This window comes from Labeo rohita, chromosome 24, assembly GCF_022985175.1.
Source record: "Labeo rohita strain BAU-BD-2019 chromosome 24, IGBB_LRoh.1.0, whole genome shotgun sequence".
NCBI lineage: Eukaryota > Metazoa > Chordata > Actinopteri > Cypriniformes > Cyprinidae > Labeo > Labeo rohita.
The window spans coordinates 29,561,987-29,690,771 of NC_066892.1; the positions used below are offsets into that span (position 1 = coordinate 29,561,987).

A 128,785-nucleotide genomic window follows, 5' to 3' on the forward strand; every position below is an offset into this window, starting at 1 on the left:
TGTACCATGATGGCAGTCTGTTTATTTTTGTGCTGTTGTAGCCTGGTTTGTGAAGCAGAATATGTCCTTTCAGATATGAGTGCATGAGGGATGAGAGATGTTCCCTAAAAAGAGCATGTAAAGTGAGGTGAGATGCATGTAAAAAATCATTCATTACACGCCCCCCGTGCTCCTTACTGTTGTCTTTTCTGAGGTCAATCACATTACATGACTATTCACAAGCTGTTTTATTGATGCTTATGTATGAAAAACTCCCGTTAAACCACAACAAATTCCTTGTATTTGCACACACTTGGCGAATAAAGCTCATTCTGATTCTAATATAACTAGCACACGTTTCACTTTTTGTGAGAAGAAAGGACCCCTACAAAAGCTTCTGCAAGTGAATGGTAGTGCTTTTACTCTAGCATTACATAAAAATGTCGTTTTAACATTAGTGTAATCATTTTAACAGCAGTTTAGGAACTGAAAAATAAAAAAGGACAAAAAAAACTGCTTACTCTTCACTCTATGAATTTAATATGCACTGATTCTTATTTAAGCTACAGAAGTTATTTAGGCAAGAGCAGTGAGTGATTTGCTCTTTGTCTTTTGTTCATGGCCCCAAATATTGCAAGCTGTAGCAATGTGCATATTGCAGTATGTACATTTGTGATATTTCAATAATTTCAATATATTGCACAGCCCTAGTCATAACAGTCGTAACATAAGTTTGGGATTAGTAAGACTTGTAATGTTTTTTTTAAAGAAGTCTCTTAGTTAATTTTTATTTGATCAAAATTCTTGTGATGTGCAGCTGAATTTTCAGCATCATTACTCCAGTCCTAAGTGTCACATGATCCTTCAGAAATCAGTCTAATATGCTGATTCATTATCAATATTGAAAACAGCGCTGCTTAATATTTATTTATTTATTTATTTATTTATTTTGGAACCTGTGATACTTTTCTTTAGGATTCTTTGATCAATAAAAGATTCAGAAGAACAGCATTTATTTAAAATAGAAAGGTTTTCTAACAATATACACTACTGTTTAAAAGTTTGGGGTCGGTAAATTTTTATTCTTTCTTTTTTTGCAAGATATTAATACTTTTATTCACCAAGGATGTGTTAAATTAATAAAAAGTGATAGCATAGATTTACATTGTTAGAAAAGATTTATATTTTGAATAAATGCTATTATTTTTAACTTGTTATTCATCAAAGAATCCTGAAAAAAAAAAAAAAAAAAAAAAAAAAAAGAATCACAGGTTCCAAAAAAATATTTGGCAGTTTCCAACTCCAAGACTGGAGTAACAGCTGATGAAAATTCAGCTTTGCATCACAGGAATAAATTAATTTGTAAAGTATATAAAGAATAAAACCCATAATTTTATATTGTAATAACATTTTGCAATATTACTGTTTTATTCTGTATTTTTGATCAAATAAATGCAGCCTTGATAAACATAAGAGGCTTCTTTAAAAAAAAAAAAAAAAAAAAAAAAAAAAAAAAAAACATTACTGGTCTTACTGATCCCAAACTTTTGAGTGGTAGTGTATATAATAAAAATATTTTACAAGGAAATATAAGCTAAAACAAACCAAAATTAAATAACTGTGGTTGCAAATTTAGGTTAAATTAGCATGTCATATTTTATTTTAGTTTAGTTTAGTTTAGGGCAGCAGTAGCTCTAGTAGCAAATCCACCATCCACATCATTAGCTGCAGGTTACCCCAAAATTCAGCAAAGACCTTGAGAAACAAGTTAAAGAAAAAAGAAAAAAATCCCAAAAATTCAAATTTTCCAATTACACAGATGTTTAAAAATTACACATTTTAGTCATAACTGCAATGCTGTGATATTGTGCTATTTTTTGCTGAAGGTTATCAGACTGTCAAAATCTCATCCCAGGCGATAGATAGATAGATAGATAAATAGATAGATAGATAGACAGATAGATAGATAGATAGATAGATAGATAGATAGATAGATAAATAGATAGATAGATAGACAGATAGATAGATAGATAGATAGATAGATAGATAGATAGATAGATAGATGCACTGTACTGCAGTTCTTGTTGTAAATCAGCAGGTGGCGTCAGTGCACTTCAGTTTGTAAATCACTGCTGGTTGATGTGCTGTGAATTTTTCCATACAGTAACAATTAATTCACATGTCAGTTCTGTGCTTGGATCATCATTGAAAGTATCTGACATGCATTTGAAATGAGAATATTTATTTTTTCTTTGTTTTATATTGTTCTCTGAGTTTGATTAATATGTTATACATCAATCTAAAACAAAACACAGTGTTAATTATGTAAAAACAACAGCACACTGCTGGTACGGCGTAATCACACCAGTGCTGAACTCTCAAATTATGACTAACTTAAAATGAGATTTTCTTGCCTGAATTACGTTTTGTTCATGCATCATCATTGAATGGGGAAAAGAAATCATAAGAGTAAAAGATGATGAGTGTATATGTTAAGATTTTAATGGAGTGTTTTTGACGGGTTGAGTGAGTTATGAGTCAGTGGGCACAGACTAATGCTTTACCGCATGATCAGTAGTATTTGCATAAGAACAGCGCCGTCTGAGAGCATGAGAATATCCTTAGCATATAAAGCAGGTGAAAGCAAGCAGGATTTCTGAGCTCCAGTCTCAGGCTTTTGTTCCATATCCTCTGAAATTTCACCCTGCGTTAGATCTCCATTATGTTTTGACTTTGACAATACTGAATTCATCTAATCCTAATTAGGGTTTAACAAGAAAATCTTATTCTGGAATGCATCCTTCATCGCCATGACAACGGCTATATCAGCAATGACGGCTTGATGTTTCTGCTCTGGACTCACGGACGGACTGCACGTGCATTATGTAGATGCTTTATGGAACTATTTATATGCTTGACACGTAAGATGCTTCTTCACGTGTTCAGTCTAACAGTCAGTGGTGATTAAATCAAAGCTTCTGTCATTGGGAAAGACCCAGAGTGACATCCAGATGATATTCCCTCATGCACAGCATCATCCAGCCTTCACTTGTGTTTTTGTAGTAAGGAGTTTGTTCAGCACTCAACTGATTCAGCATCAGTGCAGCAGAAACTCATTTACTGTACAGCACAGGCTACAGCATCATTGATTTTCAACTTTCATTAAGCTTTCGGTCATCTTTTCTGCATGGAAGTGTTTTATTATGCTACCTGCATGTATGTGCAGTAAAATGTTGTTAGGAAATGGCACAGTTTGTCCTTACAACTGAATGCTGATATAGGCTCTTTAAGGGGATGCAAAACATCCATCAGGTCTTTTGATAGATCTGACTCTGTTTAGTGTGTTATGTTATTTTACAAGTTTTTTTTTTTTTTTTTTTTTTTTTTTTTTTTATAAAATTGTATTTTAGTTTTAGTTATTTTTAGCTTGATTTTTATCAAGTTAAACATAATACAAATGAGAAATATTGTATTAGCAACTAGCTTAAAATATATTTTATGAATTAAATTATTTTTATTATTATTAAATAAAACATTAATACATTTTTTTATCTTTATTCTTCATCTGACTATTGAAAGACGCATTTTTAAGAAGGCACGTTACATTAAAAATGAAAGTTTTTTTTTAAAAAATGTGTCACGTGACCTGATTTCTGTTGCATTCAGTGGCCCATTTAATACACTGAGAAAAATTTGGTGTATAAACAATTTTCACTGAGAAATTCACTCGGTAAACATCACAAATAGTATACTTTAATTAACTGTGAAACACTGAAATAGTATTTTGTTGTTAAATGTACACCAATAATCATTTTTTTATAGTCCATGTACTTGTGTGTGTGCAATAGCCACTGCATAAGGTCCACAAGACAATAGGCTGTGTCTGGATTGTCATTTCAGGTTTTGTCAGAGAGATTTGCAGAGCCTGTACTGATGGAGACCTGATGAGCGGCTCCTGCTGCTCAATCGAGACACGGACGGATGAACATCAGGTCAGTTATGAGATGTGATCCGCACAGATGGTCAGAGCTGTTTCACTGTAAGACAGAAATCACACACACAATACAGACCACACATGTATATACAGTGCTGGGGAAAGTTACTTTTAAAAGTAATGCATTACAATATTGTGTTACTCACTAAAAAAGTAACTAATTACGTTACTTAGTTACTTTTTATGGAAAGTAATGCGTTATGCTACTTTTGCGTTATTTTCATGTTAGTTTTTAAATCTTAAAATCTTAAAATTCTATTTTTAGCAAATGTTAAAGCCCTTACACACCAAAAAGTGAAATGAATCAGCCTCAGGCTGAAGGAAAAGTAAATTCACATTTGTTCAGAACACAGGAGAAGAAAGTTCAACACTCTTCAGCAATAAAAAAAAAATGAAGCACAAATGTTAGTTCATCCAAAGTAATTTTTGCTTATTAGTATGGTTGAACTGGATCATTGAAGGTCAGCAGCAAAGACACTGGTTAATAAAATTGGAATAAATATATAAAGGATATTTGTTATTTAACATTTAATTATTGCAGGTCATATTCTGAGTTTCTCTGTTTTTATTCATTTTGAGGAATACTGAATGTGAGAAGTGAGATGAATTAATGCATGTTCACATTTAGTCTAGAATACAGTAGCACCATGTTTACAGCACACACTGCACAACATGAGGACGGGAGACTGTCAGTCAATAAATAGGAAAACAAAGTAACTGACGTTGCTTATTTGAAAAAGTAAAGGAAAAAGATGTGTTACTTTACTAGTTACTTGGAAAAAAGTCATCTGATTACATAATTTGCCTTACTTGTAATGGGTTACCCCACCACCATATATACATGCATATATAAACACACACATTATTTATGTATTTATTTATTCATTCTGTATAATCAGTGACAGGTATGTTCAGATGAATAAAACTTTGACGCACTTCAGCTACAAATGCAGTAGAAACCAGATTTGGGTGGATAAAACAGCAGCGATTAAACTCTACAAAAACATAGTTATACATAACAATAATTAAAAAAATGATTTTACTTACTTTCTACGATTTTTTTGACATATTCCTAATTAGAAAGAATGAACGACTCTAGGTCGACTCTAGGCACCTGATTAACATGTATTATGATTACAGATGCAGCAGAGTAAAAAAGAGATGAAGAAACGGAGCACAACTCATAAACTAAGATGCAATTTGCTTCGTTCCACACCTATATGCGCTCTTCTGTGCACCAAAGCTGCATTTATTCAATCAAAAATATAAGGATTTATAATTTCAAATATCTATTTTCTATGTGAATATCTGTTAAAATGTAATTGATTTCTGTGATGTGCAGCTGAATTTTCAGCATCATTACTCCAGTCTTCAGTGTCACATGATCCTTCAGAAATCATTCTAATATGCTGATTTGCTGCTCAACAAACATTTATGATTATTAGCAATGTTGAAAACAGTTATGCTGCACACACTGTAAAAAATGATGGTAAAAGACTAAAAATGCTACAGTAAAAAACTATTAAATGGTTTATGGTAATTTCCCTACTATATACAGTGAAAAAACGTATTGGACATTGCATGTCATTCTATGGTAGTATACCGTTTTGGGAAGTGAAAAAGAATGTATAATTTACGTTCTTTTTAACTCTAATAAATTAATGAAATTATGTTATTTTAAATGTAAAATCTAAATTAAAACTGTAAAACCAAAAACATTTGCTACCGTATTTTTTACAGTACAATTCTGCCAATCACAGCTGCCGTTTTTTGTTTTTTTTACCATAAAATTTACAGAATGTTTTTTTTTTTTTTTTTTACAGTGCATCTAAAGTAATGTTTTTGTTATTTTTGAACAATTTAATGCAGCTACGATGATTGATAGTAATGACTATAGTATACCATATAATAGTATACGCCACTTTTGCCTTTGATTTTATTATCATTTTTCTGTGAGTAGTAAAGAATCTGCCTTTAAATTCTCACCTGTTTGTGTATCTTGATGGGCAGAAAGCGAAAGGAGGATTTCCAGGTGGATCTCCAGCGTGCAGACTGATGATGTGGTTCCTCTTTGACCCCAATCACTTATTTCATGGTGAGCACAATCATCTAATGGGATGTTAATGAGGTTACTGTATTAAATGTGACACACACAAGGCTGCCAGTTCCGTTCATGAGACAGGAAAGTGATTTATATATCGAAGGACCCCCACTAATATACACTCTACATGTTCATTAGGACTCGCTGTGAAGCATTTAATGAATTAATAGTTGGCTGTAAATAAAGTGCTTTCATAATGTGGTGTTTTGTTGTTGAAAATAAAGTACTGAAGAATTCCTTGTATCTTTTGACAAAGAATATGTTGCCTATATTCAAAGCTTTAAGACTTAATGGTGTTGTCATTGTCAAATGCCTGACTCAGTCGAACGATTCTAACTTTCTGCATGCCGGGATAGAGGATATATATATATTTCGGTTTCACTGCTTTTGACTAGAATGAAAACATCATTACTATCATCGCAGGACATGAATCATCACAGCTGCTGTATAGCGACTGCTGCTCACAGTGCTGGAAATGAAAGAAAATGATAGATTGCTTACAGTGGAAGCAGGGCAAATGCTTTTAAATGGAGATTTAGAGTCATCTCAAAATGCTTTTGCTTCAGAGTGTTTGCGTCAGCCGTTTCTGTACGTAAGGAAATAGGCCTCTACATTCTGTATGACACGTCATATTCCTAAGCTGTCAGGTTTATACACAAATGATTGCTGGATGCTAGTGCAGTTGTTGTGTAAGCCACTAAAACAGCCTGTTAGATTCAGGAATCTGAAATCCTGCATCGGCAGCGTTAAACTCTGAACGGGTGGTACGTGCACATCTGAGCTCTTCATTTCACTGCTGCTCAATATAATTGCTCAGGGATTTTACTTTGACTAACGCTCAAAAAAGCACATGGAAAAAATAAAGTGAATACCATAATACAAAAAGTATTATGATATTCACTTTAGTTTAGTTTAATTTAGTTTTTCATTAAAACAGTTTGAGATAATTAAGAAAAGACAAAGCCTAGTTGTTCCTGGTTTATTTTATTTTATTTATTTTTTTTTTCCCACTAATAAACTATGGGATAATTAAATTAAAAAGCCACAGCTACTTGTTCCTGACTATTAATACACCATGGGATAGTTCAATTGAAGAGCCAAAGCTACTTTTTTCTGACTATTTTATTTTATTTTATTTCTTTATTTTTATTTCTTTATTTAAAGCTTATTTGTTCCTGACATTTATATTCTGTTGTTTTATTTTATTTTATTTTTCCATTAATACACTATGGGATAATTTAAATTAAAGATCCAAAGCCTATTTGTTACTTATTTAATTTAATTTAATTTAATTTAATTTAATTTAATTTAATTTAATTTAATTTAATTAATTTTTTATTTGATTTGATTTGATTTACAGACCGCAAGTGTTTAAGTGCATATGATCTGTGAACATATACTGCCAGTAATATAAAATATCATAAAAAAAAAAAGATATATTTCCATTACTATTAAAAGAAAATCTTCAAACTTATTACAAATGCAAATGTAAGAATGGGGGTATTGTAGTGACATGGAACTGAACATTATTATATTCATAATCATATATGCGTGTAGTTTATGTACAAAACTAATTTCAAGCATTTAGATCAATTTTAAGAAGCAAATGTCTAAACTTTTGAGTGATGTTTATTGAAAAATTATCGGTGCGTGTTTATTATACTTTCATTACTGAATGAGTCATTTGATTTATGAACATATTAGGATTTCTTTCAGTATGTTGAATACCTTCCACCTACAGTATTGGAGAAAAATTAGCAGCCACAGGTTGTGGGACAGGTTGTTTCTTTCCCTGAGGTGGTGGATTGGAAATAGATTTCTGTTTCCACTAATGGCTTTTTAGTTGTAACTTGCGGCAGCGGTGCGCTGCGTCAGCTTCTCTGCATGCCATCGCAGTATTCGTCTCCCTGAGGCGCCTGAGTCAGCTTTCTACAGTGTCCGCCACATTCCCTTAAGACAACAGATGCATGTGTTCAGTTATATTGGCAGGCCATCTGAACACGATATGTTGCGTCGTTTGTTTAGTGCCCTAATGGAAAAATAGTATTAGATATTTCACTAAAGAATGATACTAGTTCACGTGGGTGGTATTAGTACTATAGGTTCATTGTATTGTATGTGCTCATTATCATTTATTAGCATAAAGCAGCAGTAATGAGGTTGTCCTGACCATTATCTGTATTCCCAGACCTCTCTATTGTTCTGTAATGTGTTTCCTCTCATAAGGCATGTCCTGGTCAATAACCGGTTTGTTAATGGACTGAAACATGTTCAAACATTCATGAAAACACTGGTGTTCATTAGTTTAGGCTTCTTTTAGTGCTGATTTCCCCCCATTATACGTCTGTGCTTTTGTGCTAATTTCATTCAAATGAGATTACAGAACAGTCTATCAAGCAGATGTTTATTTTCTGCACATTTAGAAAACGCCAGTTCTGTTTTTGTACCATATGGCATCAATTTGTACTAGAATGCAGGGATGCAGAAATATCCTTTCCAATCCAGAACAGAATATTCCTATTTAGCCACAGCAGAGCAACAGATAATTTATTTACAAGTTTATAACATTACTAATTTGGCAAACGTTAATTTGTTTGTCTTTACAGCCACTGAAGTTGAGACTGTACTGTTATTCCTTATGAGATTTCCAGTGAATATGTTCCTGTCCTGTCTCTTGGTAGCTGTTTTGTGAAGTGAACAATGAGTGACTTTACCAAGTCACAGTTTTTCAAAAATGATTACAAATGAGTAATACAAACTATAAACTGATTCGTCCTAAGGAGGCAGAAATAAGAGAAGTGCTACAATAAACTGATTTTAAATTGCTCAGGAAAGTTAATACTAGAACACAGATGAGCAACAAGAGTATTTAAAGATTTTTATTTGTGAAATAGTTAGGATTGAGTCCATTTAAAAGGACTGAGTGCTCACAGACAACATGGGTCCGTGCATTTTTGCATATACCAAGAAGAAGAGGGGGCCCAGTACCGAGCCCTGTGGTACCCCATGACTATTCAAGTGAATAAGATACAGTTACTCTCCTCTGAAGGATCGACCTGTCATGTAGGACTCAAACCTTGTGATGCCCAGTGTGCAGCGGTTTAATCTAGGGGTTAACTATATGGAAGGGTGAAGACTGATCTAAAAGAATTAGGTGACACTTCTCACAATATGCTGGTCTTCAGTCACATTTTGTAAGATGGTTGAGTGACAGCTTTTGAACAGAATCTCAACTTCAGAATAGAATATTCCTAGTTTAGCCACAGCAGAGCAACAGCTAAATTTACTCCCAAGTTTATAACACTGCTAGTTTGGTAAAACGCTAATCAGTTTGTCTTTACCACCATTGAAGTTGAGGCTGTACCGTAACCAGATTTCTTGTGAGATTCCCAATGAATACGTTCCTTTCCTGTTTCTTGGTTGTTGTTGTTTTGGGTGACTTTTACTTAGATTTACAATTTACCAAAAGTGATTAACGAATCAGAGAAAAACAGCATAACTGATTCATCCCGTAAATTATTTCAAATTGTTCAGGAAAGTAAATACTAAAACACAGATGGGGAACAGTGAGATAGAAAAAAGAATATTGAAGATGTTTATTTGTGAAAGAGTTAGGATTGAGTCCATTAACAGGACTGAGTGCTCACAGACAACATGGGTCCCAGCATTTTTGCAAAAAGCAAGAAGAAGGGGCCCAGTACTGAACCCTGTGGTACCCCATGACTGTGACTAAGTGAATTAAATACAGTTATCCTCCCCTGAAGGATCTACCTGTGATATAGGACTCAAACCTTGTGATGCCCAGTGTGCAGCGGTTTAATCTAGGGGTTAACTATATGGAAGGGTAAAAGACTGATCTAAAAGAATTAGGTGACACTTCTCACAATATGCTGGGCTTCAGACACATTTTGTAAGCTTTTGAACAGAATCACCACTTCAGAACAGAATATTCCTAATTTAGCCACAGCAGAACAACAGCTAATTTATTTACACATTTAAAGCACTATTTTAAAATACTTCATTGTTTGTCTTTACAACCACTGAAGTTGAGGCTGTACTATTACCAGATTCCTTATGAGATTTCCAATGAATATGTTCTTGTCCTGTCTCTTGGTTGTTGTTTTGGGTGACTTTGAATAAGATTGACCATTTATCAAAAGTGAATAACGAATGAGTAATAGAACATAACTGATTCAACCTATAAGTGCTACAACACACTGATTTCAAATTGCTCAGGAAAGTAAATATTAGAACACAAATGGGCAACAATGAGATAATAGAGAAATAATAGAGTATTTTAAGATTTTTATTTGTGAAAGAGTTGGGATTGAGTCCATTAATACGACTGAATGCTCACAGACAACACTGGTCCCAGCATTTTTTCATATGTCAAGAAGAAGAGGGGGCTCAGCACCGAACCCTGTGGTACCCCAGTAATGTTCATGTGTGTTAGATACAATTCCCCTCCACTGAAGGATCTACCTTTGATATAGGACTCAAAACTTGTGATGCCCAGTGTGGAGAAGCTTATTAGGAGGATCTAGGGGTTAATATGTGGAAGGATTCGGACTGATCTAGAAGAATTAGGAGATGCCTCTCACAACATGCTGGGCTTCAGTCACATTTTGCAAGACGGCCGACTGACCGCTTTTGAAATCTGACTGACCGTTGTCTTGCTGTGAGAGGAATGCAAAGTTCTGGCTGCAGATAACTCACTGAAGTGTTGACGCTATAAAAAAGAGGAAGCATTGATCTGTAATAATATATGGTTTAGCGCAGGTTATTTTTACCCAAGCCTGCTTGACTGTGGTGGTGAAAGTGCTTGTGAGGAGTGATGTGATTATGATGTTACGGTAGGAGTCTAGAAGAAATGGCTTGAAATGAATAGGGTCAAAGGGGCAGGTGATAGCATGGCTGGACAAAAGACATTTAGAGAGACCTCATCCTCAGGGAGTGAAAGGTTTCATGTGGGTGGTCAGTGTTTGTGAGTCTGTGGTGCTGAGAAATGACTGTTGTTGGTGAAAAAGTGGCGAAGTCATTAGCCATTATAGAGAGGGTGGAGGACAGGGATGCATGCCTTCTACAGTTTTTTAAGTGTCTGAAATGCTGTTGCTCTTGTGATAGTTGATGCTTTTGCAGTGGGGAAGTTGGCAGAAAAAGAAGAGAGCCGTGAAACTTGCTCAGTATAGCAGGATCTTTTAACAAGCAGTGTCTTTTTCGTTTGGTTCAGTTTCAGGGGTTAGAGGATGACCTGAATGAGAGGACAGATGTTGTCTAGACAGTATGTTAAAGTGGAGCATAGTGTCTGTAGCTTTACTTGCATCAGGAAAGGAGAAGTAAGAGAGGGAAGAGTGACTGAGAAATAGTGCTGACTTGATGTTTAAGAAAATGTCAAGCCTTAGTTTATCTTTTTTAGTAACGTCGTTTTGTGACATTTTGTGGTTTTATTTTAACTTCTCATGCTGTACATGTTTTTGCATTGGCAGTGTGGAGTAACACTGTGCTCTGACTGGAGAGAAGGTTTTTAGGAAATCAGTGGGACAGATGAAAGGACAAAGACCTGAGGCCAGTTGCATAAACTTAGCCTCGATGTTAAGATGGTGTCTGACCATCTAGCAGTTAGCCAAAGGGTATGGTCTTATTTTTTGGATTCAACTTAGACTAATTTACATTTTTCTGTAACTGAATTTTAAAAAATGATGACCAGCCTTAAAGAAAAATTAGCTGATTATCTTTTTAAGAATAGTCTAAACCTTTTATGCAACCGGCCCCTGGTTGCACTCAATTGATGACACATGGAAACTGGGCCTTCTGCCTAAAGTGCCAATGCAAGTATAGACTCCACATGTTTGATGTTTACTTTAATTCTTGGGTCCAATTTTGACAAGAAATTATGGGCAGAGAAACATCACCTAAACATTCCCACATGCACATGAAAGCATGTCAGAGCACATACACTAAAAGTTCAGCCAAAATTCTGTGCAAGTGTTGTTATTATCATCTAAAACTTTTAAAGAGCATCAATTTTGCTTTTTTTGTTTAGTGTGTAAAACAGCTGATTGTGCATGCAAGCGATCTGTAAATTTACAGTGCACCAAGTTCAAGTCAAAAGGAGTTCTTCTCTTAGTTAGTGTCAAGGAGATGCTGTTTTTCAAGGGAAAAACATTGAAAATTCTTCCAGTAGCCACGTCATAGTTCCTACAGATATAATAATGCAGAATTTCTGCTTTTTTGTGAGCTTTCCTTTTATGCCTCATTTCTCACCACTGCAATTTCATTTTCTATGATCAGTGTTGGGTTGCCAGTCTTTGCTTGTCTGTCTGGATTTGTAAATCCCACAGGCTGTTAGCTGTGTCCTGTCACGCTGTGCTTGTTCTTGTGCTGCTGTGATTAGAGCCGCCGTCCTGCTGTCTCCAGCTGCTAGAGTTTCCCAATGTCAAGCACCTCTGTTTTAGGCAATCCTACTGGGTAATTGTAAAGACTTTGTGAGAAATTTCCTTCCAGCTTGATATGGTGACTGAATATTTAATAATAAATCTTTATCACATGAGCAAAAAATTCTGTTGTATTGAATATCCTAAAAATGCTGTATGTGAGTTAGTATTTTCGGTCTATAAATGACTCCGTACAGCCATTGCAGAAATAAAAGTATGCACAAATGAAGCAACTTTTTTTAATAGCATTTATTAACATTTCAAGGCTCTCACTGAGTCATTGTCAAACCCATCCATCATATTACATCATCCGTTGTTCAGAGAACCAGAGCAGGCGATGTGAGATTGAGTTTCATGGACAGACTATGACAGACAGTGAGGACATTCAGCTTGAGTCACGGCCCACAGAACTAATTGGATTCCCCCAGTTTCTCTTCACAAACTCATGGCAACATAACAAGACAGTAGAGGTGGACTTCAATTCATCATGGCAAATTATCTCAACTCATTATAGCCTTAGTCATTAGTGAAGCTGCCCAATTAAGTGAAAGAACAGCACCATGAACACTATCTCTCTCTTTCTCTCTCTCTGTCCTTTTCTTTGTTTTGATAAAAACTGCTGCCATGGTAACAGATGTTGGTAAATGCACAGGGGAAGGCAAGAAAACCTCAGACAGACGCTGATTTCATTCAAGATCACTTACACACTTGATGCAGATAATAGCGTGAATACTAGTAAAGGGTTCAACTGTTCTTAAGAAAAGTTGCAAAAGTAACTATAAGACTATATATGGGTGCAAAAATGATATATTATATATTATAAATATGCATACGCAAAAGTAACTATGAGACTATATATGGGTGCAAAAATTATAAATATTAATGTAAGACCTTTTATATGCATACAATATAAAATATTCCAAGAAAGTAAGAGCTGATAGTATTTCAGTTGTGCTGTGCCCTTAGCAAAATTTACCTGACTTTTTACTTTTTGCACTGAATTGGAGGAGTAAGTCAGTTCCCCTCAAGTTCATCCATATGTCATTTATCAATAATGTAATTTAACTTCTACAACTTTTTTTAATCCAATAAGCTTTATTTAATACCACCTTTAGGTGATGTCGTAATTATCATATATACACGTTTCTTAGTCAGTAAATGGACATTAACGGCCTCTCTCAAGTCATATTTAAAACCTGGAAACTCAGTTTACTTTGATAGCTGAGTTGGGTGGACCTTTAAACATGGCAGAGGAGAGAAACTTAGCTGAAGTGCTGATAAGTTTTTTTTGTTTTTTTTTCTAACAACACAACTGCATTGCTTTCTCTTGTCATTGAAGTCATGTAATATACGTATATAAATAACCATTTAATGCCTATTTTATGTATTGAGCACAGTGAAAATAGTATTTATTTGATCAAAATTGCAGCATTGTCAACATGCTGAACATATAAAAAACAAAGGTTCTTTATTGGTATCAGTGGTTCTATAAAGATCCTTGTTGAACATCCATGGAACCTTTCACATGCAGAAAAGGTTCTGTACAGTCGAAAAAAGTTCTTTATATTTTTCAAATGTTTCTCAAAATGGAACTGTTCAACTGAAAGGTTCTTTGAGGAACCAAAAATGATTCCTCTGGAACCTTTAATTTTAAGAGTGTAGATGCGGTCAATGTTTATGGTTACCAATGCAATGGTGTTGCTTGAGTTGGGAGAGATAAAGGGCTTGTAACTGTCACTGATAACCTGTGGCTTGCAGTCGATTCTGGCTTGTACTCGATTTAATTAATCTCAGTCTTTGACACAGTGGACCATAACATCTTAATCAACCATCTGAAGACTTGTGTTGGTATCAGTGATGTGGCTCTGGACTGGTTTTCTTTATTTTTTTGTTTTTTTTAACAGGTCCTTTTCTGTAGTGCTTGGAGATGCCTCCTCCTCTCATGAGTCCCTCAAGCATCTATTTTGGGTCCCCTTTTGTTTACTACTTGCATGTTACCCCTGCGTCAAATTATGTATAGTCATGACACTGACTTTCACTGCTGTGCAGATTATAGGTAATTGTATGTCCCCATCGGAGGTTGCGCTAGACTTTAACATTGTTCGTCATTTTGACACACAGGGTCGTAAAAATTCTGCCATAATCTATTATTACCCGTAATTTTAAATTTTAATATTTTAATTACACATTTAAGTGTGTACACTTAACTACACATTTGATTGCTTTTATTTTTGTTTACATTTTCATTTTTAATCATGAACCTACAGGACGACAGCGCAGTGTTTAAAAACAACAAAATATGCTAAGGCTGGGTAAACAACAACAAAAATTGATTTCTCGATTTTAATAGATTCTCACTTTAATAAACCAATGTGGATTCTTAAATAACATTCTGTCTTTTGGTCTATGCTGTTTTCAGTTGATGAATGAACAGTACATAGTGTGTCTTCCTTCCAATAAATAGCAATAATAGGCTAGGTTGTGTGTTACTTCTGATATGAAACATAGTCTCAGATTTCAAATTCTGTCCATTTCCTTAGGAAATTCAAGCAATAAATACCGTTTCGGCACTCTTTAATGTGGCGTGATAGATCGTTGTAGCTTCTGCGCGTAATCACATGCATTAGGAAAACATTTGTGACAGTTTCGTTTTTGTTCTGGATCCCCTGCTCTGTCTGCTGCCAGACTGGAGCGCACTCGCCACCAACTGGACAGAGGTGGGATTGCAGCTACAATTTACAATTTCCTCAGTGTAATCTGTCAAAATGACAGATGGCCTTCAGATTCTTCCGTCACTGATACAAAAATTCCATCAATAACAATTTTCGGTTAACGCAACCTCTGGTCCCCATAAATCCCGGTATCATGGATATATCCTGTATCATGTCTGCTTCACCCAGATTAAAAATTGGATGTTGAAAATTTTTCAGCAATTGAATGCTTGTAATTACCCATGAGACCCCAGTACTAATATTGTCTCCTCTGGTTTGGGTGCTTTATCTAATAATTTTTGATTCTGGACTGTCCTTCGATACTCAGGTGACTAAAGTGATCTTGTTTTGCACAACTGAGGCAGCTAATGAAGATTAAATTATTCCGTTCATTTGCAGATATAGAAAAGGTCATTATTGATTTTATCTCCCCCAGACTTGGCTAATGCACTTTATTCTGGTATCAGCAGGTGAAACATCTAAAGACTGCATTTGATTCCAAACACTGCTGCCAGGCTTTAAACACGTACTAAGAGAAGTGACCACATTACACTGATCCTTGCTGCTCTTTACTGGTTACCTGTGAGTTTCAGAATTGATTTTAAGACTTTACTGCTCGTTTTTAAAGCCTTGTAGAGTCAGGCTTCTGCCTATATTTGTGATTTAACTCCCTATGAGCCTGATCCCATCTTGAGATCCTCTGGTAGGGCCCAACTAATGGTTCCAAAATGTTGACCTGTCACTAAAGGTGACGGCCTTTTTGCTGCCCGTGCACAGAGCTGTGGAAATTCCCACCTGGGGATCTGATCTCAGCAAGCCAAGCAGTATTTGATGGACGTGTACTATGTGTCAGGAGCATTCACTCAGTATCATTATCTCATTTTTGACTGAGATGGCTTTTAGCTGGTTTTGCATCTAAACTCTTCATACATAATTATTATTTTTCTTTCTCATCTAAGTTTTGTATTTTTAGTTGTTCTGTATATCTTTGTAACTTTTTGAAAGGTGTTATATAATAACAAATACAATGTGTGCCCCCTGTGTCAGTGGCAGCGCAAATGCAGATTTTAATGTTACAGTGCGATCGTACTTGTTAAAGTTTTAATAGACAGCTGAATTGTTGTCATTTAGGAATAAGATTGTGTGGCTACTTAAATATCTAAAACATAAGATGAGGACCTCAAAGCTGCATTTACTGGAATGAACACATAATCTACCACAGCCAGCAGCGCAGACTGCTTTTATCACAGACAGATGGATTTCTAGTACTTGGAGAACAAATTAAAATTCATAAAACATACTTTATTGAAGTGAACGCATGGTTCACCTTCAAAAAGATCAGGGGCTTTTGGCAAAACATTAGTGGCTTAAACCCACAAAGCTATTTTATTCAAAACCTGCTAGATATTGACTAAATATCTTCTGCCTTTAATAAGATTTCCACAAGAAACGGGCAAGAATGAACTCATGAATGAGCTGTCCTTCAGGATTCCTGTTCTTTCTGACAACGAAGCACTTGAACGTGACGACCTTGTAACAACTTAAAAAATAGGAATGTGAAGGCGGCATTAATAATGAGCTGCTGCTTGCATATTTAAACACAGGTAGAATTAGGGGGAGGGGCGTTCTCATTCCAGAGCATTTAATTGGACGAAAATCTGTGTAGTGCAAGATGAGTCATTGATATTTTGGTAAACTTTCCCAGATGATAAAGAATGCAAATGCATATAAATGCTGTAAGTGAATTTCATCAGTATTTAAAAGCAAACTAGTATATATGCTAGCGTAGAATTAAAATGGTGAAAAGAGAAAACTTTATTTTATATTGTTTTATTATCGTAAACAAACTTATATTGCTTCAGATAAGATTCTACTAGGATATATTTAAAATAAAACCATTTGTTGCGATGCAGTGACATTAAAACGCTTCAGTTCACATTGTATGTTTTTTAACCAGGTAACATTAGTTTGTAAATCAATGCATGCTTTTTTTTTAAAGCACGCGCTGAGTAACTGTAATAAGCGCTGGGTTGTTCCAGTGCAGCCCTAATTTTGTACTGGGGAGGATGAGACAGAAGCCTTGGGCTGTTTGTGCGCGCTAATATCGCGTGCTGTTTTTTCACCAGTGGAAATCAGTCGCATTGTTGCGAGAGCGCGGATCGAGCTGAGATGCAGGCGGCCGTTCTCTCCTCACCGACACGCACACCGAGCCTTCAGCGTGCTCGTGTTTCTGCCGTGAACATTCACGCTTTAATGCTATGAAACCTCCGTCCTGACAGCATTTGTTCAGTCTGTGCCTCGGTGCCGAAATGCAGGAGCGAATGAAGCGCCATGGAGCGGCGGTGCTGCTGACGCTGTGCGCGGTCCTCGAGGTGAGTCCGTCCGCTGTCACACAGCACAGCAGACGCCTTTCTCATTCACTTCGCATCGGACTGGAAAGATGAACTGCATTGTTTCGTTCAGAGCCAGGTTTATGCTGTAGCGTTTATGAAGAGCCGCATACAGTGTTCTATATACATATGTAATGTAGCGCTAGTTGAGCCTTTGTCTCTGTCCGCTCCTCCTACAATAAAACACACGGGAGAAATACTGTAAATATCATTGTGTCTCAGTTCAGAGTCAAAGCAGAGGTGTGCATGAGTCTATAGATTACCTGCGTTGTGTTTAGAACTGTTTTTGGCGTTGTTTTATTCTTAGCTGATGAAATCAGACGTGTTTTAAGTCTATTTAGATGTGTATGATGATTATAGGTGTGTTTGCATCATATGAATTGTCACTGTTAGATTATCACAGGCCTTTTAAGCAGTTTGCATGTTCATGAAAATCTCTTTAAGCAAGTTATGGTTGGCTGAATGTAAAACTATGTCTGGTATTTATTTATTTATTTATTTTATGTTTTTGTGCTTCTGAGAGTTCAGGTGTTTAAAAAAAAATCCAGTTAAAAATGACCAAAATGTTTTTGTGCATATATGAATTCCTGCTGAAATGCATATTTTTCATGTTATTTATTTATTTTACGGTATAAAACAAGATTTTAAACGGTCTGGTTTTGATTTTACTACCATACTGATTTGATCCTATTTGGTCTGTTTATTTATTTGTTTGTTTGTGTATGTATGTATGTTCACTCAGCTGGTTTGCTGTGATCTGATTTAATGTATGTCTCTCTGTTAGGTGTTTTGCTATGGGTTGGCTGTTTCATTTCCAAATAACTTCCCGACCTTTGATATGTACAGCATTTACATTTCAAAGCATTTGCGAGGCATCAAGCCTCATCAGACTTCTATACTGTACAGCAGATATTGCGTCTGCAGCTACAGTAATGCTATTTCGCCTCATCACTGCCATCATTACACAGGCCTGTCAGAGAAGAGAGAGATACTTTGTCATAAGTACTTAGACGCAGATAAATCAATACGTCGGCTTATTCTCTCATAAATTGTAGCGTAACTTCAATTAAATCCAGACAGGTGGTGTTGATCATAAACTCAGATTCTCGCAGACATTCATGCATGTTGTTTGTCAGTGTAATGATGTGCTCGTTAGAGCATGGGCCGCTGTTACTGGAGTCAATGACTATGGAAGGACTCATTCAGAGAGTTATGACACATATCTTCCCGCCTGAAGCACCTGCATGTTTTATGGCTCATATCCACTTGTGCCACAGATGTATTGTCCAGAAGGCATTTTGAGTAGTGCTTTGAACTTATTTGTTGTTGTTTTACAGTCCTATAACAGCAAATAAGCAATATGACTGGCTTGTTTTCAAACCAGCCTGAAGATTTTGTAAAAGAGAAACTTAGTTGTGACAAAAAATTTGGAAACTTGCTTGCAGTTATCCGGGTATGTAGGGTCAAACAGTGATCTATGAACAGTGAATGTGATTAGTTTAAATGAAATGTTTGGAAGTTGACATGTCCTGTGATGTGATGTGCATCTACAACTATTATAAATATAAATTATATAAATATTAAGTATATTTATTAGTGTGTGTGTGTGTATATATATATATATACAGTAGTCAACATTTGAAGTGGATCAAAAAAGTTCATCAAAATTCTCCTAAGAAAAGAATGGGTATTGTTTTTGGTTTTAGGACAACTTTGATGAAAGGTTTTGATCCACTTCAAATGTTGACTACTGTATATATATATATATATACCAGAATTGTTTCTGTTAGTTATTATTTTATAATTGTTTTGTTGTTGTTGTTGTTGTTGTTTTAGCTTTTTAAAATTGTATTTATTTTTACCTTTGTTTGAGGGTATACATTTGTAGTTTTTAGAATTCAATTGTCACACCATAGGACCAAAGTGTATAAATTATGATTAAAATCTAAGTGACAAGTTACAGGACCTGAGATATGCATTATATATATATATATAATATTATATATATAAATGGTAGCTGTGGTTGCCAGAGCTTCACTGTAAGAATAAAAATGTTGCAACATTTAATTATTTTTAGATTAAAATTAAAGTACTAAATGTTTCATTAGCTGAAATAATACTGAAATACTAAATTCTGAAACTTGGAATTTGGAAACTTGCTAGTTAGTTTAAATGAAATGTTTGGGAAATTGACATATCCTTTGATGTGATATACTGCATCTAAAACTATTATAAATATAAATTATATAAATATTAAATATTTTTATTAATAAATTATTATATACTGTATAGCCATTATACCAGCATTAGTTATTATTTATTTATTATTTATTTTTTAGCTTTGTTAAAGTTTATTTATTTATTTTTATTTTATTTATTGATTTTTGAGGGTATACATTTGTAATTTTTAAAATTCATTTGTCACATCATAGGACCAAAGTGTATAAATAATGATTAAAAGCTAGGTGACAAGTTACAGGACCTGAGATATGCATAAAAAACAGTAAAAATGGTAGCTGTGGTTGCCAAAGCTTCACTGTAAGACTAAAAATGTAGCAACATTTAAAATGTCATAGATTAACATTATGTATGTATGTGAAAATAAATTAATTTTTATGTCAGCTGTCACACAGGGAATTCTAGGAACGTCAAAAACTATCAATTTAACAGTATTTTACTGTAAAATTACATGAAATATCCGGTCATATCTATTATGCATCTATAATCTATATCTATTTAATATATCTATAAATATTATTACTCAAAACATTTTTACAGTCTTTTACGATTAAAATCAATTTTACAGTTGAAAACGGCAGCTGTGGTTGCCATAATTTTACCAAAAACAATACAGTAGCAACATTTTAGGTTTTACGGTTTTAACTTAAATTTGCATTAAAATACTGTAATTTTATTAACTGATATAGTGTTAATATACCAACCTATTGAAGTACTACAATCCTTTTTGTACTTTATACACTGATAATCACCAAAAGCAGGTGGTGATGAGAAAATCACATGATGAACCAAAGCCCATAACAAGCAGCTTTTAAATATGAATATATATAGAAGGTGCACAGTGTCATTCACACAAACACTAAACACCGTCATGGTAACACACATCAAACTGAAATTATGCAGTAAACATTCCTTTAACAACATCAGATGTAACATACAACTCTAATGTACACAACTGATAAGAAAAAACTAAGAAGAAACCGTTATTTCAACAACAACAAAAAAAACAAAACATCAAATTTGAATGATTATTCACTGTAAATTATACGTTCTTCTCAAAAATGGTATACTGCCGTAAAATTGTATGTAATATCCAGTTTTTCACATATAGTAGGGGATGTTACTGTTAACCTTTTAACAGGTTTTACTGTAGCATTTTTTACCATTGAATTCATGGTCATTTTTTTTATAGTGTCCAAATATATCTAAATTTAAACTTAAATGATGTTGATGACAAATCAAATCAAATCAAATCACCTTTATTTATATACCACCTTTAACGATACAGAATTGTGACAAGGCGGCTGTACAGTATTAAATAGGAAATAATACATCAACAATGCAAAGGGCAACAGTAAACACTCAATTTTCAGGTAAAGGTAGTTAATCAAATACAACGAAAGCATCTACTACATCTGTATAATTAAATGTTCCTTTATGCACATATGAACTATCTAATGATTAGCGTTGTCTTGTGTTGTAATCAGTGTGCGGGTTCCGCTCATATCCAGCTTGCTGCTGTGGTTTGGCTCTGTTGAGGAACGCTTTACTTGCATCGATTCCCGTCAGCGCGTTCAGTGACATTGAGCAAAGGCATTTGCTGCAGAAGTTGACAGAAAGCAGCAGCGAGTTTGATCGGGCGTTGTGCGTGACTTGTAGCATTGATGCGGGGATTTGCTCACTTGGTCCTGAGGATCTATATTCATCAGACACAAAGGTTTTAGCCTAATGCCCCGGTTAATGCTCAGTTAACACCGGCTCTTTCTCTCTTACTGAACTGCAGCCAAAGTTAAACGCAGGCTCATGTTGAAGGACTAAAGTGTGGAGTGGGCGGTGAACGGTGTTTGCGTTCGGACTGACGTGTGCGGTGGTGGAGGAGCCGCTGGCCAGAATAAAGCAGCTCTGCTGGGACTCGTTTTGACTCCCGATTCGTAAACAACCATTAACCTGCAATCAGAAGAGGGCCTGCTGAAAGGAGCTGTTTGCTTACGTCTGTAATTTCAGGAGGGCTTTTTGTGTAAGCAATGACGATATTGAAGGATGATCTGGAGTAAAAGCATAAACAGCTTCTTAAAAAGCAGTGCAATTTATAGTTTGTTTGACAGTTCTTTGTTTTGTTTTGTTTTGCATCAGCTGTCTGTGCTTCATCTGATCTAGTGTGTAAACTCAGCATTGTTTCTAGGTGGACGTTCAGTCCAAGGTATGAAATGATCTGGTTTAAAACACATGTGCTTCTTAGAAATGTCATCTTTGTATTCATATAGATTTTTTTTTTAAAGTTGAGAAAAGAATCAGATTTACAATGCTTGGCAATACAGAAAAATCCACACTATTTGGCAACCCTTCATATCATTCTTTTAAAAAATAAATAAACAATAATAGTACAATAAGGGGGAAATGCAGAAAAAATCTAAATGGGATGATCTAATTATTTAATTTTTTAAATTTAATTTAATTTAATTTTTATTTTATTTTATTTTTTGATGAAAACCATGTATAATTGAATCTAATTTAATTGTATCTCTCAGATTGAATGGCACCAGTTAAAAAAAAAAAAAAGTTAAACCAAAAAACTTGAAAAGGTTAAATGTAAGGAGTCTTAAAATGCTATTTTATTTACATTTAAAATACATGTGATTATTTTCAAGAATGTTTACATATATTTGCCAGGGTAACCAGTTTTTTATACAATTATGATTAATTCATAAATAGCCTTATGGTTTTGGAATAATGACCACACAAACCGTGCCTTATCATAAATATGCCAAATTATCTGATATCTTATTAAACACGTGACTTTGTTGGTTGTCCAACATGAGTTTAATTTGGCATTTTACCAAGTTTATCTTTTATTTATGTACACATACATGCATGTATACTTTTAACTTTATCCGCATGCATGTAAATAATGTGAAGCAGTATAGCCAATCTCAGCTGCTTCATTGTTTATATTGGTGCAAAATGTAACTATTATTACTGTTAACTCTTATCTGATAAATGCAACTATAAGCATGAAGATTAACATCATGATTTTCTGTGAAGCTGCTTTAAAACAGTGTGTTGTACAAATAGGACAGTTACATCATTTTCTACATTATCTTTTTTCACTTTAACCTCCATTATTTGAGAGAATGGACAGAGATGTAGGAATTTAAAACATGATTTAAACATATTCAAGTCATTGAATGGTCATTCATTTTGACTGAACTGTAGAATTAGTATATGGGACAAACAGTTCCGTCACTAAAGCCAGCAGTCAGCGGGAAGTTTGGCAGACTGAGCGTTTCTCTGTGCAATATGCATCCGTCTGTCCGTGAGCCGACTATGGGCCGTCCGTGGGCGAAGCGTCTGAGAGGATGTTGTCACAGACACAAAGTCCTTGTTCTGTGAGGAGTTTCCAGCCTCCACATTAACTGGAACCATTTCCAATTTATGTTTTAATACAGCGGAGAGGATTCAGGACGTTATTGTTGAGGAGGAGACGGATTAGTATTGAGACGCAACCGAAACGCCCCGTCTCCTAAACCAGTGAACTCCCACAGGACATTCATCCCTGTTGGCCTCTCTTATGAAACTGTTGTTCTTTGGCCAAGAGCAATTAGAGCATTTGCAATTCCTGGCCTGTATTGCGTGTTTATTCCAGTCCGGATCTGTGTGTTGAATGAGAAGGCTGGCGTTCGTCCCTCTGCTGGTACTGACATTGTTTCTCTAAACAAAACACTCGACTCAAGCCCTGAACGCTCCACAAACAGCGGACTGAGAAAATGATTCTGCTTTTTCCCTCTAGATTTCCCCTGTGAGAAGAGCTTGAGATTTGATAGGATTTAGCCTTAAAGCGAGTATCATTATGCGGCCACTCCTGGAAGTAAGCTGTGCAATCTTAGTCATGGCTTGCTGACATCCTAGATTGTGACCTTTCGGATCTCGAACAGAAATTCGTGCTAATTATGGACTGTTGAGATTGGCTTTATTTTTATTTTTTATATGCGTAGTGGAATAACATTTGGCGTTTAGTACAGAGTGACCGTGGCTTTATTTTTATCCCAGAGAGAATCAGGCTTTTGTCCTCTGCCCCTTGTTTCTGACGTACATATTAATATATGATCTGCTCAGCAGTGCTGGAGAGAAACTGAATGTAGCAACACTTTCGATTATTGAACAATATTCACTACTAACTAGTTGCTTAACAGCATGCGAGTTACTGGCATATTGGCTGTTTATTAGTATTTATAAAGCACACTGATGCTTTATTCTGCTTGACCTTATTTTAGATCAGTCACCCCTACTAGTACCTACTTGCTATCAATGAGTTTATTGCGGGAGAAGGCATAGTTAGTTAATAGTTAATATGTTCCTTATACTAAAGTGGTACCCGTTTTTCTGTAGCATTACAGTATGTCATATGCTTTTAAATGCTGTAGATTTGTTTTCTTTTTTCGTAAAATTTATTTATTTATTGCCTATAACAGTTTTAAAATTCTGTGGTATTTCCAGCTTTTCCACAATTTCCTGATATTACAGCAAAAAAAAAAGAAAAAAAACTAATAATAACAATGATTGAATTTAATTTAATTGTATTTTTAAGATGTCCTGATAGTATTATATGAATCAAAAAGGCTGATTAAGTGTACTTAATAAGCACTTTCACGACTTTCTTTTTAAAACGCATGTAAGCATACTTTTATAAAAATGCATTTTGTAATATTAAAAAATAATATTACAATTAATATTATTACAATTAAAAGATTCAACCCTGTTATTAAATGTTTAACTTTAAAGTAACATTTTAATTTAGTTTAATTTAATTTGTTTTAATAATATTTTGTGATGCTTAGAAACTGTTTGATGAGTTGAATAACATACTAAAGTTATGCGCTTATAATTTTATGTGCAGTGTGTTCATTGATATTCAATTTAAAGTTAGTGTTTATACTATTTAATAGAAATGTGCATATCATTCTAATATGATGATTTATTATCAGTGTTGTGTGCTGCTTATTCTTGTTCTATTTTTTGGAACCTGTGATATTTATTTATTTTGTTTAGGATTCTTTGATCAATAAAAGGTTAAAAAGAACAGCATTTATTTAAAATGGAAAGGTTTTCTAACAATATACACTACTGTTCAAAAGTTTGTGGCAGGTACATGTTTATTGTTTCTTTTTTTTTTTTTTGAAAGAAATGAATACTTAACCCAGGATGTGTTAAATTAATAAAAAGTCATAGCGTAAATTTACATAGTTATTTATGTATAGTGCATAGTGTATGCACACACACAAAGATATTATAAAAAGATATTAAGTCCCTCTTAAGTAGGTGAAAAGCACACTAAATCTCAGCTTATTACATTTAATGTATATTTAAAGTATAATGCATTTACATTTAATTACAATAACCATGCAATAAAGTGTCCAAACATTTCAAAAACAAAAGAAGTACACTTACTTTTAAAAAAGAGCATTTACAGGAATAATATACTTCAATAAAATATACTTAAGTGTCCTAAGCAGTGCACTTCTTTTTCACAAGAGGTGCGGTGGCACCTATTGTATCCGTTGGCGTTATTATTATTCCGCTGCTTCTTCTTCTTCTTCTTCTTCCTCTTCCGACGCAAGTCTATGGCAGCCCATAGAACCGCTTGCGGGAAAGTTGTATAATTTTGCACACTGATAGAGGACAGTCCCAACATTAACCATAGCAAGTTTGGAGTCTCTAACTCAAACTCTCTAGCGCCACCACTTGTCCAAACTTTCAAAAGATTTATGCTAATAACGTTTGAACCGTAAGGCACACAACAAAAATTCTTTTTTCCTCTGATTCCTTGGCTTATGCCGAGTCGAATGGACACCAAAATTCAAAAATCGTAAGGTTTAGTTTTTCGCTATTCTCAATTGTTCGTAAAACCTACTTTTTCGAACTCGTCCTAGGCCGTTGCACCGATTGTCACAAATTGATCCAGATCATCTTCAGACCATGCTGGCAAAAAGTTATGGAATTCAAGTCGATTCGTCCAGCCGTTCACGAATAACACGCGAAAGAATTCTACGAAAAGCTAGCAAAAATCAATGTGAGGCTATATCTCCGTAACAGTTTGGCATATTGACACCAAACTTGGTGTGTGTTATAACAAGCATGACCTGAGCCTACCTGCAGTGTTTCGGTGCAGTGCCCCCTAGTGGTCAGGAGATACGAAAAATGGCTATTTTTCTTTATAACGTCTGAATGATTTGTCCAAAAATCACAAAACTGGTCTCTTTAGATTCGGTGTGTCATACCGAGTCGAACCATATCCAATTTTCCCATGTCAGCCATTTTGGGTGTCGGCCATTTTAAATTTAGATTTAAAATGCTGTATCTTGAGAACGGATTAGCGTATCGTTTCGACATTAATTACAAAAATGTTCGGCACCATGCCCTGAATGTACATAAAAATTTTGGGGCCAGCGCCACCTTGTGGTCAAAAGTTATAAGGAAATTTAGAAAAATGCTAATAACTTATGTGAAAAATGGTTAATTGTAATGAAAGTGATCTCAAAATATTCCTTGGGTCAGGCCGAGAACATTGATACCAATTATGCCAAAATTGGCCTAACTTCCTGTTCGACATTTTGATTAATGTAGAAAACCTACTTTTTCGAACTCCTCCTAGACCGTTAGTCGGATTTTCACCAAATTTGACTCGGATCATCTTCAGACCATGCTGACAAAAAGTTATGGATTTCGTGTCGATATTTGAAACCGTTTTCATTTAACGCATCAACGAATTTGCTGGAAAGATGCCAAAGCGTACCTGAAGCTGTATCTCTGCAAAGCTTTGAGATATTTGCACCAAATTTTGTATGTGGCATTATCACCTCACAGTGATTACATCACATTAATTTGGTAACAGCGCCACCTATTGGTCAGGAGTAATAAACCATTCATTAGCTATGAATGATAAAAAGGACAAAAATGCTAATAACTGTAGATAGCATTAGCCTATTGTAATGAGATTAGTCTCAAAATATTCCTTGGGTCATGCTGACAACATAGATACCAATTATGACACAGTTGGTCAATCTTCATGTCCGCCATTTTGGTTTATGTTGAAAACCTACTTTTTCGAACTAGTCCTAGACCGTTCGTCCGATTTTCACCAAAATCGAGTCAGATCATCTTCAGACTGTGCTGACAAAAAGTTATGGATTTCATGTTGATAGATGAAACCGTTTTCGTACAGCGCCTCTACAAATTTTAGGCTTGATGCCAAAATGACTCTGAGGTTTTATCTCTGCAAAGTTTTGACATAAAGACACCAAACTTTGTGTGTGCCTTTGTCACCTCACACTAAACACACCACATAGATTTGATAACAGCGCCACCTGTTGGTCAAACGTAATAAGCCATTAAATCATATCAGTAGGTGTTCTACATCATTTTTCTGTAATTTTGACTAAAATCATTTTAACATTGCTTCCCTTTACTTATTGTTGCAGTTGATCTGCTGTTCCTGACATCCTTAGCTCCTCATTTTCCCCTTTGAGTGCTTGGCCCCGTAATTGCTGCTTGCAGCTATATTTAGGGGCCAAGCACCAGAGGTGCGGTGGCACCTATTGTATCCGTTGGCGTTATTATTATTACTCTTCCTTCTTCTTCTTCTTCTTCTTCTTCTTCTTCTTCTTCTTCCTCTTCCGCCGCAAGTCTATGGCAGCCCATAGAACCGCTTGCGGGAAAGTTGTATAATTTTGCACACTGATAGAGGACAGTCCCAACATTAACCATAGCAAGTTTGGAGTCTCTAACTCAAACTCTCTAGCGCCACCACTTGTCCAAACTTTCAAAAGATTTATGCTAATAACGTTTGAACCGTAAGGCACACAACAAAAATTCTTTTTTCCTCTGATTCCTTGGCTTATGCCGAGTCGAATGGACACCAAAATTCAAAAATCGTAAGGTTTAGTTTTTTCGCTATTCTCAATTGTTTGTAAAACCTACTTTTTCGAACTCGTCCTAGGCCGTTGCACCGATTGTCACAAAAATTGATCCAGATCATCTTCAGACCACGCTGGCAAAAAGTTATGGAATTCAATTCGTCCAGCCGTTCACGAATAACCTTGAAAGGTCGAAAAAGTCAAAAATCAATTGAGGCTATACCCATTATTGACACCAAACTTGGTGTGTGTTATAACAAACATTCCTGCCTACCTGCCATTTTGAGTTAAGGAGATACAAAACCTATTTTTTTTATAACTCCTGAATGATTTGTCCAAAAATCACAAAACTGGTCTCTTTAGATTCGGTGTGTCATACCGAGTCGAACCATATCCAATTTTCCCATGTCAGCCATTTTGGGTGTCGGCCATTTTGAATTTAGCTTTAAAATGCTGTATCTTGAGAACCGATTAGCGTATCGTTTCGACATTAATTACAAAAATGTTCGGCACCATGCCCTGAATGTACATAAAAATTTTGGGGCCAGCGCCACCTTGTGGTCAAAAGTTATAACGAAATTTCAAAAATGCTAATAACTTTTGTGTACATTAGCCTATTGAAATGAAACTGATTTTGATAGATTCCTTCGGTCATGCTGAGAACACCGATACCAATTTTGCCAATTTTGGCTGAACTTCCTGTCCGCCATTTTGATTCATGTTGAAAACCTACTTTTTCGAACTCCTCCTAGACCGTTAGTCCAATTTTCACCAAATTTGACTCAGATCATCTTCAGACCATGCTGACAAAAAGTTATGGATTTTGTGTCGATACACGAAACCGTTTTCGTTTAGCGCATCAACGAATTTACTGGAAAGATGCCAAATTGCATCCGAGTCTGTATCTCTGCAAAGCTTTGACATATTGACACCAAATTTTATATGTGCTATTGTCACCACACTCTGACCAAGCCACATCAATTTGGTAACAGTGCCACCTATGGGTCAGAAGTAATACGCCATTCACTAAACATTAATAATGAAATTTACAAAAATGCTAATAACTTCTGTTTACATTAGCCCATTGGAATGAAACTGATGCCAATAGATTCCTTGGGTCAAGTCGAGAACATTGATACCCATTATACCGAAATTGGCCAAACTTCCTGTCCGCCATTTTGATTAATGTACAAAACCTACTTTTTCGAACTCCTCCCAGACTGTTAGTCCGATCTTCACCAAATTTGACTCAGATCATCTTCAGACTATGCTGGCAAAAAGTTATGAATTTCGTGTCGATATACGAAACCGTTTTCGTTAAGCGCATCAACAAATTTGCTGGAAAGATGCCAAACTACACCTGAGACTGTATCTCTGCAAAGCTTTGACATATTGACACCAAATTTTATATGTGCCATTGGAACATCAGACTGACCACGCCACATCAATTTGGTAACAGTGCCACCTATTGGTCAGAAGTAATACACCATTCATTAAACATTAATAATGAAATTTGCAAAAATGCTAATAAGTTCTGACTGCATTAGCCTATTGTAATAAAACTGATGTCAAAATATTCCTTGGGTCAAGCCGACAACATGCATACCAAATATACCACACTTTGCTGAACTTTCTTTTCCGCCATTTTGATTAATGTACAAACCCTACTTTTTTGAACTCCTTTTAGACCGCTTGTCCAATTTTCACTAAATTTGGCTCAAATCATCTTCAGAAGGTGCTGACTCGAAGTTATGGATTTTGTGTTGATAGACAAAACCGTTTTCGTACAGTGTCACTACACATTTGAGGCATGATGTCAAAATGACTGTAAGGCTGTATCTCCGGAAATATTTGACATAATGAAACCAATCTTTGTGTGTGTCATTGTCATCTCACACAGAACACATCGCATCAATTTGAAAACAGCACCACCTATTGGTCAAAAGTGATAAGCCGTTAAATTATATTATTATTGCTTGTATTTATGATTTTTCAGCCATTTCAACTGATATCATCCTAAAATGGCTTTAATTACTCATTGTTGAAGTTGGTCTGTTGCTCCTTGCCGTGCTCAGCTCCTCATTCTGCCTCTGTTGTGCTTGGCCCCGCAATTGCTGCTTGCAGCTATATTTTATTATTATGTTTGGTTAAATGTGTCTCTTTGAGTTTAATGTTCTTTCCGAACACTGCTGCACATGTAGTATTTGTTTGAGATGATCATGAGTGAGTTTGCGTGTGTGTGTAATCTACCTGTTCATCATCTGTATCAGAATCCAGAGTTGTATTTGGTGAGGTGTTTAAGTGAGCATTTTATGCATTATTTTCGGAATGTATTTTTATTGCATATGCAACATTTTGTGCACACGCGTCTCTCCGTACGTACAGTAAGTTGCCGCACAGCACTTATGAAAGCTATGGGCTGACTCGCGAGGTAAATTGGCCGTCTGTGACCTTTCTCTTGCTGTCAGGTCTCTCTCATTTCTCCCTGTGCCAAACGCAGTGATGGGGGAGATGTTTGCTTTCTGAATAATTCCACCCACACGCATTCGAGCCGTTCCTCTGATTGTTCTCTTTTGTCTGCCCTGAATCCCACTCTGCCTTCATTCACCCAGGCAAAAACACGACTGTGAAACGTAATATCACAGATCTCCAGTCTCATGTACAGTAGTCAGACTTTTAACTGTACTTGACTTTGCCGTTTCAGATCTGCTCACTGATACACAATCTTAAAAATAAAGGTGCTTCACGATGACTTAGAAGAACCTTTTAGTCTAAATGGTTCCATAAAGAACCTTTAACATCTGAAGAACCTTTCTGTCTCTCAAAAGGTTCTTTGTGGCAAATCTATGGCATCGCTTGAAGAACCGTTCGAAGCACCTTTATTTTTAAGAGTGCAGGAGGAGAAATCAAGCAGCTTGTACAGTAGATCACATCAGCGCTGAGCTAATATCATCAGCAGACTGCTTAGCAGGACAGAAACGCTCACTACTCCAGTATTTATTTAGTCCAGCGCAGCGATGGCAGGGTTTCAGCACTCGCTCAATCACTCATGTCTCTTTTTTTTTTGTCTTTGTTATGCTCCTGCCACACGTAACCTCTTCTCAGAAGTACATGAATATTGATTTTAGTTTAGTGTGGAGCAGTTGTCATTAATTTAGCTCTTTCTGAACACCAGAGGGTAGAGCGTAGACCTTCAGATCATTGCGTTGGGGGTTGAGACCGTCCCAAGGCGTCAAATTTAGTCAGACATGTAAGCGGCACGGTTTGGTTGTCTAATGCATATTCATCACAAACCGGAATTGCTTGGCAAACACTCAGATCAGCACTGTAAACAGTCTGTCAACTTTGACTCTGCTGCTGTTCACAGTGTTAGTCACTACATGAGTAATGCGAAACTACTATCGCTGCCATGGAAAATTGCCTCGTTTCGTTTTCTTGTGGATACAAAATAGACCTGAAACTTTTCTTATTTATTTATGTCGCTGCTCTTTCTGGATGTTTTCATCATTAAATGTTTGATTTTGCAAATATTTTTTCTGAAGAAAGGTACACATAGTGTTGAAAGCCAAAAAGATTAAGTGTCATGGATGAATGTTTACTGAGTAATCCACTATTTTGTAGAGGGAGGTCAAAATGGCAACTTTCACCTTAGATTGAGAATCAAGTTACAGGGGGCTGGAAATGACTTCAGAAAGATGGCAGCAGCATCATCTTATTTTTACGCAGAGATTGTTAGTTCTGTTAGTAAAATCTGTTGACATTAGCAGTCTTTGTTGCATTATGTGCCAATGGTGACCATTCAAAAATGGGGAAACAGCACTTTTCAAGTTTTTCTCTAAAGTTTGCATGCCTGTAACTCAAGAAGTGTTAAAGATATCTTGACGTCTTTTTAGACATTGGGTCTTAACAAACTTTCCTTTTGCCATTTTTATTTTTAATGCCCTGTGAGATTCCGTTCCAGAGATATTGAAATATCAATATGGCTCTAGGAGTAAATCATTAAAATGTACGCTTTTTCAGTGGTCAAAAACCAAATGTGGTTCAGTTAAAAAAAAAAAAAAAAAAAAAAAAAAGATACCTCTTTTCTTTTAAAGAGGAATGTCTGAAGAACAAATAATCTTGAAACTAGAGATGTATCTGTCTTTCTGTCAAGACAACTGCATTGAACACACCTGTCTGAGTGCCATAAATGTTCTTTTTCCAAGGTTTGCGTGCCTATAACTCAAGAAGTAATAAAGATATTGCAATATGATTTTAGATTCTAGCTGTTAATAAACTTTTCTTTTGGAATCTTAATTTTCACAGCCTTACATCATTCAGTCTCTGAGATATGGGGATCTCAATGAGATCCAGATTGTTGAATGTTACGCATTTTCAGTGGTCGAAAACCGAATGTTGGTTGCTTTGTATGCAGCTGATGCTTGTTTTATTTAAAGAACAATGTCTGAAGAAGAAATAATTCTGAAATTAGAGTTGTATCTTGTAACATCTCTCACACTTAATTTACATTCCCCATTTTTGAGTGGTCACCACTGGCACATAATGCAACAAAGATTGATAAAGTCATCAGATTTTACTAATAGGGCTACTAATCTCTGTGTGAAAATAACATTACCATCTTTCTGAAGTCATTTTTACCCCTCTGTAACTTGAGACTGAAATTCAGGTGAAAATTGCCATTTTGACCCCCCTCTACAAAATAGTGGATTACTCAGTAAATATTAATCCATGACATTTAATATTTTGGCTTTCATCACTATACATGTCTATCTTTCCTCAGAGAAAATATTAGCACAATCAGAAATTTGAGCTGGGGAAGTTTTTTGAAATTTGGTTGATTTGACACGGAATGACCCTGCTGTCGTTGCTCTGACTGGATGTTGAGAGAATCTCCAGCAGACATACATTGTTTTAATGGTGTGGCTGAAGTCTGAATGCCTCTGTCTGTGGTGAAGATGCCCTGATGGTAGCATTTGACAGTGGCTGAGCTGTATTGATTATTGAACTGTCAGGCTGTGCTCTGGTCTGTCAAAATGGATGAATGAGTCCAGTGTAATGGGATACGGGAGTCTGCTGTTCATGAGCGACTCTTCACCCACTCACTTTGATGAAACTCCATCTAAAGCCCTGAGCTTTCAGCAAGTGATGCCAAACAAACAGGAGCTAAACGGAGCTGCACCTCAGAGATTCACAGAGACAGCAGTCTGCTAATTATGATAATACACAATAAATAATGTTGAAAAAGCTTTAATGTTTATAACCTCTTTTAACCTCTTTTTGTGTCTTTTATATTGCAGTGAAATCAACCATTTTTAGGATTACACAGTGTAGCACTGCACTTTAAATAAATTTTTTTTTACATTATTTACATTGCACATACATTATATTCATGCAGTCATGGGTTTCCATCCAAAGTTGCGAATTTACTTTGTGCACAAAATTGGAATATTGCTTAAAACTTGTGCGAATAAGCACTGTTTCCATCCAACAAATCAAAGAGAACAAAATCATCACTTCCTGATAAACTGGCACTAAATATCACTAAGAAAAGTAGGAGAAGCCACTAAATATAATAATTTTCACATATATTAAATTACTTGTGATTCTGAGAGAGGTGGATGCCAGCTGTTTGGGAACGCAGTCTTGTAAGACAGTTCTGGGAGGCAATTATACAGAAATACTTTGATGGCAGACTTTGCTCAGGCATTTCAGAATGACCATAACAACATGCTGTGCAATGAGATCATTCTGCTAGTTAGTCAAGTTATCCCGTCCCATAACGCAGTCACATGATTTTTTTGGTGCGTGTGGAGGAATTAATTCGCAAAATGCATTTCCATTTCCCATTATTCGCATTAACCCTTTGTCGCACAATTCAAAAACCACCTCAATTGAGCATAAAAACGTTTTTCAAATTAAGGGATTTTTTTTTCTAATTTTGGTGTTTCCATCACTTGTTTATGATGCAATACTTCAAAATGTGCATAAAAACAGAGAGATGGAAACATAGCTGGTATGACCGCTGCTTGATTGTGGAGAAGTCAGTTTGTGTTTGGTTGTTTGGATGTTGCTGTATGGTTACTGAAGCGTTTGTGGTTGCCAAAAGTGCCCAACATTATAAAATGCATACAATTCCTCATGTTTCCCAAAGGTTTCATCATCAAGTTTTTTGGAGTCCTCAGTGCCTCTTTTACATATTCTTTGCAAAATGTCTACCAAGTCTCAACTGAGTCAACATACAACAAAGTGATGGAAAAAGTGGAATATTCTACAACGATACAAATACTGTGGATGGCACTCATTTTTTTTCTTTGTATTTCTTAATGTTCCAAAAAATCTATATTAAATGGTAGCTGAATTGCTCTGTATCTAGAAAAGAAATCTCATGATATGTCCTCAAACTGTAATGGCTGTTAGGACATGAGCGAGCGATCGACTCTTGAGCTTGTTTATCTGCGGTTTGTTTTGTTTGTGCTGTTTGTGAAGAGCTGCTGCCCTCTTGAATCCATGACCTCATAAGCCAGAGGAACTTCTTTTAGTTCTTCCTGAGAGCTCAGATGACATTAGCGCACAGATTTATAGTGCACAGCCTGTGCTTTGTCTGTCTTAATGTTATTGTCTTATTTGAATAATTGCAGACACCACCTGGTTTGATATTTTGTATCTAATACAATGACATTGAGACGTTTTTAAGTGTGATTTTAGTGTTCAGAAGAGCCACTTCAACTCAGGATGCAAAAAATATGTATATGTAGTTGATTTACCCTGGATGTGGAAAATTTTATTAAAATAATAATCTTTTTAAAAATAATTTTTTGTAACATGTATCCTATTTCTGAATTTAATTTTCCATTAAATGTGTTCTCTTTTTGCAGTGCATAGAAGCAAAGAAGTACTGCTGGTATTTTGAAGGAGGATATCCCATCTATTTCATGTAAGTACAGTCACGTTTCTCAGACACTGTTCAAAACAGTGCTTTGTGTGTCTTGTTTTATTAGGTCTAACATTCACTCAGCACAATCAGCATGCGTTAACTCTCGGATGTCATTACGTGTTTGATGTGCTGTTGTGATTAGCCTCACTTGCTTGACTCAAGGCAATCTGACATTAAATCTCAAATCTGCCATTAGCTCGGTTCATTAACACTGCGTGTGCTTATGGTTGAAAAGGTAACAAGTAGGTATTGTAACTGTAAGGTACATTAAAGATTTAAGTACCCTAAAGTCTTTCTGTGCCAGTGTTTGTACAGCGGTTTGAAGTTGCAGTATGTAATGTTGACAGCATGGTGTTGAAATGGGTGCTGCTGTCCAGGTTTAAAATATTGGATGAGCACAATCAACAATGGCAGCAAGCCTCCCACTGTAAGTTGATTAGCTGTACGTAAGCTGTAAGTTGATTTATCTGCTTGTTCATATGCCAGGGCTTTTTCAGTTGGGTAGAATATGCAATCTCTGATCCAGTTTGTTTGCTGGGTTCCACCAGCTGGCAACCCGGGTTGTTGAAATGATATTGTGTAAATTGGCAGTAGGTGGAGTCACAAAGTCTGAAACAAAAACAGTCATTCTGACACGGTAGAATAACTGTCTGTAGTGTTTTTTGTTTGTCGGTTTGGTTATTTTTGTATGTGAATTTAGCAAAGTTCCTAAATATCTGCACACATATTTTTCATGCATTAGTAGTCAAAATAAATTATTTCTATTTTTCATGTATATTTTATTTATTTTCTGTATTTGTTTGCTGTATATATACCTGTCAAAATACCTATGTGCCTGCTGCTCTCCAAAATGTTATCTTATTTTATACTATTGTTGTTTATGTACTATTATATTGTCTTTTTTTCTTTTTTGTTTAGTTTTTTTTTTTTTGTAATTTTAGTACTTTACTACTTTGTCATTGTAATACTTTATTTAATTTCACTCAGATGCAAGAGCAACATTTTAAGTTTTTCGTCTGATGTTTAGATTTTTTCAGTTTTTCAACTACTAAGTTTAGTTTGAGTTACCAGTAACAGCAGTGTTTTGAACAGACTCACAGATAGATGATAGCGTCTCTGACAGTCGCGTTCAGATCTTCACATGCACTGACACACGCTCAAGGCTGCCGGAGGTGAGTTAAATGAAACGGTGTTTCCATCTGAGTGACCTCGTCACAGCAGCGCTTTGAAAAGACACTCTTAGGCTATTTTTATCTTTCTACACAAACCACAAAAAACAAGAAAAATGTCAGGTGATTTCTGATGAGAACAGATGGTTATATCTGCTTCGTTTACCCAAAAATATAAACTGTTTCTATTTAGCCAGAATACAAAATCAAAATGCCCACCAATGAAAGCTGCAGAGAGTGAAATTCTATAATTTATCTCCGATACCAGTAACTGATCATTTTGTATACAGAGAAAATATTCTATAATTTACGGTGTGGTGAAGCCTCACTACTGTTCATATTTCAGCTGAATTGAGGAGGCAAAATATGGACCAGATTCCAGTCAGAGAATCGAGAGATAGAGGAAGGATTCTTCAAACGGATGCATTTATTGAATGATTTATTGTAGAGCTACGAAACGATTAATCAATTCAAAATAATGGTTGGGTGTGTTATGTATATTTATTATGTGTATATATACACACACATATGTATATATTTAAAAAATATATATGTATTATATGTATATATGTATTATGTATTTTAAAAAATATATAAAAATATATTTAAAAAAATATGTATATATGTAAAATATATGTGTTTGCACAGTGTGTAAACACTTGTACAGTATATAATTTATATTTCTATATAAATATAAATATTTTACATATAAATCTAACATTTTTTTCTTAATATATACATGTATGTGTGTGTATTTATAATAAATACACACAGTACACACACATAGTATGTAAACAAACGTTTATGTTGAATCAGTTAATTGCGACTAATCATTTTGCAGCTCTAATTTGTTTATAAGAATCTGTGATCTACAGAAGGTAAAATAAAGAGAAATTACAAATAATATTGATTTAATGTGTAGAGTACAACAGGGCTTAAGCCCTTTTTATTTTCCTCTAATCCACGTGATAGCATTAAAAACTCAGTAACTGAAGAACTAAAACTTTCAATGACAGAAGTATGGTATTTGTGGTAAAATGCACCCCATTTTGGGGTTCAAGGCACAATAATTGAGCTGGTTGACTTTTAAAGCTGCTTTAAGCTGTTTTTAAGCTTTTTAAAATGTTATGCAAAATGTGTTTCTTTTTTTTTCATTTGTAAGATTGGGTATTGTTCAAATAAATTAATAAAACAAATAATACTAATAATTATTAATTAAATGAATTATAACAAATGTAATCATTTTCACAAATTCCTAAAAAATTATTTGAATGGATTTAGAGCACTTGTTTTGTGTTCTTTTTAAAGCTCAAAGGCTTCAGTTCCATTTATTGTACTTGCATGTAAAAGAGCAGCTATAAGAAAGTCATATGGGTTTGGAACAATGACAGAATGATGGTAAATGTGTGATTTTTGAGGAGCTGTCACTTTAAAAGCTCTGGGCTGATGTTGCTTCCCATTGGGAGTCCGAGTTCGTCGGCAGGCCTCCAATTATAATGCTGCATGTTTCTTTCTGTTCGTAAGAAGTCGAAGGATTTGCGCCAGACTGAACATCCTGTTGGCCTTCTTTTATCTCTGAATGTGTCCTGCTGTAATACCTGCAGTAGTGTTCATTTGAGGACGTGATTGCATGCCTTTGCATTGTGCGGTGAAGATAAAGCAGGAGTTGGGCGAAGTGGGAAATGCTGGAGCAGTGATGGAATCCGTGTGAGATAGCAGACCCATCACACAACCTAAGCCAAGACCCTGACACACAGAAATTGGGCCTGAATTTTGAAATTTTCGCCTCTGGTTCTTCTGCACTGGAAGCTCGTTTTCTATTGAATGGTTGACACCTTTGAATGAACACAGAGGTAAAACTGCATCTTGAGGTTTCTCTCTCTGACCCTTGTCAGAGCTCAGATTATTGTGTTGTGTATGAACTCAGATTAAAGAAAATAGTTCAACCAGAAATTAAAATGTGCTGTTAATTTACTCACCCTCAGGCCATCTAAAATGTAGGTGACTTTTTCTTCACAGTAAAGAATATTTTTAGCTGAAACTGTGAGCCTTAGTGATTCCTAAAATGCAAGTCAATGTCTACCGGCCCTTTAACAGGATAAAAAAAAAAAACATATCAGGGAACATTATATTAATCCCTGTGGCTCCTGATGATATATTGAGGTCTTATGAAGCTAAACAATCAGCCTGTGCAAGAAACTTTATTTACAACATTATTACCAGAGACTTTTTACAGAGACTTTTTTATTTGCTCCGTTTCATTTTGTGAAACCTTACTATGTATATGGAATAACCGTTTTTTAAAAGCAATAAGCCCCGTGAAGCCGTGGGTTATAGTGAATTTATAACAGCTAAGGGGGGTTTTAAGCCCCGGTTAGACTACATAATTTTTTGGTCGGTTATAACAGTCACTATGTCAGATTATGCAATTATGACTCGTGTCGTGAACAAGAAACATGTCAGACTGCACGATGCTACCTGACCATTCATTGCATGCCGTCAGTAACAACGTGTATGCTGTCGTCGATACAGCAGGACTAGACAGACTGTGCTATGAGCGTAAACAAACAATAGCTAGCTAACACCATGTTTTGCCCTGTCTTGTAACCAGAAAAGCCCAAAAAAGAAAGAAAACTAGGGATGTGACCGGTTAATCGGCGTGTGACAACACCAGTAATACCGGTATCACCGAGGGAGGGGTCGGGGGTGGTATGTTGAGTATTCCCTCTTTTCCACCCTTTTCTGCGCTTGTAAATAGCTTGTAAACGCCTGTGCAAATTTTACTTTCACTTTCGAATTAGCGTCAATTCAGCGTCAATTGAATGGACAACAACAAAACTGTAAGACAAACTCACTTATACTAAACATAGAATGATTCATTTTTAGCAAAACAAATAAAAAACATCATGGTATAGGCCTAATGTAAAATTGTAAAAATTTCACAAGGTTTAATCATTAAAAAAACAAAAAAAAAAACAAACTAAAAACCAGCAAACACAGTGGAACCAAATTAATAAGAAACAAACGGTCTTCCAGTGAGCTTCCAAAATCACCTTTTAGATAAACGGCAACAGTCAACAGGCCTTCCAAAATCCAAAATATTTTTATTTCATTTCAAAACTAAATCTTTTGCCAACTTCTTGACTGTCAAAGAGAACTGAGGAAACAGTTTATTTATGTTTTTTTTTAGTATTTAACATTTTTTTTTCATTCTGTTGTAGTAGTCCCTCATCATAAATGCAGAGTATTGTTGCTGTAGCTTCACGACCATTTCCTCCATTGTAAATGTACCACTGTCTCTCTTTCGTTTCGGCTCGTTTGAAAGCACGTACGAAGGCGTTTCTGTGCTGCTATGTCACAGATGTGACGGAACTTGTCGTGTACGACGGGAAAAAAAATGAAACAAGCTAGTCTTTCTGTGTTGACGTCATGAAGCATCACAGACATGTCGTGCACTATGACACACTACATGAGATGAAACGATCAAATCTTGCATCCCGGTGCCCATTGTCGAATCCCCACAAAACTGGGCTAAAATCGTGTAGTCTGACCGGGGCTTTAACAGCGCCCCTTAAAATGTTCTAAATTCACTGTAAATCACGGCTTCTTTGGGCATATTGCTTCATTATAAAATGGATAGTTCTAGCCCTTGATTCTGATTGGTTGAGCCGTATTCTAAGCTGTTGTAAATTACAAACATACACCTTTGTTTACGTTTGTGTGTTGCTCTGCAACAACTGTGTTGCAACCACAACCGTTTCTGAGGAACTACATTGTTTGGTAGAAGAATAATGTTTTTATTAATACGATTATTCTTTATTTGCTCTGTTTTATTTTGTGAAACCTTACTATAAAATGGAATAAACATTTTATAGAAGCATGTGAAGTCATGGTTTACTTGTTTTACTATGGTTAAAGTCATAGCTGTTATAAATTCACTGTAAACCATGTCTTCTTGGGGCTTGTTGCTTTATTTTTCATTTTTGTTGAGCAGCATGAATGTTGTGCTGAATGTTTTCTTTTGTCTTCCATTACTGAAAACATAATACTTTGTTTTTATGGGATTTTACTTTCTATCCACAGTTGAAAGTAAGTCAGTTGGCTAATACTGGCACATTTACAGAAATCTTAATAATCCCTTGATTAAGTTGCTTTCTAAAGTAAATTATGGACGTTCTCCTTAAGTCTATTAAACTTCAAAGTACTTCTTTCTTTGCGGCAGTGATGTTTTTAAGGCAGTGGATTTATTTCCTCCCAAACTGTAAATGTTTACAGGCTAATCGTGGCGAGAGGACTGTGGTGTTTGTGATGATTCAGCTTTCTGTCACTGTCTCCACCCCTCCTGAAAGATTAAACGCTTGCAGCAACCCTTCTCTGATCTGCTACGGCTCCGTTCGAGCGTCCGCAGGCTTGCTGTGAGCATCCCGGCACAAATCACTGTCATATATGAGCCGCTCTTCACATTAGAGAGTAATGTAGCTGTATTTATCAGCACATTGAGGGTGTCTTTTCATAGAATTAACTCAGAGCTCATAATGCTGTTTCTTGTATTTTATATTTCGTGCAGCCTGTTTCAGTTGCTGTTGTGTGGTCTGTCATCTTTTATTTATCACATGGCTTATTTGGTGCATGTCACTTTTTAAATATAGATCATAAGTTTTCTTTGAACGGCTGTAAATATTGATACAACCTTCTTTTATAATTTATAAAGACTTTCAGTGTGCCTAGACACGGTCTTGCATGTCACATAGACAATCTTATCAACATGGAAGTGATATATTCCACATATTTAGACTTGCTGTTGATGATATTAAATTGGGGAATGCACTAAACTGATTACTTAGTAATTCAGCACAAAATCCAGCATCTTATTCACTAACTGCAATACAGTTTAATAATGTGTTAAATGTTGTCAAATATTATCGTGTATTATTGAATCGTAACAGATGTGTTGTTTGCATAGTCCAGACAAACACTCTCTCTGCCCTTCACTGGACTCGTCCACCTCGACCGCTCTTAAAGGAGAAGTCCACTTCGAGAACAACAATTCACAAATAATTTACTCACCCCACTGTCATCCAAGATGTTCATGTCTTTCTGTCTGCAGTCAAAAAGAAATTATTTTTTTTGAGGAAAACATTTCAGGATTTTTCTCCATATAATGGACTGATATGGTGCCCCGATTTGAACTTCCAAAATGTAGTTTAAATGCAGCTTCAAAGGCTCTAAACGATCCCAGCCGAGGAAGAAGGGTGATGGGTCGTTCATTTTGAACGAATCTTTAATGTGACTCAAGAAGAACAAGTCGTCTCGGGTTAGTGATTCGTTCAGTCGTGCATGCGCAACATCCTATTAGGTTCTGTACTGGAATTAGTTCACCTGTTTTTTGAGTTGTTCGTTCATCTTATTGGGCTGTCACATGATGAACGAACGACTCAAACCTGAAAACTTGTCAGATAAGAGGTGAGGTGAGCTAATCATAGACTAAAGACCCAGGTAAACAATGAATGAATCTTTTCTGTTTCTTATAGCATTACAGTTTTGTCTTGTTTGTAGTGTGATCAACGTTTGTGTAAGCAGTAGATGTGTTAGGGAAGTAACACAGAACAGTTTAATTATATTTTGCTAAAATGAACGAAATGACTCCAAAAGAGATTTCTTCATTTTGCTGAATGAGACTCAAAGGTCCGAGTCGGTAAAATGATCCGAACTTCCCATCACTACTACGAATCACGTCTAAGTTCATCGTCTGTGTACTCCGGCTCAAAAAGGTAGAGTATGTTGAAAAACTCCATGTTGTTTTCTCCTACAACTTCAGAATCGTCCGACATCGTTGTAGCTTTTTGTTTGTAAACAGCGTTTGACTTACTTGTACTTTCTTAGTTTTTGCGTGTTTGCTTTGTAAACACTGGGTCTGTAGTTCAGCGTGACCTTTCGACCTGATTCAGTAGTACGTGAACGCGCATCCCAGAGCCTGTGCTACACCAGCTTTTGTGCTTAAAAAGTATACACATTTTTATTTTCCGAAAAAAATGACGATCGTTTCGCTAGGTAAGACCCTTCTTCCTTGGCTGAGATCGTTTAGAGCCTTTGAAGCTGCATTTAAACTACATTTTGGAAGGTCAAAATCGGAGGCACAGTTGAAGTCAATTATATGGAGAAAAATGCTGAAATGTTTTCCTCAAAAACCATAATTTCTTTATGACTGAAGACAGAAAGTCATGAACATCTTGGATGACAAGGGGGTGAGTACATTATTTGTGAATTGTTGTTCTGGAAGTGGACTTCTCCTTTAACAATTGAAGCAGAATGTCGTCCTTGAGGCTCAGCTCAGCTCATCCGCTGGATCAGTTATGTGAAGCTGAAGAATGGGACATGGGTCCATTGACTAGTTCTCTACATGAGCTGTTTGACTGTCAGCTCTCCACTGCTCTGCACTATCAAAACTTGACTTGAGCTTGAGTTAGTAAAGCACCTCATGAACGGTCTTTCTGGGAATAAAAGGGATAAAATCTAAAGCTGCCGCAATCAGGTCGAGGTCATTGAGTTTGTTCATAAACGGACTATTAGGTTGTTCTGCCAAACAAGAACAGGCTGTGCTGGAGGAGTTTAGAGCAGACTGTTCTCTGTGTGATTTGATACAGGATGGACTGTGTGTTTTCAGTATTGACAGTCAGAGTGTTTGCTGTTGTGAGCTGAAGAAGTGACATCATTATTATTAATATTGTATATTGTATATTATTTCTACTAATTTCTAAAGCACTGTGACTTTTGTTAGAGTTTCTTACACCTCACTGAGCGAAGTCTTGCTGTAAATATCAGGAGCTCAATGCGGACGGTTCTGCTCGTTAAATCAAAGGCCAGTGACTTTTAATGTGTGCTGGTAATTAGGACCTTTAATTACAGATGTTCTGTTGAAAGGTCATCATCAATGGCTAATTATCTGCTTCAGCATCCATTGTGGCAGTAGTGTTTACCCAGCATGCCGATGGGTCGCAGGAATAGGATTTTATGTTACAGTGTGGCAAACAAGATAAAACATTGTCTGACTGTGTTTAAGCCTGATGAATAAACAGGTCAGATGAGCACAAGCATTATTCATTATTTTTGATCTGATTGAACTTTAGGATTTGAAGTATAAGTTTTGTAAACACACTTTGGGTGATATAAAATGTAATTTTGTATTAACTTTTTTTTTAATGATAACTGTTTTTCTTATTTTATTTAAGTTTTGAAGGGAAAGTTCAACCAAAATTGAACGTTAGTAAGAACATTCTGTTGAAGTTTATATTTTGAAGAGCATTCATGAATTTTTAAAGTGCAATTCAAGTGAAGGGAGCTGAAAATGGGAGCTCCAGAACAACAATGAAGCACCAAGATGCATTATAATAGGTTTTTAAGAGGGGTCAAAAAATAAAAAATAAAAATCAATAAATAAACTTAAGGTGCTTTTCACTGAAAATCTTTCTTAAAGGAGAAGTCCACTTCCATAACAACAATTTACAGATAATGTAGTCACCCCCTTGTGATCCAAGATGTTCATGTCTTTCTTTCTTCAGTCGTAAAGAAATTGTGGTTTTTGAGGAAAACATTTCAGGATTTTTCTTCATATGATGGACTTCGAACTTCCAAAATGTAGTTTAAATGCAGCTTCAAAGGCTCTAAACGATCCCAGCCGAGGAAGAAGGGTCTCATCTAGCGAAACGATCGGCCGTTTTGTTCGGAAAATTTTTTTTGTATACTTTTAAGCACAAAAGCTTGTGTAGCTCAGGCTCTGAGATGCGCGTTCACGGCACTACATACTATTGAATCACGTCGAAAGGTCACGCTGAACTACAGACCCAGTGTTTACAAAGCGAACGCGCAAAGACTAAGAAAGTGCAAGTAAGTGCAAAAAGGTACGATGTCCTCCTCTCAAGTTGTAGGAGAGAATAAGATGGAGTTTTTCACCATACTCAGTACACAGACGATGAACTTACATGTGATTCGTAGTAGTGATGAATCGGACCTTTGAGTCTCATTCAGCAAAATGAACAAATCTCTTTTCAAGTCGTTTCATTCATTTTAGCAAAATATAATTAAAATGTTCCGTGTTACTTCCCTAACACATCTACTGCTTACACAAACATTGATCACACTACAAACAAGACAAAACTATAACGCTATAAGAAACAGAGAAGATTCATTCATTGTTTATCTGGGTCTTTAGTCTATGATTAGCTCACCTCACCTCTTATCTGACAAGTTTTCGGGTTTGAGTCGTTCATTCATCATGTGACAGTCCAATAAGAAAAAAAAACCCTGAAGACTCGAAACAGAATCACTCCCCGAGATGACTCATTTTTCCCAAGTCACATTAAAGATTCGTTCAAAACAAAAGAATCGTTCAAAAAAGACCCATCACTAATTCGTAGCATCGTGAACACGCATCCCAGAGCCTGTGCTACACAAGCTTTTGTGCATAAAAAGTATACAAATTTTTATTTTTCTAAAAAATGACAGATCATTTCGCTAGATAAGACCCTTCTTCCTCAGCTGGGATCGTTTAGAGCCTTTGAAGCTGCATTTAAACTACACTTTGGAAGTTCACAATCGGGGCACCAATGAAGTCCATTATATGGAGAAAAATCCTGAAATGTTTTCTTCGAAAAACATAATTTCTTTATGACTAAAGACAGAAAGACATGAACATCTCGGATGACAAGGGGGTGAGTACATTATCTGTAAATTGTTGTTCTGGTACTGTTGTTCTCCTTTAACAGTCATTTTGTGAAATTTGCACTTTTTGCATTGTGTCCTATGTTGTGAAGTGTATTTTCTAAACTGTTGTGTGTCTCCATTTGGATGAATGTGTTTTTAACATCCTAATCAAAGCAATTCAAACACCATCCATCAACATTACAGTTGAAGCACTGAAGCGTAAAGAGAAACATATTGACCTGTCATTGCATCAACTTTCCAGCTCCGCTGGAGGCAGAAGAACTGAATCAAATCACAGGAAAGCTTTTGTGCTCAATACAGTACAGATCAGCCAGCTAGAGGAAAGAGGGTTTTTATTCTTTACATCAAACACTGAACTCGGTTCACAAGTAGAATTGTGAATTGTGTGATCATTACATGATCTGTTTGAAATAATAAAGAAATAATAAATAATACAGGGTTCACACAGGTCCTTGAAATCCTTGAAAGTTTTGAATCTGAAAAAAAAAAATTCAAGGCCTTGGAAAGTTTTTGAAAATAAACATGCATAGATACAGGTCCTTGAAAGTGTTTTAATTTATTTTGTGCAAAAAGTTTTCTGGAAAAAATTCCATATTTTTCCCTCCGGTCCGCTAATGTGTTATTTCACCAACACTTCATGGCCTATGCATACTAGCTCGCTTGATTTACGCATTTACGCATTACATCAGCTTAACGTTACATGAGCCTAAACCCTTTTCAGTTAAATCCATGCAAAAGTTAATATCAGATAATTTTAGAACACACTATAGGATATACCAAATATTGTTCAGTTTTATGCAAAAGAGAAATACGACAAATACAATATCAGACCTCTGTCATATGTGACCCTGGACAAAACCAGTCATAAGGGTCCATTTTTTTGAACTGAGATTTATATCATGCATCCGAAAGTTGAATAATAATACGCTTTCCATTGATGTATGATTTATTAGGAAAGGACAATATTTGGCTGAGTTACAACTATTTGAAAATCTGGAATCTGATGATGCAAAAAAAAAAATCAAAACACTTTTCAATTCAATTCAATTCAAATTTATTTGTATAGCGCTTTTCACGATACATATCGTTGCAAAGCAACTTTACACCAAATAAACGTATAAGTTAAATAAGAAAATCACTTTTAAAGTTGTCCATATGATGTTCTTAGCAATGCATATTACTAATCAAAAATTAAGTTCTGATATATTTCCAGTAGGGAGTTTACAAAATATCTTCATGGACCATGATTTAGTATCCTAATGATTTTTGGCGTAAAAGAAAAAATGATCATTTTGACCCACACAATGTATTTTTGGCTTTTGCATAGTTGTGTTTGACACATGAAAACTGTTACAATGTATTTTAAGGGAACGCAAGTCCGTGAAATAGAGGGTATTGGACTTGGAAAGTCCTTGAAAGGTCCTTGATTTTGAAGTTAACCAAGGTGTGGAAACCCTGATAATAATAAAGCCAAAAATGAGAGTGTGCTGAAAATGTGCTCACCCTCAGGCCATCCAAGATTAGGATGAGTTTGTTTCTTCATCAGATTTGTAGAAATGTGTCATTCCATCACTGTCTCACCAGCGGATCCTCTGCAGTGAATGGGTGCCGTCAGAATGAGAGTCCAAACAGCTGATAAAAACATCACAATAATCCACAAGTAATCCACACCACTCCAGTCCATCAGTTAAGATGTTTAAGATGTTTTTGACTAAAATATGAGTCCATAATAACACTTCCTCCAGTGAAAAAGTGGTCTGGTCTGAATCAGGAGAGAAATCTGCACAGATCAAGCACCGTTTACAAGCCAAAACAGCTCTAGACAAATATGTGGCTGGATTTTGATGTGAGAGACAACAGGAGACTTTTACACTGGAGGAAGTGTAATTAGTGTATTATTAGCTGTTTGGACTCTCATTCTGACGGCACCCATTTTCTGCAGAGGATCCATTGGTGAGACAGTGATGGAATGACACATTTCTACAAATCTGATGAAGAAACAAACTCATCCTAATCTTGGACGAGCTGAGAGTGAGCACATTCACAGTTTTGGCTGAACTATTCCTCTAATGAGTATTTAATGTTGTTTTGCAAACAAAACAACACATTTTCTGTAGGAAATGTAACTGTGTAGTCGTGCTGTAGTTTATTTTCATTTCAGAGGTTTGCAGCTGGTCAAACAAAATGCTGACCTTTACATGTGACATTTGGTTTTACTGTATGATGATACTTGGTGTTTGGTTTTTACTGAAATGATGGTCTCAGCTGCTGGAGTCGTGTGTGGTTCGTGTGTCTGTGATTGTGACGGATGGAGTCAGGTTTGTGTTGTTGTTGGTAAGCGCTGAACTGTGAGATTAACTGTCATGCTTTCTACAGACTCTGAGCACAAGAGCACAGACTCTGATGCTATCGCTCTTATCTTCATATTACAACTGTACGAATATGATTTTACTGACTAGCATTGGGTTACATTTTATACTCATGTTTATCTGTTGTCTGCTTGTCTGCATCACATGGTCAGCGTCACCTTGAGGCCTTTGGACGATGACATAAAAATACATTAAAAATACAGCATGTTTTTAATTTCATTTAAAGTTCATTTTGATATTTCTTGTTGGAGGGCCATAAAATGTTGGGGTGATACTAATTTCTTTCTTTTGTTCTCTCTTTTTTTGTTAAGAAAAAGTTGTGTGTTAAAACTAATATGCAAAAATAAATTCATATAATATAAATAATCTAATATTTCAATAATAATTTGTTATTATTATTTTATAATAAAGACAGACTACATATATATGCTACATGTATGTTCTATATATAAATGTATATATATAAACGGAATCACGGAATCCAGTCATAAAAATGGAATTTACTGAATAACGCGGAATGTCACGGAGTTTGACAAAGTTTAAATGAATTAATCAAAAGTAGGTCATTACACTTAAATCAACCGCAATATGTAATTATAACCGCAATATGTAAAGGTAAACACGGCAAACTGTCAAAATAAAAGTCCGGTTTAACTTGAAGACATTGTGCCAGATATATTACTACTATTACTACTACTAAAATGAAACAAAATTATTTTTTAGCGTATAATCACACAACATTTCTTCCACGTTTTAATTTTAATAGTAAATATCCCTTTGTTGGCCAAAAAAAGTTTGCTTAATTTTTTTAATAATTAAAAGATAAATGAAAATAATGTTTTATGCCTTCATTTGATAACCAATACACAACACCTCAGAATTTCTGAGGGTAAAAAAAAAAACTTTCATAAGGCTATTTTAAGAATAAATTTGAATAAATTAAGTATGCATTCAAATAATTAGACATGCTAAAAAAAAAAAAAAAAACACAGAATTTTGGGAAAAATAAAACGGATTCCATAGAGCCCTATAATATGCACTGTGAAGAAGTTCATCTGGACAACTTTAAAGGCGATTTTTCTCAATATTTAGATTTTATTTTTATTTATTTATATAAATATATATATATATATATATATATATTTTTTTGCACCCTCAGATTTCAGATTTTTAAAATAGTCGTATCTCAGCCAAATATTGTCCTATTCTAACAAACTATACATTAATGGAAGGCTTATTTATTTCAGATTATGTATTCTCAATCTCAAAGAATTGACCCTTATGACTGGTTTTGTGGTCCAAGGTCACATATATTCCTTTTCATCATATACATATTTTGTCAGTGGCTCCTTAATTTTCTGATTTTTATTTATTTTATTTATTTATTTATTTTGTTTTGATTTAACGCTACAGTCTTTTTACAGTCTTTTAAAATTTCATATGTAATATAATGTTACTTGATGTTTCTTTGTAATTATTTCTGATATTTTTACCAGCAATTTGAGAGAAATTGTTTCAAAGTAAATCCTACACCAATTTTTGTATTTTTTTTTATATATATAAGTGAGAACAATGTTTTGTTGTTTATCAGAGTATTTCCTTTCAACAGGAGAGACCTACATTTCAATCGTAAACTGAACTTATTACATATTCAACATATTCAGAAGTTACTACATGTTTAACACACTATGCTCAAATTTGTAGTAGCAGTGTGTTGATTCCTCCAGAGGTTTGCTGAATATCAGCACTGACATCTTGCTCAAAGTCCAGTCGTTTCTGTCAGATATGAAGAGTATCAGAGGAAAAACAGCTGAGGTCAGAACTGTGCAGCTTTGCTTGTATTCGAGAGATGTTCAGCACTGTTCTGACCACAAACAGGTGCAGGTTCATATCAGCACACAACAGAACAGCATTTACCCGTTCCGCGACGGAGAGTAAACTGTCTGACACACGCTGAGATAGTCCTATAATTTACCTAAATCACAGTCTATTCCAATCCATTAGAGGCCCTGAGAGAATTCAGAGTTCAAGACGATTCTGAGACATTAGATTTATATTAAATTGATGCTTTCAGCAGGGATCCGGCTGGGACTAGGACTTTATTTGCTTCTGTTTACACACAGCCTGCACTATACAATCAAAATCCTCTCAGTGGCGCAACAAGATGGGCAACAGGCACTTGACCTGGAGATTGTGGGTTCGATTCTCATGGGGTGCGACATTTTAGGGGGCAGTCGTGGCCTAATGGTTAGAAGGAGTTGGACTTGTAACCCAAAGGTTGCGGGTTCGAGTCTCGGTACCGGCAGGGATTGTGAGTGGGGGGATTAGACTAGAAGTACTGAAGTATTTAAAGTGGACTGTTTATGTGCTGTTTATATGGAATGATTGTAAGTTTTTATCTGATGTGGACAGCAAAATAGTGAAATATTATTACAATGTAAAACCGCTGTTTTCTATGTGTATATCTGTTAACATGTAATTTATTTCTGTGATGCGCAGCTGAATTTTCAGCATCATTACTCCAGTCTTCAGTGTCACATGATCCTTCAGAAATCATTGGTGATGCAACAATTATAGATTTTGTTGGTACTGACAAATAATCACGGTTTCACGATTATGACTATTATTATGCATTTATTCATTTCACAAAATTATTAATCTATAAAATCACATGGACACTTTTTAGATAATAAAGTGTTTTTTATTGCTGCCTTTTGAAACAGAAATAACACAGTAACCAATAAAACACAAAATAATAATAATAATAAAGACAATCAAAAGAAGTTCTTTTAAAAGAAGTCTCTTCTGCTTACCAAGTCTGCATTTATTTGATCAAAAATACACTAAAAATTGTTACAAAATATTACAATTTAAAACAGCTGTTTTCTAAGTAAATATCTGTTTGACTGTAATTTATTTCTGTGATGTGCAGCTGAATTTTCAGCATCATTACTCCAGTCTTCAGTGTCACATGATCCTTCAGAAATCATTCTAATACGCTGATTTGTTGCTTAACAAACATTTCTGATTATTAGCAATGTTGAAAACAGCTGTGCTGCACAATGTTTTTGTGAAAACTCTCATACATTTTGTTTTTCAGGATTCACAGATGAAAGTAGTTTTGAAGTAAAACCCCCAAAAGCTGTGTCTTGTGTGCAGGCTGTTTTATTTCTGTTTTTCTATTAATTTGTGATTGGTGTATTGTTGCAGACGGAGTTGTCGTTGTGATGTTCTCTCACACAGACTCGTCTGATGGTAATAATCATGTTCTCCTCCCGCTGCTTCCTCATAAATGGCCCATTAAGTATGCTAATACATCGCAGTCATTCTGATGGGCTCATTTATTTCTCCGACCGCTCGCTCATTTCACAATACGGCACAGAAAAAAGGTGTGGGGCTTTCAGTGTTCTTTAGAGAAACATGCTGTGGTTCGTGTCATTGTGACGCGTCTGAACGGCGTTCCCCTGTCTCACGTCACAGAATATAGAGCAGAACGCGTGAAGTGCTCGTTCAAGAGTTGAGCTCTCGAGTTTTGCCGAAGCCTGAATGAGCTGGGGTTTTAGGCGCCGTGACATTCATTTCTCAGATCAGCTTTATGTCTTTGATTGTGAGTCTCAGTCGTTATTTCTGCTGTCGAGGTGAAGCTCTGCTAAAACGGCCTTTGATTCTTCCTCTCCGTGTCCTTCTGAAGAGCTTTACACGCCACTGACTTCAGCTGATCTATGTTTGATGTGACAGAAGAGCCAATGAAGATCCCAGCATTAAACAGCAAATCAACACATTTCTTTCTCCTCAGGCGCAGAACTTTCAGCATCTCAGAAGAAAGAATAATACTGGATTCATCCTTTGATTTCACTGTTTGCTGCTGATGAGGATGATGTCATTAAGGAATGACTTGTGACTGTTGATAGCTGCTAATATAGACGGCTAATGCATCTCACGCAGGCGCAGACGCTTGTGTTAGTTAGTCGGCTGTAGTCTGAGCAGCATGTTCAAGGACAGCTTTTTGTTTCAGATGCTGCCGACGTGAGGCCGCTACATCGCTGGCTTTTGTTGCTGCTAGTTCTTTGAAGTCGGCTTGTTGTGTCCTGACCTTTAAACAGTCTTAAATCAGAACAGAAAGTCTTAAAGTCATGACATTAAATGATGCACTGCACCCGTATTTTGGATTTGTATACAAGTAATATAAATAACATTCTTAAATCAAGACATTTACAGATGCAAAATGATGAAATCAGGTATTGTTTTCTGAGAAATCTTTTGTCACTTTGTTTCTTAATGAATCTTTGTTGCTTTTTTATGAGAAAAAAAAAAGCTGGAATGAAGCTGATTTTTTTTTTTTTTTGAAGGTAGCGGTTCTTTTGATGAATTGCATGTTTAGATATTCATACAACAAAATAATGTGGGGGACAAATAATTTTTAGTGAAATAATCAAACACTGGCGGTTACTGGCAACTTTTTACAAAAACGCTGATGAGGAAATAGTTAATATTATTTATTTATTTATTTAGTAGAATCTAATGTTTTGAACTAAAAATAAAAAGTCAAATATTAGATGAAAATGTAAAATGTAATGTAAAAAAAAAACTAACTTAACGTTTAAGTGCTGAAATTACTAAAACTGAAATGTAAAAAAAAAATTATGTAAATCTAAATAAAAATATTTTTAAATGGACTGATAATATGACAGACGGACATACAATTATAAAAATGTACACTTACATTAAAATCTAATTTTAAATTTGCTGTCAAACAATAATTAATTTTCAAGTTTTGTTTCCTAAAATGGGTTGCAAGTAAATATCCACCTCATCCAGCTCCATTTTTGTTTTCTGTCTCATAAATGTTACTTTTAAAAGTAATGCATTGCAATTAGTTAGTTACTTTTTATGAAAAGTAATGTCACATTACTTTTGCGTTGCTTTTTAAATCTGGGCAGAGCTTGCTTCTTTTTTTTTTTAATATAAAACAATTCTAATGTAAAAGCCCTTTTACACAAAAAGTGAAATTAGTTCACCTCAGAAAGAAAAGTACGTTCACACAGGAGAAGATCACTCTTCAGCTATAAAAAAAGATGAAGCACAAATGTTAGTTTATCAAAAGTAGTTTTTGCTTATTCATATGGTTGAATTTGATCATCAAAGATCAGCAGCAAAGATACTAATTAAAAAACAGGATTAGATACATGAAGGATATTTGTATGATTTAACGTTTAATTATTGCAAGTTTGCGTCATAATCTGTTTTTGTGAGTGAGATGAATTAATGCATGTTCACATTTAATCTAGAACTGCACTAACATGTTTATTCCCGACAGGAGACTTGTCAATCAATAAATGGGGAAAAAAGTAACTCAGATATTTTCTTAGAAATTCAAAAGTAATGCATTACCCCCAACAATGCCTCTTACTATTTCTGTGTGACGAACCACTGCAGATCAGTCAGTAAGTCAGCTGTCTGAATAAAATCAAACTCAGTCACAAACAGTTCCACACTTTTCTGCAAACCTGTTTGACCGATCAGATCAAAAGAGTGCAAAACAGCTGATGGAAAACACACAACATGATTGCTGAAATAACGTCAGTGAAAATGACATCAGTAATCTCAGACAGTCATAATCCGTAATTATCTACTGGGGCATTGGAGTGTTTCAGAGGGGCTGCTAATGACGCACTCATCACTGATGACATCATCGCCTCAAATGCAAATGCAGTGCTTTCATTACATATATCATCTCACGCTGACAAACACAGCTATTTTTATCTGTTTCAAAAACAACATCTGGAACCCACAAGCAACTTCCACTCAGAAGTTGCTTGTAAATTTTACTAATCATTACACAGAAATAGCAAGTTGAATAAAATATGAACTTTTGAAGTAGAAAAACTCAAATGATATTTTCTTGTAAACCATGCTCCAGTAATCTTTGTATTATTTACAACTAAATAAAAAGTCATTTTAACAGTCTTTGCAGGTTCCACAAATAAATCTGAGTCAGAAATAATAAAGCATTATTTGTCTGCAATGGGGTTCAGGAAGTGCAGAGTGGAAAATGGTGTATCTGTATTTTAGTATAATATGCAATAAAAGACTTACAACACAAAAATTGGTTCAAAAACAATGCTGAATATAAATAACAAATGAATAAAGCAACTTTTTAAAAAGCAGAAAAAATTCTCATATCTTTTGTATTTGACATCACGGGCTTTGTGTCAGATTTAGACCAGTTTATTTACAGTATATTGGGTGACCACTTGATGTCCAAAAAATGTGAAATGATAAAATATTTTATCAGTAGTTAGAATGAAACTACACTGAAATACACAAGATCTAGTGTCATTATCAGCGCTCACTATGGAAATGTTCAGGTAATCAGATGGCAGAGTTGAGTCAGTCTGTCAGATCTGAGCGACACGTCACTGCAGTCCGCTCATATGCTTCATATCTTCATAAACCGCACCGGTGTTGGCTTTGATATGTTTTCTAATCAGATGCACAAAGCCGTTTAGGGTTAACTGGGAGAAGTTGAATAATTAATGTTTCTCTGCATATGTTTATATGTTTCAGGTAATATCTGCAGCAGGTTTGTGAATAAATAATGCACTGGAGCGCAGCTCTGACACATCGTTCCTACTGATTCTGCAATGTGATGTTCTGATTGAGGGGAAAAAACACCATTTGCACAAAAATATTGTGCAGCACAGCTGTTTTCAACATTGCTAATAATCATAAATGTTTGTTGAGCAGCAAATCAGCATATTAGAATGATTTCTGAAGGATCATGTGACACTGAAGACTGGAGTAATGATGCTGAAAATTCAGCTGCGCATCACAGAAATAAATTACGTTTTAGTTGGGCGTATGTGCACGCAGCAAACAACAGCAAGTTCATGTCTGGTGTGTTTTATCTTGTTTTATTTTGTTTATCATGCTTTTATATGGTGTTTTTTTTTTTTAATAGATTCACATGGAAAACATCTATTTTAGATTGCAATGATATTTCACTATTTTTTACTGCATTTTTGATCAAATAAATGCAGCTTTAGTGAATAGAAGAGACTTCTTTCAAAACAAATTATGTTTTACTGTTCATTACCGTCTCATTCTGCCACTAATAACATTCACTCAACTCCTTTTTAATTGTCAGTAATTATAACTCAATTACAAAATGAAAATCCCTGTTCAAACAGTTGGAAAGATCCTGCTGTGATGAAAATGAGTGTCTTTGATTGTCATGTCTTCACTGCTTCAGTCTCCAGTGTCATGAAGACAGATATATATGGTTTGATTAGAGAAGAGTTTGCAGCCGAAATCTTCAGAGGCCAATGCAGTGTTTCTGAATGGTTTATAGTTGCAGCTGCTGTGAAAAGAGAATCTTAGTTAAAGTCCTGCAAGCAAATGTGATCTTCTCTGATCTTGTAAAGTATTAGTATTCAGTGTATCAGCAGTTCCGCTGGCCGCGGCTTCGTTCATCATTGTTGGTGTTTCCCGTAAGCTGACGGCATCGTCTCTCAGTGAAGAGCTCTGGATCCGTGCACACGTTTGGCTGAAAATGGAAATGAACTGATTGCATCTTTCAATCGTGCCGTTTTAACCTCTTATTAACGCTTTCTCCACAGATGCCGCTCGTACGAGGACTGCTGTGGGACGCGCTGCTGCGTCCGAGCGCTTTCCATCCAGAGACTCTGGTATTTCTGGTAAGAATGGCCTTTTTAGTTTTTAATTTAGGATGTAGGATTTACACTGAAACTGTTTTCACTCAGAAATTGCAAGCAAATTTAACAAATAATTATTATAAGGAAACAGCAAGTAACTGACTTAAATACGAAATTTAAAGTTGAAAAACTGAACTAGGATTTTCATGCAAAACACACTCCAGGGTCATTCCATGTCAAATCAACCAAATTTCAGAAACTTCCCCGGCTCAATTTCTTGATTACGCTAACATTTTTTCTGAAGATACACAAGTACAGTGGTGAAAGCCAAAAAATTAAATGTCATGGATGAATATTTACTGAGTAATCCACTATTTCGTAGAGGGAGGCTCAAAACGGCAATCAGCACATTCAGAGTCAAGTTACAGAGGGGCAAAAATGACTTCAGAAAGATGGCAGCAGCATCATGTTATTTTTACACAGAGATTGTTAGTTCTGTTAGTAAAATCTGCCGACTTTATCAATCTTTGTTGCATTATGTGCCAATGGTGACCGCTCAAATATGGAAAAACAGCACTTTTTCAAGTTTTTCTCCAAAGTTTGCATGCCTGTAACTCAAGAAGTATTAAAGATATCTTAATGCCCTTTTAGACATTGAGTCTTAACAAACTTTCCTTCTGGCATCTTCATTTTTAATGCCCTGTGAGATTCGATTCCAGAGATATTGAAATTTCAATGTTAAAATGTTTTCAGTGGTCAAAAGACCACTTCTTTTCTTCCATCTTTTTGAAGTAATTTTCACCCCCCCTGTAACTTGACTCTGAATCTCAGGTAAAAATTGCCATTTTGACCTCCCTCTACAAAATAGTGGATTACTCCGTAAATATTCATCCATGACATTTAATATTTTGGCTTTCATCACTATACACTATTTTTTCTCTTTAGAAAAAATATTAATCAAAAATTTAAGCCGGGGACCTCTGGTTGAGCTGAGATGGAATGACCCTCCGATCTTTTCTGAACCGCTTTAAAAATATTTTTTTCCCTCGTACATTAGAATGTGTTCTGTTTGAGCAAAAAATAATGTTGAGTTTATTTGCAATTGCATTTTTTTTGTACTTTTTTTTTTAAATATCATAACATTTAGTATGATTACTTTTTTTTTTTTTTAATATGTTTTAATAAGTATTGTATGTTGTTTCATTTTTACTTAAATGTATCTGATGCTGTGAATGATCATGTAATATTTCAGACATGTTTTTAACATTTTATTTTCACAAAAGTTATTGGAAAGATTAACACTTTACTAGCATTTAATATGCTTTCTAAGTATAGAAAATAATTTTTGTAAGGTTAATTTGATGCTGATTGCAAAATGGGACTCGTCTTTAAACAGTGGGACTTGTCGTTGGCCCCTTTTTATTTATCACTTCAGTAAAATAGTACAGAATTGTAACATTTGTCTTTTATCGGTTCTGTCCGCAGCAGTGTGTTATTTGATGGTGTTTGTGTCAGTCATGTGTGTGTGTGGTCTCTGATAGGCTGCTGCTGATGATGGGCGTGCTCTTCTGCTGCGGCGCGGGCTTCTTCATTCGCCGGCGGATGTATCCGTCAGCGCTCAGCGAGGAGCCCGCCTTCAATGTGTCCTTCACCAGACAGCCCGTCAGCACGCCAGGTGAGCGTTCAGTCGAGATATTGTGCCTTTATTTGTAGGACATTCGAGGAAAAGCAGAGGTGAGAGGGGGGAAGTGTTATCAGGACATACTCTTATCCTCTGTGTGAACTAAACCACTGCTTCAGATAGAAAGGAAACAAAATTGCAGCTCATTTTCCAACCATAATGTGACATGTTTACAGCACTACAGGATATTCCAGGAGAAAAATGCAGTGTGGCACTTCATTATGTCCAATAGGAATTGATTGCGTTGTGAAAAGTGGGTGTTAGATTCTAGAGTTTGCCATCGATTGCGGTGCGATTTCCCTCTTGAAACAGCAGGCAGACGCTTGTTAAACTTGAGCTGCTGAAACGCAAAGTCATTTCAGAGCAGAGGCAAGTTATTACATTACAGAAAATAGACTAGAAGATGACTTTTTTTTTTCTTCTTTAAATGTGAACTGATCAATCATACACAGAAAGAGCAGGAACTTCTATTAAGAAAATAAATAAGGTGCCTCAAATGGTTGATAAGATTTTCTCTTCTGCTCACTAAGGTTGCATTTGTTTGATCAAAACTACAGTAAAAACAGTGAAATATTTTTACAATGTAAAGTGTCTGTTTTCTGTGTGAATATCTGTTAAAATATAATTTATTTCTGTGATGCGCAGCTGAATTTTCAGCATCATTACTCCAGTCTTCAGTGTCACATGATCCTTCAGAAATCATTCTAATATGCTGATTTGCTGCTCAACAAACATTTATGATTATTAGCAATGTTGAAAACAGTTGTGCTGCACAATATTTTTGTGGAAACTGTCATACAGTTTATTTTTCAGGATAAATAGAAAGTTCAAAAGAACAGCATTTATTTTGAAACAGAAATCTTTTGTAACATTATAAATGTCTTTAATGTCACTTTTGATTAATTTAATGCATCCTTAATGAATTGAAGTATTAATTTTTTTTTAACTTACCAACCCCAAACTTTTGAATGCTAATGTTGACTATAAATATTATTTCAAGGAGAAGTCCACATCCAAAACAAAGATTCACAGATAATGTAGTCACCCCCTTGTCATCCAAGATGTTCATGTCTATCTTTATTCAGTTGCAAAGAAATTGTTTTTTGAGGAAAACATTTCAGGATTTTTCTCCATATAATGGACTGATATGGTGCCCCGAGTTTGAACTTCCAAAATGTAGTTTAAATGCAGCTTCAAGGGCTCTAAATGATCCCAGCCAAGGAAGAAGGGTCTTATCTAGTGAAATGATCACTTATTTTCATACAAAATAAAACAATTTAGATACTTTTTAATGTCAAACATTAAGGTTAAACATAACCATAACATAAACATCTTTCTCTCCCTGAACTCTGTGTATTCTGACTCAAGACAGTTAGGGTATGTCGTAAAACTCCAATCGTATTTTCTCCCTCAACTTCAAAAATCATTTCAAAATCATCCTACATCGCTGCAGAAGTACAGACACAGTGTTTGCAACGTGAACATGCAAAGAAGATCAAACACCCTTACCAAAAAAGGTAAAACAGCCATATAGGACGATTTTGAAGTTGAGGGAGAACATGAGATGGGAGTTTTTCGACACACACTAACTGACATGAACCGCAACAAAAAGGGAGAGAAAGACAAGACGAGCGTTTGACATTAAAAAGTATTTAAATTGTATTATTTTAATGAAAATAACCGATCGTTTCACTAGATAAGACTTTTCTTTCTCGGCTGGGATTGTTTACAACCGCATTTGTGATCGTTTGAAGCTGCATTTAAACTGCATTTTGGAAGTTCAAACTCGGGGCACCATATCAGTCCATTATATGGAGAAAAATCCTGAAATGTTTTCCTCAAAAAACATAATTTCTTTACCACTGAAGAAAGAAAGACATGAACATCTTGGATGACAAGGGGGTGAGTACATTATCTGTAAATTGTTGTTTTTCTCTATTAAATATTTGGCCCAGTTTTTGTGTGTACTTTGTATTTTTGTGTGAGTGTTTGTGAGTCAGTAATTGTAATTGCTGTATATGTAGTGTGTTTGAGACGTGTCTCTGGTGTGGTCAGGACGCTGCCCGTGTAAACACATCAGCAGGTTTGGAACGGAGCCTGAGTGATGTATGACATGCCTCTTCCTCTCAGATGATGATTATGATGTTGCTGCTGTAAAATATGTCTCTCATCTCACAATTTGGCCTTTACCTGAGCCAAACAAGGTTTGGAAACACAGATAGCGAATTCATCCTCACTATTAGGGTGGGTAACAGGCAGTTATTATTGGTCGGCTCTCCCTCGGAGCCAAGGTTGGCACTTCACCACAGACTTGATTTATTTCCCATCTCTGTGCCAAACCAGCAGAAAATTGCAAATGAGCCATTCTGGTGTGCGAGTCGATACGATGCCAACATATGGCCAACAGCGCCCTGCTGTTCTCAATAGATGGAGTAAACTGTTTTTTCTGGACAAGCTATTTTGTAAGCTGGTGCATTGTGCCGCTCCATGTTTTCATGTCACACGCCATCACATCAATTGTTGCGCCGGCCGGCAGCAAAATAAGGGTGTAATTTTGATTTTTAGAGGGTTATTTTCTCTGCGTGCTGCATCTGTGCATGTTATCAGACAGTCATTTCAGCTCATCCCTCAGCTTACAGGAATGCATTTACAACAGAACCCTACAACACAAACCCAAAAAATTGTTAAAAAGCTAATACTTATCCTAAATAAGTCTGAAAAACAAGTCTGGTATGTGAGCTGTAAAGTTGCCAAAATTAAATGGAAGTGGATTTTTGGTCTGGTTTTTGTAAATGCCACTTTAATGTTGTATTATATGCTCATGTCTCGTCCTTGCGTGGATGCCCAGTGAAAACCAGGTTTTAGCTGGTTGAAAGCTTTGATAATAGTCCATATAGAGGCCTGACAAATGATTTAGTCACACCAGTGTCATGCAGCATGTGTAGTAGATTAGTATTATGGTCATAATTTCCGAAAATGGAATAGTAGCACATTTAAACATTTGCATTATTGCATCCTGCTAAACTTTTACTATGAGCGTATTATTCACATTTATTTTTACATTAAGAATGACTCGAAACACTCAGACATCGTGATGTCAAATAATGTACATATGGTTTACAGTTGACCTCAGTTTTCATAAAAATACAATCCTGTTGTTTACGGACAGCACCAATTATATATTTCAAAGTAAAAACTTTGCTTTACAATTGTAAATATTCGTGCTTAAACTCTTTTTCCAGCCACTAAATGCACATTAGGAAAATAGGTCACTTTAGTTTGACTCTCAAAACTGTCTGGACTGAGGGAAAATGAAGCGAGTCATTATATTTGCTATTGTATTGAACTGAAAATTGGAATAAGACTGCAATTCAGTTTTGTTTAGGGGGCAAATGAACATGAAAAAAGAGAGAAAAAAAAAAGCACTGTCTCATTATCTTACAGTAGACAGTCAAACTCAAAAACAAAGAGCTTCACATGTGCTCCATTTTAAGAAAAAAACAAGTTCAACGGGCATCAATAAGAGACTAAATCAATGTCCCCAGAAGTGCTAGGGCTCCAATTTTCCTGTAGTTAATTTGAACGATAGCTTGCATTACAAATAATATATTAAAAAGCTGTAAAAAGGTCCATATGGAAGCCCATTTTCTTCCAAAAAAAAAAAAAAACACTTATTGTGACTTTTTATCTCACAATTCTGACTTTTCTCTCAATTCCATGATATAAACTCAAAATTGTGAGAAATGAAGTCAGAATATGTTGCAGTCTTTTTTTTTTTTTTTTTGCCGTTGCAAGTGAGTTTGTATCTTGACATCCTGACTTTCTACTCCTCAGAACTGTGATATATAAGTTTGCAAAATATCCAATTTTGGGGGGGGCAGTTCTCAGAATTGCAAGTTTATAACTAAGAATTCTGACTTAATAACTCACAGTTGTGCGTATAAATTATAAACTCGCAATTCTAAGAAAGAAGTCAGATTTGTGAGATTGTATCTTGGAATTCTGACTTCATTTCTCAGAATTGCGAGTATATTTTTCCAAATCCTGACTTTCTAACTCACAGCTGTGAGTTTATATCTTAATTCTGAAAAAAAAATCAGAATTGTGAGATAAAAAGTACTACAATTGCTTTTTTTTATTTTGTGGCAGAAATGGATGGAAGTGCAAATCTTTAATTAAAAAAAAAAAAAATTAAATAAACACATGGGCCAACAGCACAGTTCCTACCAATTAGCTGTAGAGGTACAGCAGAAATGTGAAGAAAAAAAAAATCACACCAACCCAAAATTTTTGAACAGTACTGTACATTAATGTAAAATATATGTGTATTTATATTTAATTTAGCAGACGCTTATAACCAAAGCAACTTACAAAAGAAGAAAAGCAAGCAAAAAACTAGATTAGTTAAGCTAAAGCAGAGTTATATTTATAGTTATATTTATTTTGTTTTATATGTTTATTTAAACTTGTACTAAAACAACTACAGCTAAAACTGAAAAAGAAATTCATAAAACTAAATAGACATACTAAATAGTCAAACGTAGGTGTATTTTAATGTATTCAAATATAGGGAAAAATTGAATTTGTGTATTTTAATGCATTTATTAAAAATACAATCAAATTTTTATATAAATTATGTTTTTGTAATTTATCAAATTATAAATTATACTTTCCTTCTATGATTTGTTGCTGTGCTTGTTTTTAAAAGTAAAATAGAGAATTTGTATAAACGTATCACACTGTAGGAGTAGCTGCTTTCCAGTTTGACATTTATATGTCATTTATATGTGACCATGGACCACAAAACCAGTCTTATGTTGCACAAATATATTTGTAGCAATAGCCAACAATACATCGGATGGGTCAGATTTATCGATTTTTCTTTTATGCCAGACATCATTAGAATATTAATTACAGATCATGTTCCATGAAGATATTTAGTAAATTTCCCACCGTAAATATATCAAAACTAAATTTGTGATTAGTAGTATTCATTGCTATGAATTTCATTTGGACAACTTTAAAGGCGATTTTCTCAGTATTTTCAATTTTTTTGCACCATCAGATTCCAGATTTTCAAATAGTTATATCTTGGCCAAATATTGTTCCTTCCTAACAAATTATACATCAACGGAAAGCGTACTAATTCAGTATCCACTGGTTTTGTGGTCCAGGGTCACATATGTCAATGATTTCGTTCTATGTTTCTCCAACAGTCTCCCAACAAGCGGGCATGCAAGGCTACGGTGACCCCTGCGGCGCCATGACGACGACCCTGACCCCCGCCTACCCGGGTCAGACGGCTCCGGCACACATGATGAGCTCGTACCCGCCGCCGCCCTCCTACTGCAACCACCCGCCGCCCTCGTACGAGCAGGTGTTCAGGAACGCCGAGAAGAAGAACCACAGCGAATCCTCACAATGAGAAACACCGCTGACGGGAAGCAGAAATCTGCCTCCAGCAGACGCTCTCCAGAAACGCTTCTTTTTATTTGCTTGTTTTCAGGACGCCTCTTTCTTGCCCGTTCCCGGTTCGTTGTTTTATGGTTTGACAGGCGCGCTGCGGAGGGGCAACAAACGTCCTGATGGGACGTGGGATTTCAAACGGACTTCACTCGCTGACAAGAGCCCTCAAGAACCTGTCAGGATGTGAAGCGCAGAAGACAGTGAGCGTTTCCACTTCCTTTCTTTGAAAAGCGGGTCTCGTCGGGCTGAAGCGGACCTCGGCAGGTCGACGAGGTGAAAGCAACCCGTTGACCTTCTGGAGAACAGGATGAGATGGCGCGGAAAACACACAACGTCCATCCGGTCGCCCCGCGTGCGGCCGACAGAACTTAAGAACCCAAACAGCAGGGAGTTCCGTACTGTAGACGCTGATCGTGCATTTAACGTATCGCAAACACTGAATATTAAGCGATACTGATGACGGGCCGCAGTATTCATGCTACCTGAGCCTCACAAACATATGCAAGCCTGTTTCTGCCACTGAAGAAAAAAAAAAAAAAGGTAATTGTGACTTTTATCTCATAATTCTGATATAAAACCGTAAGAAATTTTTTTTTTTTCCTCCAGAATTGGATTTTATTGCTTGCAACTGCAAGTTTATATCAAACAAATTTGAGAAAATAAGCCAAGAGAAAGAAATCTGAAATGTGAGAGATCAACTCACAATTGTGAGAAAGTCAGAACTGAGTTTGTGTCCCGCAATTCTGACTTTATTAGTCACAACTGAGTTTATATGCCACAATTTGTTTTTCTCACAATTTGAGGTTGTCTCACAAGTGAAAAAAGTATGAATTGCGAGATCTGAAATCACAATTGTGAGAAAGTTAGAACTGTAAACTAAAGTTAAATTACTTTTTTTTTTTTTTTTTTTTTAATCTCACAACTGAGGAAAAAGTTTGAATTGTAAACTAAAGTCACAATTACTTTTAAATCTCATAACTGTAAAAAAGTTAAAATTGTGAGAAAGTGTCAATTACTTTTTTACATTTATCTCAAAATTGTGAGACTCACTATAAACTAAAGTCACAATTACTTAAAAAAAAAAAAAATTCTCACAATTGTGAGAAAAAGTTAGAATTGTGAGATAAAAAGTAAATTACATTTTTACATTTCTTTATCTCAAAATTGTAAGAAAAAGTTAGAATTGTAAATTCAAGTCACAGTTACTTTTTAATTTTTTTTTATCTAACAACTGAGAGGAAAAAGTTAGAATTGTGAACAAAAAATATTACAATTACTTTTTTTTTAATCTCATAATTGTGAAAAAGTTTTGTAAGATAAAGTCAATTACATTTTTACATTTCTTTATCTCAAAATTGTGAGAAAAAGTTAAACAATTATGTATGTAAAAAGTCACAATTATGTTTTCACATTTCTTTATCTCAAAATTGAGATAACATTAGAATTGTAAACTCATAATTGTGAGTTAAAAAGTCACAGTTACTTTTCAATTTTTTTATTCAGTGGCTGAACCAGGCTTCCGTACAAACAGGAAATAGTCTGTTCTTTTGTTCCAATCCCAGTGGTTTAATGGGTCAAGAAACTCTTCTATGGCTGTTCATTTGAAACAGATGATGAACTCACATGGGCTGAGTTTACTGAAGCCATGTTAACCACTCACAGCAAAGGAAAGGTACATTTATTCACATCTTCTCCGGTTCATTACATCCATAGTGCCGTGTTTTTGTGGACGGGCTGAAAAATTGCAAAGGCTCATTTTGGGTTAAACGTCTCATTTTGTTGGAGAGTTCACTCCCGTTAACGGCCCTCTGTGAGTTTATCTGTGCAAATTAATTACTAGACTACAATTACCATTGAAATATGTGCAGACGGACAATAAGGATTCACCCCAATGAGAAATACGGCTGAATTTAAGTGTTATTTGGAGGGAGTGATGCATTTGCCACAACAACTCTAATTAGTTTCAGGCCTCTTCGTCAGCATGGAAGAGGATCAAACGTAAAGCCGCGTTTAATCACTGGTTAAGCTTTTTGCTTTTTGAATAGTTTTTAAATAAACTAATAAGAAATAATTTGCATAAAATCAAGCATATTTTTAGGATCATTAAGGAACCTTTTTTGTTGATGACAGTTAAGCATATTAATTAACCACCAAAAGAATAATTTGGGTAAATGTGCTTAATAATTGTTTTAAATGAATGTAAAAGCAAACAAAAAACCTGTTATATTCTTAATTCATTTCTTTGTTTTTTGTTTTTGAGGTGAAGTATGACGTAAGACGTTGTTTGTTTTTTGAAACTATTTGGGGGAAAAAAAAAAAAAAGTCTATCAAACTGGAGGCCATTAGTAAACTGCACTGTGCTCTTGCAGTTTAAATGTACTGAATATCAATTCAACGTGATTTGTTGGAACAGAGAGTGGAAAAACACTTTCTAATGACATATTTTGCATACTTGATTCTTATGATGAATATTTGAAATGCTGGCTGGTTTCTATTCTTGATGTTGTGATTGTGAACAGAAAGTACCTTTGGGATCAGGAATGAAGGTGTTAACACAACACACACTGGGTAGGAAAGTTCATTCATTGCATTATTTACCAATTTAACTCCTAATATTAACAAAAAAAATGCAAAGCATCAATAGGTTTGGGTATATTTCAAGTACATTGCAAACCTGTTTTGACGGTGTTGTTTTTGTAGTTGTGATTGCATTGTTCATGGTTTCTTTCGTTGATCTGCTTGAAGTTGAACTATGCAAAGAGAGACTGAGTCCATTTGCTGATGTTGGAGTTTGTTTATCTGTTAAGATCAGCTGTTTGGTGTTTTGTTTTAATCTCATGAACTGGTGGTTGAAGAGACGTTCAAATTACAGCGTAGGCTGGGACACGACGCTTCGGGTGTCAAGGACAGCTGTGAAATTGTATGGTGTCAAACATCTGCCTCTCGATCCGGAGTGACAAACGGATAATTACGCGGCTCCAGAGAGCGAGCCGGGACCCGTGAGACGATCAGACGGCTCTGATGAGTAATTGCACTGTTACCTACACTGTCATTGACACACCAGCAACCAGTCATAGTGAAACGCTCTCGATGTCAGAAAATCATCAACTACAATAATAAAGTTCCCTCTGTTTCAGACTTTTGCTACGCTTCCCACAGCGGTTTACTGCACTGCCGTGTTCAGGTATTGGACAGCTGTTTCTGATTTGGGTACACGTGTAGCTTTGTTTACTGGCATTTTACTGAAAGGAAACTCCAGAATTAGCACTTCAACTATTTAGGTTAATGAGACATCTTTTCTTGGTTGCTAAAATCGAAACTCAAGTCTTGGATAACAGTTTTCCAGCAGATTATTATTTTTTATTTTTTTAGGGTTAGGTTAGTGCACAATGCACACAATGCACACAATGGTCTTGTTGAAATGCAATCACAATATGCTAATATATTCAGAAAGGGAAAGTGTGGGGGGAAACAACCACAACTGACAAGCTCTGTTGCCCTGCAGTGGAAAATTTCAACTTCCTTCAGCACGTTTGTGAGAGTTTATTAGTTATTAGCACCCTCTAGCACTGAAAAACTGAAACCAAAAGAGCTCTGCAATTACAAACATCACAAAGAGTACTACAGTTTAATAGTACAGAAAATACTGTTTTTTTTTAAATGTGAAATTTACTAGCAATTTTTGAGTGAATGTGTTTCTAAACCATTTTTTTTTTCAGCATAACACATTTCATTTCATTTCAAATCAATATTTTTATGTAATGCCATGTCAGCATCTTAGTCAATTTTTATGGCAAAAACAAGTATAGCAAATAGAAAGAAAAAAAAACAGCAAACAAACACAACACAAGATTTTTTCCATTAACATGATAAAAATTCTAAAACTTTTTCTGGCAAAATTATACTAAATAGCTGTTTAAGTGTGTTCACTTCATAAGAGTTTTCTACATACATTAAAAGCAGGAGAGTCCGGCAAAATTAAGTTAAGAATCGGCTCCCTTTCAATTCATGAGTTCGAATTTGAATATAATTGGCTAAAATAAGTATTTTATATATTTTTTTTAATGGAAAATGAAATGGAAATCTTTTGCAACGGATGTGCTTAATGCATCCGTGCTGCGCTGAAGTATTAGTAGAAAAACATTCCTCAACCAGAGTTTCCTCGCTTAAATTGTTGATTTTGGTAGTATTTTGTCTGGTAAAATAGAATTCATTTTTTAATTTTTTTTTTTTCAGGTCAGAAATATTGGCATCGCCAGGAGTAAATTGTTAAATTGTACACATTTTAGTGGTTATAAACCAAATGTGAGTCACTTTGCATACAGAAGACATTTGTTTTCTTTTGAAGAGGAATGTCTGAAGAACAAATAATGTTGAAACTAGAGATGTATATTGTTTCTCTCTATCAGTACAGTCACATAGAACAAACCATGCCATAAATATTCTTTTTTCAAAGTTTGCATGCCTGTAACTCTAGAAATATTAACAATATCTCAATATGATTTTAGATTCTGAATCTTCGTTTTCCAGGCATTTTCATGGTTCAGTCCCAGAGAAATGGGGAGCCCAATGCAGCGCCATATTCAGATTATATTCAGTTAAATAACACATTCTCAGTGGTCGAAAACCAAATGTTGTTGATTTTGCATACATCCGATACTTATATTGTATGTCAAGAACAATGTTTGAATAATACTGACAGTAGAAATGTATCTCGTCTCCCTCTATCAAAATAACCTGAGTGCTAAAAATGCGCAGAAATGGTCACGTTGAGGCACATTTCTTTGCTCTCAGTCGTCTATTCTTAAGATTCTATATCTGAATCGGTTTCAGGGATATTTGGACAAAGAGATTTTGTTATTTTAACTTCTGAAGCTACCAAGGGTTCAATTATGCAGCATCATAACAACGTTTTAAACTTTGGATAAAGGGCATTTTTAGCATTCAGAAAGGTATGTGTGATTGTCTTGATAGAAGGAAACAAGATACATTTCTGTCAATATGATTTGTTCTCCAGACATTGTTCTTCAAATACAATACATATCAGACGTGTGCAAAATGACCAACATTTGGTTTTTGGCTACTGAAAATTGCATTATTCAATATAAATGTATTACTCAACAATCTGAATGTGCAGCTGCATTGAGATACCCATATCTCTGGGACTGAATGATGTATGGCCTTGGAAATGAATACTGCAAAAGTTAAGTATTAAGAACTAGAAATCATACTGAAATATCTTTAATACTTGAGTTACAGACACACGAACTTTGGAAAAATAATATTTATGGCACTCAGTATGATCTATACCACTGAGAGAAACAAGCTACATTTATAGTTTCAACATTATTTGTTCTTCAGACATTCCTCTCTAAAAGAATAAAGTATCAGCTGAATGCAAAGTGATCCACATTTGGTTTTTGACCACTGAAAATGTGTACAATTTAATCGTTTACTCTTGGAGCCATGTTTAGATCCCAGTGTCTCTGGACCTGAACTGTACAGGCCAATAAAAATGAACATACCAAAAGGAAAGTTGGTTAAGAACTAAAATCTAAAAGGGCATTAAGATATCTTTAATACTTGCGTTACAGGCATGCTTTTTCCCTATTTTTGAAAAGTCACAATTGGCACATAATGCACAAAGATTTTACAGAGCTGGCACTTAAATAAGCTAATTCACATTTTATATATGAGAGTGTTTGTGCGTGTCTGAAGAACTGGTCTGAACAGTGACTAACCCATCAACCGATCTCAGAGAGCGAGCGTTCATCATGACGCACTGAATCTGAACTCGCCGCTCTCTCTGCGCCCACTCAACACTCAACACAATTACACATTTACATCACGGCCTGTGACCTCGGCTCACATCACTGCAGGCTCACATTACACACAATGCACCTTTCTCACTGCTTTCCCTCTTCAGTAAGTTCATTATATCGCGAAAGTGTAAAACACTTTTGAAAGTGTTTTTAAGTATACATGTTGTCAGACTGCACTGCAGTGATCAGGGTTTCTGTGAGTTTTATGAAGGTAAATTTAACATTTTTAAAGACATCTGTAACCTCTTAACTGGAGGACGGTCTGTTACAGCTGGTCTGAGGTAAGACGCTCATGTCAATCAACTATTGTGGGTGTGGCCTCTGTCATGTGACGCCACAACGACCGGCATCTGAGAACGGCTCGATTTGAAAAAGGGGATATTATTTTTACAGGTTAATTATAAACCACTGCATGGATTTTTATCATTATAGGGTAGATTTGTACTTACACTGACAACACACATTAATGTTCAAACAACATGTAAAAGTGAACTTAGCATCCGATGACCCCTTTAAAATCACATTTATGCGTCACTTACACATGAGCCGCTGAAGATGCAGTGGATTACGTCGCATAGTGGTTGCAGAAAAACACTGGAAGCAAGTGGAAGTAAAATCCATAGAGTAAGAGAGAAAAAATATATATATTTTTGTGCCTTTTGATGTAAAAATCAGAAAGCAAATAATTTGTATAAAATACTGTCAAAGACGCCATTTGAAACGAACCGCATACGCCTAAACAAACATACTATGAATGAAAACTGCTATAATCTACTTTTAAAGCATACATTTGATTTAAACAACAGGTCTACATAATATTCACATATGCTGTTCACAGGGGATGTATTGTATTAGCCCTACAGTTACAGCAGTACAGTAAATATTATTTAAACCTATTACTATTAATATTTGTACATGACATTTATTTTATCTCACAATTTTCTTGTGAATGCAAGTTTATATCTTCTAATTCAGACTTTATAACATGATTTTCACTATATCAAAACTAACAAAGCAGCACTACAAATAATGCATGGTGTTTAATTAACGCATCAACAGAAAGCAGCACTGACCTTATATAGCAGGTCTTTGGATTTAAGAATCAATATCATTTTATCAAAATGATATCAGTATGAGGTCAGTTCTAAGTGCTACGTTGTGGAGGATGTATGCATTCTGACACACTTTACACTATTTTATTGTAGGCTACTACTTACCTGATTACACCGGTGGTTTCTTTGCAAATATTGTGGTTTCTTTCCAGATCTGAGAGAATTCACACATCAGTTGAATGACAGGTTACAGCACACAGACTTTTTTTCTGCTGTGTTCATTGGAATCAGACATTTTGAGCAGTTCAGAAAAAGCCCAATTTATTGCGACATTCATAACACATTTTGCCTGAGGAAACAATATTTACCAGGGCAGCTCATTCTTTCAGATATAATGGATTCTTCTTTTCGTAATATGGCGACCGGAACGAAACACTGACATACGCACAGTACAAACTCCACAACCACACCATGTTGGATACTGGATTAATTGACCTAAAGGCACACGTACACCGGCACATTCCGACATGTTGCCATCCTCATGCAAAGACAAAGACAACCACTTTCACACGGGACAAACGCTCCAGTGCGCGACAGACGATCGAGTCGAGGCACCGCTATTCCCCGACGAGCATGCAGATGCAAGAAATGCTGTTGTGCCGTAACATACAAAGATAGAAACTAAAACAAAATCATATATTAGCATCAAATATTATCCAAAATAACAGCAACATACTGAGAAAGACTACAAGCTACGAAAACTGAACTCAAGGCGGCGTTCTCGGAAATTATAGGCTGAAGGTTGGGTTTTTTGCGTCTGTGATGAGGAAGAAATGTTTTCTTCATTTTAAAGGGTCTGTCCAGAGCGATGAAACTGTACAATCAAATGTGCTGTAAAAGCATGTAAAGCTCCTAATGAAGGAGTAAAAGTCTATGCTTCCAAACGCACAGGTCAAAGTTCAAAAGCAGGGAAGCAGGAACCCTCAGGCTGGACCACATCTGAGAGATAATGGATGGCTCCCGCCATACCTACAACAACAACACAACAACAACCTGGTTAACTTTCATATTCATGACATCATGAGACGATCTGATTTTAGTTTCTTTACTCAAAAATGATAATCTGGTGAAAACAGATTATAATAATATTATATTTATAATAAACAGAAAATGAATTATATTAACAATAACTGCATTATTCTGATTAATATGGAGTAGTCTGGGCTGCGGAGGGTGATGTGGGAGTCGGATGCAGGAGCAGGAGCGTCTCTGACCGCTAACTACAGAGAAAGCTGCAGGAGACTCGAGCGACCAATCAGAGTGTGACTTTTAATGAGAATCTGAGTGCAGGAAGTAGGTTGCCATGACAACAGCAAGGTAAAGCAGCAGATAAATCACTATAGATGCCAAGATGCTACGGCTGGCAGTGAATGTGGAGTCGGGCTGGCAGAATTTCTTCACAGAGCCTCAGGGATTCAGATGATCGGACAGAAGGTCAAGCAAGAACATCAAGTAGAGTTACATCAAATTGTGGAAACAAATGGATTTCGGCGTTCTGCTATTATATTTTTGGACTTTTCCCACTTTTTATTGTAGTTAGAAGACAGTGGAGAAATGATGTTGGGAAAGAGAGAAATCAGAAATTGCAAACCGGATTAGAACTTGTACTGCCAACATACAGTAGCACAATATGTGACCCTGGACCACAAAACCAGTCAAAAGGGTCAATTTTTTGAAATCGAGATTTATACACCTAAATAAATAATCTTTTCATTGATAGGACAATATTTGTCTGAGATACAACTATTTGAAAATCTGGAATCACTTGAGAAAATCACCTTTAAAGTTGTCCAAATGAAGTTCGTAGCAATGCATATTAATAATATTACTAATAGTTTTGATATATTTACGGTAGGAAATTTACTAAATATCTTCATGGAACATGAACTTTACTTAATATCCTAATGATTTCTGGCATAAAAGAAAAATTTATAATTTTTGACCCATGAGGGTCACATATGTCAAAGCACATGTGCTTAATAATTTTGGTTTTTATTAGAGAACAGAGATTCAAGCCAATGATGAAGTGAGACCGGTTGCAAGCCAGATTCAATCTCACATCACTCATGTGAGAACCACAGCTCAATACTACTACGTTTAAACATATGTAAAATTTAAATATCACTTAAATATATTTTAATAAATGTTTTGCTTTAAGTTTTAGCTGAAGCTACAAAGAAAATTACAATCTTACCACAGAAATGTATATTTAAAACTTGTAATAAATTTCTCTCTCTTTATTTAATTTTTTTTATTTTTATTTTTTAAAGAATAAAATACACTACTGTTCCAAAGTTGTTGTTTTTTTTTTTTAAATTAATTAATTTATTTACTATTTTTTAAGAAATTAATATTTATTTCGGCAAAGATGCATTAAATTGATCAAAAGCAAGAATAAAGACATTTATATAATGTTACAGTTGATTTCTATTTCAAATAAATGCAGTTCCTTTGAACTTTCTATTCACCTGTGAATCCTGAAAAATCAAATACATGACAGTTTCCACAAAAATATTGTGCAGCACAACTGTTTTCAACATTGCTAATAATCATAAATGTTTGTTGAGCAGCAAATCAGCATATTAGAATGATTTCTGAAGGATCATGTGACACTGAAGACTGGAGTAATGATGCTGAAAATTCAGCTGCACATCACAGAAATCAATTACAGTTTAACAGATATTCACACAGGAAACAGCTAGTGTAAATTCCAATAATATTTCACATTTTTACTGTATTTTTAGATTAAATAAATAATAAATAATAAAAATAAATAATTTAAATATAAAAAACAGTGATTTGTGTGCATTTTATTTCCCCACAAAGAATGACAGTGATTGATTGTGTCTAATGTAGACAGGGGTAGAGTACTTTAATGATAAGAACAGGCTGGGAAACACTATTTGATGATATTTGATCAGTGAGACATGATGATCAATTTACCTTCAAAAAGGGAATAAGGCCGGTCAGGAATACGGCAGCCGTGGGTTCCGTAGTCTAGACACCATTCAGCAAACTAGAAACAAATCAAAAACATTTTTTAAAAACAGAAAACACAATTTGGAACACAACGTACAAGCTTTATCATAAAAATGTGTGTAAAGTGTGCCTGTCCATGCAAATCCTTAAAGCACGTCCAGTTCCTCATCATCTCAAGACAAAAATAATGAGTGATGAGCATGAATCAATTGTTTTGACGGGGCAATTTTTGCTTCAATTTAATTCATAAAAGCAACCATAAAAAGAAAGCTTTTCAATCACAAAGACGAGAGAGAGGCCGCTGGAGTCACACAGGGTGAAATGAGAGATTGTGTCTGGCGGCGCTGCTTAATTTGGGCTGGAAAATGACTGCGACTGTAAAAGGTTAGCGTGATAACATGAGAACAGCCAAGCCCATTATGCTTTCATTACTCCAGCAGCTTCGCCAGGCGTGTGCAATTATCGGAAAGTTGACGGAAACGGGCGACGATACCGACCGACATCAGTCTGACCCACAACTCTGCTCTGAGCTGATCAGAAACACAAGCACTTTATAATGGATAAAATAACAAGCTGTAGTAGCCCTTCAGAACACAATACAGTTTTTAAAAAAACATACTGATACTACATTTCCCATACTATTTCCCAGAATGCTGTAATATTCAATACTGTTCAAAGGTTTGGGGTCAGTAAGATTTTATGATGTTTTTTTTGATTGAAGTCTCTTCTGTGCACCAAGGCTGCATTTATTTGATCAAAAAATACTGTAAAATAGTGAAATATTTTTACAATGTAAAACAGCTGTTCTCTATGTGAATATCTGTTAAAGTGTAATTTATTTCTGTGATGCGCAGCTGAATTTTCAGCATCATTACTCCAGTCTTCAGTGTCACATGATCCTTCAGAAATCATTCTAATATGCTGATTTGCTGCTCAACAAACATTTATGATTATTAGCAATGTTGAAAAAACAGTTGCGCAATATTTTTTTGGAACTGTCAAACATTTTATTTTTCAGGATTCACAGGTGAATTTATTTGAAATTGAAAACTTTTGTAACATTATAAATGTCTTTAATGTAACTTTTGATCAATTTAATGTGTCCTTGATGAATAAAAGTAAATTAATTTAAATAAATTAATTTAAAATAAAATTTGACTGACCACAAACGTGTACACAAAATATATATATATATATATATATATATATATATATATATATATATGTGTGTGTGTAAAAATACAAAGATTTTAGATTTGGTGGGTCAGATGTACTGTTTATCCCGAAAAGACTCATGCAGACTTGTAGTCATGTGATCAGCTTTGTTTCCATGACATCGGGTTTAATAACACGCCTCATTGGCTGGAAGCGGTGTGTGTATCGTCTGTGTGTTCAGAGATGATGAACACGAGCGAGTGCAGCTTCACTGACCACACGTGATCTGCAAACGGCTGTGCTGTTTGTGTTCTAGTGCGGTGAGGAAAGTGTTGCTGCTGTACCTTGCAGGCACGATACAGGTATTTCTTATCCTGTGTGGCGTGGTACAGAGCGAGGAAGGCGTATCCGTTCCCAGCCGTGCCGTGGCAGATGCCGTAGCCCTTCCTCAGCAAACCTCTCTGCCAGATCACCTCTCCGCATTCGACCGCGTCTCGCAGGTACTTCTCATCCTTGAAGATCTGCAAACACAACAACACACGCATTAGACTCCTCCAGTCACCAGCCTTCCTTGAGTTCACTTTTAGAATCAATGATGAATCACACTTATTATGCTTTAATTATAGTAATTACAGCATTATAGTCAAATGCAATAACTGCAGACTGTGCCCTGCTTATGTGTATTTACTGCAATAACCCTTTTGTATGTGTGTGTGTGTGCATGCATAATAACAACATTCATCAAGAAATTCAAGAAATGTTTGTTGAGCAGCAAATCAGCATATTAGAATGATTTCTGAAGGATCATGTGACACTGAAGACTGGAGTAATGATGCTGAAAATTCAGCTGCGCATCACAGAAATAAATTACAGTTTAACAGATATTCACATAGAAAACAGCTGTTTTATATTGTAATAATATTTCACAATTTTACAGTATTTTTGATCAAATAAATGCAGCCTTGGTGAGCAGAAGAGACTATTAATAATAATAATATTAATAATAATCTACTATTATTAAAAAAATTACATTTGTAGTAGGCTAAAATTTTAGTATAGGGATCAATTCTCACTACTAACTAGTTGCTTACTATCATGTCTATTATTAACATATTGGCTGTTTATTAGTACTTATAAAGCACTTATTCTGCATGACCACATTCTACATCCCTAATCAAACCCTAATCATAATACCTGAATCTAGCTACCTTACAAACTATTAATAAGCAGCAAATTAGGAGTTTATTAAGGCAAAAGTCATAGTTAATGGTTTGTTAATAGCTAAAACTGGACCTTAAAATAAAGTTTGACTGGAAACACTATTAACTAGGTAACTAGTTAACTAGGTGCTTATTATTAGCATGCATATCACTAGCATATTGGCTGTGTATTAGGACTTATAAACCATAAATTAATGCCTTATTTTGCATGACCATATTTTGGATCCATTACTACAACATCTAGCTTACTTACTATCAATAAGCAGAAGTTGATGGAAAACTCTTGGTTAATGGTGAACATGTGTTACCCTTAATTTCTTTATAAATTTAATATGAAAATTGTTTAATTTAATTATAAAATTATTCCTCGTGTTCAACACATGTGAAAGAGAGAGTGAGAATGTGTGTGTGTGTGTGTGTGTGTGGATGCAAAAGCAGGTCCTGCCGTCTGTCTTCATTTGTCAGAGCTCTGGTGTAAAAGTTGCTGGAGGAAAAATTCACTTTCCAAATATAACACATGCTCAATTTTCCCTTCCAGTCCTCAGGCGACCCAGCAGACAGAGATAAAGACACAGACGAACACAGAACCACAGAGAGAGCGAGAGAAACATGACCCATATGTTCACTCTGCAGTGATGGAGGGAGAAAATATAAACCCGCTGAACGTGCACTGACTCTTTTACACAATAAAACATTTTTTTATGATTCTGACTATATATTTAAATATGTGACAGAAATCAAGTCATTTAACATTGTTTAAATATCGCTATGATGCCTGATAGAAATAAGGTTATGTTTACAACTGGGACTCTGTCAGTGAGCACTAGATGTCACTGTGGGCCGCCGTATGGAGAAATAAACTTAGTGACCTAAAAACACAGAACAAACATGACCTTAAGAATGAGAGACAGAGACACACGAGACACAGAGAGCAAAGACAGATCCATGCCATTTATTCACATTTCACACCAGTGGCAGATATCAGTCTCTTTTTTCCCGTATGTGACCCAGGCTCGCTAAACCAGTCATAAGAGTCCTTTTTTTTAAATCGAGATTTTTACAAAGCTGAATAAACAATCTTTCCATTGATGTGTGTTTTGTTAGGACAGAACAATATTTGACCGAGATACAACTATTTGAAAATCTGGAATATGAGGGTGCAAAAATAAAAATCAAAACATTGAGAAAATCACCTTTCAAGTTGTCCTAATGAAGTTCTTGGCAATGCATATTACCAGGGCTGAAAAGCTGGAAATGGGGTTGGAAATTAAAGTGATTTGTATATTTTATCCATTCAAAAGAATACGATAGCAGTCCTATTAATTTAATAGGTTTAGTGTGCAGTGTAGAGATGTTTATTAATTCAAGTGGAAGTTTGTGAGATCGCAATAAACTAGGACGTGTGACAGCTTTTTATTGATTAAAAAGGGAGTTTGCAAATGTCAAATTGAATTTATACAACAGTTGTATACATTTCTGATTTTATACAAAAATAATATAAAGTGACTTATATTTTAGGAACACAGCTGTCTGATTGTGATCCATTTCATCAACGAAAGTAGTTTCAAACAAAGTCACAGCTGAGCCGCTGCACAGCTATAATGTCTGACACAACGCTGTTTCGCTTATGAATGAATCTGAATTTTTGAACAAATCTAGTGAGTCACTGAGTCAATGAACCATTCATAAAGATAGTCACTTGCTTTGTTCTTGAATGAATCAGCCGTTTGAACGAATCAATTAAATAAATGATTCAGTGACAAAGAGTGACCTGTTGCCACCTACTGGTGCTTTCAGTTTCATTTTTAAAGTATAAATGTAAATCATTTAATTTTTCTTTTTCAAAACCTTATATTTAAAACATTAATCTCATAACACTGTGTTTATGAAATTAATTAATATTTTAATAATTAATTAATTAGTATTAATGCCACGTCTGAGATATGGCGCAAAAGTGTAAACTGTTAAATATAATCCGCAAATCATGCAGTACTGTACCTCTAAATAAGAAGTATTTTGAGGCCTAAGTAAACAGGCCAATCAGAGACAATAACCATACTCATTTTTTATTAAAAATCATTTGTTCACACAGGGGGTGATTAATGATGCTTACATTATAACATGCACAAATTCACACACAATGTATCTGTAATTTGGCCAGACTTGAATATGAAATAAGTTGTTAATAAATGTTATTTTAGATTGTAAAGGGTTTTATAATTAAATACATCCAAAAGGTCATCTAAAATTACCATTACTAACCCTATTATTAAGTATTACTAATCAAAAAGTAAGTTTTGATGTATTTATGGTAAGAAAATGTACAAAATATCTTTATTGAACATGATCTTTACTTAATATCTTAATGATTTTTGAAAGAAAAATCAATCATTTTGACCCATACAATGTATCGTTGACTATTACTACAAATGTACCCGTGATACTTATGATTGGTTTTGTTGTGCAGGGTCACATATCATAAAGGAACATGACAGGATATTGTATTTATGAAAACGGAGCATAAGCGCAACTTCTGCTGTAAGTCTTGATCATGCGCTCTATAAACTGTTATATAAATGAATGTAAACTGAGTTTTCACATACTCTTGTGTGTGTATTGAGATGATGATGATCGTTTGTGTGTGTGTCACTCACTTTGTGAGCCATGATGAGCATATGCAGCACTCCAGGAGCTCCATGACACCAGTGCACCAGCCTGTCCGTCTCGTTGCTGAGGGAAGATGGGTAATTGCCCGACCTGAACTTCTTGTGCCGCACGTAATCCACACTGGGCCGAACCAGCTCGTTCAGAATGTCCTGATGGACTTTGGCGCTCGGCTGTGAAGAAAGACAAAGTTTGACTGAATATTTCATTTCAAATGTCAAATTACATTTTTAGATGGAAGAATTTAATAATTTACACAAATGAATTTTGAAAATTGCATTGTACTTTTGCATAATATTTAATTATTTTTTAGAAAGCATAAGCAATAAAGAAGTTCTGGCAAATGGTGAAACCAACGATATGTGGTGCAACTGACATTGAGTTATTATTAGTTATTAATGATCTCTTTAGCCAAGCGTTCAAATAATGCATCTCATAATCCTGTCCTGCAGCTATATCTGATCAAATGCATTATTCTTAGTAAAAATATATATATATATATATATATATATATATATATATATATATAGATAGATAGATAGATAGATAGTAAATTATTCTTTAGCTTGGGTTAAACAAATCATTTTGCTTGGTTTGAACAGCAGCTACGCTAATTATGTTCCTATTTGTTCTCTGTTTCTGCCATGGGATTGACATCCCGTGGTAACTAGGAATTACAAATGCATCAGTCTGGATGTAGAACACTTAAGAAGAGATGATGCCAACCCCTCAGAGGACCTCAGATGATGCCAACCCTGAAACAACATACAGCACTAACAAGTTTTGCTATAAGTTTGATTGCAAATAATTCATTACTGTTAACACAGTGTTCTTTGTCTGTTTGATTACGTCATTAACCGATTTTTAAAAGCACTATACAAATAAACTTGAATTAAAATTTTATTAACGACATTATGTGAGTATAAAGTATTAAATAATTCAACTGTTTTATGACAAGATAGTAGTTCTGGGTGTAAAATATCATCTGGAGTGACTTCTCAAAAGCAGTGATATTTATGGATGAATCTCTGATGTTAAAACCAAATGAAAGCAACAAGAAAATAAAGTTAGCATTTGCAAGAACTTGGAAAAACTTGGATTTTTTTGGTACAGATTTTTTATTTATTTTATTTGAATTAAATTTTTTTGCAAATGGTATATACACTACCAGTCAAAAGTTTTTAAGATTTTTAAAGTTTTTTAAAGAAGTCTCTTCTGCTCGTTGGCGCCAACAGCCTCACGCTTAGTGCGCCTACACACAGCGGAAAAGCGCTCACGGCGACCTGAGTTCAAATCCCAAATCCCCTCGTGGTCCTTTGCCGATCCCACTCCCCTCTCCCTTCACCCAATGCTTTCCTGTCTGCTCTACACTGTCCTCTCCAAATAAAGGCATAAAAAGCCCATGAATACATCTTTAAAAAAAGCCTGTATTTATTTGATCCAAAGTACAACAAAAACAGTACAATTTTGAAATATTTTTACTATTCAAAATAACTGCTTTCTATATGTATATATTTTAAAATGTAATTTATTCCTGTGATTTCAAAACTGAATTTTTAGCATCATTACTTCAGTCACATGACCCTTCAAAAAGCATTGTAATATTCTGATTTGCTGTTCAAAAAGCATGTATTATTATTATTGTTATGTTGAAAACAGCTGAGTTTATTTCATGTTTCTTTGATAAATAGAAAGTTCAGAGGAACAGCATTTATCTAAAATAGCAATCTTCTGTAACATCATCACTTTTGATCAATTTAAAGCATCCTTGCTAAAATAAAAGTATTAAGTATTTCTATAATTTCTTTCCCCCCTAAAAATAAATAAATAAATAAAAAAGATAAAGATAAATATATATATATATATATACAGGGGTTGGACAATGAAACTGAAACACTGGCCAATATAGTGTTGGAGGTTTCATGGCTATATTTATGCAGCCTGGTGGCCAGTCTTTACTGATCGCACATTCCACCAATAAGAGCAGAGTGTGAAGGCTGACTTTGTGCACCCAATAGCTCAAACATTGTACCCTGAAGGTGGTGCCGTGTATTAGGATGATAATGCACCAATACACACAGCAAGACTGGTGACAAGAGTGATTTGATGAACATGAAAGTAAAGTTAAACATCTCCCATGGCCTGCACAGTCACCAGATCTGAATATTATTGAGCCACTTTGGGGTGTTTTGGAGGAGCGAGTCAGGAAATGTTTTCATACACCAACATCACATAGTGACCTGGCCACTGTTCTGCGAAAGGAATGGCTCAAAATCCTTCTGGCTACTGTGCAGGACTTGTATTTGTCATTCCCAAGATGAAATAATGCTGTATTGGCTGCAAAAGGAGGCCAAACGGCATACTAATTGTGGTCTAAACCAAGGTGTTTCAGTTTCACCGTCCAACCCCTGTAGATGCTGATCTTTGGATCAGCACATCAACATTGTAGAATGATTTCTGCAGGAACATGTTACACTGAAAATTTAGCTTTGATCACAGGAATAAATTACATTTGAAAACATATTCAAATAGAAATAGTAGTAATAATAAAAAAGGCTGTATTTTGGATCAAATAAATGTAGGCTTGGTGAGCAGAAAAAATCTTACTGTTCAAAAAACTTCAAATGAAACTGGGGCAAAGGCACAGATTTTATTTTCTATGACAGATATTTTGAGCATTCAGCACAGCAGCATCACACCTGCAGCTGTAGAAGCATTAAAAGGCCAATTTCTTTGAAGTAGACCCGCACACATCAATATTGATGTAATATTTCTCATTCATAGTGTCCACTTACAGCAGTTAAAGAGCGCAGTGCTGTGTCAGAGTGAGTTTAGGATGTTAGGCTTGATGAAGCACTGAAGGCTCCCACTGCGCTACAGGAGCTGCTGCTGATCCGGTTATGAAAGACTCGCCAGCATCTGAACAGACAGAGCGGCTGGAGAACCAGCAGACGCTTCACACTTCACAAACGCCCCACAGCCTCTAACCGGAGCTCATTTCTACAGGAAAATGCCTTTTAAAAGCACAGCTGGATGTGTTGCTGTTACTGATATCACAGTCGTTTGCAGCCCCACAGGTTGCCTTATCAGTTCAGCAAAGCAAACACGCACAACATCATCACGGCAGCAGCACACGCCTACACAAATATTGACGCGCTGTGGCGTGAGAGCGCCGACGCCGGACACGGACGCGCTAACGCTGGCCACCGGACCACATCCCTCTGCGTCACCGTGACGCACGCTCCCGTTGCCGTGCCAACCGCTAGAGCGCCACACCCAATCAGCTCGCTGCAGATCTCTGCTCCTCCCGCCAGCAGCTGCAGCAAACTTCACTGCGCTTCCCGTTCAATTAACACACCATACTCAAACTGAGCCTGAGCTCATCACTACTGCCTCATGTTCCTGTCAGTTATTTTAATATTAGCGTTACCTGCTAACCAGCTGTTCAGACAAGCAGCAAAAATCAGACATACAACTCAGATCTGTTTTGGTAAAGAACTGTTAGCTCAGCATACAGAAATGTTCACTGGTACGGTCAATGTACTAGCTTAGCGTTTCGCTAAACAACTAACGCTTGGTGGGTAATCTGTTTCAGTGACCATATCCCATATCAAAACTCAAAATATTTCATTTCCATACCTAAAAGGTACATTTTACAGTCACCCTTGTGCAAACTGATCATAAACGCATCTGAACAGCTTCCTACCAGTGGCCATCGCAAAACACAACATCTCGCACAGCTTTATCACAGGTAGAATGAAAATGTTTGAAAACAAGAATTTCAGTCAAATGTAATTTATGCAATATTTCAAACATTTAACCCACGGGAGAAAATCAACCCTTCGCATCAGTTTAAAATAAGCCAAGTTCCGTTCTGCTTTGGCAACCCTGCTTCCAGCAGAAGCAGCAGGAATCAGATTGAACTGATCACGGGTCAAAGGTGAGATGACTGACAAAACATGCTGGAGGATTTGCTGCTCAGCAGATGATGTGCTTATATCTGATCTTGTAAGATGTTCTCCCTTTATACAGGGTGCGTGTGATAGCGAAGTTGAAAGTGAAAGTAAATAGGTGCTCATTCAAAAAGACATTTTAATACTCTGCATATGACAGCGGCTCCCTGATGCACAAAAATTATATTTAATATTAGAATGACTGTGTGACTAGGTGGTAATCGCAGGGGCGGGATCAAGAAAACAGTCCCGGGTAGGGCTTTAATACAAAAATGCACACAATGAATGGCGACTGTAGAAAGCAAAAGCCGAATCCAGGACATTTTGGGAGATTTAGAAGTTTTGTTAGGTCCAAAAATAGGACGTATGGTCACTCTATATAGCATTCCATTAGCCAGTTAATCTGTTATCAATACGTACAATATTGCATTATGCAGTTCACGATACAATATTATTGCGATCTTTAAAAAAATAAAATAAAAATTAAGAAAGACAAAGACCTGGGAAAAAATTATAAATTTGTACATTTTAAAGTTAAATGTGTGAACTGTGAAAGTGAACTGACTTGTACCTGAACTTTAAAGGGGACTCAATCCTATTTTATTTGTGATTTACTGTCTCAGTCTAAATTACATTAACACTGATGTTTTAGAAGCCAAACAAATTAGAATATAATCCCAAATAGCGCACATACATCTGTAAGATGTCTGTTAAAGATCTCTTGATCTAGACAGCATCTGCTGTGTACAAACATCCAACAGATGTCAGTTTTACATGCATTTTAAATCCTAAACATCATAAAGACTTCTAATAATCGACTATTTGACATCTGATATGAAACGACCTATAGACGTACTGCAGATGGGCAAACACTCCAAAAAATACATCTTGCAGATGTAAATGCAGACATTAAATAGACATCTCTGTGATGTACATGTGCCATCATCATTTTATATATGTTATTATATTTAAGTAAGGTATATTATTTTTGCTTTCCACTACAGGAAAATTGCAATACTTCTTTCCTAAGTTGTACACTTGAAAGAGATGTTTTGAATTTGGACTGCAGTAACATTATTTAAACCGCTAGCTGTCAGCAATTCATACTGCACTTTTAAGCTTTTATTTTGACAGAAAACTCAAGCTTTAGTGAAAACAAAAACATTCAAGCACAACGTTTTGCTACGGTTTCTAGGTTGAACGACATGTTTCCTGGAAACGGCATGCGACGGGGTTTGAGATACGTTTCTCTTGTTTGGTGTGTGTGTCAGAAATGTCAGCCCAGTCAACAGCAACATGTATATAAACCACGCTGTATTAAAGAGACACTGATTAACGTAACATAAATATGCTATACATATTTTGCTATTGTATTGTGGAGTGACACTTTCACAAACTTTTCTATATTCCTCCGATTATATAATGGTAAACAGTACAATATCATAGCACAGCAACTGCGATCAGCAATAATAATAAGCCTAATACTCACAATAAAAATAATAAGGTCATATAAATCATAACACAGCCTCAGAGGTAAGAAGTGCATTATTCTTCACCTGAAATGTTTGTGAGGCAAATGTTGGATCACAAGAATTAGGAACCACAGTTTCCACAATTCCCTTTACTCGATTGGGATGTTCTCTTTTATTCTGGACGGTAAGGGCAGTGACTGTAACACTGAGCGTATTTTGCGGTATTAAACACACCACAGTTTCAGTTCAAAAAATGTTTTGCAATGTTTTGTCGTGGATGAACGCAATGTTGGTCTCTGGCTCTGACATTATTGTGGCTGGATGGTATCGGCCGCCTTCACCGTCTTCAAGTGAAGCATGCACTTTACCTGCAGAATTTCTTCATGACTGGACTACATACCAATTGATTCTACTAGGCGATTTGAATGGGGATTGGTTGTCGTCATCCTCCGACCCTTTTAAGGAGGTTTGTGACTCTCTCCGATTGGTACAGCTGATTAACTCGACAACTTGGATGAATCAAAAGGATTTGGACAAATAAACTTTATTGGACTTAATTTGAACTAATGCTCCCAACAGTTATTCTGCATCTGGAGTTTTTTGCAACAATATTAGTGACCACTGTGCAGTTGTCTGCGTAAGAAATTATAAAATTTCTAGATCTTTATTGCATTATTAATAAAAAAAAAAAGTAAGCTTTTTTTATAAACAAACTTTTCTACGTGATGCGTATCTCAGTGATTTGGGTGTTGTTTCATGTATACCAGATGTTAATCTGGCCTGGGATTATTTCAGATCAACATTCTCATCCATATGTGATAAACATACCCCAGTTAAACGATTTAGGATAAGTGGTAAAGATAATCCTTGGTTCAATGATACTCTTCTACTTTTATAAAACAGAGGAACGCTGCATGAGCCAAGGCAAAGAAATCAGCTACATTAGTCTTAAATGACATTACAACTTCTTTAGATAGTAAAAAGTCCTGTGCTGGTCTATTTATTGATCTGTCCAAAGCTTTTGACTCAAATTAATGTTACAGGGACTTTTACAGGTTTTTAAATTTTAGTGAAGCCGCTTTAAATCAGTTTGAAAACTATTTTTCTCAAAGCGTGTCATTCTTTACATAAATACTGGGGTTCCTCAAGGATCTGTTTTAGTTCCTTTGTAATTTTCTATGTATATTAATGATTTAAGTCATGGAATAGACTCAGCTAAAATAAATTTGTATGCAGACGATACAATTATATATACAGCTGCATCTTCTTTAAAGCAAGCTTTACAGCAACTACAGAATGATTTTCACGTATTGCAGCACTCGCTGCTGGAGTTAAAATTAGTTTTAATTTAATAAAGGTATAGGATTTTTAGTCGTGCCCGCACTAAGGTAACAGATCTGACAATTACAACCTTGAATGGTTTATTCATAAAAAGAGTTAGCTCCTATAACTGTCTATGTATAAATATTACACTGTCTGATGTTTTAGTCTGCTGACTAATCCTGTACCCTATGCAAATATTCAATTATACCATTCAACATTCTATTTTATCATTCCACTAGCTGGTTAATCTGCTACCTTAGCCTATATCCAGTGTCTAACCTTAGCCCTATATCTATATTTAACTATACTGCTCAGAACACTAGCATAAAATTCCACTAACCAATTAACCTGTGACATCATTTGTACTGCAACAAATGTTCAATTACACTGTTCAGCCAGTCAATCTGCTATCTTAACCTAAACATACTAGTTTGGCATTCCGCTAGCCAATTAACTGGCTAGCTAAGATCAGACTATGCAAATATTCAATTATACCGCTCAGCATACCAGCTTAGCATTCCGGTACCTGGTTAACCTGTCAAATTAGTTTATACCCTCTGTCAAAGTTCAGTTATACTTTTTTTTATATGCATTATACGCATATTTTTGTTTATGAATGGCCTATGTGCATGCAGGCAAACCCAATGACAAGAGTTAGCAGCAGTCACATTTCATTCAGTGAGTGTGAGAGGTTTTTTGTTTTCCTCGTGGAGGCCTCACTGGAGCAGTTCAGACAGACAAACACTGCGTTTGCTGGAGACTAAAATGTTGTTCTTCCTGTGCATGTGGAGATGACAGATTTTTGAACAGAGGCTTCCTGTTGCCAGAGGCTGGAGAGAGGACGGACAAAGACGAAAAGAGCTGCCTTCCTCCTCACACAACACTCAATTACAGCATAAAGAAATCTCTCCCACTGCACCAAAACAAACCCTCCTCTCACAGAACGATCTGCTATTCCTGTTATTACGCCATGTTTAACGTAAGCTGAGCTACTCCTAAACCTGCCGCACTTCACCAAAGTGAAGCTCTATTACCGCAAATTACATCACAGTCCTCCGGGGTTTGATTCTAAACAGCCAGCTGTCAGTCAGAAACCAGCGCCGTACGTCTCTGTTAGCGCCGCTGCCAAAGAGCAAAGACGATCGTTTACTGCTGCCGCATACGCTACTGCGCAGGATGAAAAATGAGGCGTTTTACTGCTTTTCGCCTCCGCTTTTCACTGTATAGCGTGGAAATGCTCCATAAAGATGTAGCTTACATAGGAGCCAACTGCATATGGGGTCTTATAAGGCTCCGGGAAAAGCCATTAGAGGAGCCGGTGGCAGCATGAGGATTATCCATCACAGGAAGCCATAAAGATGTATGCTAATGCTAGCAGACTTGATGTTGCATCCTGGGTTGCTTTTTGAAGGAGTATTGACAAGGTTCTCAGGTATGCCAGCCTGCTTTACAACACAAACATCCAAACATCAATATCCAAACATCTCAACCACCTAGGTCATTGCTTTGGAATGGCTTTAAATGATGTTTCTTTCTTCTTTTTCACGCAAAAGAACCATAATTTGGACATCAACTGCAGCCAAACAGATTTAAAATATTGACACAGACAGTTCAAAATAACATGGAAAGTAAATAAAGATGCACCAATCATAAAATCCTGACCAATACCAACAAGCCAATCATTACTGTCAATAACTGATAAATAAAACATTAAAAGATAAAGTTAATCATTTTGAATGCTACAAATGAATTTAGGCTTCATTAGGCAACATTATAATGTATGGTATGAAAAAGTGACATTCATTTTAAAGTTTATTAAAAATTACATTTATTAGTAAAATATTAGTGTTTTTAAATTATTAAAGCGATCATCGGATGCTCATTTTCCACAAGTTGATATGATTCTTTAGGGTCTTAATGAAAAATCTATAATATACTTTGGTTAAAAATTCTCAATGGCAGTGTAAAACAACCTTTTTTACCTTGCCAAAATCAGCTCTGCAAAAATCATCTCATTCTGGTCGAGGCTGCTTTAAATGTTAATGAGCTCTGCTCGCCCCGCCCCTCTCTTCTCTCTGTGGAGTGACGAGCCTGTTTACTTTAGCCGCATTTAGCCGCTAAACTTTCTAACTAGCACATTATTAGGAAAGGCGATCGCAAAGATTCACAAAAAAAAACCCTTATACTCACTTCTGATGTAAGTGAAGCTGAATCACGAATGATTTGCGCGAACATAGACGGATATATGTAGATCGGGAGGCGCATTCCCTTCACAAACAAACGTAATCCACTGCATCTTCAGCGGCTCAGATGTCGGGAGTAAATGACGACCACTATGTTCATTATTACATCCAGCAACACAACACCTCAATCACTCAATCAGAGATATTCTTGTCTAACTTACATCCCTGCTCCAGCATCAAAATAATGGAGGTCGGACTGTTACAGCTGATCTGAGGTCAGACGCTCATGTCAATCAACTATGGTGGGAGTGGCCTCTGTCATGTGACGCCACAACATCAGGCATCTGAGAACGGCTCGATCTGAAAAAGGGGATTATTATATTTACAGATTAATTAAAAACCACTGCATGGATTTTTATCATTATACGGTAGATTTGTACATACACTGACAACACACATTAATGTTCAAACAACATGTAAAACTTTGCATCCAATGACCCCTTTAAGAGAGCATTAAAAGATGGCAAAAGATTATGGGGACATGAGAATGTACTTTATTAAATATCCAAATGAACTAACTAATATTGACCAATAGAGACAAAAAAAATCTAATACTGGGTGATATATCATGTATACCTTAAAAAATAACCAACCTAAAGACAATCTGTGCTTTAAAAAAGCCTTTTGAAACACTGGAAGCACAATCGAACTATATAATCTGATTATATCTATTACTACAAAGAATTAATTATATCTTATCTGGTACATACTGACAACATTTAACTGTCCAAATACAATTAGGAATCACTGCTGTCAGCAAGTAGCACAAGCTTTCTACTGTAATTTATTCTATTTATCTGAAATAGCCATCTTTTATAGCATTATAAATGTCTTTACTGTCACTTCTAATCAATGTGTCCAAGATGAATAAAAGTGTTGTTTTGTTTTAATTAAGGTTTTTTTTTTTTTTTTTTTTTTTTTTTTTTTAACTAAAGCTGAAAGCTTTTTCATCTTGACTCTTTGCTTGGGGTCACAATTTCATTACAGATCTGCATCTTTAAACACTGATGTAATTAAGACTTCACTAAAGGGGTTCAATATTAAAACTTCATTTCCTTCAATTAAGCACTGTTATGTGTCTCACAGAGGGCAGAAGGGTGCTGAGTCTGCATTCCTAAAAATGTGAACTCATGCATTTGTGCGGCCCTCAAATCGGGGCTAAACATGCCGTAGTGTGCCCGGGCAGCCGTCCAACGCAGGCCCTCGCCGCCACTAATTCAGTTTACAGATCAACATCTTAAAGTTCAAGATAAATTATTCATCACCTCTGCGGGCCTCTAATCAATCTTACAGCTGACTGCTGTTAACTTTAGCTAATATGAGAACAGAGCACAAGAGCGGAGCATTTTAAAGGAAGGAAAAATGAACTGTTTCCCCCACTGTTTTCCAATGCAGTCGTTTATGCTTGAATAGATGACTAAACATTGCGTCCATCAAATTTAATCAAAAACATGTTGTATGCGACAGAAAATGCTTCCTGGTGTAAAAAAATCCAGTGGCTCTACAGCGGCTCAATCAGCTACAGTCATGTGAAAAAGTTCGGACACCCTATTGAATTTCATGGTTTTCTGTATCAGGACATCATAAAAAATTATCTGGTCCTTGGCAGGTCTTAAAATTTGGAAAATAAATCCTCAGATAAACATCATCACATGACATATCACACAGTGTCATTATGTATTTAAGAAAAATACAGCCAAGAGGGAAAGGCCATGTGTGACAAAGTTAGGACACCCTATGAGTCAACTGCCTGTAGCAGCAATAACTTGAAGCATTCATTTTCTGTGGGACTTTATCAGTCTCTCACATCATTCTGGAGGAATTTGGACCACTCTTCTTTTCAATGTTGCTCCAGTTTATTGAGGTTTGTGGGCATTTGCTTATGCACAGCTCTCACCACAGCATTTGAGTCAGGATGAGCTCTGGACATGGACTGGACTGTTGCAACACCTTGATTCTTTTCTTTTCAGCCATTCTGTTGTAGATTTGATGGCGTGCCTGGGATTACTGTCCTGTTGCATGACCCAATTTTGGCTCAACATTAGATGTCGGACAAATGCCTTCACATTTATACTTTGATATACAGAGGAGTTCATGGATAACTCAATGACTGTGAGGTGTTCAGGTCCTGTGGCTACAAAACAAGCCCAAAATGATCAGCCCTCCTCCAGCATGCTTGTCTTTTGGTATGAGGTGTTTGTGTAATTGAGGTGTTTTCACCTATCTTGGTGCTGTGCTTTATGGCCCAACATCTCCACGTCGGTCTCGCCTGTTTAAAGGACATTATTCTAGAAGACTTGTGTTTTGTTCAGATGCAACTTTGCAGATCTAAACTGTGCTGCAATGTTTTTTTGTTTTTTTTTAAATAGAAGATGCTTTCTTCTGCCAAGTCTTCCAAAACATGCCATTTTTGTCACATATTTTTCTAATGATATTGTCATGAACTTTATCATTTAACATGTGAACTGAGGCCTGTAGAGTCTGAGGTGTAGTTCTTGGGTTGTTTGCCATTTCTCTGAGCTTTACACGGTCTGATCTTGCGGTGAATTTTCTGGGACGTCCACTCCTGGAAGGAGAGGTGTCTGTTTTAAATGTTTTCCACTTGTGAATAACCTTCAAATAGTTTGGAAATGGCCGTATTACTCTTCTCAGATTGATGGCAGCAACAATTGCTTCTCTAAGATGATTGCTGATGTCTTACCTCCCTGGCATTGTGTTAACACACACCTGAGGGCTCCAGACCATGCTTTTATAGAGGCGCTCAGACCGATGATGATCAGTTAATCAAAGGTATTTGATTAGCAGTGCTTGACTGTTATTTACCCTCTTAATTCCAGTGTTAACAGTAAAGGTGTCCTAACTTTGTCACACATGGCTTTTCCATTTTGGCTTTATTTCTGTTCAGTAAATAATGACACGGTGCAATTTGTCATGTGTTGTTGTTCATCTGATGTTCTATTTTCGAAATTTTAAGACCGGCCAAGGACCAGTTTTGTTTTAATGATGTCCTGATACGGAAAACCATGGAATTCAATAGGGTGTCCTAACTTTTTCACATGACTGTATTTAAAAAAAAAAAAAAAAAAAAAAGAAATTAATGGAACAAAGCGTTCAGACAAAAAGGCAAAACTGGCATGTTTTCTGGAGGACTCAGAAGGTTTGAGCTCCACATCATTAAAGGAGAAGTCCACTTCCAAAACAAAGATTCACAGATAATGTACTCACCCCCTTGTCATCCAAGATGTTCATGTCTTTCTTTCTTCACTTGTAAAGAAATTATGTTTTTTTGAGGAAAACACTTCAGGATTTTTCTCCATATAATGGACTGATATGGTGCCCCGAGCTTCCAAATGTAGTTTAAATGCAGCTTCAAACGATCACAAATGTGGTTGTAAACGATCCCAGCCGAGGAAGAAGCGTGAGGGAGAACATGAGATGGGAGTTTTTCGACATACACTAACTGACATGAACCGGAACAAAAACAGTCCAGACAGAGTAAGACGAGACGAGTGTATTACTTTAAAAAGTATTTAAATTGTATTATTTTTAGGGGTGTGACAAGACAAGTCAAGACACGAGACTTTAGGTCACAAAAACAAGATGAGACCAGATTTTTATACTTTTTTAAAAAGAAATCTCAAGTATGAAAATTATAAATAATTATACAAACAATTAGGGATGTTACGGGATCTCGTAATTATATCTCCCTAATTATTTTTATGAAAATAACCAATGGTTTCGCTAGATAAGACCCTTCTTCCTCGGCTGGGATCGTTTACAACCGCATTTGTGATCGTTTGAAGCTGCATTTAAACTGCATTTTGGAAGTTCAAGCTCGGGGCACCATATCAGTCCATTATATGGAGAAAAATCCTGAAATGTTTTCCTCAAAAAACATAATTTCTTTACAACTGAAGACAGAAAGACATGAACATCTTGGATGACAATAGGGTGAGTACATTATCTGTGAATCTTTGTTTTGGAAATGGACTTCTCCTAACAGAAGATGACCTGGTGTAAATTCTAAGAGCGTTTAGTGTGTTTGGTTCAAGCCCTTTCTCTGGTGGCTATAATACATGTTTTTGTTTGGTGATAAGAATTAACTAAAAACATAAATGATTTAAATAGATATTTGAATTTAATTTTCATTTATTTAGATATATTTAGCAAAAATATTGCTTTTCACAGGAGGAAGCGTTATTATGGATCATGGACTCATATTTTAGTTAAAAGTGTCTTAATAATGGATTTGTTTCAGCTTTTGTCTTCTCAAGATGTTAACTGATGGACTGGAGTGGTGTGGATTACTTGTGCATTTTTATGATGTTTTGGACTGTCATTCTGACGGCACCCATTCACTGCAGAGGATCCATTGATAAGACAGTGATGGAATCACACATTTCTACAAATCTGATCAAAAAAAAAAAAAAAAAAAAAAAAAAACTCTTGGATGACCTGAGGATTAGCTCATTTTCATTTCTGACTGGACTATTCCTCAAAAGGAGACCTATTATGCCCATTTTTACATCTATAAGTTAAGTCTCAGGTGTCCCCAGTATGTGTCTGTGAAGTTTCAGCTCAAAACACCCAACAAATAATTTTTTATATCATTCGGAAAATGCCTATTTTGAGTTAGAAACACACAGTTTTCATACATGTCTCTTTAAATGCAAATGAGCTGCTGCTGCCCACCCACTTTTCCAGAATAGAGCTGCGCCATTACAGATCGGAACTGCTAAAAAAACGTGTTTGGTTTTGATTATCACACTAAAATCCTGCATTTAAACCATATTTGTTTAAACCTTAAGTTCTCTTCCACATCCGTTTGCGCTTAAACTGTCAGATACATATAAGTCTACGTTAAAAACACAAAGGAGCCACAAAAACTGTCAGTTATGTCTGTAAATGCAAACAGCTGGAAAATAAACGTTTTCAGGGTTGGTAAATGCCCCGGCGACCCAATTATACCTGATAAAGTCAGATTTTCATGATGTGTCACCTTTAAGCAAAACCAGGTTCTAATAAAAACCGCATGCATTTGTCGCACATTACCTAGAAAAATTATTGAAAAATTATTTGCAATAAAACTTGAATCTGTGGATCATTCTGTTTGTAAACTCATTATGTCCAGCTGTAATTAGTGATAGTCCTTGAGATTAGCTTTAAGGCATTTCATTCAGCAATGCATCCATCACACACACAACACACACGTCTGTGACGGGTTACGATTCTCAACTGCTGCACAAAGACGTCAGAACTTTCAGAAAGACTTCAGAGAGGAACCAAGATGAATGCTGTTAATTAACAATTTGTTAACTGCACCAGATGTAAACATAACATCAAATTAACAGACACTTCACTGCCAGATACAACAGGCCTATAAACAATGATAGGAATCATAGGGAGTTCTGACTGTTTAATGCTCCATTAATGATTCTTTTACTACTTTTGTGTTTGGAAAATATGCAACTCCTATTGCACAAATTATGACCAAATAACGAGGTCATCACAAAACACTGTAAAACACTGTCACAGTCTTACCTGCATGAGCATGTAGTAAATGCCTGCCAGACCATGAGCCGCTCCTACATACTGTTTCTTATGCCACTCGTACAGCAGCGGGCAGCGCTCGGTTTTCTTCTCCTCCTTAGACAAGTTCTTCCCCGACTCCAAAATAGCCGTCACCACCTTGCAGGAACAGAGAGCACACTGGGATTAGATAATAGTCTTGATATGGATCAAAGTGTCGGTCAATTTCCAGTAATCAGCAGGTTTATTCACAGCGGTTCAGCAAAGGTTAAAGAACTGAATAAAATGCACTTTCAGCAAATGCAAAGTAATCAAATGACTGCACTGCAGCAGTGCCACTGTGAAACATAACTATTAAAAAGGCTGCAAATGTCACATTTGGACTATTAAAGGTGCCAGCAAAGACTGCCACAAGCAGAATCAATGTATTCAGGATATGCACAACAGTGAAAACCATGAACTCCTGCATGGAAAAGGGTCGTGCAAGGACTTTATTTCTCCTTTTGTGTTTAACAGATAAAAGAACACGAGGTGGGGCTCTACAGTGCCACCATTTCAGTCACATTTGCTGATCACTACTGCATGCGACGATGAAAAAATACTTAGGAGCAGCAGCACGACTGACCCCATGTTTGCGCTGAGGGGAGAATCAAAGATTTCGACGTGTAAAACATCTCTAACCAATCCTTTCCTAAATAAAGTGCAGAGAGAGTGTAAATAAGACACTGATTGTTCAGTGTAGAGAGCTTCATTCATTATAATGGAACTTTGTGAGATCGTGATGAACTGAGATGAGTGACAGCTTTTAATGATTTTTAAGGGAGTTTGTAAATGAGATACTGATTTAATACAACAGTTCAATAAACAAGAAGTTAATATTAAGTGACTTACACTGTCTGACTAGAACACTATTGCCTGATTTTGCTTTATTTTGCGGTCAAAATAGTATAAAACAAGTCACAACTGAGCTGCTGCACATCTCCATTCAAACGCAACGCTGTTTCCTTTATGAATGAACATGGGTTTTAAATGAATCTAGTGACTCATTAATAAAGAGTCACTTGCTTTATTCCTGAATGAATCAGCCGTTCAAATGAATCAAATGAATGAACGATTCAGTGATTAAATCAGTGACTTGCCACCACCTACTGGCAGATTTACTTTCATTTTTAAAGTATCTTTGCAGTTATTTAAATCATTTAATATTTCTATATTCAAAATTTTATATTTAAAACATTAATCTCAACATGAATTTCTGAATTTGACTGCACACATGCAACCGCTGAGCCTCATTAAACATATGAAAATACACCTACAAGACACTTTTGTGTTCTTCTGTTCCATCTCTGTAGTACAAATTCATTTTGTTAATACTGATTTCCTTTGATTGGTAACTTATTCTACTTGTTCTTATTCTGTTGTTTTACTTAGAAATTTAAAAAGCTCATAAGTGGGTACGGAAAGTATTCAGACCCCCTTAAATTTTTCACTCTTTGTTATATTGCAGCCATTTGCTAAAATCATTTAAGTTCATTTTTTTTCCTCATTAATGTACACACAGCACCCCATATTGACAGAAAAACACAGAATTGTTGACATTTTTGCAGATTTATTAAAAAAGAAAAACTGAAATATCACAAGTATTCAGACCCTTTGCTCAGTATTTAGTAGAAGCACCTTTTGATCTAATACAGCCATGAGTCTTTTTGGGAAAGATGCAACAAGTTTTTCACACCTGGATTTGGGGATCCTCTGCCATTCCTCCTTGCAGATCCTCTCCAGTTCTGTCAGGTTGGATGGTAAACGTTGGTGGACGCCATTTTTAGGTCTCTCCAGAGATGCTCAATTGGGTTGAAGTCAGGGCTCTGGCTGGGCCATTCAAGAACAGTCACGGAGTTGTTGTGAAGCCACTCCTTCGTTATTTTAGCTGTGTGCTTAGGGTCATTGTCTTGTTGGAAGGTAAACCTTCGGCCCAGTCTGAGGTCCTGAGCACTCTGGAGACGGCCAGCTCTAGGAAGGGTTCTGGTCGTCCCAAACGTCTTCCATTTAAGGATCATGGAGGCCACTGTGCTCTTAGGAACCTTAAGTGCAGCAGAATTTTTTTTGTAACCTTGGCCAGATCTGTGCCTTGCCACAATTCTGTCTCTGAGCTCTTCAGGCAGTTCCTTTGACCTCATGATTCTCATTTGCTCTGACATGCACTGTGAGCTGTAAGGTCTTATATAGACAGGTGTGTGGCTTTCCTAATCAAGTCCAGTCAGTATAATCAAACACAGCTGGACTCAAATGAAGGTGTAGAACCATCTCAAGGATGATCAGAAGAAATGGACAGCACCTGAGTTAAATATATGAGTGTCACAGCAAAGGGTCTGAATACTTAGGACCATGTGGTATTTCAGTTTTTCTTTTTTAATATATCTGCAAAAATGTCAACAATTCTGTGTTTTTCTGTCAATATGGGGTGCTGTGTGTACATTAATGAGGAAAAAAATGAACTTAAATGATTTTAGCAAATGGCTGCAATATAACAAAGAGTGAAAAATTTAAGGGGGTCTGAATACTTTCCGTACCCACTGTACATATATATATATATATATATATATATATATATATTTAATTTGACAACAGATGCCATACTTTTAATAAAGTTAGAAAAATGGCATTACAAAGGTAAAAACAAAATTCTCCTGTAAATCACTTTATGGAGTCAAATATCACCTTGTAATTGGAAGGCTATTTTTTGATCAGATATTTTGATTATTCATTAGAATGTGCTCCTAAAATTTAGACCGTGCTCCTAAATTTTTTACGTTAGAAACACAAGTGCTCCTAAAAAGAAAAGTAAGTGTAGAGCCCTGTGAGGGCAAGTTTGTTATTTTTGTGTGAACTATTTCTTTTAAAACACACACAGTGATATTTGCAAATGGTAATAATAATAATAATAATAATAACTTTATTTTTATATAGCGCCTTTAAAGCAGTTTCTCAAGGCGATGTACATAAAACAAACAAATAAAAATCCAACACACATAATAACCAATTAAAATCAACTAAGATATAAAAATCAGAACAGTTAAGAAAAAGCTAACCTAAAAAAAAAATGTTAAGAACAAACAAATATTTGACCCACAAATCACTCACAAATGTACTTTTTTAACTTACATTTTTACACACCTTCATTAGAAGTACTACTCAATGTATTGTATATAAGGTATATGTACATGTGTAAGGTATATGTAATGTGCATTAACCTCAAATTTACTGTTTACAACACTTTACAAAAACGTGAACAAAGATTCAAATTAAAACCAGACTGAAAAAAAGTTAAACCTCCAAAAAAAAAAAAAAAAAAAAAAAATCCTCAAAAACCCTAACAAAACATAACAACACACCAAACCAAAAGCAAATCAAAAACCAAATAAAAATGCAACAAAACAAAAGCCTAAATTAAAGACCCTAAATCAAAAACCTGACAAAAATTAACATCTAAATCAAAAACCAGCTAAACAAAAACAAACATACCCATTAAAAGGTTTCAGCTGTGTCTGGCAAACCGTTTAAAAAGTGCAAATGAAATGAAATGAAAAGAAATGCCGCCCACAGCTTTCTGAATCTCATCCTGTGCAGTTCAAAGACAGAGACACACGCACTGCCCACTACAGTACGCGTGACGGATGGGATTAGACACGACACGCGGCTCTCCAGAGAGTCTAGCGCGACCAGCGCTGAAAGATTAACCTGTAAAAGAGCTGCGTCATCCGGGAGCACTGCAGCGACAGACCCACAAATAAATGTGCCTAGTCATGAAGCTGAAGACGACAGATCAACTAGGAAGTGATGGATAGAGGGAGAAGGCTGCAATAAAGAGGAGAGATAGGAGACAGTAAAAAACAGATTCAAAAGCTGATTCTGAGTAATTGCATTTGCAGTTAATGTCGCTGAGGCTATTTCAGGCAATGGACCAGAATACTGGGCGATGTGCATTCAGCACGAGCTATAGATTTACCCAGGGATAAGAATGACCTCCGGTCAGCAGTAGTTTAGGTGGAATCTCTCTCTCTCTCTCTTTCTGTGAAACTGCCCCGTCACCAGAAGAGCGTGGACTGCAGCCGGAGAGATTCCCCTGAGGAACAGACTGTGTGCTTCTGAACATACAGCCGATCTATAATCACAGCTCCAACACTACACTTACAACATTAGCAGATCATACCGTTCACGATCAGTGTTGGGGGAAACGCATTACAAGTAACGCGAGTTACGTAATAATATTACTTTTTTCAAGTAACTAGTAAAGTAACGCATTACTTTTGAATTTCTAAGAAAACATCAGAGTTACTTTTTCAAATAAGTAACGGCAGTTACTTTTTTCCCCATTTATTAATTGATAAGTCTCCTGTCGGGAAATTGGGAGTAAACATGATGTTACTGTATTCTAGACTAAATGTGAACATGCATTAATTCATCTCACTCACAAAAAACTATTTCAGTATTCCTCAAAATGAATAAAAACAGTGAAATGCAAACTCAAAATATGATGCAACCCTGCAATTATTAAATATGTTACATAAAACAAATATCCTTTGTGTATTTAATCCAATTTTATTAACCAGTGTCTTTGCTGCTGATCTTCGATGATGCAATTCAACCATACTAATATAAGCAAAAATGACTTTAGATAAACTAACATTTGTGCTTCATCTTTTTATAGGTGAAGAGTGATCCCCTGCATAAATGAACTTTTCTTTCAGCCTGAGGTGAATTCATTTCACTTTTGGTGTAAAAGGGCTTTTACATTAGAACTGTTTTATATCAAAAACAAAGAAGCAAACCCTGACCAGATTTAAAAAGTAACACAAAAGTAATGTAACGATACTTTCCATAAAAAGTAATTAGTTACTTTTTCAGGGAATAATGCAAAATTGTAATGCATTACTTTTAAAAGTAACTTTCCCCAACACTGTTCACGATACACTCACATATACAAAACAATCACATCACGCCCGAATCATCAGAAATAATAAATACTCCCAAACAGAGCCAAGTTAAACAGTAGTCTGGTCTGAATCAGGAGAGAAAACTGCACAGATAAAGCACAGTTTACAAGCCAAAACAGCTCTAAACAATTATGTGAGAGACAACAGGAGATGTGAGACTTTTCCACTGGAGGAAATGTTATGGATTATGGACTCACATTTGAGTTAAAAAACACCTTAATGATGGATTTGTTTCAGCTTTTGTCTTCTCAAGATGTGAACTGATGGACTGGAGTGGTGTGGATTACTTGTGGATTATTGTGATGTTTTTATCAGCTGTTTGGACTCTCATTCTGACGGCACCCATTCACTGCATCCATTGGTGAGACAGTGATGGAACGACACATTTCTAGAAATCTGATGAAAAAACAAACTCATCTACATCTCAAATGGACTGAGTTTTCAACAAATTTTCATTTTTAGCTGAACTATTCCTTTAAGAGCCCTCCAATGTCTGTGCAAATCACATAATAAACTTTTCATTTCAACCTCCTCAGAGCCAGAGTTACATTTTACCAAAACATTCAGAAATAGTCACTGACTGATTCTAAAAAGCAAAGACTCCAATTTAAATATTTTAGATGGAGATTAATTCCTTCACATCAGGGCTGACAAAGAAATTACAATGTGAAGATGCATTAAAAGCAGGAGAGAGACATGATAGATGTTGCCTACTGAGATGAAGACTGAATGTCAAAGGAGTCACTGGAGAGTAATCTGCCATCAAACGATCTATTTTCAGATGCAATTAACCGTAAAATGCACTGCAGAGAATAAAAAGACTATTACTGTATGTGTCATCTGCATTCACTACGCTAGAAGCACAGCTATTATTCACAAAATCAAGTTATTGTGCATCTTTGTGTCCAAATGTAATCAAAAATGTTGTTTCATGTTTCATGAAGTTATGATCATTTAAGAAATCCCATTAAATTATAAACGCAATATCACATGAGTATGAATTCTGCTGTACTCAGTATTAGCATGCAGGGAATGTATACTTAGTTTACTTAATTAAGATATGTATTCATGTATTTATTACATGAAATATAATTAGATAATAATAAATGATTAATAAATACATACAACTATCAAGTTTCATTAGACCTATGGTTTATATTAAATCAATTGGACACTTGATAGCTTTTTGCACATACCCCAACGTACACTAAAATATGCTTTAATATTTTCCAAATTACCGTTTTAGTTTTTTCTTTTTAATTTTTCTGGACTCAGTTTATTAAAATAAATGTTAGCAATTAAAAAAAAAAAATTATGACACTTACACAATACAACAAGTTAATAAAAAATAAATAATTTGAATTTTTCTGGATTTTAATAGTTTAATTAAACATTAATAATCCATTTGTTAATCCAAAAATTGCCAGATTCTGTGACATCCTATGTTATACAGTCAACTCCAATTCATGCACTACGAAAATCATAGGGCCCTAATATTGTGTATAAGCCTAGTTTTCTCTTCGATTTTTTTGATTATCAACTAACTACTGTGCAGTATTTTCAGTATTTTTTATAGTTTTATTGAGGGATATGCAGTATGATACTGCAAACTTACACTGCAGCACATCTATTAGTTTACATCTAGGTGTCTATCTGTTTTAACACAGCATCCTGGTCTCAGTCATGTCTCCACGCTGGGACGGCTTCTGCTCGGCTGCTAGCGAAAAGACCTGTTCTAAAAATAGCCAGAGACGGCTATGAGGAGAATGTGTGTCCTGCATTATTTGTGTGTGACTGCAGCACAGATTGTACAGGTCCAGGAACAGCTCCTCTCACACATGGTTGTCCAGTGCCGAATCACAGAATCATTTCTGCTGATCCGCCGTGATGGCATCAGACGCTCCAGACTTACTGTTTCCTGCAGCTTTAATAACCATAAATCCTCCTCATGCCAGATTCAAATCAAAGGCAGCTTTAATGTTGCATAATTACCGTGGCAAACATGCCATACGCATTACTCTCCTTCATCTCGCCCCTCTCGTCTGCCCACATACACTGGGAAGCTGGACGCCGGCCAACACACAGACACTATAATGTATGATGTACAGTGAAGCAGCCCACGAGAGGCTAAACATTTACAGTGCAGGTCAGTGGATTAATGCATCTGCTGCAGACACACAAACACACTCTAGAAGATCAGCGCTTTTATCAATGGATGTATTGTAATGTATTTTTTTATCAATGCCAAGTTTTACTGCCTGTTTATATATGAATATCAAGACAGTCACCTTGGTGATGGTGGTCTCGTCCACCGTGTCCGGCCCCATCTCTTTGTTGACGTAGAGCAGGGCGTAGAGGTATCCGGCCCGTCCGTACAGGAGCTCATCGGGAATGTCTGAGTCTGGACTGAGCACCGAACGCTGGAGCTGGAGCAATCTGAACGACAGGAGAACAAGATCAAACCACATGGAAGAAGTCTGGACATCTACAGATGTATAATGAATGTATTTATCTATGTATTTTAAAGTATGTCATTATTGTTAATGAGCTCACCAAGCAAATTCTGAACAACTAGGCTATGGCGGCATTAAATAAATAAATAAAAAGAAGAAACAGACATGAAAAAATGAACAGCACTTATTGTAGGATTGTTCATGCTCTTAATTCCTCTGGTATCGATGCATCTGCATTTCACAAAACCAGTCATAAGTGTAAATTTATAAGTGTAAATATAATTATACATCATCAAAGCTGAGTAAATAATCTTTCCATTGATGTATGGTTTGTTCGGATAGGACAATATTTGTCTGAGATACAACTATTTGAATATCTGGAATCTGAGGGGGCAAATAAATAAAAATATTGAGAAAAATCACCTTTAAAGTTGTCCAAATGAAATTCTTAGCAATGCATATTACTGATCAAAAATTAAGTTTTGATATATTTACAGTAGGAAATTTACAAAATATCTTCGTGGAACATGATCTTTACTTAATATCCTAATGATTTTTGGCATAAAAGAAAAATCGATAATTTTGACCCATCTGATGTATTTTTGGCTATCGCTACAAATATATTCGTCCAGGGTCACATATATGAAGTATGAAATAGTCAGGTAATTTGAGTCAATGGTTGATTAAATTAACAGTTAATAAGATAACGGTACATTTACGTAAAGAACATTCCAGCAATCATTTTGGATTAAAGTCACAGCGAAAATTTTGCTTTTTTTCCTAAATTAATGGCAGATAAACTCTGGAATATGTTTTGTTCTTTGTCTCAGTAATCAGTACCAAATTGCAAATTTTTTACAGACTTTTTTTCTTATTTGTATAAAAAAAAGAAGTTTCTTCTGCTCATCAAGGCTGCATTTATTTGACCAAAATATACAACAAAAATACATTAAAAACAGTGAAATATTAATACAATTTTAAATGGACATTTTCTATGTGAATATCTGTTAAACTGTAAATGATTTCTGTGAATTTTCAGCATCATTACTCCAGTCTTCAGTGTCACATGATCCTTCAGAAATCATTCTAATATGCTGATTTGCTGCTCAACAAACATTTATGATTATTATCAATGTTGAAAACAGTTGTGCTGCACAATATTTTTGTGGAAACCATCGCACGTTTTATTTTTCAGGATTCATTGATGAATAGAAAGTTCAGAAGAACAGCATTTATTTGAATTAGAAATCTCTGGTAACATTATGTGTCTTTACTGTCATTTTTGATCAATTTAATGCATCCTTGATAAATGTATTAATTTATTTAAAAAATAATAATAATTTGCTGACCCTAAACTTTGCCACTGTATTACATATCTGCATTATATCAAGCACCCTACTCTCTAGCTTAATCTAGATATTAAAAATATACACAAATCAGTTTAACTTAATTAGAGCATCATGTAGTATTTCTTATCTTTTTTTGTTTAACTTAAACCAGTGTTTGAACAAGGCACTGAACTGAGGACACAATATGGGCAGGGCTGGATGAGGGTTTACAGGATATGTAATCAGGCTCATGCTGAGAGCTGCAGTGGAGCAGACGATCTATCAGACGAATGAATACAGAGAGCACAGCACGCCACCGCTGAATAACACACACGCACACACAAACACACGCACACGCATGCACACGCTCCCCACAGACGCACTACAGCAAGAGCGTTTCACTACAACACATGCATTTGTTTCTCACACGCAGAAACGCCTCAGAGGAGCAAAACCAATTTCCACCTCCAGCTCTTCAATCAAATCAGAATCTGTTCTCCTCACCGTTATTCTGCCAACAGATGAAGGAGTGCACAACAAACTCTAGTGCCTTTGGGTGCTGCAATGGCTTTCTAGAAATAACACTGCCTAACATAATACAATTTAGTGACAGCAAATCAAATGTAGGCAATCTGGTTAAACTAGATACTGATTTTTAAGGATGTCAATTTAGTGCAATAAAGGAGTAGTTCACTTCCAGATCAAATATTTACAGATAATTTTCTCACCCCGTTGTCATCCAAGATGTGCATGCCTTTCTTTCTTAAGTTTTATAGAAATTGTGTTTTTTGAAGAAAACATTTCAGGATTTTTCTCCATATAATGGACTGATCTAGCGGGTCTAGCGAAATGATCACAAACAAACTGACCATTTATGTACCTTTTAACCTCAAATGCTCATCTGCGTATTCCGGGTCAATACAGTTAGTGTATGTCGAAAAACTCCCATCTCATTTTCTCCTCCAATTTCAAAATCGTCCTACATGGCTGCAGAAGAACCAACCCAGTGTTTACAAAGTGAAAGCGCAAAGAGGATCAAATGTCCTTCACAAAAAAAAGGTAAAACAGCGATGCAGGACGATTTGGAGGTAGGAGGAGAAAATAACATGGGAGTTTTTCAACATACCCTAACTGTATTGACCCAGATTACACAGAGTGTATGCAGAGCTAGACAAGACGAGCATTTGAGGTTAAAAAGTATATAAATTGTACTTTTGTTTTTAGAAAATAACTGACCCTTTTGCTAGATGAGACCCTTCTTCCTCAGCTGGGATCGTTTAGAGCCATTTAACCCTTTAACTATAACTCCCATTTTTTAACACAGACATAAAAAATGCACTATCCAGATGTAAATTTTTATAATTCATGAATGAAAACATTTTGTAATTTGATTTTAATGTACATTTTCCGTGGCAATGCAATGTCTGATTTTAAAATGCCTTTCAAAGGATGAATTTTGAGAGTTTAAGTTTTGCACTGATATATAATTTCTTATGATTTCAAAAATGTGATAGGGAAAAAGGCAACGAAGAAAGGTCTGAACTCATGTTATGATGTAGATTTTTTAAGTTGCACTCTTGACATATAAAAATCTATTACTTTTCCCACATAATTTGTAACACAAAAATATGGTAAAATATCTATTTACGAGTCCTAGACCTTTCCAACGATGTATAGTCTGTCATGATTAGATTAGGATTTATTTGTAATATGGTGAAGTAAACTTAGGCGCCCCACAGGGGGGACGTGACAGTTAAAGGGTTAAACTACATTTAGGAAATTCAAACTCACGGACACCATTAAAATCCACTATGGAGAACATCCCTAAAACATTTTCCTTAAAAAACATAATTTCTTTATGACTGAAGACAGAAAGACATGAACATCTTGCATGACAAGGGGTTGAGTACATTATCTGTAATGTTTTGTTCTGGAAGTGAACTACTCCTTCAATTTAGTATTAAACAAAAAAAAAAACTGGTATGCATTACAAAAAGTAGCTTTAAAAATAAATATTTTGATTTCAACATTGTATACATAATGAAAATAAACAGTTATTTTTTTTAATGAATAATAAAACATGATTTTGATCATGATTTTTTTTTTTTTTTTTTTTTTAAATGAAATGATACTCTTAATAAGAAACTAAAAGCAGCAGTAGGTGGTGGTGAGTCACTGTCTTAATGAGCGATTCATTGAATCACTGACTCTGTGAATTCTACTGAAAACTGTGGACTGATTCAGTATTGAAACACCACTATGTCAAAACAGTTCTGTTATGGCTTTGACTAGAACTATTTTCTATTTTTAACTCAACATTTACTTTTTGTTTAGTGAACTGTTACAGCACTCTTGCTGGTGTGATATCAAGTATATCATATGATATAAATACCTAACATATGATATAAATCTCATGTTCTCCCTCAACTTCAAAATCGTCCTATATGGCTGTTTTACCTTTTTTGTTAAGGGTGTTTGATCTTCTTTGCATGTTCACGTTGCAAACACTGTGTCTGTACTTCTGCAGCGATGTAGGATGATTTTGAAATGATTTTTGAAGTTGAGGGAGAAAATACGATTGGAGTTTTTCGACATACACTAACTGTCTTGAGTCAGAATACACAGAGTTCAGGGAGAGAAAGACAAGACGAGCGTTTGACATTAAAAGTATTTAAATTGTATTATTTTTATGAAAATAATGGATCGTTTCGCTAGATAAGACCCTTCTTCCTCGGCTGGGATCGTTTACAACCACATTTGTGATCATTTGAAGCTGCATTTAAACTACACTTTGGAAGTTCAAACTCGGGGCACCATATCAGTCCATTATATGGAGAAAAATCCTGAAATGTTTTCCTCAAAAAACATAATTTCTTTAAGACTAAAGAAAGAAAGACATGAACATCTTGGGTGACAAGAACATTACCAACGAGTACATTATATGTTAATCTTTGTTTTGGAAGTGGACTTCTCCTTTAAATGTCTTAATCATTTTAACACGTTATTTAGTCCATTTTTAATTGCACCAAATTAACATGTTAAATTAGCAACTAGTTATAAATATTAGCACATGTAATCATGACCCCTAACTGTAATGGTGGATTTTGAGTTAATTCAAGTTTTGTGCGTCTTTTTTTTGCAAAAAAACAGCTATGTTCCTCAACTACACGTCCAGAGAGCAGGCAGTGAAAGCAACCAGAGAAAGCCAAAAAGGAAAGAGACAAAAAGAGAGTTTGGTTCTTACTTCGTGACGCACTCCTGGGACTCGGCCTGGTTTTTTAAGTGGTGGTGAACGACCGCGCCTACAGCCAGAGGCCCGGCATCTCCGCACAAGAAGGTGACGCGCCGTCCGTTCAGGTTCCTCAGCGTGCGTTTGACGTAATCCAGAGCCCGCTGCAGATGTGAGGCCTCCTGCGTCACTCGATAAAGCTGCAGGTACAGCAGGGCTATGCCTACGAATGACAGTCACCTTTCACAGCATTGGGACTCCTGCGCTTACACTTACTACAACATATTTAAATCATGCAACTAATCCAACTTCAGCATTTATTTTGGAAAGTTCTGATAGAATTCTGCTAAATTAAGCCACTTAATTCAAATATCAAAATATCTCCCAGGGTTCAATGGTTGAGCTTGACAAAAGTGATCAGTAGTAAAATTTGATCATTGAAGCAAACAGAATAAGATTGTTTTCGTTTCTTCCTTATGCTATATGATCCAAATGATGTTACTTTCTCTAAGAATTTAAAAGAATGATTATTATAACAGGGGAAAACCAGGCAGTAACAGCAATGCATGCAATGAACTCTTTTATTGCACACAAAAAGGTAATAGCACACCGATTTGTGCAAATAAAGTCCATTATATTAACTGTTTGGTATTCACCTGTCCAGCCTGTGTATGTAGAAAAATCGTGAGGATCTGCAGTCTTCAGGCCCTCCTCCATCTGTTGGAGAAGGTCTTTGATCTTGCTTTGCAGTTTCTTCTGAAAGGCATCACTGATCTATTTTCAGGGAAGAAAAAAAAAAAAAAGAAAGCTTTCAAGCTTCATTTGGCAAACTGTTGTTCTACTAATTAGTTTACTTAAAGAGACTCTGGCACTGAGTAACGTACGCCATTGTGATGAAAATTCTCTGGAACAAATGCAGAGTCTTGCGGAATCTCCATCATAACATATGAACTATATGCATATCAACACAAATCAAATCTCAAAATTGATTTGATTTACAAACATGCATGTGCATACCCATGTGTCATAGATGCACATCTAATCTTTAAAAGTAACCCGTACTTCAGACACCTCTTTGCCCTGCAATGCAAATTTTCAGTTCAACTCGGAGAACCACTGATTATATGACACAGAGTCATTTCACAAATATTTGACAATAAAGTATCAGAAAGACTGGCTAATTGTGTACCGAATCAGCTGTCATGTGCGATTTGCTGACAATGGTACAAAGGGGAATGTGGCACCCCGGGATGCTGGTGTTCACCCTGATACAAAGAGCACATTTGAACACAGAAGAAAATAAGGTCCTTTTATTCAGACTGTTTACTGCCACAGGGGAAAATTCCTAATGTGTACTGCCATTTCTGAAGGTCTGAGTTCAATAGCTCAGAAACCTTGGGCACAGAAGAGTGAAGGTGGATCGAATCCAGAGTTATTTCTTTCTCCTGCAGCAGTGAGTCTGTGAGCTGAATCCTAATGAAGAAAACCTCACCTACAACAGGACACTCACCTATAACAAGAAACTCTGACATACACAATCTGAATATAAGTACTAAGGAGTAATTGTGGGTAAAATAATCCACTAGGAGCAGATATTTCAAGCTCACATCTGTATTTCGCCTACACTGCAAAAAGCTGTTAGTAAAATGCTGAAGTCAGAATATAATGCACTTGCTTTCAGCAAGTCTACAGTCATTCATTTATACTAAAACTGTCTTAAAAATCAAATTGAGGACATTTGGAAAAAACAGTTTAAAACCATGATTTTTTTGTCATTTCACAATGTTAGTAAACATAAAAAAAGAAAAATAATTAATAATAAAAATACTTTATTATATTTAAAAAAAAAAAAAAAAAATCAATAGAATACAAATGATGCCAAAATGGAAAATGGGGTTGTACATTGAAAAAAATATTAACATTAAAATAAACATTAACTGATATTAAAAAAATAAATAAATACATAAAACTTTATCTAGTTGCCTAAGCAAGAGATCTCATTTTCATTTAAATATAAAAATAATAATTAAATAATTAATAATTAAAACTATAAATGAAATAAAAATAACTTCCGAATTCAAAAAAAAAAAAAAAAAAAAAAAAATCACTAAAATGAAAAACCAAAAAAAACCTCAAAGTTAGTAAAACTAGCTAAAATTAAAATGAAAACATTTGAAAATGAAAACAGAAAATATTAAAATAATAACTGATTAACAATTAATTAAAAACTACAATAGTATCTCAATAATACTGACTAGCTACGTTTGGACAAAATGTTGTTTTTTTAACATATAATTCCCAGGGTTGAATTACAAATTGTTTACAAATGGTTGAGCTTACAAATGCAATCAATATTTAAATTTGAGTAAACACTGAAAGAAGTCCAAATTATGTTACCTTCACAATTTATACTAGAATTTTCCTAAAGATATTTGATGGTGTTTGCCTTATGATGCTCAGGTTTTCTGGGTGGTTGTCAAAGTATTGTTACATGATTACTAAGTGGTTTCTAGCGTTGCAATTCAGTGCAGTGTTCAGATTTTAAGATTTTAACTGAACAATGACTGTTTAATTTAGTCTTTTTAGAGCTACAGTAGAATGGAAATTAGTTTCAATTAACTTTAAACTGATAAACAGGAAAATCATTTTTTTTCTTCTTGTTTATCACTTTAAACCTGCTTTAAAACAATTGGTATTGTATAAAGTGCTATATAAATAAAGGTGAAAGAAAAAGAAAGAAATGTTCTGGTTCTAATACAACAAAAACTGGGAAATATGCAAATTCTACGCATAACATAAAGCAAATATCTGTTACTCAAAAATAACCAAGTGTACCACAATGGAGAAATTCTGATGCGTTGACATTGCTGAGCACAGAGCCCTGCTGCTGTCTGAACCAAATCAAATAATGAACACGTATTTCTGCAGAGATCCACGGCACAGGAATGACTGACAGCTGAGGGAACGGAAACGAGAGACCCTGCTGAACCACAACACACGTGAAGCGAACCATCAACCACTGCTGACAATACAAAGAAAATGAGCACAAACCACCTCATCTTTCCTCCACAATGGAGAAAATAGAGATGGTGTCTGACTCCGAATTGCTGCAGTACAAAATATTAGATATAACCATAAAAAACTACTCTGGTACTACCAGTGTACACAGTGACCGTATCAGTCAGTAATGCCATGATAATCAGAAACACAGCATGGTGCTGAATGATCACTGTTGTTTTTTTGTTTTTTTCCATGGCTCTCCTGTTGTCCATGCTAGAGTGGTGCTTTCATAGTGAATGTCCAAATAACCATAGCAACCACAGCATTTGATCAAAATTAGACCATGCAAAAATAAATAAATTAAATAAATAAATGTGCTGCACATTTTGCAACACTACAGTTTTAATTCTGATTTTTTTTCTCAGAATTGCAAGATGCAAACTCAGAATTCTGACTTTTTCCTTGCAGTTTCAAGTTTACATCAATTCTGAGTTTATATCGCATAAGTCAGACCTTTTCTTATGAGTTTGCATCTCATAATTTTGACTTTAAACCTTGCAATTCTGACATTACAACCGAGTTTGTGTCTCGCAATTTTGACTTTGCATCTCAATTCTGTTTATATCTCAGAATTCTGACCTTCTGTCTCTTAATTCTGACTTTTCTCATGATTCTGGGTTTACATGTTGGAATTCAAATTTTGTTCTTGTAATTCTCAGTTCATATGTAGCAAATTTTTTCCATCATGGAATAAAAATAAGAAGCTTTAACTGCAATAAACAATTGTTTTGTCTCCTATTCCTGATTTTTTTCTCAATCCTGAGTTCATATCTTGCAATTCTGAGAATTGTGAGATAAAAAATATAGATAAAAAGTCACATCTGGCTTATATATATATATATATATACACACACACATGTATATTTCATTGTTGAAACAAGCTTCCATAAATCTTACATAAACATATAAGCAAATGTGAGTTGTGTTGGCCTGTGCAAACGCCACCATCGTGATGCTAGGCTGATGTGGAGGGTTGGGTTGTGCTAAGCACAGCATGGAGTGTTTGTGCTACACAATGAAGCACATCTAGTCTGTCCCACGTTGAGGTTTAGAGCAGCGGAGCAGCAGCCTGATCTGTTTGCTCACGAGTCTGAAACACAAAACCCAGTGTTTGGAACAGATAAAGGCCGCCTGCGTTTGCAGCACAGAAACAGGTGCGATCTGAGGGGGCTTCTGTTTGATGAGCCGTGACGTGCCGCAGTGTGGCGAATCCAGCGCACTGATGTGCAGACGAGCAGCAAAATCAAAAGGTTTCACAAAAAAACCTTCAAAAAATCTAGTCAGACTGTGGCCCTGTCCCAAACAACACCTGATGTGCAAAGCAGACGTGCAGTGTCTGTTCATTTAGGAAATACACTACTAGTCAACAGCTCATGGAATCATGAAGATGTTTTAATGTTCCTGAAAGAAGTGTCTTCTGCTCACCAAGACTGTAATACTGTACACAGTAATACTGTGTCAGCTTGATTTGTTTGTTTGTTTTTTAAAGAAATCTTAGTTGCATTATATGCCAACGGTGATGTTTAAATGGGAAAAGTTTGCATGCCTGTAATGCATGAATTATTACAGATATCCTAATGCCCTTTTAGATCTTGGTTCTTAATAAACTTTTCTTGTGGTATCTTCATTTTTAAGATCCAAATATGGTTCAATTGCAGAGATACTGGAATTTGCATATGGTTCCCACAAATGTAGGCGACTTTGCATACAACACATACTTTTTTCTTTTAAAGAGGAATGTCTGAAGAACAAATGTTGAAATCAGAAGTGTGTTTTATTTCCGTCTATCACAACAACTGCACAGAGTACACCGGTCTAAATGCCAGAAACATTTTTTTTTTTCAAAGTATGCATGTACCTCTAAAAGATATCAAAGATATATTAATATCCTTTTAGATTTTCCTTCGTAATCTTCATTTTTAAAGTCAACAGACTTCCCTTAATAGAGCTACCAATCTCTGGTTAAAAATAGCATAAATGATGCTGCCATCTTTCTAAAGTCATTTTATCCTCCTGTAATTTGGCTCAGAAACTCAGATTAAAATTGTCATTTTCACTCCCTCTACAAAATAGTGGATTACTTAGTAAATATATCTGTGACAACTAAAATTTTTTGCTTTCTTCTTTTTTCATCAGAAAAAAAATATTATCAATCTATCTATCTATCTATCTATATATATATATATATATATAAACAAAATCAAAAATGTGAGCAGGAGTCCTGTTCATTTAATATAGAATCTGTTTTTAACATTATAAATGTCTTTACTGTCTCTTTTGATTAATTTAATGAATCATTGTTTAATAAAACTAGTCATGTTCTCAAAAGAAAATCTTACTGAGCCCAAACCTCTGTACAGTAGTGTAGACAGACTACTAAAGCACAATATTTGCTGACAAAGCCTTGAACGAAACAAGTTAATAACATGTGAATAAAAGACTCCTGTGTCCTGTGGTTTATGTGTATTAAGCCTAAACTCTAATTAACAGAAAAAAACATTCCATTAAAACTGTTAGTGTACAACAATTAACCATCATAATCACATAAACTGTATAGCCATGACAACCCTCATTTTTTATGAGTAGAACTTTTTAATCTGGAATGTCCTACTTTTCCTGATCCAGTGAGGATATTCCTCAAAGATCAACAGTGTTAATGTTCCATCGCTCGTGTGAAAATCTCAAATGAAGATCTGGAGTCAAAGCTGATAAACCGGGCCTAAGAGTTCAATTCAACCAGACGGATTAAAGCACAGCTAAACCCTGATCATGATGAAGGATCAACAGTCAACAAAACCTGAATACAGCTGTCATATCATTCTGGGAAATACTGATAAAGACAGAAGGACTTCTCACTGAACTGTTTATACTATTACAACAGATTAAGGTTGTGTGATTTTGTAAATGTTTTTGAAAGACGTCTGCTCACCAAGCTGCATTTATTTGTTCAAAATTACAGTAAAAACAGTGAAATATTATTACAATGTAAAACAGCTGTTTTCTATGTGAATATCTGTTAAACTGTAGTTAGGGCTGGGCGATAATTCGATAATGATAATTTTCACGAAATAATTTTCCTCAATAAAACGATATGAGGAGTTCGATAAATGTTCGATATAATTTTTATGTGCCAAAAGTGGAACGAAACAGCGCGACTCATTTGAATCGCGCAACATTTGAAATAACAAACTTGAAGACGCAAAAGACGCGACATGTGAACGGCTCCGTCACGCGAGCACTAAACAGCGCTGTGAGATCCAGTGTGAAACACTTGAATTCAGCGATGAACACAAATGACTCTGTGATTCAAACTAGTTTAAAGCTGTGTGCAACGAGACAGTCAGAAGACTTTTCAATCTACACATCGCCATCATTTACCATGGATTTACTGTAGTAACACTCACTGCACCATGGTATTGTGGCAGCAATGTGGGATATTCACAGTGAATTTTATTACAGGAGTAATGGTTTACAATTATAGTATGTGTGTATTTGTGATGAAGCTATAGCACGTGTGCATTTATACTGAATATTTTTAGACTACTGTTTTTCATACAAATAGGCGACCTATAAAACCACGTAGTTATATTTTTACCATGGTGTTGAGGTACGTGTGGTATGTGTGGTTTTAACTGTGTTTATCATGATTTTAAATGTATGCTTGCTGCTATGGGAGACCAATGCTTTATTTAAAAAAAAAAAACTGTGTCAGAATAAATGTAACCATATAAAACTGAGGTTGCTACAATTTTTACAGATGTTACTGATTGATAATGAACAAAAATTTACTTCTGCATCCTCAAGCTACTATCAGATGTGCATTTCTAAAAGACAAAAAGTGATATTACTATGCACATGCAGAAATTAATTTTTATATTTTTATATTTATTTTGTTATGGAAAATTAATGGTCTGGTAATAAAGATTTGACATTTATCGTGATAATTATCGATATCGACTGATATGAAAAAATTATTGTGATAAGTTTTTTGCCCATATCGCCCAACCCTCACTGTAATTTATTCCTGTGATGCGCAGCTGAATTTTCAGCATCATTACTCCAGTCTTCAGTGTCACATGATCCTTCAGAAATCATTCTAATATGCTGATTTGCTGCTCAACAAACATTTATGATTATTAGCAATGTTGAAAACAGTTGTGCTGCACAATATTTCTGTAGAACCTGTCATACATTTTATTTTTTATGATTCACAGATGAACAGAAAGTTCAAAAAACAGAATTTATTTAAAACAGAAATCTTGTAATATTATAAATGTCTTTACTGTCATTTCTAAACAATTCAGTGCATCCGTAATTAATAAAACTATGAATTTATTTGTTTAAAAAAAAAAAAAAAAAATCTGACTCCAAACCTTTGAGCGTTATTGTAGTTTTTTTTTTTTTTTAACATACAGCTTTATTTGTAAACTATGAAAATCCATTAAAACATGAATTATTAATTATTTACCAACACTCATGAATTATTAAACCAGTGGCACAATTTCTATCACAATCAATCTGTGCTTAGTGACTAATGAGAAAGCATTTTCAGTAAAGCACAAACTTGAACTACAGAGCACACTATGTGTAAAGAAACTCTTATTTTATTATATTAAAATGAAGCTGTAATTTTGTCACAGTATTAAATGTGTAATATTGAATTAAACAAATAATTTTAATTAAATTAAATGTAAATTATATTAATAATTATAATGATTTAAGTTAAATTAAATGAATTAAATATTACATAAATGTGAAATTTGGGATATATTGTATATAAAATACTAGCTATGAAATTAGCTATGACTTTTGGGGAAAAAACGACAGAATTTTCCTGTGATGCACGTATTACTAAATCAAACTGACTAATGAGCCTGTAAAGTGTGTTTCCAGATCACTTCATTAATGAGGAATTAAACGCCCACCTGTATCTGGGTTAGAATGGCTATTTTAGCTGCTTGAAAGGACAGGCCTAAATTATCCAAAAGAAAATAAAAAATATGAGTGCATGCTGAAAATCAGACATCTACTAAAGTTTAATATCAGGCGGAGCTTCTGCTGATGAACGAGTGTGTTTGTAAACACCGACCACTGACAGCAGCTAGCATGCTATGCTACAAACAAACGTTAAAGGCGGCAAATAACAAAATCACAAACCTTTCCGTTGGCATCAAAGGGCTCGTTCCCGCCGCTGTCTTTTGCTGAGTTGGATGACACCGACAGGCCCTGGTCCCAGTCCGGGAACGGGTTGATGAAGCTGCGCTCCTCCATCTCTGACTCGGAGCCCGTGACGAGCTTCAGCCGCTTCGACATGTTCTCGCCCATCGCGACGGCGGCCCGCCAGGGACACACGCGCTCACTACGGCTGCTGGAGCGGAAACGCGTTTCGCTTTTGTCGTCTGGACTGAACTGGTCCTGATGCTGACAGTGATGATGATGATGATGATGCTGGGTGAGGCTACTAATGAAGGTCAAGAGTCACTCCCTACCAAAAAAAAAAAGGGGAAGATACTTTAACAAAACTTTAATTCGAAATAGAAAATCATATATACTGCATTTAATGGATCAAAACTACAGTAAAAATTGTGAAATATTATTACAATTTAAAACAGATGTCTTCCATGTGAATATCTGTTAAACTGTAATTTATTTCTGTGATGCGCAGCTGAATTTTCAGCATCATTACTCCAGTCTTCAGTGTCACATGATCCTTCAGAAATCATTCTAATATGCTGATTTGCTGCTCAACAAACATTTATGATTATTAGCAATGTTGAAAACAGTTGCTGTCCTACTTTTTTTTTTTTTTTAGGATTTTTTGATAAATAAAATATGTCTCCACATGTTTATTATCAATTATAGAAGTGTTTTGTGCTACATTTTATGTTCTTTAGTTCATATCTATGGCATGTGTGCTGTTTGATGCTATTTTATTACTAATTTTTGTATGTTATTAATCACCACTGTTAGATCAAGTCCCCACGCCAGACAATTAGGATCCAGCCCCGGACACCAGATCCCGTCAGAAAATATCAGTCTTTCGGTAACAGGACAACTAGTCAGCAAGCTGTAGTTACCCCAACCCCACTAACAAGCAGGTTTCTGTCAGTTATGAAGTTGAGCGATGAAAGCCAGAAAAGAGCAGAAGCAGCAGACGAAGTGATGATGGTCAAAAAGGTATAACAGAATTTATTGAACAGTTTTAGTTGCGTATGTCTCAATGTTCAGACTTCGTCTGGGGAGTACAGCTCAAAGAACAATGATATATCAAACGGATTCAACATCCCATAAACCTTGAATTTCCATAAACATCCCCGTTATCTATTTCTTAGACCAAACAATTCATGAAACCCCACAATCATGAAACTCAACAATAATGAAAATGCATAAGCAAAGAAAATAATAAGAAATATAAAAACATATAAATGAATAATATATATGAATAAATGAATAAATGATAAATACTTAAATAATCAAATAAATAGTTAAATATGAATTATGTGAATGACTAATGATTGTAAAATGATTATGAATAATTATGTAAATAAATGATTATAAATGAAATTAAAAACAAACATAAAATTTAAACACAACACAATAATTTGCATGGAAGGATCTAAGGATCCTTCACCACACTTGCTAATGAGGCCAGTTTTGAGGGCATCATGTTGGCCTTCAATTGAAAATGAGAACTGAACTCAAACGGTTTCTGATTTAATGCAATATAGACTTCAAATGGTGTCAAAACATTGCTGTAGAAGCAATTTTCACTCAGAAACGTCAAAAATTCACAAACTGTTAAAGGGAAATGGCAAATAACACACAGAATTAAACATGAAATTCTGATGTAGAAAAAGTGAATCAGTATTTTCTGTGCTCCAAAAAACGTCCAAAAATACAGTGCATTGATACTGTAAGCCTACTGCGCTTTTTAACTAGTTTGCTGATGAAGAAAATTGTTATAATATATATTTTATGTCACATAAATGGTAAAAATAAAGTACTGTTTAAAGGAAAATGGGTCTTATGACATGATATGACAAATATTTTAGATGTGCTTCTAAGGTAAATATTAATTTGCCGCACTCTCCGCTCATTTTACGTAAATAAACGCGTATTAACACGGTTGGTTTTATTAACACTGTATGATTCATGACATACGAGCTGAGTCCCACCGAAATGCTTGTAGGATCATGACTGTATATTTTTACGGTAAAGTTTGATGATGATGATGATGATGAAGATGATGATTTAGTAAACAAAAGCAGTGAACGATCGTGCAGGTCACATCGCTGAATTCGAGAGTCGACATTTACACATTCACACGACAGCATCAGCTCACTGATGAGGAGTGAACACACACACACACACACACACACACACACGAGCGATCGAGCACTTACATGCTTCCATTCAGGTCCAGTGCAGAATCAGTGCAGGAGCTGCTTTCGGTCGTGGAGAATATCCTCAGCCCGAGCACTTTTCATTCAGCATCCTCCAGAAGAAGCGATCGATGCGATCTGATCAATTAAAGCCGGTCTGGATGCGGCGGAAGCGCTCCTTTCCTTCCTCATTTCCGGGCTTTGACTTTCCCTTCTCACACACGCGCGCGGACTGGACGGAGATCCGGCGGGTGACACCGCAGCAGATGATGAAGGTGATGATGACGATGATGATGTGTCTGCCTCTGTGGATGGCAGATGGCGATTTCGCTCCTCCATCCAGGATTATTCGCCAAACCAACCCGTAAAACTCTTCAGTCTCGTGCTCTCTCTCTCTCTCTCTCTCTCTCTCTCATTTACATAGGATAAAGTAAAAGTGCTGTAGATTGACTGATGACAAAATCTTAATACACTTAGTCTTTCTCTCTCTCTCTATTTTTGTAATGATGCAGCCTAAATATAAATGTATTAAAACCATATTAATTATACACAGGTCAATCCCTGCTCAGATATTGTTGCACTGGGTGTTGAACAGTGCTGGGACATTTCACCGCAGGGTTCAGACTGTAGTATGTGAGTGCTTTGGAGAGAAAGTGCACAGAATTAAAGGTGCACCCAAACAAACACGCCCATAGCCCCTATTTTGATATCTCAGTCCCACACTTACGTACACAATCCTGGCATAATGACGATCACGGAAACAAGCGAACACGACACACAAGCATATTCAAACAAAAGATAACACAGATGTGTTGTGTGAAACATCATATCGGTCTGACACTGCGGTCAAAAGCATTTTTAAAAAATGTCTGTGCACCTTTAAAGGAGAAGTCCACTTCCAAAACAAAGATTCACAGATAATTTTTTCACAGCCAAGATGTTTATGTCTTTCTTTCTTCAGTCGTAAAAGAAATTATGTGTTTTGAGGAAAACATGTCAGCATTTTTCTCCGTATACTTTTAAGATAATTCTGACTTTTTTCTCAAATTTCAGAGTTTATATCTCACAGTTCATTTTTTTTATAAAAGCCCATTTCCACCACAGAATAAAAAAGGCTAACTGCATCTCACAATTTTAATTTATCTGGCAATTCTGAGAAAAAAGAAAAACTAAACAAAAACAAAAAAAAACCTGCAGAGTTCCAAAAAATCTCTTTTTATATTTCAAAATTCAGAGAATCTACGAATAGTCTGAAATAAAAATAAATAAATAATAATAATAAAAAAAAACAGTGAGATAAAAAGGTCATAGTTACCATTTTTAATTTTTTTTCAATCTGCAGCAGAAACAGGTTTCCATTGGTTTCTTTGCTAACTGAAAGCAGCGAATGGAAAACCCGGAGCGGCGCTGGAGCGGAGTGAGGGTCAACCTCTGTGGCTCCGCTCCACTGTTCCAGACCGGCTCTCAGTCTGTGTGCTGTTTGGTGTCATGCAGAGCTTCATCACAGAACCTATAATGATGTCAGGCACATTACAACATTTTCACAATGATGAAAACCGTTAAGCCAATTTTTAATGACTTTATTTGATTGTCTGTGTGTGACTGATTATATAAAACGGATATTTCCGAGAGTCCGATGCTTGATTATGATTAGCTGAGCCACGCTCAAAGCTGTTGTAAAATACTCTGAAGTATAAATTACATTTGCAATAGATATAATTATTTAAACATGGGTAAATCATGGTTCTACAGGAGTTTTAGATCTACCTATATATGTGAACCTGGAACACAAAACAAGTCATAAGGGTCAGTTTTTTAAAACTGAGATTTTTACATTTTTACGATGAATAAATAAGCTTTCCGTTGATGTATTGTTAGGGTAGGACAATATTTGGCTGAGATACTGCTATTTAAAAATCTGTAATCTGATCCAGAAAATCTAAACATTGAGAAAATAGCCATTAAATTTCTTAGCAATGCATGTTACTAATCAACGATTAAGTTTTGATATATTTACGGTAGGAAATTTACAAAATATCTTTATGAATCTTTACTTAATATCCTAATGATTTTTGGCATAAAAGAAAAAATGTATAATTTTGACCCATATTGCTACAAATAGACCTGTGATACTTAAGACTGTTTTTATGGTCCAGGGTCACATGTGATAAAATGCTCCTTTAAAACATTAAACTCAAAACTTGCAGGATCTAAAAAGTTCTTTAAATCCCTACTGTGATATAGACTATAGTCAAGTCACTTTTATTTCTATAGCGCCTTTTACTGTTTCATAGCAGCTTCACTGTGCTTCAGGGATGCAAACTAAATTCAGTTCTGCAGCTTTAACAAGACTAAACAGAAGAATTTGGTAAGCATTATACAATATCCATTGCACTTTTAGAAAATGAACAATATTTTTTCTGAGGCTGGTATCAATATTCGTATATCTTGATATCTTGTGTTCTGTGAGTAATAATTCTCCCTCTAATTCAAGACGTGAATACACGCAAATAAGACGGCACTGTAAACTGCATTCATCTGGACGCATTGCAGTTGGATAATATATTTTATAAGCTGAAGTTTCCCAGCATCTGTCATATTCCATACATCACTGAGTGAAAACTGATTGGTTTAGTACAGTAATGCTGTTGAAGTGATTTTGCAGTCAGATCTTACAGTACACAGGCTGCTTCAGTTTTGGCCAAATGACCAGTGAATATGAGCTCTAAATATAGGCTCCATCTGTGCTTCTTAGCAAGAAGCATCCTCAGCGGAGCTTCTGCTGTTTGTTTCCACTCTTCTGTGAATGCTGGATGAATGCTGGGTGCAGTGTGAAACGCTTCAGTACCAAACCAGACCTGTATTAGACAAATGCACTGACTGAACCCCAAAGATCAGGTCTGTCTTCATGAAATATGAGCTACTGATCTGTCCATGCGATGAGGGATTATAAGCGTGTGGTTTGTGGACGGGTGACTGTGAGATCATGAATGGACAGACCGCACACACACGTGACATGATGGACGGGACATATGTGTGATGTCACGAGCGACAAAGGTCTCCTGCTGAATGTCAGTTTAACACATGGAGCTGCTGCTGAGTCCCACTGTTGGGTTATTAAACCTCTCTAAGCATAATAATATGACAACGAGAGATGTGATGTGAAATCAGACGGTTCACGCTGTGCTGCTGTCAGCTCAGATCACGTCAGTGTGAATGTGATCTATTCGGATTTAACCTCAGCCTTCTGAGGGGTTTGATGTAGAAAACGCTGTTAAAATAATGCCAATGTCCTTACAAAACTATACTGTTGTAGTGTATTTGTTTCAAATATAATTTCATTTTCATTATAACAACATCATCAGAAAGATAATACAGAAGATCAGCTGGAAAAAAAAGCCAACAATATTAGTTTGTACACAGCGTCAGACATATTATTTATGATCATTTCCAAATCAGCATGTACATCACATGCGGTACATGTCGCTAAGTTTAATTTCATGATAATAATAGATGGAAATGGAATAGGACTTTAAAACAGTATTAAAATATTTTAAATAATCAATATTGCTTGATTTCATTTTTATTTTAAACTGTACATTTTACTGGAAAACAATCTGGAAAATAAAAATGTTTAACAGTGCATATCCTGGGTTAGTAGAAGTAAGGAGGAGTAGGATTTTAAATCAATGTTATAAATGTTATACAATGTTATTTTATTTTCAATGCAAGTTCATTTAAGAAGGATTATTTATTTTTTAATTTTTTATTTTATTGAGATACTAGAAACCAAAATAATTTAAATTTTAAAGTATGGTAGCTAGTAGATATTTAAGAATTTTAGATAATTAATTATTATTATTTTTATTGAGTTTTTCAGAATAATCTGCATACACAGTAATGGGTAAAGCATTAACAGTGTACAATATTTAAGAAAAAAAAGAGACAAAAGAAAGGGGAAAAAAAAAGAAAAACAAAACAGCAGTGTGGTCTAATTCAAAACAATATTACAGTAGCAGCATATAGTAGACTTATAATCAATGCCAAGACAGTTAAAAGGAATTACCCACAGCTTCTGAAATGATTTAGATTTACCTTTTAATATATATCCGGTCTTTCCATAAGTCATTCTTTAATCAGGATTATCCAGTCCCCGATAAGAGGGTTCTGTTCCAACCCATTTATTCAACATCAGCATAGGTTTAAAGACATGAGTATTCCAAAAAAGGGGAGGGCAAGACACCTAGCAAGCACATTAATGGGGAGACTGTAAATCAAGAATATTTTATGGCACTATTCCTATTTTCCTATTTTTTTATTTTTTATTTTATGGCACTTTTCCTAATATTTTATTCTGGGTGTGACCAACACAGACTGTGTCAGAAAACCAGTCTGTAAGTGTTCCTGTCTCCATCACGAGCTGTTATTGGCTCATTACCTCTTCGCTCGTGTCTCTCCAGTGACTTCATGTAGATTCAGGCCTTATTTCTGGTGTACAACACAAACAGATGGCACAGCGTTCGCTACTGTCACGCCATGATCAGCCGTATACCGTATGTCAACTGCTGCGATCGAACGCGTCCGTGTGAAACGCTTTGATCTGATTATCTCACAATATCTGAACACTCCACATTAAGGACGTCACTGAGGAATAAACATCTGCAGGACAAATGCTCTGGATGATTATGTTTGTGCTGATGTTGTGTGTGTGCTCTAGCATCTTCACTGTAATCAGTGATAACTACTTAAGAGAACGAGTGAATTGTGACATCCCTGCTGTCTGTGAGCGTTGAGTTCATGCTAAGCGGTTTATGGGACAGAGCCAGTGGCTGGACACTCAACAAAAGCCATTCATCAAGGAGTGGTGTTCAGCATATGGACAAATCAGTGGCTCAAACCCAAGAGCCCTGAACACTCATCCATTCAGGCTTGAGTCCAGATTGACTGTAAATCAACAACCGAGGAAGAGCTTCAGAAACATTTGAAGACAAATGGACACTGCACCGACTGACATTAATTGACTGACGGACCTTCAGATGACCATTCCCTCATTTATATTTTCCCTATATTTATATTTTCACGTATTAAGACCTGAAATAATAATAATAATAATAATAATAATTATTATTATTATTATTATTATTGTTGTTGTTGTTGTTGTTGTTATTATCATCATCATCATTTCATATAAGGCAAATAAAAAATAAAATAACTGTGCTTTCCAAGGAGAAAAAAGTAATCTCATATACAGCAAAAAAAAAATATATATATATATAGATTAGATAGATAGATAGATATTCAGTGTTGGGTAAGTTACTCTAAAAACTAATGAATTACTAGTTACTAATTACATCTTCAACAGTGTAATTAGATTACTGTATAAATAACTCTCGCCAAAAAGTATTTAATTACTTATTAGTAATTATTTTCTAAATCCTACTAAACCTCAACAAGTTAATGATACAGGGATAGACATGAAACGGCTCTTTAAATAATGGATAACTACATAAATTATTCTGGTCACACTTTAGATTAGGGTCCAATTCTCACTATTTACTAAATATTAATTATGACTTTTGCCTGAATATACTCCTAATTACTGCTTATTAATACTTAGTAAAGTAGTTGTTAAGTTTAAGAATTGGGTAGGATTAAGGCTTTAGAATAAGGACTTGCAGAATAAGACATTAATATGTGTTTTTTAAGTAATAATAAACAGCCAATATCCCAGTAATATTCATTAACCAAGTAGTTAATAGTGAGAATTGGACAGTGAAGTGTTACCAATATTCTTATTAACTCACCAAAGTATTTAAGTGAGAAGGGTACATAAAAAACACATGCTTTTTAAGGTTAGACTTTAAATTTTAATGTTAAATCCACTACTGTATTGTATATGAATGTTCTACAGTCTACACACAGTATTGAGTTCAATTACATAAGAAGTAACTGTGATTAAATAAGAAAAAATAAGAGTAATTCCTTTTTCAAAGGAAAAGTAATTATTATTTTTTTTTTATTGACTATATTAAATAAATAAATAAATAAAGTATCTAAAACAAAAATTTCTACACCTTATTAGAAAGTGTTCCAGATTTTTAAAATATATTTTAAAAAGTTAAAATCAATAAAAAAAATGAATAAATAAAATAATAAATAATAATAATAAAAAAAGTTTAAATGGTTGTCTGATTGCGATTTAAACATTCTCACATCATGCTGGCTAAAACTGAACCACTGTCACATGGGAAACCCGCTCTTCAACTTGTTTTGCTGTTTTTCTTTTATTATCAGGATCTAAAAAGGCAGAAGGGTCACAAAGGGGAAACATGCATTATCATAACTGGCTTTTGGAGACGTAATATATTTTCTTTAATTCAACACACTTTGAGAAGAAGCTAATTACCTTTATTAGACTGAATGCTATTAAACTGGGGCTTTTAGAGACTCTGTAAACGAGACCCATGACATCTTACAAAATACAAACCACTATACATCCAAACATATCTGTACAAATAACAGAACATCAGTCAGGAAGAGAAAAAGAGAAAACGACAGGTTTACCAGTCACTTTACATCCATAGCAAAGGAAAAATCAATCTGATCACAAAGAAATCATGGCTTCAGAAGACTTACACACAGCACACCAGTCACACAAGACTTTTATTACCTGTGTGCAGCTTGACAGTCCCTGATCTCTGTGTTTTACTGGAAAAGAGCAGCATGAACTGTCTGCAAAACATCACCTTTTGTGTTCCACACAAGAGAGAAAGTCATACTGGATTGGAACGACATGTTGGAGAGATGTTGGGATGAATATATTATAATCAATATAAGGCTTCAGATGACACTCCACCTCTTTTGACTGCTTGAAAGGGCAAGTGCCAAATCTGCGTGTTTACATAATTCATATTCAGAGCTGCAAAGGTCATAAAGCACAGCCATCATTTAACCTAGAAACAATTAAGTCAAGTACTTTATCAGTCATACGCCACGTCCGGAGAATTAAAAAAAAAATAGATGCAGGTAATTGCTTTCTAAATTCATTTTCAATATCTCATCTCACAAAACCACTTTTGTTAAAGAGTGGCTTTTCAGACATCCAATTATTGGCTTCTGCAGATAGAGGAAAAACACTCCGCTTCTGTTCTCTATTAACACTCTCTATCAACAGACTCTAGGCACAAGAACGGCTGCTTTCACATTTTTTACATGGTCAAAAATGAAATTTAAGCTATATAAAGTCAGGATGTAAAGTCTTAAATATGAGAAATAACATTTAAAGAGATTTAAAGCTAAAGTTTTACAGTTGCAATTACGAAAAAAATAAAAAAGTCACTAAAAGATGCAATTATGAGAAGAAGAAGTCAAAATGTAAGATTTAAAGTTGCAATTATGGAAAAATAAAGTCACATAAAAAGATATGAACTTGCAGGTACAAAAAAGTTACATGAGACATAAAGTTGCAGTTACAAAGAAAATAGTCATTGGTAAAAAGTTACAAACATAAAATTGCAATTATGGAAAAATGAAGTCACATAAAAAGATAAAACTAATTAAATTAAATTTTTAATTAAATTAAAAAGTCACACAGATATAACATTGCAACTGAAGTGTCACGTAATAAGATATGAAGTCGCAGTTACAACAAAGTTACATAAGCTACATGAAAGATACATGAACTATGAAAAAATGAAGCCCCGTAAGATATAAATAAATAAATAAGTAAATAAAACTAAAGTCACACAGATATAAAGATGCAACTATGAAGAACTAGTCACAGTGCATAAAGTTGCAGTTACAAAAGATGAAGAAATAAATAAAATAATAAAAAAATAAAATAAAATAAATACACAAATATAAAGATACATAAGATATAAAGTTGCAATTACAAAAAAATAAAGTCACACTGTGAGATATAAAGTTGCAATTATGATAAATGATATGTTGCACAATCTTAAATATGTTTTTTTTTTTAAATCATAACTTTAACATGCAAACACTGAAACATTTTTTGTAGGCTCAGAAATGCTGTATTTACAGCGTGCTTTCAGACTGCATATGATAAGACGCTGCAGCAGCTCAGCTCACACCAGCCATCCATCATCTTAAAAATGCATGTGAAAATGCACAACGTACAACTCAAAATGCATTAAATATGAAGCGTGTGGGTCTCAAAGCGCAGTGCAGAGAGATTTGAAAAGCAACAGTGTCCCCTGCTGGAGGAATATCTCTCCATATACATCAATATCATGAGCAGACTTCAGCTCACATACACAAGCTTCCATTCTCCAGCCTCTCACAAACATACCCAGCGCCTCAGAAATCACAGAAAGCTCGCTGAGTGACCTTTAAATCACAAAAGCTCCCAAAAATCAATTCCTGCACACGACTGCATATTCTCCTGGTCAGCAGCTTCCTCAAGAAACTCCTGCGTCTGGAGGAAAAGCGAAGCGAGAGAGATTCATCACTGTCACCCGCAGCTGGACTACAGCGCTCGTTGCTATTTTTGGCTCCTGCCTGACAGGTAACATGGCAAATAAAGTTAAAATAGAGAAAGCGTCTATCACATCCACTCACCGCAGGCTCTCTGACATTTACAGCTCATGAATATAGCACAGCTTTTATTGTCAGGACTTCCTTCCTTCCTTTGAAACGCTTGTCTGCTTTCATCCGCAGGACATCGCTTAAATTAGTCGAATGCGGTGCAACACATCTGACTTCAAAAGTGAATAAACGACACATTTTATGCCATTGCAATGTTGAGAATATATGATACGTTAATGCAGGTCAGATGTAAAAGTCATGTTTACAAGGTTGTGAGCATGAAATCATCACTTCTGAGTTCAATGAGTCTGTGAAACTGTTTGTGGGCAGCAGAAATTATTTGTAGATGATATTTCTTCACACAGAAGAAAACAAAGAGGAGATATAATGAGATGGCAGCATATGATTCATCGGCTGATTTCCTCACGTTTTCATTGGTGAACAGAAATCAGACGTTCCCTGGAGTCACATTAGACTCTGATCACAACAGATTTGTTTGAGACTGACCTAGAAATGTAGTCTATAATAAAACCTCTGGGCCAATTCCATTGCTTTACAGCGCTCTTTGAAATAAAGACATCTAACATTTAAGTCACATCAGCTGTCCACGGAAGGAGCTGAGGCTTTGAAATCAACTAAATCATCTAAATCATCTTGGTTGCTTAAGAAAGAGTTTTAAAAAAAATCACATTGTGAGATATAAAGTATCAAAGATGAGGAACAGTGACACTGTGACAGTCACAGTTACAACAAAAAGTTGCATTACAAGATACAGTGTTGCAATCTCATGAAATAGTCTCGTTGAGATACAAGGCTGAAATTACTAAGAAAAAATAAAGTTACATGGTAATAAATAAATTCATATTTTGAGATACAAAGCCATAGCTACAAGAAAAGTCACATTGTGAGATATAAAGTTGCAATTATGAAAAAAAAATAAAGTCACATTGTAAAATATAAAGTCACATTTATAAGAGATAAAGATGTAAGGTAACAATTCTGAGAAGTATGGTTGCAATTACAAAAAAATTAAATCACATTGTGTGATATGCAGTCTTAATTATGAGAAATAGTTACATTGTGAGAAAGTCGCAATGATGAGAAAGGCTGTGATCAGTGTTGGGGGTAAAGCATTACGAGTAATGTTATGTAATCAGATTACTTTTTCAAGTAACTAGTAGTGCATTACTTTTTAATTTACAAGAAAATATCAGAGTTACCTTTATAAATAAGTAATGCCAGTTACCTTTTTTTCCCCATTTATTGATTGAAAGCTCTCCCGTCTCCATGCTGAGAGAAACCGTGAGTAAGATGGTACTTTAGTTCTAGAATAAATGTGAACATGCATTTATTCATCTCACTTACACAAAAAAGTAAGTTTTATCAAAATAAGTTCAGTATTCCTCAAAATGAATAAAAACATGCAATGCAACTTAAAATATGATGCAAACCTGCAATAATTAAATATGTTAAATAATACAAATATCCTTTATTTAATCCTATTTTATTAACCAGCGTCTTTGCTGCTGACCTTTGATTAGAAACTAACATTTTTTTCTTCTTTTTGTATCGCTGAAGAGTGTTGAACTTTCTTGCTCTGCGTTCTACTGTGCAGACTTTAATTTACTTTTCCTTCTGCCTGAGGCTTTTGGTGTGAAATGGCTTTTACATTTGCCAAAAATATAACTTTTAAATGAAAAAAAGCAAGCTCTGCCCAGATTTAAAAAGTAACACAAATGTGACAACGTTTTCATGCCTTTTTATTTTAGTATGAATATTGAGTAGACGGGAGTCCAACAACAGTGGAAGGCGTTTTTGTGGGATGAAACGTGTTTGCATAAACTCATTACACACTGATTTTAAAAACTGATCGTTCTCATTGACCAACCTTAAGAGGAGTTCATTTGAAGAAAGCAGAAGGCATTTCCAGTCCGTCTCCGGCGTCCGTGATGTGACCGCAGACACGCAGACTAGTGTGAGAGACTGAAATGTTTGCTGGAGTGTGTCTAATTCTGTCTAAACGAAGGAAACGGATATCAGCGCTTACAAGTGAAACGCTCGGAGAGCTGCAGGGAGAGAGGAAGAAGTCATTTTCACTGTCTGTTTGAGTTTCCTGAGGTCCGTGTGATCGGACGGTGTAATTGGCAGCGTCACGCTCATCGATTGATGCGATAGATGCATTCAGAGCCGCTCCTGAAACACTTCACCATCAATCGGCCCGCAAATGAGAAACTGGAGGAAGGGAAGGAGTTTACGCTTGAGAAGTCAATATCAAAGCACTAACTGAGCTTTCTAATCAGGGACCAATTATAAAACACAGGAATATTTTGTTTCGGAGACAGAATCAATCGCGGAGGTCCTCGCTCGGCTTCATCTTCTCTTGGGTGTTCATTGCTCGTGGCAATATTAAACATGTGTAAGGTGATAATGTTTAAAAGCACAGCTACTGACAGACTCATTCTGCTTGTAATGAAGCACACGCTCTGGAACGCTGAATGCGGTAGTTTTGTCTCTGAGACGGAGCGAGTTCGGCAGATTTTCCTAACCATCCTCTATCGCTGTTCAACCATGAGCTCCAAAGTGAAGAAATGAGTGAGAAATGTCTCTTTTCACTGAAATAACTACATCCTCAGAATTAGCCATCAGAAAGTACAGGAACCCCTAAAGCAGGGGTAGATAAGTTCGGTCCTAAGGAGAAAAATGTCCTGCAAAGTTTAGCTCCAACCCTAATCAAACACTCCTGAAGGAGCTAATCAATGACTTCAGGATTACTAAGGCTATAGGCAGGTGAGTTTTTTTTGTTTTTTTTTTTTAAGGTTGGAGCTAAACTCTGCAGGACAGTGGCTCTCTAGGACCCCTGCCCTAAAGGGACATAGTGATTTAAAAAAAAAAAAAAAAAAAAAACTTCTCCAAACTGCAAGAAATAAACTCTGAATTCAGACTTGCTTATAATTCTGACTTCTCTGAACTCTTAGGTCAAATCTAACTTTTTTTTTTTTTCCTGCAAAAGAATAAAAAGTCAAAAGAAAAGTAATTGTGACTTTTCTCACAGTAGTGTATCTTGGAATTCTGACAAGAATCAAGAATCCAACAAGAAAACAAGAATCGTCAGAATTAAAAGATAAAAAGTCACAATTTTGATCTGATTTTTTTTCCTTTTAAATATGAGGGCTTTTTTTTAAGTCAGTGTATTTTTACTTATTTAAAATACTTATAAAATATAGGAGTGGTTAAACTGTTAATAAAGATATTAATGAAATCACATAATAATAATTATTATGTGATTATTAAATATTATTATCACATCATAATAAGCCATTTTTTTCTTGGCTCATACCAAGTTGAATGCATACCAAAATTTACATTTCTGTGGGTCAAGATTTTTTGGAATTTTAAATGTGAAAAATCTACTTTTTCTAATTCGTCCTAGATGGTTTGTCTGATTTTCACCAAAATTGGCTCAGATCATCTTCGGTGGCAATGGTGGGCACAATGGTGGCAAAAAGTTATGACAAGATTTCTGATAGACCAAACTGTTCTCATAAAGCGTGTTAACAAATTTGACGAAATTCAGATAAAAATAGACAAGGCTATATCTTTGCAGAATTTTAGTGGATTCTGACCAAACTTTGTAGGTGTTTTACCAAGCATGACCTGAGGGCACATGAGACATTTCAGTACAGCGCCACCTACTGATCAAAAGGAAAAAAAAATTGTTTATAATATCTGAACAGTTTAACCCCCCAAAAAAATCATTAGATTGATCTTGTTAGATTTGGAGCAGCAGACCAAATCAAAAGATCCCCAGTTGTCTTACATCAGTCAATCTGAGTGTGGACTATTTAGAATTGTGTAGTAAAATGCTGTATTTTACAAACACTTTAATGTATTGTTATGAATCTTATAGAAGCACTCTGTGGGAAAGTTATGAAATTTGGCACACAGATAGAAGACAGTCTCATCATTAACCACTGCAAATGTGGAGTCTCTATCTCAAACTCTCTAGTGCCACCAACAGGCCAAATTTGCACTCATGTTTCTGCTAATAACTTTCGAACTGTAAGGTCTAAAAGCTAAATTGTTTTTTCCCTGACTCATACGAGTCCAATGCATACCAAAATTTTAATTTCTACAGGTTAACATTTTCCAAAAAATACATTTTTTTCAAACCTGTCCTAGACAGCTTGTCCAATTTTCACCAAAATTGTTTTTTGGCAAAAAGTTTTACCAAAAAAATGTTTTTGCAAAAATGGACACGAGGCTATATTTCTGCAATGCTTTAGTGGATTCCAAGCAAACTTTGTATGTTAAAACAACCATGACCTGAGGCTACATGAGTAGTTTTGACACTACACCACGTCTAAAAATTAACATTTTTATTTACAATTTCAAAACAGTGTGACCAAAAATCATAAAATGAATCTCTTTAGGTTAAGTGTGGCATACCAACACCCAATTTTCCTATGCCAGCCATTTTGAGTATGGATCATTTAGAATTTTGTAAAATGCTGTATTTTTCAAATGCTTTAGATCAGGGGTGCTCAACCCTGGTCCTGGAGATCAACCTTCCTGCAGAGTTCAGCCCCAACCCTGACCAAACACACCTGAACCAGCTAATTAGGATCTGAAGGAGCACTTGATAATTACAGACAGGTGTGTTTGATCAGGGCTGGAACTGAACTCTGCAGGAAGGTCGATCTCCAGGAACAGGGTTGGGAACCCCTGCTTTAGTGTATTGATATGAATCTTGTAGAACTGTTTGTGGGAAAGTTATGAAATTTGGCACACGGATAGAGGACAGTCTCATCATTAACAATAGCAAACCTGAAGTCTCTAGCTCAAACTCTGTAGCGCCACCAACAGTCCAAAACAGATCAGGTTTCTGCTAATAACTTTTGAACTGTAAGATCTAAAAGCTCAATTCTATTTTCCTCTGAGTCCTTGGCTCATACTGAGTCGAATGCATACAAAAAAATTACATTTCTACTGGTCAAGATTTTTCACAATTATGAATTTGCCAAAAAAATCAACTTTTTCCAAACTCGTTTTAGATGGTTTGTCCAATTTTCACCAAAATTGGCTCAGATCATCTTCAGAGCACTCTGGCAAAAGTTATCAAAAGCTACTTAATACCAAACCATTTTCATAAAGTGTGTTAACAAATTTGACGAAGTTTGTGCAAAAATGGACATGAGGCTATATTTCTGCAATGCTTTAACAGATTCTGACCAACCAAACTTGATATGTGACCTGAGGGCACATGGGTCGTTTCAGCACAGCACCACCTACTGGTCAAAAGATACAACATAATTGACATTTCTGCTTATAATGTCAGACCAGTTTGGCCAAAAACCATGACAAACGTTACCTTATTTTCCTATGTCAGCCATTTTGGGCATCTGCCATGTTGAGTTTTGTAGCACAATTTTGTATCAACAAATCAGCGGTGTCCAACCCTGCTCCTGGAGAGATACTATACTGCAGAGCTCAGCCGGAGACTTTCTTACTGTAGGGAGATGAGAGGGTCTGTATCACTTACTACTGGAGAAAAGCGTAACGGCTAACTTGGATCATGTGTCCCTTAATAACCAATCACATTACAGCCTTGACATCATTGAACGTCAGTTAGAGCTGTGCGACACTCAATGGCCGGATACCACAGGAATGAATGAGAAGTGCCATAAGCTGAATCCCAATCAAACACAGCTGAAGCAGCTAATCGAGGTGTGTTGAAGCAGGAGTGGAACTGAAGTGTGCAGGAAGGAAGCTCTTCAGGAGCAGGGCTGGAGACTAATTAAAGATGGCTCCTTAGCTCTTCATTTGACCTCTGTAGTGCTTGGCCCCTTTAAAGCAGAAGTCCACTTCCAGAACAACAATTTACAAATAATTTACTCACCCCACTGTCATCCAAGATGTTCATGTCTTTCTGTCTGCAGTCGAAAAGAAATTTTTTTGAGGAAAACATTTCAGGATTTTTCTTCATATAATGGACTTCATTGGTGCTCCGATTGTGAACTTCCAAAATGTAGTTTAAATGCAGCTTCAAAGGCTCTAAACGATCCCAGCTGAGGAAGAAGAGTCTTATCTAGCGAAATGATCGTCATTTTTTTTTTTTTCAAAAAATAAAAATTTGTATACTTTAAGCAAAAGAGCTTGTGTAGCACAGGCTCTGGGATGCGCGTTCTTGAATGATTCTTTCATTTTGAACGGATCTTTAATGTGACTCGGGAAGAACGAGTCGTCTCGGGGGAGTGATTCGTTCAGTCGTGCATGCGCAACATCCTATTAGGTTCTGTACTGGAATTAGTTCACCTGTTTTTTGAGTCTTCAGGTTTTTCGAGTGGTTCGTTCATCTTATGGGGCTGTCACGTGATGAACATACGTCTCGAAGAAAACTTGTCAGATAAGAGGTGAGGTGAGCTAATCATAGACTAAAGACCCAGGTAAACAATGAATGAATCTTTTCTGTTTCTTATAGCATTACAGTTTTGTCTTGTTTGTAGTGTGATCAACGTTTGTGTAAGCAGTAGATGTGTTAGGGAAGTAACACGGAACATTTTAATTATAT

General features: G+C 35.6%; 2 protein-coding genes across 2 annotated transcripts; one reads left to right on the top strand and one right to left on the bottom strand.

Moving 5' to 3' along the window:
* Positions 1–17,271: 17,271 nt before the first annotated feature.
* vopp1b (VOPP1 WW domain binding protein b) lies at positions 17,272–64,895 on the top strand. The gene is made up of 5 exons (XM_051098214.1): positions 17,272–17,591; positions 34,633–34,691; positions 54,570–54,647; positions 56,147–56,280; positions 61,503–64,895. The coding sequence occupies exons 1-5, from the start codon at positions 17,529–17,531 to the stop codon at positions 61,709–61,711; spliced, it is 543 nt and encodes a 180-aa protein (XP_050954171.1). The 5' UTR covers positions 17,272–17,528; the 3' UTR covers positions 61,712–64,895.
* Positions 64,896–69,055: 4,160 nt separating this feature from the next.
* Positions 69,056–114,085, bottom strand: lancl2 (LanC lantibiotic synthetase component C-like 2 (bacterial)). The gene is made up of 10 exons (XM_051098209.1): positions 113,692–114,085; positions 111,446–111,773; positions 103,885–104,002; positions 103,244–103,451; positions 98,507–98,654; positions 91,237–91,383; positions 76,695–76,877; positions 73,165–73,341; positions 71,630–71,702; positions 69,056–69,655 (listed from the first exon to the last, which is right to left on the bottom strand). Exons 2-10 carry the CDS (start codon positions 111,611–111,613, stop codon positions 69,579–69,581), a joined length of 1,299 nt encoding a protein of 432 aa, XP_050954166.1. The 5' UTR covers positions 111,614–111,773; positions 113,692–114,085; the 3' UTR covers positions 69,056–69,578.
* Positions 114,086–128,785: the final 14,700 nt, after the last annotated feature.

Coding starts and splice junctions, on each gene's coding strand:
- vopp1b (XM_051098214.1), top strand. CDS start 17,529: ATGCAGGAGCGAATGAAGCGCCATGGAGCGGCGGTGCTGCTGACGCTG. Junction 17,592..34,632: donor CGCTGTGCGCGGTCCTCGAG/GTGAGTCCGTCC, acceptor CTCTTTTTGCAG/TGCATAGAAGCAAAGAAGTA. Junction 34,692..54,569: donor GGATATCCCATCTATTTCAT/GTAAGTACAGTC, acceptor CTTTCTCCACAG/ATGCCGCTCGTACGAGGACT.
- lancl2 (XM_051098209.1), bottom strand. CDS start 111,613: ATGGGCGAGAACATGTCGAAGCGGCTGAAGCTCGTCACGGGCTCCGAG. Junction 76,878..91,236: donor TTTACTACATGCTCATGCAG/GTAAGACTGTGA, acceptor CTTTCTTCACAG/CCGAGCGCCAAAGTCCATCA. Junction 69,656..71,629: donor GCCTTATTCCCTTTTTGAAG/GTAAATTGATCA, acceptor TTGTTGTTGTAG/GTATGGCGGGAGCCATCCAT.